This window comes from Punica granatum, chromosome 7 (genome assembly GCF_007655135.1).
Source record: "Punica granatum isolate Tunisia-2019 chromosome 7, ASM765513v2, whole genome shotgun sequence".
Taxonomy (NCBI): domain Eukaryota; kingdom Viridiplantae; phylum Streptophyta; class Magnoliopsida; order Myrtales; family Lythraceae; genus Punica; species Punica granatum.
Genome location: NC_045133.1, coordinates 6,604,679 through 6,747,666, shown reverse-complemented (window position 1 = coordinate 6,747,666; position 142,988 = coordinate 6,604,679). Strand labels below are relative to the sequence as shown.

Below are 142,988 nucleotides of genomic sequence, written 5' to 3'. Positions count from 1 at the left end.
AAAAGAGCCTTTCGAATTTTTAAAATTCTCTTAGAAAAATCATTTGATTTCTATATAAGTAAACATATTTTTTTGCAGCTCTATATTTTTTAGAAAATTTTCTTAGAAGATTGAAAAATTCTCTAAAAGTAAACAAGCTATTCGATTTTGAGAATTCCATTAATAATCTACCCTTACCACAGTTAGGGGTAATCTTCGAGCTCGTGAAGCCCGATTCAGGCTTTACCCGGACCCCTCCCTCTCTTGGTGAGAAAATCTTTCCCGTCGAAATATTCTCAGCTGGAAAGTCTTTGTTTAAGTTGACACTTGTCAACTTCATTTTTTTTTCATTTTAATTTTTAACACATATATACACTATTCATATATTTGTTTTTTAATCATAATAGTAAAATAAAAAATATTTATGTTTTTAATTCATTATATTATCAACAAGAACTTATAATTATTAAAAAGGCAAACATTTTTAGAGTAAAATAATTATTTTTTAAGAAAATGTTATTGAATCGCAAAATAACATTATTAAGTTTTAAAAGTATAATTTATGATTTATTATGAGCATTTATAATTTTAATTCTAATTATTTTACTTATATTTTAAATTGATTGCGTGAGGGCATTATCGTAAATGACAGATTTATACAATCGAGCCATTTCTCTTACCAAATACTAAGAAATTACATTTCAAAGAACTTTCGCAGTAATACGACGTGCTTACTAAACATAATATTTTAATATTCCTAGAATCCTGAAAATACTGAATTTATTTTCTCAACAATTTAACATCCAATGTAATTTACCAATACTCAAATCAAATACGCATTATTGGGGAATAAAGCGTTAACTACTTTTAGGAAGATTCAAAGGAAAATTCATTTTAGTGGATGAACTGTGGAAGAGACAAAGGAATATCTCATTATCTTTTTTCTTTTTCTTTTTTTTTTTCTGTTGTCATTTTCGAATATTTAAGGGACCTAAAAACACCCAGGGAATAAAAAACAAAAGAACAAAAAATATGGCGGCACGGGATGTTTTATTTATATTTTTGGTTGAAAAGGAGTACTCTTACGTGTTAAATCTCCGTTTTAATAATATATATTTATAAGAATTAAATTATCAGATATCGTATTAGTATGTACTAATACGGTGAATACCATATAAGGTTACATAGAAAATTTTGAAAGATAATAGGAGATATACATTTGCTAACTTCCAATTTTTGGTTGTATTTAAGATTTACAAATAGGATATATCTTCTTCACCCATGATAAATTAATAGAAAATATTTTATTGTTCTATCGTGTATTAGTTCAAACGGTTCGCTACTTGTTCCCTTTAATTATAGTATTGTAAAATGAATACAATTTATATCTAGAGAGTTTTACCCTTTTAGTGGACTAATTTGGTTCGAACTGAATTAGTTTAAATCTATTAGACTTCTGTATACAAGAGCGTATGTTGAAAAATATATTCTATTATTCCTTCTCTGGTCATTCCAAAATCTTTTTTCACCTATATAGCAATGTCATCTTTCTTGGAAAGGTATATTCCATTCCTACCCTGTCAATTCATTTGCATTTAATTGCTTTTGGGGGTTGTCCAACTTTGAAAAGAAACCGTATTTTGAAGCGGAAGCACAAAGCTTCATTAAGTATCCACTAAATATCATTATCCCTTTGCAAACGGGTCTTTTCTAGGACCAACTGCCAACTCCAGAGCTGGTCTCTTCGTTTGGGTTAGGTGGTGACAGAGGGGATAGACTCATAAGACTTTCAAATGGAGTAGAGCAGAGTTGCTATCAATTTAATAAAATCATAAATAAATAAATAAATAAATAGATAAATAATATGATTTTTTTGGGTGAAAATATGATTTTACTTGACATGGAAAGGTAATTCTGTTAACAAAGTTTACTTCAAAAAAAATAATAAGAAAGAAAGAAAAAAGATAAGGAATGAGCTCATAACCATAACTGTGCTCCGGATAAAGAGGAATTGTTGAAGTGTCACAAGCTCTCGCCGGATAATTTAGAAGTTTCATATTTCATTTTCATTAATAAGACTACCTATATCTCTTTATTTTACTATTTTTTTTCTCAATTTTCTTGTACTAGGCGTATGAAACTCTTTTATAACCAAAAATAATTTCTTATTGTAAATCTAGAAATCCCTCGATATGATGCTAGAAAAGAAGATTCTTACGTCCATAAAATGAAATGTGAGGGTGGATGCCCTGTACCGTGGACAGCAACATTTTACATATTTTTTCCGTGTAAAACAATGTCTACCAAAAGAGGCTTATGCAAGACGGTTTATCTATGATACAGCACTTCACTGGGTCTGAAGTTGTCAGCTGAAGCCATCGTCCAAGATTGTACTAAACTCGATCAAATTGAATAAACAACGCTCTATTTCGCTCTATTCAACGAAAACTGAGGAAACATGATTTTCCATGGATTGATTCAAAGGTTGGTACTTGATTTTTTCCCTCTTTTTTGGGGTTTAAGATTGGTAGGTGATTTGTTTGCTTAAGAGGGCAGAGGTCAAAATAATATTTCTGATTTTGATGTGCATCATTTGATATTCGAGAATCTAATAGCTTTTGACTAATTTAGATATGATGAGTTGATTCATTGAGGAGTAAACCTTTCATAATAGTGAAATTTCTCTATTTACAATATTCGAATTCGAAGTTTTAAAAGAATAAATATCGAATTATTTGAATAGTTATATCTTGGTGTCAAAATATTTATTTATCTTCAATAAACTTTCCCACGATCTTAACTCCCACTTCGGCCATCCGCCATAAGTTAGGGAGCGGGGGCCCATGTTGGACCAACTAACCAAACCGGATCAGAAGAGCCTAGAAGAATCCCATTCCGCCACGTGTCTCCGCGTGGCCCCGATCATTAGATTCTCTACACTTGGACCTTTCTGCAGGAAGTGTAGATCATAGAAGAGGACACGTAATTAGATGCTCGTGGGACCCACCGCTAGCACCTGAGGGGAAACGTTGGATATAGAAAAGAGCCCTTTTACGTGTGTGGCCATGCAGAGTGGGCCATGGAATCTAACGTGGTAGAATCTCAGCAGCCCAGAGATGCTCGACTACTCACACCCGGGACTACACCAACGCTGTCCTGACAGACGTGTCGTGATGCGCCACGTGTCCCCCAAACCACTCCGTCACCGGATTTCTTGGGGCTTCCTTGTCGAGGTTCGTTGCACATGACCGGGAGAGATAATTTCCTTTCGTGTTTTGGCGGCTGTCGTTGGACGGTGGGGTAGAAGATCAATTGCTTAAACAGGTTCTTTTGGGCAGGGAATAATCGTCTGCTCGTGGCTATCTTGATCTCTTTTTGATGGATAAAAAGGGGCTGGGAGCCATCGGCCTAGCTGCTCCTGCAGAATTTAACCATACAAACTAGAATCCAGTCGTAAAATATTCGACTCTGGTCGTAGTCACACCACGACCCAAGAGTTTTGCCCATCGGTGATTCCAAATAAACTTATGAGAATCACCAATCGTTCCCAAGTCCATGGTCCAATTGCTATTTTTCAGTGAGTATTTTAGTATTCAAAAGGCTAATAGATTCCGACAATTAGGTTGATCCATTAAGAGAGTAAAACTCTTATAATAAGGATTTTTTTCATTCACAAAATTCGAATCCGAAAGCTTGTTTAAAAGCAAAATGTATTGAACCGCTTGAATGAATCTATACTGGCAGTCAAATTGCTAATTACCACAAATGGATTCAACAATAAATAGAAAGATTTATTTTTCCCTTATTTTTTTGTAAGTCTTCAATAATGAGATTTGAACTGCTAATTCGGAATTTGAAATATCGATACGTTATCAATTGAGTAACAATCTCGTTGGTCTCTAGCTATCTTATTAGATCAACCTGCGCATAAAATAGTGATTGCCCATTCATTGGCTAAGGTAAGGGAAAGGATCACATGGACAAACGCTATGGACAACCAGTTGGAGGTCTTAGAAAGTTATAGTCAGCATTCTTGGATCCGCTCTCTCAGATGAAGTAAATCTTTTTTTTTTTAATCATAATATCTGAAAGTTCAAAAGGTCCCGATAAATCCAATTCGAATTGAATTTGATCGGCTCGTTAAGGGATGTGATTCTTTCAATCAAGAATTTTCTCAATTTATAAGATTCAAACCGAAAACCTTACTTATACGAAATAAACGTCGAATCTCTTGAGCAAATCCTTCTTGATTAAATCTTCCTCTTTGATTTCAGGGAAGGAACATACATAATGAATTATCTTCAGCGGAAAAAAAAGAAAGCCCGGCACATACTGCATGGAAGAGAACCACATAATATAATGATCAGCCATCTAAGTTTAATTAGTTAACAGAAATTGAAGTAACAGAAATGCAGTTTTAGCTTCTGAACAAATCGATGCATCTTACTATATCTTTAGATGTGTTTACCTATAGAAAACATCGACTGATGGGCTGCATAAACAAACAAGATAATCTTAATTAGCTGCGAGAGTACAAAATAAGGAAAGCCTGAATCTCTCTACAACCAAGCAAATTTTTTTTTTTTTTTTGGATTTCCAGTCTTGGTGGTACCGTATGGATCAATATACGTGCATTTCAACTAATTCAATTCTTTAGGCGAGTCAAAGTTATCTGTTTCCACTCGGCCTAGGGGATTTACAAGGATAATTTTGGGGCCTAAACTCAATCGACATTCGAATCTTCGTGGATAGTATAAGATACTATAGATAGAATTACCAAATTAAATCCTTCGAGGTTTGTTATGTCATTGATAATGGTCAATTCACAGGTTAAACTCGGTGCGTGATAACATATCATATGCTTTTCCACTTCATAAAATTCCTGTAAGCTTAACAAAATAAAATTGAAAATCTAAGACGCGAGTTGTGGTGCCGCAACCCGTGAGAATCAAAACATCCTCTTTCTCCCACTTGCATTATCTCCATATCAGAGTCTCGGGAGCAGAAATACCCTCTGCTCGTGCGGGAGATGCAACAAAACTGGGCGTGCAGCCGCGTAATTACAGTAACCTTTGAGGGTAGTTCTGGAAAAAAGGAAAAACAAAGATCCATCCAAATCCAGGATATTCTCTCAGCATCGAAATGAAAGTATCTCATTTTCTCATTCGCCCAGAAAATGAATATTTCTTGCTTTATCTTGCGCCGTCCAAAATTCATTGAGAACCCCATCCACTGCCATCATCAGATCAAGGCCACAGGATGCACCAACGGTCAAGATACTCCTTGGGAACGCCGTCGTTTGTGGCCACGGAAGGCATTTGTTCTCTCTGGAGGATACCTTAGCACTCGCAAAGCTCTCTTAGACATGAAGCCCGATAAGGCCCCCGGTTCGGATGGCTTTCAAGCAGTGTTTTATCAACACAATTGGAAAGCAGTGGGTCCGTCGGTGTACTGCTTTATACGTTATATTTCTTAGGGCAAAACGTCCATCTCTTTAGTGAATGATACACTTATTGTTCTTATTCCAAAGGTGGATCATCCGGAGACATTACATCATTTTTGTCCCATTAGCTTATGCCATGTGGCTTATAAGATTGTTACAAAGCTTATTGCAAATCGACTTCAGGGGTTCATGGCTGACTTAGTTTCTCCAGATTAAGAAGTTTTGTTCTAGGAAGGCACATCCAAGATAATATTGTTAGTGCGCAGGAATTAGTGCATACTATGAGCCGTCTCAAAAAATGGTAAGAAGTTTATGTCGATCGAAATTGATCTCAAGAAGGCCTATGACAGACTTCGATAGTCATTTATAGCGGAAACCTTGGAATTTGCAGAATTGCCTCCTAATTTAAGGAGAATTATAATGGAATGCATTACTACCACGACTATGAGGGTGCTATGGAATGGTGAATCTACAAAGGAGTTTTGAATATGTCGTGGTATTCGACAGGGTTGTCCTTTCTCCCTATATTTTGTGCTTTGTATGGAGAGACTTGCAAATCTTATCAACGAGGCGATCCATTATGGTCTATGGATTCCAATAAAGGCAGGATGTCATGGCCCAGCCATACCGCATTTGATGTTCGCTGATGACTTACTTCTTTTTACGGAAACTTTGGGGGACCAGATGATGAGAATTCAGGGTGCTCTAGATTGGTTTTGTCAGACATCGGGGCAGAAAGTCAGTGGTCCTAAGTCTTTGGTATTCTTTTCTAATTCTGTACCTCAAGAATACAGGGAGCAGATCTTGCAAGTGTGAGGTTTCACAGCTGCCATTTCGATTGGCCGGTACTTAGGTGTGCCTATCGTTCATGGGAGGGTTGGTAGGGAACATTTTCAGCATGTTCTGAACAGAGTTCGAGCACGACTCTCAGGATGGTCTGCTTGAACACTTTCCATGGCTGGTCGGGTAACATTGACTTAGCCGGTCTTACAAGCCATTCCAACGTTTAAGATGCATACCATGAAGTTGTCGGCTTCGATTCACAGAGTTATTGACAGTTTGTGTCATAATTTTATATGGGGACATATAGCTGAATGCAGAAAGATCCACCTTGTTTGATGGGATACCGTTACTCAACTTCGCAATTGTGGTGGCTTGGGGCTTTGGAGAATTGAGGAGTTTAACGGCGCATTACTTGCTAAGCTTGGATGGGGCTATCTTACATGCCTTAGTGACCTGTGGGTTCGGGTACTTCCAAATAAATATCGTCATCATGAAGGAGAGGATTTCCAGCTTCTGCTCTCTTCTTCTGATTCTTGGTTATGGAAGGGTATTTTCAGGGCTTGGAACAGGGTCTCTCATGGTGCATCCTGTGCAGTTGGTCGTGGGGATACAGTGCATTTTTGGGAGGACAACTGGGTTCCCAGGGGAGGAGCGCTATTACACCGAGCTTTAGGGCCTGTTCATCCTCAGTTATGAAACATAACAGTGCATCAATTTGTTCGTGCTGATGGGTCTTGGAGTTGGGACACTTTCAGTAACTTATTAGATAATTATACGCTGTTGTAGCTGGCTTCGATCCGTGCCCCACAGCAAACTACACGTCTGTTCGCCTGTTTTGGTCAAGAGAAAATTCAGGACTCTTCTCTGCTAGATCAGCTTATTTTCTGTTGGTGCAGGAGGACAACATGAAACTAATCCTATATGGAAGTATGTCTGGAAATGGTCGGGTCCTCAAAGAATCTGACAATTTCTTTGGTTAGTCTCCCATAATAGGTGACTAACAACTGAGTACCGTACTCGAATTCATCTTGCTAGGACGGATAGGTGCTCTTTTTTTGCGGGTCAGGTGGAAATTTCTTTACATGTTGTTCGAGACTGTGTGGTGGCAAGAGACGTGGTCACGGTTTGTTCCTCAGCATTTGCAGCCTTGTTTCTTTTCACAAGACTCGGGGCATTGGCTATTATCCAATCTGCAAGAGACATGGGTTGTTTTGAAGACTGCTAGCTCCTTTGCTAAAGCGAATGATGCATCGATCACTTCCCCCAAGAGGCATCGGGAATAAAGGTGGATAAAATGGAAGCAGCCATTGAATGGGGATGCCAAACTCAATATTGATGGTGCTTCTTTGAGTAACCCGGGTTGTGCCGGCACTGGTGGCTTATTGTACGATGAAGATGGTCTTTGGTTATTTGGTTATGTTCGAATATTGGCATAACTTCCGCTGTAGTGGCTGAGCTCTGGGGTGTTCTCGCGGGTATGGAGTATGCTTGGTAGTATGGCTATCGGAAGATTAAGTAGAAGTGGATTCGTAAGCTTATTCTCAGTAGGGACCCAAGTGTCCCCCATTTATCTGTGCTGGTGGATCCTATTCAAAACTTGTTCGATCCTGATTGGATTATTGTATTGCATCATTTCTATAGGAAAGGTAACTCTTGTGCGGATTGAATGGCGAGAAGGGCTCTGCAGATGCCCCTTGATCTTCATTTCTTTTGGCATCCACTATCTGCGTTGGAACCGCTGTTTTTCGGTGATATCGTTGGGACTTTCATACCCTGCTTTTATTATTCATAATTTTTCTTTTCTTTTCTTTTGTAGTGGACTTAGGACCGCTTCACTATCGAAGGAAAAAAAAATAGTCCAAAAAATTTTCCTATATAAACCCCCGCCACCCTCCCCCCCTCAAACTCACACCAAAAATCCTCAGACACCTTCAGGCAAAACTAGCAAAGGGATCGACATTGTCCTCGGTCTTCCTTTCTTTTCACCTTCTCAGCCTTTCAAACTTCAACAATTAACTGACCAAAGATGGCCCCTGACCTAACCAACGCAGCCACTGCCACCAAGCCCACCGCCATCGTCGCTAGTCCACCAACCCGTGCCTATGTCACGTTCCTTGCCGGGAACGGGGACTATGTGAAGGGGGTGGTGGGGCTGATGAAGGGCATAAGGAAAGTGGGGAGCAAGTACCCCCTCGTGGTGGCAATCCTGCCGGATGTGCCCGAGGAGCACCGCCAGATTCTCGTGGACCAGGGTTGCATCGTTCGGGAGATCGAGCCGGTTTACCCTCCCGAGAACCAGACCCAGTTCGCCATGGCCTATTATGTCATCAACTACTCCAAGCTCCGAATCTGGGAGGTATGTTTGCATATTTCAAATTCTTCTTTCATGTGTTTATTGTTTACAATATAATATAGAAAATTTTCATTCTTAATTTTTCTTTCGATTTGGTTGCAGTTCGTGGAGTATGAAAAGATGATATACCTAGACGGCGACATCCAAGTCTACGAGAACATCGACCACCTATTCGACCTCCCCGATGGCCAGTTCTACGCCGTGATGGACTGCTTCTGCGAGAAGACCTGGTCCCACACCCCACAGTACCGGATTGGGTACTGCCAGCAGTGCCCGGACAAGGTCCAGTGGCCAGGGGCCGAGCTGGGACCGCCCCCTGCCCTCTACTTCAATGCCGGCATGTTCGTGTACCATCCAAGCCTTGCTACATACGACGACCTCCTCAAGACCGTCAAGGTCACCCCTCCAACGCCCTTCGCGGAGCAGGACTTCCTCAACATGTACTTCAGGGACATCTACCGTCCGATCCCCCCTATTTACAACCTCGTGCTAGCCATGTTGTGGAGGCACCCTGAGAATATTGACCTCGATAAGGTCAAGGTCGTGCACTACTGTGCTGCCGGTTCAAAGCCATGGAGGTATACCGGAAAGGAGATGAACATGGACCGCGAAGACATTAAGATGCTTGTGAAGAAGTGGTGGGACGTCTACGAGGACGAGTCCTTGGACTACAAGAACTACGTAGCACCTGCAGTAGAGATCGAGCCCATGAACTTGCAGCCATTCTTGGAGGCCATGTCGGAGGCTGGTGCCATTAATTACGCAACCGCCCCATCGGCTGCTTAGTTCGTAAAGGTGGCAGATCCCGAAGATGAACGAAGTATGTACTAAATCATATTTATGTTGGATTGCTTTGATCCTCCGGACGGAATTTTTTTCCGTAGGAGTTGGAGGGGAAAGCAAGAGCATGTTTTTGTTTTTCAATTTTTATGTTTTCTGCCTTGGGCTTTTGATGTAAAGGGTTTAAACAATATGACCCCTCAAAATATCTCGACGATATTAATACACTATATTACAATTAATATTTTTTTTTTTTGCTAACCCGGGGTATCCGGGCTTCGCCCGACTAATCCCCGAGACTCCGTGAACCCCCGGCGGCGCACGGAGCGGGTAATTACGCCAAAAGCGCTCCGATGGCCCCAAGGGGATTCGAACCCGGGTCTCGGTGCAAACTTGAGTGCACATTAATCACTAGGCCAAATCCCTTGGGGTTATATTACAATTAATATGGCAATACTGCGAAGATATAACTGCTACCATGCATGCATGCACATAGTTCACTCCAAAGATATAATATATGTGCTCATGTTAATCCATGCCACGCACGATGCTGGTAAATTAATCTTTTGTTTTTGTTTTTTTTCCCTTGTTCACTTTGTATGTCGATTTGCATTTTTTTTAATTAACCTTGGCACAAGCTTATAGTACGGTCTGCCCCACATGATATTTGGAAGGTTAATTATGGGCTCATTGTCTCGACTAATTTGAGTTTGAGTCGAATCGACTTAATAATGGGTAAAACCCTCCCGATCATGAATTTTCTTCATTAACAATACTGTTGTGCTCTCCTGATCGTGAAGTTTCTTCATTAACAATATTGTTGTGCTAGGAATTAAAAATCCCCTCCTGTGCAAAACTAACATGAAATTATCCAAGCGAAGAGATAAATAAAGAGATCAAGAAAATAACTTGGAAGCCTCCTCGTTGTGAAGAGTAAAACCATGGCCATAGTGCACCGGTAAATCTTCCACTATCAATCAATAAATATTTGAACTTGAAGCCTTATTTAGAGGAAAAAGGTACTGAACCATATGAATACGCAGGTAAAAGAGAGAATCTTAGGAAGAGGTGAAAAGAAAAGGTATTATTTGCAGTTGGATTCTTCTTTAACCTACCACCAATAAGTTATGGGTGCAACATCCAACCACGTACATCTCGTATTTGATAATTTTTATTCTTTTATCAGATTCGTGAATCTTTCTTATTATTAAAAAATATAATTGAAAGAAATTCAAGAGATATTATATAAAATTAACTTTAAGTTAATCGTTATTATTTTAAAAAGAATTGAAGGAATGATTATCTTTTGATCAATAAAATCCTTGGTAGTAGACATATTTGAAGAAAACAGTTGTATTAACTATTCCCCATTGTTCGCCTTTTCTCCAACAGTATAAACTAATCTTGTATTGTTCACTCCTTGGTCCTACGTGGTCTCTTGAGTACTTTCCCTTGGTTTGGTAAGACAAAATCATATAGGGCCAGACTTAATCGGAAGATTTGAGGTTTATGGGGCTAATGGTCGATTCTGAAGATTATGTTTGGTGTTAATCTGGTCCCATACTTCGCTTTACGGACACGAAATCCAAAGGTCTAAGCTTGAGGGAAATAAACATTTTTTTTTTCGGTAGATGGAAATAAACATTATTTAATATAAGATAGGAAAGTCATTTCATAAATACTTCCTAACAAAAAATAAATTAGATTATCATTTTTTGTTGCTCGTAATTGATTTGGTCCTCTCTTTCTTTGCAAGCCTTGAGAGAAGAGATGGTGAGAAATTGAAACAAAAGCGCCTTTGAGAGAAAATTCCCCCAAAACGGTGAAAATGGACTTACACTACCAAGTTTCTCCGATTTGTGTTTGTACTTTCCATGATTTTTTAGATTATAAAAAATTGGTTCAAGCAAGCTGCATCGAAGTGCGACTTTCCGCACTGGTATTGTATCCGAAAATTCTGAAAACCTTTATATCTAAACGAATGAAAGCATCGGGTACATAGGGTATCTAAACCCGCTCAAAAAATATTTTGTCCTCATTGCTTTTCGTTTTTCCTCAAATTGGCCAACAAAATAACATGCAGTCCTGTGGTTTGGTGAAATGTTAGACACCTTCTGTTTCTAAAATAGGATATATCACCCTTAATTATATTGACGTTTCAGCCGGCTCAGTATTATGTGGGCCTTTAAGACTGAAATGGTACCCCTGCTATTGTTAAATTATTTTGAAAAATAAATTAATATAAACCAATTAAAAAAAAAAAGAAAAAGAAGGGAGGAGGGCGGTTGGGGGATTGCGGTGTTTTTTTTTTTTGGGGGCCGAGGAAGGGACGTCTATCGCTGCCCGGCGCCCTCAAGAAACATACTTTCACGATAGTCTCGCGATTGTTACTTTCAAAATTATTTTATTGATATTATTTTTCCCTTTTTCGAAGAACAAAAAAAATATACTAATATAACTATTTTGTTTTATTAGGAGATATAAAATTAAAAAAATCTATGAGCACTATAAAATATATATATATATATATCCTATCTCCTTTTTTAAATTCGAATTTTCCCATACCTCTCACATCCGAATAATGCAAATGCAAAAATCGATCAGTTGATCAATTTCTTTGCCCCTTTTTTTCTCTCTTTTATATTTTCGTAAAAATTTGCCGTTTCTTTTGAGTTAAAATTCATTCGGATTGTAGCCTTATATTCTACGTGTATTATTTTTGGATCTTAATAAAGACTTACCACTTCTAATATTATTTTGCTGCCACAAATTTAGTGGTTCCTACTTTCAATCGATTTTTATTTTATGTTTTAATCTTTGTTGCTCTTTTGTCACGTTCTATATCATAACGTCAAAAATCGATAAAGATCTATGCTCTCACTACCACTCTAACCTGTAAAAACGCCAAAACTATGTTGAACTTTTGAACTGCATAAAGTGTTACATAATACACTTATTGTTTAATGTGAATATCAACTATATTTTATAATTTTTTCGATAATTATTCATAATACACAATGAAAAGCTATCCAATCTTACATCGGTACTTTCATTTACAAGATATATTTCGTGGCAATAAAAAACAATGCATGGCACTTAGTATTTTATATATGTATTATTGTCGTTGAGAATTATAATCTCACATGAAAAAAATGAAATAATAACCATGAGTTTATATGAGATTTGAGTATCAATATTTATCAGTTTAAACTTTTAAATGGATATAGACTCATGTCTGTATAAGTCCAATGAAAATTTAATATGATATCAGAGCGGGTTAAATTTTTGCGTGCCCACGTGGTCTCATACTATGTCGGCCTAATATCGAGAGCAGCCAAAAGAGCGCCTCATAATAGTCCCCTCTCGCTAGAACACGGAAGATGAGCTTGACTCGAGGTCAGTTATTGAAAGTAGGTGTTTAAGGACACGTAATAATGTGTACGCAGGAATAGACCACACGTTACATGTGAGGGTGAGTGTTGAGAATTATAATCCCATATAAAAAAATAAAAAAATAATCATAAATTTATATGATATTTGATTACCAATATTTATCAACTAAAATTTTTAAATTAATACGAACCTAAATTCGTATAAACTCAATAAAAATTTAATAATTACCACCCCGAATTACGTAATTCGGGAATAAAGTGTCTATGACCTTTTAGAAAGATACAGAGGAAAATTCATTTCGGGGGAGGAACTGTGAAAGAGACAGGAATATCCCATCGTCTTTTTTCTTTTCTTTGTTTTGTCTTTTAAGGGGAGAGTGCAGAAAGAACATTATACTCTCGCAATTATTGGTCGGTTTACATTATTTTAATAGTTATTTTATTGATATTATTTTCCTCAATTTTTGAAGAAAAAGATTATTTTGTCCACATATCTATTTTGTTTTACTACGAGATCTAAATTTAAAAAGTATATAAGTACTATAATATATATATATATTTATTTATTTATTTATTTATTATCTCCTTTTTGAAACTTGAATAAAGCTCTGCAGTTTAGGGGCTTAAAGGGGAGAGTGCGAATAAAATATCATACTCTCGTGTTACTCCCTCGATTATTATTCGTTTTACATTTCTTTAAAAATTTTAGTGATATTATTTTTTTCTATTTTGAATCATCAAAAAATTCACAAATATATCTATTTTGTTTTATTAAAAGATTTAAAATTAAAAATTTATGAACACTATAAAATATATATTTACTATTTCCTTTTGAAATTCAAATTTTCCCATACTTTCCACATCCGAATAATGCAAATGCAAAAATCGATCGGTTGATCGATTTCTTTGCCCTTGTGTTTTTCTCTCTTTTATATTTTCGTAAAAAATTTGCCATTTCTTTTGTGTTAAAATTCATTTAGATTGTAGCCTTAGATTCTATGTGTATTATTTTTCGATCTTAATAAAGATTTGCCACTTCTAATATTATTTTGCTGTCATAAATTTAGTGGTTCCTACTTTCAATCAATTTTGTATTTTATGCTTTAATCTTTGATGCTCTTTTGTCATATTCTATACCAAAACGCCAAAAATCGATAAAATTCTATGCTTGCACTACCACTCTAACATGTAAAAATACCAAAACTATGTTGAATTTTCGATCCGCATAGAGCGTTACATAATACACTTATTGTTTAATGTGAATATAGACTGTATTTTATAAATTTTCCCATAATTATTCAAAATACACAATGAAAAGTTATCCAGTCTTACATCAGTACTTTCATTTGCAAGATATATTTCATGGCAATCGAAAACTATGCGTAGCACTTAGTATTATATATATATATATATATATATATATATATTATTGTCACCCCGAACTAGCTAGTTCGGGAATAAAGTGTCTATCACCTTTTAGAAAGATACGAGGGAAAATTCATTTTGGTGGAGGAACTGTGAAAGAGACAGAGGAATATCCCATCGTCTTTTTGCTTTTGTTTGTTTTGTCTTTTTTAGATATACGAGATTGAAAAGATCAAACCATATTCTGAAGCTTATAGCACAAATATTCACTAATCATCCACTAAATATCATTATCCCTTTGCAAAGAGTCTTTTCTAGGACTAACTGCCAAAATAAGATATTTCGGTTAGATGGTGATGGTGCGGATAGGCTCATAAAATTTTCAAATGGAAGAGAGCTGAGTCACTAGCAATTTACCAAAATCAATATAATTTTAGGTGAACGTAGAAAGGTGATCTCTGTTAACAAAACTTAAATAAATATAAAATAAAAACTTGAAGATAAGCAATAAAATAGTTGGAAAAAAAATCTTCCAAACAGCTGTGGTGAGTAGTGTAGCCTTAATTTTAAAAATTTCAGATTTGATTCTCATCAGTATAATTATTTATACTTTATAATTTATTTATTTAGTTTTTTGGCCAACTATACTCTTTTATGTTTAGCGTTTCTTTTCTATTTTCTTATACTAGACTCTTAGGTCTTTTTTGTAACCGAAACAGTCCTCCCTGCTTGCACACTCATAAATAAGAATTAAATAAAAGCAATATAAGACAGCCATTACAAATTATATATAAGCATAAGTCATAGTTGGACGGTCAATATCATGCTAGAAAAGAAGATCCTAACGTGCGTCCATAAAATAAAATGTGAGGCTGGATACTCTATGTGCCATGGACGGCAACATTAATATTTACATATTTTTTTTCTGTATAAATAATGTCAACTTAAGAGGTTTATCCATGACACTTGAGTCATATCCGCAATTGTTAGCTGAAGCAGTGGTCCAAGATTTTATAAACACAATCAAATTGAACTAACAATTTAACAATGTTCTGTTTAACCAAGACCAAGCATCAAAGAGGGAGTTTGGAGCACAGTAATACGTGTTTTCATATAGTAATTAAGAGGTTTCTGGTCAAATACAAGTAGTGAAATTATCCGTATCTTTTAGTTAGTTATTATAATTTTTATTTCATTAATTTAACTCTTACGGTCTCCTTAATTAAAAAAAAAAAACTGAGCAAACCTGATTTTGCCGTGGCCGGTGGATTAATTCAAACTCGATCATATTGATTTTCTTTTTCCCCATTTTTTAAATGGTAGTAGATATGTTTGCTTAAGAGGGCCTGAGGTCAGTGTCTTATGATCTTGACTCCCACTTCAGTCATCCGCCATAGATGAAGGAGTGTGGGCCCATGTTGGACCAACTAACAAAACCAGATCAGAAGGGCCAAGAGAAGAATCCCATTCCGCCACGTGTCACCGCGTGGTCCCCATCATTTGATTCGTTACACTTGGACTTCTGTAGCTGGAGGTATAGACCACAGATGTGGACACGTAATAAGCCACTTGCTGGACCCACCGAAAGCACCTGAGGGGAAAGGCTTTAATGTAGAAAAGCGACTTTCTACGTGTGGGGTGTGGCCATGCAGAGTGGGGCCATGGAATCTACGTGGTAGAATCTCAGCAGCCCACCGATGCATGACTTCTCACAGGGACTAAACCAACACTACGACACCCACCGCGACCTGCTGAAATTAGGATCGACTTAGCATCAATGAAAATAACGTGAAAAAGAAAAAAAAAATTTACACATAAGTTATTCGTAATAAAATTGATTTACGGTCAAAATGAAAACTCGGCCGCGACTTATTATAGAAATAAAAAATGGAATGGAGTATAAAACAAATGTGATTTTCACTCACTAAAACATACTCCACTCACAACATACTCCACTCACAAGGTACTCTGCCGCACTTTTTCATTAAATCTCTCTATACATACGAACGCGCGCATATATATATATATATATATATATATATATATGATCTTGATTCCCTATTGACATAATATTCTCAATATTTTCGCTATATGTAATATCCTAAAATACAATATTTCGAAGATAATACCAAACCCAGAGATAGAATTTGATTTTAGAAATGGGAAAGGTCAAATTCATGTCACAACTAAAGAGAAAAAAGGGTGTTATATGTCATTATAAGCCAATTATTTATTGACCCTGTAACTGCCGTATCTAAAACATTTAGTGACAAGTTGAGACAAAATTAATTTTTTTGACAGAACCAAGTAGTCTGTCTCACGTCAGAGAAATCAATCAAACCTCCAACACAATTAATTCTACACGAGACTACGGGAGACTCGAACCCTTGGTATAACATCACCTTTATTCATTGTAAATACTCCTTATTTGTCTGAATTTGCGACTATTATTATTATTATTATTATTATTATTAGATAATTTGTATATTCTAAACAAATCACTATTTTTTATATTTTTAATTTATTTAAAAATGTAACCTATGGAAAATATATTTATTCCAGTCAATTTTATATGATAAAATATTTTCTTAAGAAAAACTTTTGATAACCTTTCTTTTGAAATTCTATTAGAAAAGAGAAAAGAAAGACAAGAGGAAAAAATTGAAAATAAAAAGAATAAAAATAAGGAATTACACATTTCTTTTTTTTGGTAGAAAAATTATATGAGACATTGCTCTCGCAATTACAAGAGATCGAGTATTAAAGGTTATTCTCTCTCCTAATGAGTGTGCATCCTGGGGCTCGAACTCGTGTTCTTCTCCTTACGAGGTTAGAACTGCTTACCACTCAATCAACACTTTGTTGGTGGAATTAAACATTTCTTTATTCTTAACTCGTAGAGTTTTTTTAAACTCAATTTAGGAACTCTATATTAATCTCTATACATTGATACACTTTAAAAAGCATATAAATTTATTTGTATTTTCCAAATTTTAACTAGATTATTTTCATCTTTCAAATTAATAAAAAACGTCTTTTAGGTTAATTATATTAGAAACAAATAATATATCTTATTGAGACACATTTCTAGTTGTCCTTAAAAGTAAAACCTGTTGGATTGATCATATAGGGCATCGTTTGTTTTTAAGTAATAATTCAGTTTTATCCGACTCAACTTTATTCTTCTCCATATTTAACAATATAATCATTACTTACTGTTTTTTCTTTTTCTTACATTTGATAATAATTTATCATACTTTTTCATAACTGTTTTTATAATTAATAATAATAAATTTTTTATTTACTGCCACATCTATCTATACATATGTATATATATATTATTACATTTTAATATATTTTGTCAACACTTACAATCATTACACAAATCAAGTTGAATTAGATCACTAATCCAACTCGAACCAAACGGAAGCTAATTGCCTTTAATTTCTATCTCTATAGATCATTTATGATATAGTGTAATTTTGCATACTTTTTTTAAATTATTTTTATAATCAATTTTTTAATAATAAATTTACTATCTACTTTCAAATCTACGCAAACATATATATATATATATATATTATCATACTTTAATATATCTTGTCAATACTTGCAATCATTACACAAATCAAGTTGAGTTAAATCACTAATCCAACTCGAACCAAATGCAAGCTAATTGCCTTTAATTTCTATCTCATACGAAAATTCACGCTATGCGTGAAATTTTAATAAAAGAGAACGCCATATGTGCAATGTTATCGTGATAGACGTGTAGCGACGCGCCACTTGTCCCCAACGATTCCGTCACCATCGTTACCCAATTTCTAGGGGCTTTCTAGTCGAGGTTAGTTGCATGACTGGAGGGATTATTTCCTTTCGTGTTTTGTCGGCGGTCGTTGGGCGGCGGTGCGTGGGCAGTCAATCAATTACTTAAACAACTTCCTGGGCTCTAATTCAGCAAAATAATAATAATAATAATAATAATAATAATAATAATAATAATAAAATAAATAAATAAATTCCTGGGCAGGGATTAATAGTCTGCTTCTTAAGATAATCTGCACCCCGCTACAATAGTCAAATCAGGGCTGTTGGAACGCAACAATCGTGAAATCATGACTGTTGAACGGAAGAGTATTTAGTGAGTAATTATACAGTCACGTGATTGTGTGAAATTCAATCAATTATAATTTCATCTTTTATATTTGTCAATTGTTTATAAAATTTTATATAGTCATGTGGTTGTATAGTACTCATTGAATATATTCTTTGCTAGAATGATGTGGATATATAAACATCTGTTCATCTCTGGCTATCTCGATCTAGTTATATCACCTTATTTGGTCATATTGCACGTAAAATTGTTATTGACATATCATTGGCTAAGGTAACGAAAGGATCACGACAAATGCTACATGTACAACCAGATTTTTTTTCCTTATAAAAAAAGATTATCCATGTAAGTTTAATCAATACATTTCTATGTAAGCGGAAGGCACTTTTAACATATGAACAAATTGAGAAAAGGGTGTATCGTAATGCTTATTCTCTTACTTGATAATTAAAAGATTTCTTGTTTAATTTTCATGACAGGATTATCATGTTTTTATATTAGATATTAAAGATTTCTAATTTATATACAAAATTAATATACCTTTTTTATAATCGAAAAAAAATTCTGAAAAAATTTGGATGAAATTCACCTATAATTTTTTTTCTTAACTTAGAACCTAAAATAAAAAAACTTATGAACAAATTGACGCATTTTACCATATCTCCGAATGGGATTGACTTAAAATTTTTTTATACTTATAACCTAACTAGGTATAAAATCGACTGACGTTATAAATGAAAAAAATAACCTTGAGAGAAAACAGATGCGGAGAGCTTTGCGGTATGTGGTCAGGTGGTAATTAATTTACACGCACTTCGATTAAATCCAATTCTTTGGGCGAGTCAATGACATCCGTTTCCACTCGGCCTATGGAACTGTCAAGAATAATTTTGCAGCATGAGTTTAAGTAACATTCGAATCTTGGTGGATAGTGTAAAACACTTCAAATACAACTACCAAGTTAAATCTCTTGAGATTTATTTTTACAGTTACTCGAGATTTATTACGTAATTGACAATGGTCGATTCGCATGTTAAATTCGGTGTGCGACGACAACACACTGTATGCTTTTTCACTCCATTAAATTAGATTATCCCCAGAGCAGTGTCTCAGGAGCACAAATAGCCCCGACTCGTGTGGGAGATACTACTCAACCGGGCGTGCGGCTCCATAAGTATCGTTACTTTTGAGGGTAATTCTGGAAAATCATAATAACTTCGGGATATTCTCATCTCATTGGATTAATTTCTCGCTCTATCTTGCACCGTCCAAAATTCATTCAGAACCTGATCCACAGCCATCAGATCAACAACAAAGCCACAGGACACACCTATCGTCAAGATCATCCGCCTTTGCAACGCCGTCGTCTTGTGGTCCTGGAAATCCTTCGTTCTCTCTGGGTAAGTCGATAATGAGTCTGGTCCCAAAGGTCATTAATCTTTAATATATTCACAATTTATCTCAAAATATTTGTCTATTAATTTGAAATTTAAGTAATTAATCCCAAAAAATTTCCTATATAAACCCCCGCCACCCTTCCCTCTCAAACTCACACTAAGATCCTCAGACACCTTCAAGCAAACATCGTCATCTGTCTCCCTTCACTTTCACCTTCTCAAGTTCTCTGCCTTTTCAAGCTTTAACAACTGACCTAAGATGGCTCCTGATCTCACCAATGCCGCCACTGCCACCAAGCCGACTGCCATCGTCACGAGTCCACCAACCCGTGCCTATGTCACGTTCCTTGCTGGGACCGGTGACTATGTGAAGGGGGTGGTAGGGCTGATGAAGGGCCTAAGGAAAGTGGGGAGCAAGTACCCCCTCGTGGTGGCGATCCTGCCAGATGTGCCCGAGGAGCACCGCAAGATCCTGGTGGATCAGGGGTGCATTGTCCGGGAGATTGTGCCCGTCTACCCACCGGAGAACCAGACCCAGTTTGCCATGGCCTATTATGTCATCAACTACTCCAAGCTCCGAATCTGGGAGGTACGTATGCATGTGATCAATCTCTGATATATATATATATATATATATATATATATATTCTGTTACAAGGCAGATCAAGGAAACCTAGTATAACCCTACCAAGAGAAAGGAAACCTAGTATAATGAAATTAAAACATTAATAGCTCATGAAAGGGCACAGTTAATAAAACGACGAGTGTCAAATATGAAAACTCTTGGTTACCGGTAAAAGCGTACACAACTGTGTTATATCCTGTTTGATAATATCTGATCCGTTTTCGATGTGCTTATCGTTCAAAATAGAAAAACTTCCGTACTTATAAAATTTTTCTTATGATATGATGATTGCAGTTCGTGGAGTATGAAAAGATGATCTATCTAGACGGCGACATCCAAGTCTATGAAAACATTGACCACCTATTCGACCTCCCTGATGGCCAGTTCTACGCCGTGATGGACTGCTTCTGTGAGAAGACCTGGTCCCACACTCCACAGTACCAGATCGGGTACTGCCAGCAGTGCCCGGACAAGGTCCAGTGGCCCGAAGCTGAGCTGGGCCCGCCCCCTGCCCTCTACTTCAACGCGGGCATGTTCGTGTACCAGCCAAGCCTCGCTACATACGACGACCTCCTCAAGACCGTCAAGGTCACCCCTCCAACGCCCTTCGCGGAGCAGGACTTCCTCAACATTTACTTCAGGGACATATACCGTCCCATCCCCCCGATCTACAACCTTGTGCTAGCCATGTTGTGGAGGCACCCTGAGAATGTCGATCTCGATAAGGTCAAGGTTGTGCACTACTGTGCTGCAGGTTCGAAGCCATGGAGGTACACTGGAAAGGAGGCGAACATGGACCGTGAAGACATTAAGATGCTTGTGAAGAAGTGGTGGGACGTCTACGACGACGAGTCCTTGGACTACAAGAACTACGTAGCACCTGCAGTCGAGATCGAGCCCATGAACTTGCAGCCATTTGTGGAGGCCATGTCGGAGGCACTATATGTAACCGCCCCATCGGCTGCTTAGTTCGAACCAGGGGCGGCAGGTTCCCAAGGACAAACGAAGTATATAGTATGTCCTAATCATATTTTATGGTGGGTTGCTTTGATACTCCAGCTGATGGGATTTCTTTTCCGTTGAATTTGGAGGTGAAAGCAAAAACAACTTGTTTTTCAATTTTTATGTTTTCTTCCTTGGGTCTTTGATGTAAAGGGTCTAAACAATATGACCCCCTCCCAAAAAAAAAAATCTCAACGATATTAATGCAATATATTACAATTAATATAGCTATTTTGTGAAGTTATAAATTCCTGATGTCATGCATGAACGTTGTCCATTCAAAATTTAGAAGTGTTCACTTACAGGGTTAATTAACTAAAAAATCTCAAATTTTTCATATTTTATTTATTCTAGTATCAACTTTTTTATTGATCTAGAAATATACAAACTATCAATTTAATATCAATATTTCCAAAGTATCACTAAAATTATTGGGGATTTTCGATTCTGACCTATGAGGCCTCGACGGCGGACACCACCCCCCAAATGGGGTCACTAGCGACATCAACTATTAATTTTCTACATTAACAATACTCAAAATCCGATATTTTAGGAAAAGAAATGTCAAACTACTTGAATTAATTCACGTCGGTAAAGAGATAGAATTTCAAAAGAAATTAGCAAAGAAGAAAGGTATTATTTGCAGTTGGATTCACTTTTGATCTACCATCAATAAGTCACAAATATTTCGTGCGCGTTATTTTATTTTTTCATTAGATTCTATAATTTTTTTATAATTGAAAAAAATGAACCGGAAGAAGTTAGAGAGATATTTTATAAAATTACTTTATAGAGCACTCGTTATTATTTTTTAAAATAGAATTGAAGGAACGATTATATCGAGATCAATATAATTATTTGTTGTATATAGTCGAAGAAAACCCCTGTATTAATCTCTCTCAGGGTCGCCTTTTCTCCGACAATACAAACTAATCTGGTAAAGAAATATCTTTTGTCATAGGTGGTCTTGACAACTTTGACGTGCTGGGGAATTTTCTGACATAGTCTGATTTCTTGGTTTTAGTAAAACAAGATCGTAGGGCTTTTGATCTGAGTATTTGAGGCTTATAAGGCTAATGATCGGCTGCAATGAATATGTTTGCTACTTGATCCTTGTCCCATATTTAGCTTTAAGAACATGAAATCCAACGGTTTACGCTTTACGAAAATAAACGTCAATATATATATGCCTTGCAAAAATTTTTTTTCAGCCGAATAATGTTTTAGACTTATTAGCTAAGATTCATCTCAACTCTAGCATCCACGTGCTATTTATACTCTTTTCTTTCTTTCTTTAATTTTGTAGGGTTTTAGGGTTTATCAATCCACAAAAGAACTTTTAATTTTTGAAAATAAATACTCAGCATATAATTTATTTCCCCAAGCAAGTAATTTATTCGTACTTAGTTGTACCAACCTTAAAATCAGGTTAGGTTAATTTATATCGTCGCGACTTATCTAGAGGATGATCAATGATAGCAGCCACATAATATGATGATAAAACTCTTACACATGACATTTTTTTTTTATCATTTCATGATATATATAAGATGATGATTAATCTGAGAGTTTGATTTCTTGTTCCAAATTATAAGTTACTGAATTGGAATTTCAAACTCTCAGAAATATATAAATCCAACATGAGATTGAGAGGAATTGCCTCATTAAATACATAAATATTATTACCCAAACAAAAATACATAAATATCAGAACGAATCAAGATTTTCCGCTTATTCTTCGAGAAGTGTTGTTAAGGTCAGTGGATGAAATTGAAAATTCCCGGAGATCGTGAGAATGGTCCTTCAGGATGCTTCATAGGAAAATTGGGGAATGTTCATTCATTTCATTTCTTTTTCATTTCTTTTGGGATTAAAATTCCAATCGATTCCTTCGTGGCCAAGTCAATAATGCCACTCTATTCCAGCCATAGTGCATTCGTGAGAATTACTTCGTATATTCTCTCAACAAAGTTTGAATTAGACACCTCAAGGAAAGGAATCAATTATTTTGCATTTTGATCCAACTTTCTGTGGGCACTTGGGAAAAAATTCCTTTTTTTTTTTTATGTTTGTTTTGACGTCCAAAAGTCCGATGGACTCCGACTAATATAGTTTGAGTCGAGTCGATCAACTAAAGGATATATCTCTCCCAATCATGATTTTTTTTAACTCATAGGACTCAAATTTGTAATTTTATTTAAGGAAAACGAACACCATATCATTTAAAATAATCTATGTTGCTTAGAGAACAATTTTTTCGTTTTTTTCGTTTTTTTGTTATAAGGGGTTCATAGACATAAAACAATAAAATAGAAATTACAATAGTTAACAAAGGGGCACAACTAATACTCCGAATATCGAAATTGAAACCTTTTAATTATCAAGCGAGAGTTTGCGTCAATCTGTTGTATCCTCTTTGATGAGAATGAATATTTCATTGGAGGAGTGAGAAAGAGATCAAGAATATACCTTCTATATTCTTTCTTGGAAAAGTATACTAAGCTGTCAATTCATTTTTAGTTAATTGCTTTTTCGGGAGGGTCCACCGTCCAAATTTGAAAAAGAAACCAAATTCTTAAGCTTAGTCACAAAGATTCAAAGATTATCCTCAAAAATATCATTATCTTAGTGAGGACGGTCTTCTTTAAGACAAACTGCCAGTATACAGTAGTCTGATCCTTTATTATCGGTTTAGATACAATGACACCAGATAAACCAATAAAATATTATAAATTGAAAGGGATGTGTGTCTTGACAAAAAAAGGGACATGTGTCACTAGTAATTTTTCAAAATTAATATTTGAAACTCAGTTTCGTTTTTTGAATTTTATTTTCGCTTTAAAAAAGGTACTCCTTAATTCTCAAAAACTTATTCTTTCGGCTAAAAAAATGGTTTTCCATTTTAGGATAAACAAGAAATTATATTGCAGGCTTTTAAAAAGGATCCTCCTTGCGATGGTAGACATATTAAATCAAGGAAAAGCAAAATATGAGACTGTAGACGCGTGAATAATAAGAATGAGCCTCATGTTCACCTAGAAAGTCTAATTCCGACATATATAAAAGGCGGTTCTTATGTCAACATTATGAAATGCCTTTTTTTCTTTTTTGGCCCGCGGCAGCCCCTATTAATATAATATGGACCTTATGTGAAACTTGAGCCATATGTATAAGAACACTTCACTGCATCATTGGAAAATCTGTTGAGTTGAGCCATTTGTGCAAGATGATACTGCATTCGACCTCATTGCGCTACATCGATCCTTTTTAGCGAAGGTAGAGTAACCTGATTTGAAGAAATTATTACAATAATTCTAACACTTCAACGGTGGCATAACTTGATAGTATATGCGTGCTCGTTCGTTTCTATAGTCTATGATAGTATATATTTTCAAATGCATGTCGACCAACGGTTGGCTAAAGCCAAAGCCTACAGTTGATGTGAGGATGAAGATCTTGGAAGAATAATTTCTCCATGATTCATGGAGGCTAATGGTAGTTGATAAAGCGGTTAATGGCAGTTGATATGTCGGGCTAATAGGGTGCTTAAAGTCAAGATATTATCTTAACCTGTTCCTATGTTGGACCAACTAACACACACATGACCAGAATAAGGCAAAGAGGAAGTCCATTGCAACGCCACGTGTAACCGTGTGGACCCTGCGTTCTAGATGCAGGACACGTGGAACATTGTACTGGAGGGACAGACCATGGAAGAGGACACGTAACAGATACTCGTGGGACCCATACCTGACGGTGACGGAAACTGGAAAAAGAAGAAAAGAAAACAGGTCCTTTTCCGTTTACGTGTGTGGCCATGCAGAGAGTGGCCCATGGACTGGAGACAAGTATAGGAGGGCTGTGGGTTTATTAAAAGCTGGTTGTTGACTCGTCCCAAATCTTATGCTGCGTTTGATTTCATACTAGAATTTTAAAATTAGATTTTGATTTTGAAAAAAAGTGGTATAAATGGGACCCACCCTTTAACTTTGTATGAGTTATGTTGTTTTGTTATGAAAAAAAGTGGTATAAATGAAGCCCACTCTTTAACTTTGTATGAGTTATTTTGTTTTGTAGTGGGTAGAGTTAAGTTAGAATTTTGATTTTAAAATTGTATCCACAAACCAAACAAAGCCTTAAAAATGGTTGAAGTTTTGATAGTTGGATCATGGACGGACTTGAAAATTGGGAGTCTAAGCTGAGTTTGATTTTCAAAGTAGGATTTTAAAATTAATTTTTTATTTTGAAAAAGAGTGGTATAAATGAGGTTCACCCTTTGACTTTGTATGAATTATTTTGTTTTATTATTGAAAAAGAGTGGTATAAATGAGGTCAACTTTTTGACTTTGTATGAGTTATTTTGTTTTGTTGTGGGTAGAATTAGGTTAAAGTTGTGATTTTAAAATCACATTTACAAACCAAACAAACCAAATATATAGATTGCCGGAGATTTTAGGCGTGCGTTCGGTGACCCGGATATAAAAGTGGATAGAATTTCTCAAAATCTTATGCGAAGTTTGGTGATATAGGATAAAGTTTAGGATTGAACAGAATTATTTATCAAAACCAAAATCCTGGTAGACAGTGAATTTGCATGGAATTAGATATTATTTAGGTTGCAAAGACAAAAATACCCTCACTTTAGGACTAAATTTACCAACTTTGCCATTGTAGTGGAAACAATCAAAGGAGGCTACTGGAGCTTGACGCCGACCGTGAACCCCTCGGTGGCATAGGGTGCAGCCCCACGGCTTCAAAATTATGTTAGTCTAATTATATTATTTTGTCTAATCAGAGTTACCGCTTACAGCCTCAAGGAAAAACTCCATACAAAGTCAAAGATATTGATATTTATTCAGGGGCGGAGCAGGAATTTTTTTCCAATGAGGGCAAAGTCATGACTTGACATATATATAATACATTCCAACGGGGCAAATAATAATTTAACATAATTAGTATAGAGTAAAATTTTGAAAATTTATTATTTTTTGGGGCAAATCTTAAAGAAGTAGAAAATTTAGGGAGGGCAATGCACTAATGTGGCTCCGCCCATTTGAGTCTCACTTGTCGATCTCCACTTTCTTATCTAATGAATCACTAATAGATTATATGCTTTTAATTTACAAACATGTATTTCATTCAACTGTTAACTATTATGACAATTATTCCTATCCATATGTTTTAATGTTGTAACAAGTTTATGAATTTTTCATTTTTTATTTTTTTAATTAGTGATGAAGTGTATTATTGCGCTAAACGCGAAATAATGATAATATAAAATCAAGAGATTTTTGAGATCGATCATATCCCGTCACTTCCATCACCTTTATTGGTCTCTCCCGTCTCCTACTAAAATGCGTGTGCGTGTCCCTGCTGCTGTCTTTGTAACGAACAAATATTTTATAATTTTGTCCTGCGGGTTTTGTCAAGAATTGATTGAACCTCGTCGTCGTTAGTTGCTGCGTTGCCGCCGTTACACTCGCCGTTGCTTGACTTCGCACCAATCGACGATGAGTGAACCGACACTTCTGTGACAGACGTGTAGCGTTGCGCCACGTGTTGTCCTCACCCCATCTCTACCGGCTTTCCGCGTTGAGCTCCGCCCGGATAAGGGGAGATTAATTTCTTCCTTTTGTCGGCGTCCGTTTGGACTGAAGTGGATATCGTAAATCCATTCAACTCATCACATAAAACGAAATCGGGACCGTTGATGCATTACGCGAAGTAAGGCCAAGATCCATTCTCCAATCGAGACCGTTAGGTCCTGGAAGGTCTTGGTCCTCTCTGGGACAGAACAGTTAAAGTTGGTATGAAACTGCTACATGTCCCAATTGCGATTAGGTCGGCATGAAATCCTTTATCACTTTTATCCCTTTAATTTAAAACTTTAAAATTTAATCACATAAAATTTTCGTATATAAACCCCCCTCTCGGACCTTCAAACTCAACCTAAATCAAAATCCTGAAGAGATCTTCAAGCAAAGCTAGCAAAGCAATATTTCCCTCTGTTTCCAAGCTTACACTAGTGAGCAAAGATGGCTCCTGATATCACTACCGCAGTTGCTACAGCCAAGCCCAGTGCCATCATCACGAGGCCAGCAAGCCCACCGACCCGAGCCTATGTCACGTTCCTGGCCGGGAATGGGGACTACGTGAAGGGTGTGGAGGGGCTGATGAAGGGCCTCAGGAAGGTGGGGAGCAAGTACCCCCTCGTGGTGGCGGTCCTCCCAGACGTGCCTGAAGAGCACCGCGAGCTCCTTGTGGACCAGGGGTGCATTGTCCGAGAGATCGAACCAGTCTACCCGCCCGAGAGCCAGACCCAGTTCGCCATGGCCTATTATGTCATCAACTACTCCAAGCTCCGAATCTGGGAGGTACGTATTGTATGCGAATTTCTTATCCTCCCATACGTTTTTTTATTTATTGTCGGCAAAATAGATAATTTTCGTTCTTGTAGTAATTTATCTTTTGATCCGGTTGCAGTTCGTGGAGTATAGCAAGATGATTTACCTAGACGGCGACATCCAAGTCTATGACAACATCGACCACCTCTTCAATCTCCCCGACGGTCAGTTCAACGCCGTGATGGACTGCTTCTGCGAGAAGACGTGGTCTCACACCCCGCAGTACAAGATCGGCTACTGCCAGCAGTGCCCTGACAAGGTCCAGTGGCCCGAGGCCGAGCTGGGTCCACGCCCTGCGCTCTACTTCAATGCGGGCATGTTCGTGTTTGAGCCGTGCCTTCCGACCTACCACGACCTCCTCAAGACCCTCAAGGTCACCCCTCCCACCCCCTTTGCGGAGCAAGACTTCCTAAACATGTATTTCCGGGACATCTACAGCCCAATCCCCCCGGTCTACAACCTCGTACTGGCCATGTTATGGAGACATCCTGAGAACATTGACCTCGAGAGGGTCAAGGTTGTGCACTACTGCGCGGATGGGTCGAAGCCGTGGAGGTACACTGGCAAGGAGGACAACATGGATCGAGAGGACATCAAGATGCTGGTGAAGAAGTGGTGGGACATTTACGACGACGAGTCCCTGGACTACAAGAACTGCATGACACCAGCAGAAGAGGCTGTGCCCGTAAACGTGCAGCGATTCCTGGCATCCCTGTCTGAGGCTGGTGTCGTTCATTACCGACCCGCCCCATCAGCTGCTTAGTTCAGGATCCAGCCGGGTGGCCCCATAGGCATATAGTGCGATGATCATAGTGTACAGTGAAATTAAGTTCCCTTGGACGTCCTTCCCTTACTATTATTTTTTGGCTGAATTCTGTAGGTCAAAAGCAAAAGACAATATCTGATATTTTGTTTTTATGTTTTGTGATTTCTCATTCGATGTAAAGGTTCTTAACTAACGTAAAATACTCTATTATGTATATCAAGGTTGGAGCAGTTAACTTGTGCATATATGGTCTTAATTAGAATTCGAAACGTTCTTATAAATTTGGTTCCTCGTGTTCTTATCAATCTCTGACATCGACCGGATATATGTTGGCGAATTTTATAATATATGAAATCTAATTTCTTGCTATAGTTCAATGATACCGTCAAAACACATGTATCATATATAGAGCAATAGTAATCTGAACATTCGAGATTTTTAAGGCTAAATAGTCCACTATGCGAAGCTTGTAAAAACTACGTACTCATTTGCTCGCGATTTGGAATCAAGAGGTTCTGAATACGATTCATCTTTACTGCTAGTTCCCGTGTCCTTTTAATTCTTTGTCATCTATCGCCTATCTGTTACTGGGCTTATGGGCTTCTCCTGTGAACGAGAAGATGAACCAAATCTGTATATCACCAGCAAGCCTCTATGGGCCAGCGTTTCTCTTTCTTTGATAATTTTTCCTAGTTCGTTGATTTATAGCCCACGATCAGCCCAAGTAGGTACTTTACGTGGAATATGCATGTCGGAGCATCAACGGCCTATTAGCTCAGTTGGTTAGAGCGTCGTGCTAATAACGCGAAGGTAGCAGGTTCGAGACCTGCATGGGCCAATTTTTTTTTTGGCCTCTCTCTCTCTCTCTCTCTCTCTCTCTCTGTCTCCCTCTCCCTCTCTGTATAGGTGGAAGGCCTAAATTAATGGTCTCGTGGCTGGGTCGGTCTCTTTGCAGTCGGTGAGCTGAGGAGTATGTCCCGCGTAGTGGTCATCTCCCTCTGCTGGTCTTCATGTCTGGAAATACGCAAACCTCAGCTATAGCACCGTGTTATACGTCGGTATATCGTTGTCCTTTTAATTACTGTCTCTGTGGCCTTTTATTAGTTCTTGTGGGTCTTATCATTCTGGTGGTTTGCTTCATATGTGTGTCGTGTTTTGCTGGTATGTGAAAATGTGTTTATGGGATTATGTATTTGTACTCATTTTCTACTTTTGAATGACATGAGCTATTTTGATGCTGCTGATGATGATGATGATGATGATGATGATGGTGATGATGATAACTTTTGGCCATTTTTATTTTTTTTCTCTCTCCATATAGAAGTCTCAATATAACCCTTCACCAAACTGGGTCGGTTCCCCGAATTTTAACTGCCCCAGCACGACCCATGAAGAACCCTAACTTGACGATAATTTAGTTTGTGCCACTTCAATATATTTTTTTTCACTAATTTTTTGATGATTCTGCCTCCCGATGCATTATGAGGAGATACCAACTTTAAAAAAAAAAAAAAAGCTGGAGAATAATGTTAATTACTTGACTCGAGTAATTGCCATACTTGTTCTAATTGAATATATTGCATTTGCTTTCTTCACCAAATTATTACGAGAGGACCATTTAAGATATTTTCGTTAGGAAAAAATAATTTCTGTTCCTTAAATTGTCGTTCCATTTGAAATTTTGGTCCCTTCATGAAGCTTTCTTTTCTGTCCTTTTTTTTTTCTTTTAGGTAACTTCGTTCTTCCAGGCAAGTGTTTAATTTTTTTTTTTTGAGTTCTTCATCTTTTTTTGGTTCTCTCTCGTGAATTTGAACGTAATTCTTCAATTTAATTTTATACCTTAATAACGCAATTATATATGAAAGTATGTTTATATAAATATTGTATCGGGAGAGCCCTAACACGAACCATTTGTTGGCGTGGAGTTTATATTGTAAAGTACATAGAGAAATGGAGTGTAGTGGTGCAGCGATATAAACTCTCGCTTGATAAATTAGAGAATTCAAGTTCATTTTTTTGTGGCGAGTCTATCTGTACTCCTTTATTAAATTTCTTCTATTAGATTTATGTATTTTCTTTATAACTATATATATATATATATATATATATTGGTCGAACTACTGAACAGCCACAGTTTTGTTACTACTTCTCATGGACCATATTGGTTTTTCCTTTGTCTTTTCGCTTATATAAATATTAATTAATATTTTCTAATTATCTCAATGACCTCATTTTTTGGCCATATATCTCAATGACCTCATCGCATAGCTCATACGGGACGCAATCCCATGATACGTTTTCTGTTGTCATTCGATTTTCGGTGATACGTTTGCTGGTGAAATTTGATCCATTTTAATATTTTAATTAATGATGATTAATATAGGATACATACATAATAATATAATAAAGCAAATATAAAACATGAAAAAGTAAAACATATACTCCATGTGTATTTCAGAAAATATTCTCTATGTTCAGCGGCTCTAATTTTCTATCGGAATTTTATTAAATTTATTCCCCTACTGCTCGTATGGATACAACTCCAGACCAACAAAGAAAAAAACAAAAACAAAAAACCAACCCATTTATTCCGGATGACTTTGATAATATTCATATTTTAAAAACATGGACCAAGGAATTTTTATGCAATCTCAAAATCTTTACTCATATTAGGAGAACCGAAGCTCTGAATTCACAGGCACCGCGACTCGATCGAATGATTTTCATTTGGCAGGATAAGCTGTAACAAGAATCCATATGTTAATTTTGTGTAATGAAACAATTCGGTTTTTTTTTTCTACTACCCTTTTTTATTTTCATCTTGAAGAGGATATATTGGATCTCTCTTTTTTTTTTTAATTGGAGTTTTTATTAGTAACCTAAAAAAAAAGCAATTATCAAAGTAAATCACTCACCCAATATATAAACTCGCTGGATTAATGTACATGATTTAGCATCTCCTCCCTTCCAATAAGGTCCCGAAAATTTAAGTCTTATAAATAAAAAAAAATTGAAAAAATTTTATTTCTTAATAGACTGATTTTCTCCAACTTAAATTAGCTATAATTCATTGAGTTTTTGTATATTAGATTGCACGCTAAAAAAAGAAAAAAATCCTATATATAACAAATTGTGAACAACACGCAAAGCTCGTGCATGTACAGACCCTGCAATCTCGTCTGAAATCATTCGTTATTGGGAATCTTATCTTGCTGTGCTTTATTGTCCCCTTCCCGATTATAACAGAACAAAAAATAAAATAAAATAAAATGGTCAATTTTTTATTTTTCATCTCCGAATAATGCGATGAAAAGAAACTATTAGGATACGTGTGGTTTTAGACGGTACAATGTAACTGCTGTATGGTTAGTTACATAATACATATTCGATCATAAATGTGAACGTAAACATCGATCGGTCGTAACATGTACTTTCGAGGTACAGCAGAGGCTGCTGCGAAGGTGACTTGTATATCACATGTGGGCTCTAATGCTATTAAACGTGTTTTAATTTTCCCCAACCACCTCTGCGTCTGTGGGGCTGTCACCTATGTACTTTAATTAATTTAAACGTGCATATTATTAAAATCTTGGAGATTTTCAACGAAATTTCGTGTTCAGCGAATAAAATATTATCAATTACTCCCAAAAGGTAAATACTTGATCTGATTAATTTAATTTAATTTAATTTAATGGAGGTCAATGAATCATTGGTGAACGAACTATGTCCCTCTCTTATATATCAAAAGTCTCTCCTGCTGCTGCCTGTGAGTTTCCCAGGAAAATATGGAAGGAGATGGAAGGAAACGGAAGGTCGAGGATGAAGAGGAGAGCGAGGAAGAGAAGATGGAGAAGTTCTTCGCTCTGATAAGAAGTACCCGAGAAATGCGGGATCGTCTGCGAGGCGGAACGAGCGAACCTGAGAGGGAGAACAAAGAAGGCAAGGCAGGCCTAGTCTGGAAGCCGACATTTGAACCGGGAGACTTCGTCGATGATGACAAGTCCAAGTCCAAGTCCATTAAAGCTCCTGCAGCAGCCGAACCAGAAGGCCCTTCGGAAAGCAGAAAAGATCAAGAGGAAGACAAGACAGGAACTAACAGCAGAGGATTCGACCTAAACCTGTCTCTATGATAGGTGGAGTACTAATAGACTCCAGAAATCCAGATTATTTTTTCATTCGGGTTTGAAGAACAAGAAATGCAGGACCCGATGAAACTCGATAATCCATCATCTGTCAAGAACGTGCATTGGTGATTGCACAAATTAATGTTGTTTACCCATTCAGTTCGGTTTTCTTTGTATTCAGCTTATTAATATGAAAGATGATTTAAGCTTACTGCAATGTTGCGGGCATTCTGTGACCGATTTCACGACGAGGAACTAAAAATGAATCACAAAAGAACATCACGTGTATGGGAAAACTAAAGGGAAGTTACCATAACTTGTACGGAATAGCTCGTTAGATGATCAAGAAGAGCTAGGAAATGAAAAACCGGCTTCAGAGACGGATGACGCATAAAGGGCAGTCTCCAACGAGCTGTCGGAGTTGCTGCCTTCTGAGGAAGATGAAGGTGCGATGCAAACAGTACAACTCTGTAGCACCTCAGGTTCGACTATCCGTTCACTTGGCCGATCATCAGCAGCCCAAGATACCAATTGGCTGGTTCCTGTTTCCTTTCCAATCATTGAAGGTTAGGTTCCTGCTATCATCCATATCATGTAACACTGGCAAAACCTGTCGAAATTTTCCACTCTTAACCATTTTAGGATCGGTTCAATTCCGTTATCTCAAACTATGTTTGATTTATCGGGTTCAGAGTCTCTAAACCCGTACGTTAGACTTTCTTCACAAGTCCAACAATATCATATAAAACTTTGCAACATAATGAACAGTAGTAATGTCTGATTCCGATCAGAAGACAGCACCAGCCACCAATTACCATAAATTCTAAATTGTCATCAAGCACAGTTCGTATTATTCTCCGAGTTTCAATAGCAAGCACGTATACAACACGCCACTCAAATGAGGACCCAACACAATCACCATGACAAGTCCAAAAGAGACCTCTATTGTTGCAGAAGACCTTGTTCATGAATGCATAAACAAGTCACAAAAATCCCGGTCTTCTTTACACCATTTGAAACTTTCAACTGGAAAACATATATGCCCATGAGACAGATCTCCGCCTATCGATGGCTGAAATTGATCTGTGGAAAAACGCCATTAAGAGGATAAATAGCAGAACGACATTCTGGAATTATACATGCAGGTCCGTCAGTCCTCCATCTCAACCACATTCTGACTGTTTTTCCTTTTGTTTTCTTGAGATCAAGGTTCATCTTCATCTACATCTTCATCTTCATCAAGATTTCATTTCAGTTCAGGAAGAACCCTCCCGCAGATCTATGGAAGAAATATACCTGGACAACTGGAATAATGCAAACATACATCTCAAGCAGCAGCTTCAGGTACCTGATAATTTGCTGACCACTGACTCACTCTCTACGCCCCACTCTGTGCTGAGAAACGAGGGACCCTACCCAGAGGAATGAGCAGATCCTTCATAATTTCATACTCGTCAACACCTATCTGTGCACCATTTAAAACCTATTTATGCAGAGAACAAATACAGTGGTCAGTTGATTGGTCTGACGACGAAGTGCCAAGGAATTCCACGAATAAAATGTCAAGCCACTTCCAAAGTCTTTGCACTATCAAAGAAAGAAATAAACGGGGAAAGATTTTCTTGCTATGTAGAAATAGAAGTATCATATAACGAGCAATTCACATGCAAGTTCATAAGGTGTTAATATGTTCCATATTCTGTGTACTGAAGCAGCAAAGAAAGTAGAAAAGCAAAATATGGTCCGTGTAATCCCTCTTACCTTGTGAAGCAAGGCCCGCCTGTTAGTCATGTGCGCAGTAAGTGCAGGAATACGGGAAACGGAGAGAGCATCAACGAATAGAAGAAGAACCACTTGCCATTGTTTAGCTCGGAATGAGGGGAGAGCATCGACAAATGACATGGTATCCAACAAGCGCCCCTATCAGATATCAAGTTCCTGATTTTTCAGTCATCAAAACTGAGAAAATACATGCAGTACTATACCTTGAAACAATTGGGGTCAAAAGAAAATTAATCGAGATTACAAACATCAAAGCAACTGTGAAAAAGGCACACACAAAACTAACCAGTGCTTGCTCCAAAGTGGATATTGGTATAGGGAGCCTGAGATCAGCAACCAGTCCAGGCAAAGCCCGAGCAAGACAGCCCGCAAGGGTTTGCTTGATTTCAGAAGAGCGACCATCTGCGAGCACAACCTTCTGTGGGTACTCCCTTCCGTTAACTGAGAGGTATTCCTCATGAAAACTCTCATCTTGCCCATATATGTAAGCTAAAGAAGATGACGTTACCCATGAAAAAGGAGCACCCCACATACTGGCGAAAGGCGATAACTGAAAAACAATGGTCATCCAATAGTCAAGCTAAAATCTAGATGCACTGATGAAATTGAAATAAAATATATGAATAACGACACTCACTGTCAAACTAAATCCTTCTGGTGGAGCATCAAACCATGAATCTTCGGAATCAAACAAATCAGAAGTTGGAATGTTGGGTTTTCTCGGCCATTTCACAGCAGCTAAATCCACTTCCACAGTCTCAGGATCCTCTGCAGACTCATCTTCCTCCTCATCATGTGCAGGAGGTAATATTATTAAACCGGCATCCGATACTGAGCAGTCATTCAAGGTCACATCCATAAGAAATTTAAAACAAATCCAGTTATCCAAAGCATTGAAAATCAAAACTGAATTAAAAGCTAGAATGGAATCGAATACCAGCATCTAACACATCAGATTTGCCAGAGGCAACAGCCTCTGCTGCCTGGTTCAATGCCATAGCACATGCTTCAGCTGATGAGAATTGCAACAAATGTCCCTCGTCTTCAATGCCTTCATCGTCTGACATCACAGGACCAGCTTCAGTATCTTCCATTTCTCTAACATCGCTGAGATTTCTATTCCTCGTCTTGGTTTCTTTCTCATCAGCCCATGTAACAGAACGATTAGCTTTCTTTGCACCCACAGACTTGAGAGAAGACTTAAGCCCATTTGAACTCAGTTTCCCATATACAATTTCAACATCATCACCCAATTCACCAATTGGTTCAACATAACAGGGTGGGCAAGCGTTCGAAGTCGAAGGAGCATCTGCTGTGGAAATGCACTTACTCTTCTCTCTGAATTCGACTGATTTTTCATTAGAAATTCTATGTTTCTGTGCAGACTGATCCCTTGAGTCCACCTGACTACCCTCTTCCTTTGATTCATTTAACTTCGAACTGGAAGCTGTCCCCACCGAACTCGGTGGTAATTTTGAGACACTGTATTCATCTGGAGTGATACAAGTATTCACAAAGTCGAAGTCATTGATGATAAGATTGGTTTTATCAACCTTTGCTTTGCTAGGCTTAGGTCCTGCATAAGATAAATCCGCAAACCCGATGAACACATAAGTGCTTGGTAAGTACATTTACCACACGCGAAAATCACACTACCCTCTGCTCTCTGTATGAAAAGACAGCCACTCCACTCCTAAATGCCTCCATTTCTGCCTATGTGCACGAGTTTCGTATTCGTTCTGATTTCTGAAATTCTAGTCAGTTTTCTCAGTTCCATTGACCAAAACTTCCATTACACTGAACTAAAACCCAACTTCGATTTCACTCCCAATTCAATTTCAGGCTGTGTTAGCTATGGGACTTTAATAGGGTAATCAAAGAAGCATTTTAGACCAAGGTAATGCAATGCCTACAAACTCAAAACTCGTATTTACCTTCTTTCTGAGCTTTCGACCGGCGTGGTGCAGGCTTACGCTCTTTCTGAGGTACGTAACCCTCGATCGCATTTGAAGGACCTGCCCACTGTTCCGTAGTCACCTCCCCGCTCTTAACCTCCTCCTTCTCTTGAATCTTCAGCTTCGAAAGCCCGAAATCCCCATCATCCTCCTCCTCCTTCCGCCCCAAACTGGACCCATCAAACAGCCTCAAGACCTCGTCGAGCTTCGCCGGGTTCAGCACCGAGCACCTCTCGTCCTGCAGGGTCCCCGCGAACGTCCTGCTGTTGACCACGCACCCCGACGAGCAGTACATGTAGGTCTCATGAAGATCGTAGACCTTGTGCTCCTTCAGCGAAATCCGGTATCGCCCCTTCTGGGGGCGATCCGAGGGCAGCGGATTGGGGCAGAGGGGGTACCCGCAGAGGTTCGTGATCGACCTCTCGGTGACGACGTCCTCGTAGTCGCCGCGAGACATGATCGAGCCGGCGGCGAATAGCTGAGCCTCGGCGGTGATGCCATCGAGCAGAATGTTCTGGAGCCTGTACACAGCGTCCTTCACGGACACTGATGCTTCGGCTTTGTTCGCCATTGAAATGGGTCTCTGCGATTATCAATCAAATTCAAATTTTCTCTCCTCTTTCTTCTTCTTCGTTGCAGAGAACAGTGGCGCGCTAGGGTTTTGCAGAAACGGCGAAACCAGCGGAAACTGAGGACAGACTCTCTTCGCTGCTGCCTATACTCGCCGGAGGGGGAAGTCGCCGAGTCGGTGTTCAATTTCAGGGTAGATTTATATTTTGCTCCCTAAATTTTTTTAACATACCACTTTGCATCCCAGAACTTTGTGAAAGTTGCTTGTGTAATTTTTTTAGTTAGATTACACTTTCGTCCTTTGAGGTTCTCCGAAATGGCTTTTAGCTCCATTCTTAGAAAAATTTAAACATTTTGGTTAGATTGAAAGACACCATTTCAACATTATGCAAAATATTCACTTTTATAATAATTATTTCAATAGAATAAATAAAGATAGAGAAATTACATACCTACGAGGAGGTGGTGGCCCCAACGAGCCCTGTGTAGCCTTCTATCCAGAAAAAAAATAAAAAAAGAAAAAGAAAAAAGGAAAAGGCCCTAAGTAGCCATTGATGAGCTCTCGAGATTGGTTTTCACGACTTATATATCTTTATTTATTTGTTATTGATTATTTATTTAAATATTTTGAAATTATTATAAAAATTAATTAGAATTCACATATTATTGTGATTGTGTAACTGTGTTATAGATTCTAAATCGTGGGTGATGTTAGTAGTCTCGTCGGTGACAACCATCTCTTCAAAACCGACATGCATTCTTTGATTTTTATTTTTATTACTTTTACTTCTAAAGTTTTAAATTATTACAAAAGTTAATCAAAATATTCAAATTCTAATTGGTGGTCACCAAGAGCTCGCCAGTGACCACCACCCTCCTCGACGAGGCACATAGTACAAATACTTTTATCTTGATAAATAATAAGGCAAATTATATTGTGAAACGTTAAATTATAAAAGATAAAATAGGGCCTCGCAAACCAGACCCCAAGGAAATTAATTTCACAAAATAGGGTCTCTAGTCAAGAGTTTTGCTCTTCCACCCCTCCCTCACAGACTAATGTTCTCGTCATCCTCCCTCCTCTTTGCTGCCGTCCATCGGTCGATCATCTGAGGTATCAACTGGAACTTCCTTCTCTGGCAAGGTTCTCCGGAGAGTCGACGGCCACCGGTGACAGGGTGCTCTCCCTCTCGGTCAATTGCCATCCACTGCGTTCTCTCTCTTCTGGTCGCTGTCCTTTCCACCTCCTTCTGCTGCCACCATTATCTCCGCCGGCCGTCCCCTTCATTCCGCCTACACTTGACGCCGCCCTCTCCACCTACTTCGTGTCCTCCATTCCTCGAATCCGGTATGTCCCTGTTCTTGCCAATTTCGAGCCCATACTCAGCTCTATTTACGATTTCTATTCTACGATGTGGGAGCTATTCTTGATGAATTGAGGATGATGCAATGGCGGCTTCCATGGATTTTATGCTGATTCCGCAGAAACCCAAGTGGCAGCTTTAAGTTTGAATTTTGGTGAAGGATTTGAGAGGATCAGCAGTTTAGCTTCTCTTAAGAGGTTGCTTGAACAATTTGAACTGCTACAAGAACAATTCTTTTATTTCCCACTCAGTTTGAAATGCTGAGGAAGCAAGGAATTCCACAACACAACCGAAATTTTGCTGTTGGGGGGCATTTCAGTTTTGGGTTGCTGCCGTTTCGGTTTGTATGTCTAGGCCATGGTTCCGAGATATTGTCATGTAGTGGAATTGTGGGCCCATGATGCTCTTGTAGCTGATGTGCTTCTAGGCTGTAATGCAAGTTTTTAGATGTCTTTGGTAGTAAATGATTTGCTTGGAATGAGCTCTACGCTCGCAATTGTCGATGCTAATGTGTCGGTTTGGGTATTCAATGTGTGTGCACAGGCTAATAGTGCATATTAGAGTCACTGTTGGATGTGCATAACTGCAAAACACGGCTTAGTTGTTAGAATCACATGAACCAAACAGTGATCCTGACAATTAAGTCTTGTTTTGCGGTTATGCAAATCCAGGTCACATATCGACTTTGCATGATTTGTATAATATGTTGTCATTCTGCAGACAGCCTAGTGCACAAGCTATAGGTACATAAGAGATGTTTTTGGACTCTAAGGTCCCTAATGACAGCTCTTAGAGCTGGAGAAAAGTTTTGCAGTTGTGGAAGTTTGTGAAGCCTTGAATAAGTTATAGAATTGGAACTAGGGATAATGTGTTCTTCTGGTTGGAACCTTGGCTTCCATTTGGCCTTTTAAGTGATTATGGCACGAGGGGAATGGACTGCTTTCCAACAATACCGAAGAATGACAAGGTAGCTCTTGTGCTAAGAAATGGGCAGTGGTCTTCGCCTAGTATAGCAGATGCACAAGCTGGAGAGGTTCAGGATCTTATTAAGCAAGTGACTCGGCACCATGAAGGTGCTGTTATATGGAGTGTTAGCAAGTTTGGGAACTGTACTTCTCCATCAGCTTGGGATGCTTTCCGAGCCAAAAGAAGCAACATTCCCTGGTGTAAAGTGCTGTGGGTCTCAGGAAATATTCCGCATGCTGCTAAGTCTGCTGGATGACAATTTTGGACAGGCTTAAAGGTGAGATTAGGCCTGCTTAGCTGGGGGGGTTCACTTGAGTTCCTGTTACTGATGAAACACGAGACTATCTGTTTTTTGAATGCTCGGTTACACAAGCAATTTTGGTCAGTTCTCATGGTAGAGTTGGAGTATATTGGAGAATCAGCTGTTGGAGCTCAGAATTTTCTCAGGTAATGTCACTGAAGGAGAGAAATTAGATGTGATTATCCTCAAGTTGCTTTGGTCCGGTTACATTTATCATGCATGAAGAAAGAGATACACGAGAGTCTTTTAGAAGAAGATCACACCCCAGTTCCTGGCATCTTTGCTTCAAGTCTTATCCCTGCCAAAGCTGGACCACAAGAAGAATTCGTCATTGGCAGCCAGTGAATTAGGATTATAGTCATATTGCTGTGTATTCTTTACTAATGCTCTTGTTTTTCTGGATAAGCTGAGATGTACCGTGTACATACTTTTCTCTGATAAACGAAAGTCTCCATCCAAAGAAAAAAGCTGTGGTTAAGTCTGAGTTGTGTTATCTGTTTTCTTAACCTCAGTTAATAGCTATGATAGGAGGAGCTCGGGTCCACCTGAACAGGTGGCAGCAGACAGCCGTTGCTGTCGGGTCGGCGGTGGGTGCTTTGCTCGATCCACGGAGGGCGGATCTTATAGCTGCTCTTGGAGAGACAACAGGAAAACCTGCTTTTGAAAGAGTGCTTGAGAGGATGAAGAACAGTCCTGAAGGCCGAGTAAGACTTGTTACAGTACCTGTTACTCCTTTAAATTTCATCTTCATTGCTTAGTATATGCAATAGATGCAAACTGGGTGGTTTTATTTTCGAATAGGGAAGCTATTTCTAAACTATTCATTATGTTTAAAAGACGGTTGATTTGTTTATGCTAGAGTCAAGGCATAGGGGCTTTTCATCGGTCTGTTATGGGTGTTGCTGCTTGACTACTTGTTAGAATCAATTTCGGTAAATAGACTTTGCCGGGCATGTAACATGTGTGCTCTTCGAGCAGCTGTTGGTCATATTCTTTGGTTGTTCTAGACGTCCTCTTCCCTATGATGCTAAAAGTTGAAATATCGAGTATATCATATAGTCTTGAGTTTGTTTTCCTTTTTATTCTGTATGTATATACCTTTTCTCTTACTGAGCTAATTATATTCTGTATGGCACCTCCTAAGCAGGCAGTTCTGCTAGAAAGGCCACGGGTAATATCTTCTAAGGTGGGACACGCATGGGACCTACCAGAGAATACCTTCGGAGCTGCGTATGCTCGTTTCATGGGATCTCGGAACTTCTCCCCTGATGACAGGCTACCGGTCCGATTCATGGAGACGGACGAGCTGGCCTACGTGGCCATGAGGGCCCGCGAGATCCACGACTTTTGGCACACCCTCTTTGGCCTTCCCACGAACTTGCTCGGCGAGTCAGCCCTCAAGGTCGTCGAGTTTGAGCAGATGTACCTCCCCATGTGTCTTCTCTCCGTCGTGGGAGGCACGGCTCGGTTTAATGAGAAGCAGAGGATGGTGTTCTTCAAACACTACTTTCCCTGGGCAGTTCAAGCAGGCGTTCGGTGCACTGATCTCATGTGCGTGTATTATGAGCAGCACTTTCACGAGGATCTCGATGATGTCAGGAGGAGATGGGGTATAGTTCCTGCTCCTAACATTCCTAAGTAAAATGACGTCCGATTGATCTACCTCGCTCCAGTCTAAGGACCTTTGTTCGCAGTGTCCTCGGAACAGATGTGCTGTACATTAGACGGTGGCATTGATCTGTTGTCTTATTTTATTGTTATTGCCAAAAGTATTTAATTTTATAAGGTGATAATTGATATACGATGTTTTAGATTTTAATAAACTCATTATTGTTTCAAAACAAAATGTTGAATATAGCGGCAAAATGTTCTTCCATTTCTGAAATTAGGAATATCCTGACCATGCACGATTGAGAAGAAAATGTGCTTAAAAAATATATATATATTATAAATCTTACTCATACTTGGAAAAATGCCTTCAACTCGTTTTAATGATCACATTTGAGAGAATACTCTGCATATTCATATGCAGAAGTTACATGTAATAAAAGAAATGTCCTCGTCAATTATATACTGGCCATGTTTTCGTGGGATGGTCCATAATTAATATCTCATAATTGAATTATGAGACTAACATACCAATGTAGTATGTGCAAGTTCCAATCAAATATCGATAAAAAGTGCGAAAGAAACAGGTATCGTGAACTCCACCTAATTATGTGATAGACTCTGAATGTAGTTATAAACTATAGAATACGTGTTAGTCTCATTTAATATATTTTTGTGTGGGAAAGGTGGTTGATTTCTTAGTTTTAGGGATGGCAACTCAGGTTGTTTTCGAGGTTATTTAACAAAGGACTAGCCCGATAGAATAACATTAGTATGCCACCGATCAGGTTGCATGACATGAAAAATTTTCGAACAGTAAAAGACTGGCTTGGCACGGCACGAAATGTTTAGTGGGCCTCGTGGGATGGTCCATAAGCATGACAAGAAAATGAAACATGTTGAAACGATGGCTCGATGTCACGACGACTTATCGAGCCAATGAGACATGATAATACTATATGACCCAAATAGCACAATAAAAATTTGCGGGTCACCGCACCGTGCTGATCGGATAACTTTGCGGGCCTTATTGAGCTGGCCTGATAATGACAAAACACAAGTATTCGTGCCGGGCTTGTTTTCTTGCTATCGGCTGCCCGAAAAATTTCCACCCCCACTTGAATTTTGGCAAAGAAGAAAGAAAAGAAAGGAGAAAAAAAAAGGAATTGAGTGATTAAAAATATAAAAAAAAGATTGATTTATGTTCGGTTTTGCTTTGATATAACGTCTCTAAATCTTTTTAAATTGTCTGCAATAGATATTTTCCATAATTGAATGTTGGACAATTTTTTTTTCTTTTCTTTGGTAGTAGTATAGATATATTAGGTTATTTATTGCTCTTAATAATAATTTACAATAGAATATACGTATATATTCTTTCAATTAATTAGTATAATATTTTACAATCATGTGACTTCACGAAACAATGATAATTGATAAACACAAACACTGATATTTGTAAACTTTAAATCTCTAGTGGGCCTAGACTGAACTGAATCATAATATGATACGATATTTGGTTGGTAGGACTGGGCTTCTTACTTGAATTGGGTCAGATTGACATTAGATAGGCCCCAGGCTTCCTGTTTCTGGTACCAAAAGCTATGGAAGATACACAAGGGAGAGCTCTTGTCTATGTTGTGCGTGTATATGTATATATACACACACACATCTATATATATATATATATATATAGGTAAATTTGTCGGAGGAGACGAGAGGGCGGCGTCGGGCACACACTTTCAGGACAAGAAGAGAACAGTATAGTCGGCTTGGGATGATTTGTGCTATCGCAACTCAAGAAGCATCTATGGGTACAGTATCTATTGAATTTTCATAGATTATACAGACTCATACTTATTTCCACTTAAAAGTTCCAGTTGATAAGTGGTGGTATCCAAATTTCATATAAATTAATAAATTTTTATTCATATTTTCTATATAAAATTAATATCCTCAACACTCGTCTTTACGTGCAACGTGTGATCTATTTGTGCCTACACATTATCACTTGTTCTTAAACACCCACCCTCAATAATCGACCTCAAGCCGGGCTCTTTTTCCGTGCTCGGACTAGAGAAGGACTAACTCGAGGCACACTTTGATTGCACTCAATATACTGGGCCTAGCGTAGTGTGGGTGCTCACACGTTCATAGGCACGCATACGCGTAATCTAGGCTTTGATAGCCTATTGAATTTACATTGGACTTATACGGGCTCGGACCCATTTTCACTTAAAAGCTCAAGTGGTGGTATCTAAATCTCATATAAATCAATAGATTTTGATTCATTTTTTTTAAGTGGAATTAATATCCTCGACAGTGTCTTGTCAAGTGTCGAATGAAAAAGGGTCACCGGACCGTAAAATTATTAATTATGTGTTTCCTATATTCATAGTTGAGCTTCCTCACGACACATTCACCAAAAGTAACCCATTACTTTTTTTTCCCTCGTCGTGTACGGGAAAGAGGACCGATTGCTCTAATTTCTTATGGGAATACTCTACATTATTAGCAAGATTCATGAAGAATGTCTCTGCTTTTCTAATTGGATGCTAAAGTGGTAACGCATTTAATTTGAGGATCCCCTGAAGTAAACATATTACTCAGTTCTTTAATTTTTACCGCCCCCTGTTCTTCCTCTACCTTTTGGTTTTTTCTTTTTTTTAAATTTTTAATTTCAGAATATGTTTTTATATATATTTTTAATAGTTATTCTAAGGATATATTAGTCTTTTTATTATATAGGTAAAGGATATTTTAGTCTTTTAATCTAATATCCTACCTAATCCTAAACATAAACACATGGGGCCCGTTTGGTACACGGCATTTGAATTGAATGGAATGGAAATGAATGGATTCTATATAGGGAAATGTAATAGCATTGAGTCAAAAAATGTAATTTTACTTAATAATCATCATAAAATAAAGGAATATAGACTTATTTATCAAGATATCATATTATATACATTCTTTGATATATAAAGTAAAAGAACATATGTGATGGTTCACAATATATAACATGAAATGAGGAAATGGCCATTCTCTTTCTTAATTGAGGGAATGGTCCTTCCATCAAAATGAAGGAAAAGATAATAATGAAGGGATGTCATTTGCAACATATGTAAGAGAATAATAAGAAAACGATGTGCAATGAAGAAATGAACATTCCATTCCAATCCATTTCATTCCCACATACCAAACATGACCATAGCATTTGATTAGGACATTGAAAACCAATGGGATTTTAAATCCTAGCTCATCCCATCCTTAACCCTATCCCTAATCTGATGGTCAAACGTAGTTTAAATATTTTGATCTTTATTCATTCGAAGTAGCTGATCTTATTTTATTGGATATCATTGAAATATCTACCCTTGCGATGTAGTGTTGTGTGACCAATCTTGTCACGAAACAATTTTTGTTGAATAAATTCTCCTTTATTATAAACTAGACAAATGTACTCGTGCTACGCACAAACAAAATTTTAAAAATGATATTTAAAAATTTGAATTTTTTTTCCGCCTGCATATGACTTTGAAAAACAAAATTAAGGGAGGGTAGAGAAAGGAACATGTTTCATTAGGAGAGAGCAATAAGAGAGGAAAATACGGAGAATAGTGATGTTAGTGAGGATGTTGTTATCTTGTAATTTACTTTTCTAATCTTAACTATGTGGCTCTTGTAAGTTGAAAAATAAATCTCAAGGGCATTTTTGAAAGAGAAAAGTGAGACGAAATGACAGACTTTTGCTTTATAATAGTAATAGATAATATATATTTGATTAATTTATTTGTTAATGCGATATATCATTTCCTAAGCTCAATATTTTTTTATATATATTTTGCTACTAAGTTATCACTTGATGACCCATAAAAAGTTATAGACGATGCTGACTCGCAATACCTCGTGGAAATTATTAAATAATTTTATTTCATTAACTTTTACATGAATTTATGAAGTTAGAATATGTGCTACCCAAGTTATTGAATAAACACTATTTTTTATGTTTGTAAATATTATATATGTTGATGTAAATTACTAAATTTAACTCTTGACAAAAAAATAGGTGCAACCATTATTTGAAAAAAGAAAAAAGAAAAACGAAATTGATGCATCCCATCTCCACCGAAAAAATTGATGCATCCAATATATTAAGATAAAAGCCAAAAAGAAACAAAAGTTGGACGGAATAGATAAGAGAGGAAATTATTATTATTATTATTATTTTCTTTAAATGTTTTGTCATTTTTTCCTTATCTATTATTTAAATTAATTTTTTAATATTAAATTTTCTCAACTATTACACATTTTATTCTCAATTCAACAACACAATCATTACTTTTTTTAATATTTTTCTTCAAATTCTCTCACATATTTTTCCCAACTATTTTTGTTTTTATCTCCTCAAAACAAACTAAATCAAATTAAATCAAACTTAATTTTATTACCAAATGCGATGTATATTTGTTTGGTTTTTAAATAAAAAATTTTACTCTACTCAACTCAATTATATTATTCCACAAATTCAATACTATAATCATTATTGTTTTGTCTTTTTATCAATTTAATAATAAATTTTTACTCATACTTTTTCCTAACCATTTTTATAATCATTTTTTAATAATAAAATTTTCATTTATTTTCACATCTATATACATACATAAATATATTCTTACCCATCCATTGTCAATACTTGTAATCATTACACAAAATCAAGTTAAGTTGGATCATAATCCAACTCGAAAACCAAACGCAAGCTAAATGATCCTACCTCATAATGTTTTGGTGAGGACGAACCAATAAGCTTACTTAAATTAAGAAAACTTACCACTACGTGGTGAGATAGGATTAGTGAATAATCTATCAGTTAAGAGAGAAAATAGGAAGAAATGAGAGAAAAGGGGTATGTGAGTATGCAGTGGTTAGTTATTTGTTGTAATTTTTATAATTTTATCCCTAATTTGATGGTTGTTATTATTTTACTCATACAATGCATGGGATAATATCGGAAATGAAAAGTGCGACGAAAGTCCCATCTTCGGCTTTATATACGCAGGGTCTTATATGATCTCGTGTCAGGTGCCATGAGAATCACAGCCGTCCACTCTACGTGGGCCTGTTCCACTCTCTTATATGATCTCGTGTCATGTGATACAGGAATCACAGCCGTCCACTTCGCGTGGGTTTCGCGTTCTACTCATGAGTGGACGGCTGTAATGATCTTGTGTCAGATGACCCGAGTCATGTAAGAATTTTCCATATATTAGTATAGATAACTATGGGAATAAAATTGTTGGTCGGCGGAGGCACAAGGTGACGTCAAAGAGAGGAATGCTTTTATAAAAATTCTTACGTGTTTCACATTTTATTTGATTAGTTTGCTTTCCTTGGACACAAATAACCTTCTTCGGGTCGAAGCAAATCAAAGTGACCATTGCAAAAGTCTTATTACCATTAATTTCTATCCTGTATAAAAAATGATATAAATTATAATTAGCATACATATATGTAATTTTCTTTTTTATTTCTTTTTGCTTGCGACACACATATATGTCAATCTCGACTCTCTTCTTTGCCCTGCGTCGAAACTCTATAACACGCTAGCAACAGAAAGAAAAAAAAAAACTCTATAACACTCTGGTTCTTTCCAAAAATTGAAGTATGAGCAGATATATTCTACCCAAAATGAAATAAAAAAAGAAAGTCAATCTGCTTGGAAGAAATAAAAACATTACAATCAAGATCTTAGGAGAAAATTCACTATATAATTATTACATGATGCAAATCACTTTTTAAACCGTTAGATGTTAAATTATTTATTAATTCGTCAATAATTGCAGTCTAACTTTAAAAACAACTAAAAAATAATTGCACCAAAAAGTGATTAATTGCACCGTCAACTTCCCCTTGAAAAATGTTAGACCGATCAATCGAGGGTAATATAAGATTTGATTGGACACTCTTACTAGGCCAAATACATCAAAGCGGTTGAAATAAACTTCTTCCTGAATTTGTCTGTTTGCTTTCGGCCTCTGAATTATTTTTTGCGGTTTGAATATATAAGTTCATTTCTTTATTGCGTAGGCATAATGAATGTCGGCAATGGACAAGTCACACGAACAATGTACGTAAAAGAAAAACATGCCCACTTCACATTACGTTCATTGGTTTAGTCCGTAGTCGATTAATCTTCAATTAATAATGAAATTTTAGCAGTTCCCATGCAATTGTAAAAAATATATATATAACAATATTTATACTACCCTTTAACGAGTATATGTATATATACACTATGCGTCCCCCGCGCGTACTCTCACGTTTTTGCAATTGTTTTTTTTCCCAACTTTTTGAATTCTTCTTGAATTTGCTTATTTAAAAACAAAATGCATAGTAGAGGAGATGATGGAGGAAATTTTTGAGGAAATAAAGCGGTGGTCTTTTTTTTTTAAAAAAAAGATTGTTGTTATATGATCCATGAACGTAGGAGAGCTTTTCGTAATTAGTGTAACAACAAAAATAAATATTAGAAAATGGTTCATCCTTATAACTGAAAAAATATTAAAAAATAGTGATGATAATAAAATACAAATTTCTTTTAAATAATAGTGAAAGATTAGATCAGATATGCATAACCGGATTAATTGATTTTACGATGGCCCGAGAGGTTTAAAATTGTGAGATTAATTTGTATTGGACATCTTGCCCAAGAAGAGGGGCATGCAACTTGTGCATGCATGCATGCAGCATATGGGACGCTGCATGAGATTCTTGTGGGCCCCAAGATTAAGGGTGACATAAATAAAGTATAATAAGTTACTCAACTGAATGCAATTTTCGTTGTGGGGTTGTGGGCCCCACTAATAATGTCCATCCCTTAGTTATTATAAATTACCAGAGAACTCGACTTTCAGTGTCATATACATGGTAGGGGTTCAGACCTCACTTGAAGTTTATTGTGATCGTGGTCAGATTTACAATGCAATACTTGAATAAAATTACTCATGATCAGTAGACTAAGAATACTATGATTTTTCTATAAAAAAAAATTACATAATGAAGGTGGTCATGCAGTGGTGCACACCTTCACTTATCAATTAGGAAATTACATGTTCGGTTCGGTTCACGTTATAAGATTACCTATACTCCTCTATTAGCTATTACAATTTTTATTTCATTATAATAGGATATGAGTCTCGCTTGTAATAAAAAAAAACAAGAGAACAAGTCTACATCGGATCTTGTGTATGTATCACATAGGTACAACGCATTCATTCTTGTCGCCATAGGTTTTGGTTGAGAAAGTGGATTCGGACCAGTTGACGCTCATCAACAATAAATCATCAACGGTAAATCTTAGGCATGTAATTTGGTTTTCATAAACAAGACTTTCAATACGTGCACCCATTTATTTTCATTTTCTCTCTCTCTTCTTATGAGACACAACACATCCCTTTTAACGAAAATATATAATATATATATCTATACTATTATATAGAGTCAAATCTTCTCATTTCGTCTCCCTTTTAAGTCTCTAAAATGTCATTATCACATAAATTTCAATTTTTATGAGCCACTAAATTGAGGGTATTATGATAATTAGACAATCTATAATAACCGCCCACACACTAATCCCACTACCTTCATCCCCTCTCTCTCCCACCGGTTACGCTACCTCATCCGCTCTCCTCTCCCTCTTTACAAATCTTTCACCTTTGTTTTTATATTTTTCTCATGCAATTTATCATAAAAATATAACCTTTTAAATTATATAATTATTCGATTAATAGTTATATTGTTATAAGTACCTGAGCATTTCCTGCACATACACTTCATACTTCAAAATATAGTTGATCCAATATTAATTATTTTAATCACAGAATTAAAGTATTGTAAGATGTTCTAATCGATAGGCCTTATTAGTTAGAGAGGGATCAGAGGGAGGTAAAAGTGGGAGAAATGTATGTGTGTGTGTGTGTAAGGTAATGATTTAATAAAATTAAAAATTTATCCTAAATAGTGGTTGTAATTAATCAATCAAATATATCATGTTATTGTTATATTATCGTACCTATTTTAAACAATTTTATCATGGAATTTTCATCTCGGCCAAGTCGTTTTACTTCTAGCTAGCTAGGCAAGTGGAAGAGGACAAATTAAATTAAATTGATCTGATCCTTAAACCTGAGGTGTAATTGAAGAGGGCAAGCAAGGTTGACTTGATTCTACTATAGAGCAGAAAAAAATCTCATATTTTTTCTTCTTTACGAGTCTACAAAGAAATTGAAAAATCAACTAATAAGTATGAGAAATCCCAACTCAAATTCGATCCTCTTAATATTTTCTAAGCGATGGTTATAATATTGAATACCAACTTCTTTCTTAGTTCCATATATATACTTTTATTTCTGTTAGTAGATAAACGCGTGCGTTGCACATGAGATTTTAGAATTTAAATTGTGAAAATACTTTATTTTTGGGTAAGCTAACGAAGTAAGTGTAGAAAATGATGGAAAATTAATTATGACAAGATTATTATTATTAATGGAGTTAAAAAAATGCAATATAGTATCTGAACATCATGATGGGCTAACCAAAAATGTCCGAGTTTCATCCGATTAATTACTCAATCTTGAAAACCTCCTATATCGCTCAAGATGGGTAAACTAGGTCAACCGATCTGTCAAGTGGCTTTAAGGGATTTCAAACCGGAAAACAACTTGGTGGGTTTGATGGTTTGAAAATATTATAAATCAAAATTCCAAAACTGTTACAGTGGAAATTGTTGCACATAAAATGAGTTAGTGGTTACCGACTATTTGCAATCAAATCTATTTGCAAAATTTTAGCTGCACCGAGGTTCGACAAAATTAAACGACCAAATTTTGGTGGTCAGATGAGTTCTATAACCATGTTATGCGGTGATTTAATTTTTGTTTGATTTATTTACTGTACGGTCTTCTGCCGCCTATCCCTCTTGATTTTCTTCTCTTATTTTTTTTAAAAAATTATTTTCAGGTGCTGGTGGATGTTCAACTGCAGGCCAGATCAAATCGAGAGGTGACTGGGGTGATGGTGGGGCTGTTGATGGACCGGCGATCCTTTATCACCAGGATCACAGCTCTCAAGTATAGCAGGTTGGCGGATGTGGCTGTGGGCATGGACGTTTTATCCAAGTTTGTGCAACAATGGACGCTTTAGGGGGTGTGAAAGGTAAAATGAAAGGATAAAATGAGCTTTAGCTCCATACAGTAGTGGTAGTATAGATTCAACATCTCTTTTATAAGACTTTCTCTCCTGGATAAGCGAACATCAGTTCAAGAACTAATCTTAGGCCTGAACAAAAAATCCGCATGGTTCCTGTCCCATATTAAGATAAACATTGTATTTTTTTGCAATATTTTAAATTAGGATGAACAAACTACTTATATAAGCATTGAAACAACACGAAAACAACCAGCTACCCCATAATTTCCTCTAATAGCATAATTCCAAGCATAGAGTTCACACAACACCAAGATCCACAAAAGGTAGCAAACACCACCAATCCCTTGCATTAATATTCATATACAGAAATAATAGTAGAGCTGTCAACCTAAAACTCACACGGTTATATCTATAGAGAAATATCTTCCCCATCTTCAGAGCAGTGAGTGTACACTGCTGACACTTCCCTAAATCTTCAATCTCTTTCGTTCTTTTTGTTCCTCCTCCCCATCTCTCTCCCTCGCCTGGATATCTGAAGGGCCTACTGCACCAATCAATTATTAGGATCAGAAAGGAGAATACATTTCAAAACAGTCACCCAATAAAATATAAGATTCAAAATGTATCAGTCCTCCACTCCACCTTCTCGTTTGGTTTCAGGCTTGACCCTCGTGAAATCCACATAAGATGATTTTATCGGGCACCGACCGTACACTTTAGTCTGATAAGTCCCTCTCTCACCAGTGGAAGCGTCCTCCGCCTCGAAGGTGATATAAAAGATGTAAGGAGAGCACGGTTGTGTGTTCACCTTCAGTATTTCCACCAGCTCGAGGCACGCAACCTGTGCCAATACCATGCATTTATATAGAAGTTTTTGTAAGAGCTAGGCTCCATAGTAAAAGGTGGGTAAACACAATTTTAAGTCTTCATCATCAAAGCTCTCAGGCAAAATGGAAAAAAAAGGTACCTCTTTCTCATTATAATGCGCAATCCCCAGATTGGTGAAGTATATTAAGTCTTTATCATCACCATTAAAAGAGATGGGCCGAATCAAACCATAATGAAAAACATTGGGGAACTCTCCCACGTCAAAGCCCTGTAGACGACATGCATCTTAATTAACTTATAAGTTAGAATTCAATATGATATGAGCGAGCATATCTAATCTTAACTGCATGCCAAACCAATAGATACTTTCTTGAGCAAATAAATAAATAAATTGAATGCAGAAAGTCGGAAGCATTTTCCCCCAATTCATGACCTGGCTTTCATCAAGCTGCTTGCAGTATGCTTTCCACTCTTCGTCATTCATCGAATGCATCCCATCTTCATAGAGTTCATCATCAGATATATACGGGTCGCCTGCTTCGATCCGAATATTGCCATTCTCAAGAACTTTCATGGCTGCTGAAGCAAACATGCGAAAGGTATGAATTAAACCAAGATAGAAGACGACACCCCCACCCCCCCTCCAAAAAAAAAAGTGTCATTTGTTTCTTTTCAATCAGAAGAAAGGTTCATTTTACTCATCAGGACTTTCCCGAGTCCATCCATATCACAAAAGCAAAATAAAAACTTTCCCATCAACAACGGCACGAAGAATCTCCACTTTTTAAGTTAGATTAATTACAATACAAACAATCAAGCCTAGCACGTTGATCAAAGCAGAGCATTAACTACTGAAAGGGAAAAAAAAAATCATCATTGGAATCAATCATCGGCCTGAATCTCTCGTATCGTGAAAAACAACTACTCTGCAACAAGCAAACAGCATTCTAATCGTAGATATACATGCAAGTCTAAATAATAACAATAATAATAAGATGACAAAAACCAAGAGAATAAGAACAGCGCATCAAAAAGAAAAAGAAAAAAATTTGGTATGAGAAATACCTTCAATTGCTCAAGCTGCGGTGGAGAAGCCCCCGATTGATCGATCGCGTAAAAAAAAAAAAAAGGGTTCCGTTCCGCCTTTGTTTTGTAGAGAGAGACGTTCGTTCTTCCTCCTTTTCCTTGTGGCAGATGCGATGATTTGAAGGAAAAGGCCTTTCAATGGCCACGGCTGGTTAGGAGCCGGGCCGGGCCACCGTTGCAGTTCGGACCCGATATCAATTAAATCCTACCCAAGAGGCGGGGCTTTATGGCCATGGGCGCTCGGCAGTTTCCCTTTCACCCCCCAACCGGCCACTTTTTCGAGTATTTCTTTGAGGAAACTGACATTTTGGTCCTTAAAAGATTTCATAACCGCCAGTTTGGTCCTCAAAAGATTCTATTGGACAAATTAATTCTCCAAAGATCATTCCGTCGGACAAAACAGTCCCGTCATCAAGTGACCATCAACGGCCGTCATGGTTCCCTGACATGGAGATGACTTGGAAAACTGCCAAAAAAAAACTCTTTTAATTGTTAAAAAGAAAAAGAAAAATAGATGAGTCGGAGGGACAGTGGGGAAGCTTGAGTGAGGGCTCCGGTGGAGGCTCCCCCTTCTCTTTCTATTATTTCCCACCTTCAAAGCAAAACGACGTCGTTGGCAGTATTAGAAAAACAATGTCGTTTTGGTGCGCAATCATTTTTTTCGGTGTGAAACTGGGTATCCAGAAGCCCAATTGGGCCACGATTAGTCCAGTCAAGTCAGGTCGGCCCTCTAAGGGTTAAAACACTCACAGCGTGAATTTTCTACATTCACAAAGATTCAAACCCGAAACCTTATTTAAGCAGAACAAGCGTCGAACTGCTTGAACTAACCCATTTTGGTTGCCCATTTATTATTATTATATTTTAAAGCAAAACGATATCGTTGTGACAACACTTCCCAAAACAACGTCGTAAAAGGGGGTAAAAAAAAGTGGACGCCCCCAGCGGATTTCCCCTTCTATTCGATAACAGAGTTAGGCTCAAGAAGCGATATTTACAAAAATATTTGTAGTTAGCTGTGTCTCCTTAATGAAATGTCGTTCAAGCTAATTTCGCGAGTCTCATCATATCTTAGTGAGTTCAGTTCTATTCCTATATCTTCCCAATAAATTTAAGTTTTTATGTTGTTATTACCCTTCATATTGCGATTAATTGAGGTAAAGTGAATACGGTTAACAACTGCTACAAACAAGAAATAATATTTAGTTATATAGGTGTATATACATATCCAATAAAAAGCCATAATAACTCAGGCCAATGAGAAGAGGGTCAAATGGGGACAAAGAAATTACCTGCTTTCGTTATGTCCATTTCAAAGAACCCAGGGCCAGCAATAAAAGCAAGCTGGACAAATAACGGGAAAATCAGTAATAGTTGCAAAGATTGAGATTAGAGAGAGCGATGATGGGTAAATTTCTAGTAGAAGGTGCCTATTATGCGTGAAAAGTTGCATTTATAGTAACATCATTTAAGTTTATACCAAAATTTCTCACAGCAAAGCAATTCAATACAGAAGGGAAAGGCGATGGTAGTAAAAACTCAATCAGTAAAAATGGAGCTGATTATTCAAAGCTAAACAAGCCCAAACAGATGAAGAAATTATTAACATAATGGTAAAAATTTGCCTTGCCGCTGTATATATATATATATTTCTAAGGATCCTTGGAACACTTTCTCGGACGAAATACTTCCAAGAAGTAGTAATGGAAATTGGTAAAACAAATATTTAAGGCAGAAGGTTATATGTAAATACAAGTACATAATGGATAGTAGGCTACTAAAGATCGTAACAATAAGAAAAATAGATTATGGTCAAAGATCATCCTTGGGGCAAACATCCAAGGTTTCAGTCTATCTGAAATCATTTCAAATGTGTTGGACTCATAAGCGGGTTGTAATATTAATTCTAAGATATATTGATCACAATTTAAGATAAGATAAAAGATTGTCTCGAACGTTCTGATTTAATTGATGCCAAAGAGATTACATATATACAAATCCACACTCTTGCTAAAGAGGAAACTAAAAGAAACTAATTCTAGGTAAGTATCAAAAGGTGCCTAATCTAGGGAGATTACAATGATAAACATATTACAAAGTGTATCCCGAGATATTGTCTTAGAAGATTTAGCATATCCCGAGCGTATCTCGTAATAATTTAAATCGTACAATCTAAGAGCAAATCCAATTCCTGTCAAAATCATAGAAATGCATCATAAATGCTACATCAACTGTTACAAAATCTCCCGAAACTATGAACATGTCTGGCTTTGACAAACAATTCAAAATGCTATCCAATTTCCAATAAAGTATTGAGAACCGCTGACAACTAATGCATCACTTGGCGTGCCTCTGGACACACTTAAAATACGCCAAAGATATATGGCTATAACGATGGAGCAACCCTTCAACTGCCTAGCCAGTAATTACTAATTACCTTTCTAAAGAGTCAGACAAGGAGAATGGATTTCCATCGAACATGAAGTGCGCGCAAAAGGCATGGAGGCATGGCGAAGTGGAGGTGATAAGATTAACAAAATGTAATTGATAAAGGGAAATGGCTGAGGAACTATAATGATCAACAGATAGCGGTAATCAGCACCCATCATGACAAAGAATCATCAAAAGAGAGAATAAAGTAAATAGTGGTTGGAGAATTTGCCTTAAAGTATTTCCAAAGAGTGGGAAACGATGAGCAAGAATGGTTCGGGCTGTCCATCTGTGCGGGCTGTAATTAGGAGAATGAGTGTGAGGTTGGAACTCACCACGTCCATATTAGCGAGTGGGCTCGGAAGCATCAGCAATAGTAGTTCGAGCGTCGATTGGAAAGGAAACGGAAGGAAGAGGGACAAACCGATTCTTGTGCAGTGGGCGAATGGCGAGAGGGTAACAGCAACCGTAAGTGTCAGTGGGACATCGAGAAGACACAGTTGGCATGATTATTTTATTAGTGCAATAAGTGTCTTTTAGAACTAAAAAGTCACAAGACAAATATGAGAAAGTTGCAAATTAACAAAGAAAGGGTCATGAAGAATAATCTCAAGTGCAAGAGTCAAAATAAAATGTTCGTGTTTAATCATCTATGGGGAAAGGAGAGGGGAAAAAAAAGAAAAGTAAAGGGTAGAAACGGTTTCTAAAATATATAATATAAATATATTAAAGGGAAAATGCCAAATTTGGTCCCAATCTTTAGCTCTTTTTCTATTTTAGTCATAAACATTTTCTTTGGCTGGATTTCGTCCTCAATCTTTTTCGCTCGGTATGAGTTCAGTCATTCCATCCAAAATTTCATCCATTTTCCCTGACATGTGTATTCGTCAAATGAGAGTGCGTCATGTGCGCGACAAATCACTGCTATTCTAAACCAGTTATTATAAAGCAAATCCGATTATTTTTTTAATCAAATCCGTAAACCGAACTAAGATATTTTCGGTTCTTTTAGGATTTCAACTATCGCTTCTCTTTCGTCATCTCACGCACCGACATATAGGAAAAGAGCTAAAGGTTAAGGACCAAATTTGACATTTTCCCTATATTAAAATGCTATGGCTGCATATGTTGCACTTGATAGATTTTTCCAGTAGAGAAATTGGTGCTTGATTGTGAATGGTTGTGTTACATGGAATTTGTTGATTTTGCTTTTTTTTTGGGGGGGGGGGGGGGGGGGGGGGGGGGGGGGGGGGGGGGGGGGGGGGGGGGGGGGGTTCACGTTCATATCTCGCAAACTCATCTGTGTTTCTTCTACTAAAAACATTATGAGATTGAAGGAGTTATTATGTCGAGAGTGCAAAATGGAATTTTTTTTTGTTTTGTTTTTTGCTTGGGAGATTTTTTTCTTTGCCGTGCTTTTCGAAGTGACACAGTTGTAGTAGTCCTTGAATCAGTCAGGGATGATTTGCTTAATGACTCCAATCCCACTCGAGAGATACAACATGATCGTCCATAGACGTGGTGCAACCAGGGGCAAGTCTACGGTATAGATTGTGTGGTTAGTTGACCCCACTAAAATTGGAAAAAAAAAATCACTTGAGTGCCTATATTTATAAAAGATCTTTTCATTTCAGTCCAATTGATGTTGTAAGATTATTAAAAAAATCGCGGTGTCAAAGAAAAATTGAGCCCACTTTGGTCTTCCCATTCTCTCTCACAGGGCAAATAAGAGTAAAATTTGGGGGTCAATCCCAATAATAAATCTCTCTCCCACGTGAATATTCATATTGTCCTCTTCCCATAATTCTTTCTTATTTTATTTGTACTATTTGACGATAAATAAATAAATAAATAAATAACCACTATGCGTCTATCAATCTATGCCGCGTACACCCCAAAAATTAAAAATGGTGACGGTAATAAAATATAAATTTCCTTTAAATAATAGTGTAAGATAAGATAAGATATGCATAATCGGATTAATTGATTTTACTATGGCCCGAGAGGTTTAAAATTGTGAGATTAATTTGTATTGGACATGTTGCTCAAGAAGAGGGGCATGCAACTTGTGCATGCATGCATGCAGCATATGGGACGTTGTATGAGATTCTTGTGGGCCCCATGCTTGAGGGTGACATAAGTAAAGTATTAAAGTTACCCAACTGAATGCAATTTTCGTTGTGGGGGGTGTGTGGACCCCACTAAAAATGTCCGCACCTTAGCTATTATAAATTACTAGAGAACTAGACTTTACGTATCATATACATGGTAGGAGTTTAGACCTCCCAAGAAGTTTATTGTGGTCGTGGTCAGAATTACAATGAGGTACTTGAATAAAAGGACTCATGATCAGTAGACTAAGAATACTTCTGATTTTCCTAAAAGAAAAAAAATTACTACAAAGAGAGGGTGATCATACAATGGTGCAAACTTTCACTTATTAATTAGGAAATTACATGTTCAGTTCACGTTGTAAGATTATCTATACCTCTCTATTAGCTATTAAAATTTCTAATTCATTATAATTAAGTCACGAGTCTCGTTTATAATCGGAAAAAAAAATATAGGAGAACAAGTCTACATCGTGTATGTATCATATAGGTACAACGCAGTCATTCTTGTCAACATGGATTTTGGTTGAGAGAGGGGATTCGGACCAGTTGATACTCATCAACAATAAATCATCAAATGGTAAATCTTAGGTATGTAATTCGATTTTCATAAACAAGACTTTCATTACATGCACCCATTTATTTTCATTTTATTCCTCTCTTTTTTTGGGGACACAAGACATCCCTTTTAACAAAAATATAATATATACATATATATTTATGTATGTTGTTGGGAATTATAATCTCACATGAAAAAAATAAAAGAATAATCATAAATTTAAATGAGACTTGAGTACCAACACTTATCAGTTTGAATTTTTAAGTGGATATGGGCCCAAATCCGTATAAACTCATAGAAATTCGATATGGTATCAGAGCGGGTTGCACTTCCGCGTGCCCATGTGGACTCACACTATGCCAACCCAATATCAAAAACAACCAAAATAGCACCTCATGTTAGTCCCACTCGCCCGAGTACGGAAGATGAGTTCGGCTCGAGGTTAGTTATTGAAGGCGGATGTTTAAGGGCATGTGACTTTGTGTAAGCAAAAATAGACTACATGCTGCACGTGAGGGTGAATGTCGGAAATTATAATCCCACATGAAAAAAATGAAAGAATAACCATGAGTTTATATAAGATTTTAATATCAACACTTATCAGCTTTACCTTTTAAGTAGATATGGATCCGGGTCCGTATAAGTATATAAAAAATCGATATATACTATTATATAAACTCAAATCTTCCCTTTTCGTCTCTTTTTACGTCTCTAAAACGCCGTTATCACATAAATTTCCATTTTTTTAATGAGCCTCTAAATTGAGGGTTTTATGATAATTAGACAATATATAATAACACCCACACACTAATCCCACGACGTTCATCCCCTCTATCTCTCCCATCTCACATCTCTCTGTTCTCACGGTTACGCTACCTCATCCGCTCTCCTCTCCCTCTCTTTTCAAATCTTTCACCTTTGTTTTTATATTCTTCTCATGCAATTTATAACAAAAATATCACCTTTTAAATTATATAATTATTTGATTAATAGTTATATTGTTATAAGTACCTGAGTATTTCCTGCACATACCACGCACTCCATACTTCCTGAATCTTCTATTTCTTTTTCAAAATAATGGTGATACAATATTAATTATTTTTAGGGGTATTTACCTAAAATGGCGCATGGTTTGCCCATTTTGTCAAATCTATCATATGTTTTTTTTTGTCAAATTTATCCCATGTTTTACTTTTTGCATCAAATCTATTCCGGCATTATCTTTTCCGTCGACATCTAACGGCCGTACTGACGTGGCGCCTACGTGGCAAGTGTGGCCCACTATCTCTCCACGTGCCACGTCAGTACGGCCGTTAGATGTTGACGGAAAAGATAACGCCGGGATAGATTTGATGCAAAAAGTAAACCATGGGATAGATTTGACAAAAAAAAGTATGGGATAGATTTGACAAATCGGACAAACCATGGGCCATTTTAGGTAAAAACCCCTTATTCTTATCACAGAATTAAAAAATATTGTAAGATGTTCTAATTGATAGGCCTTATTAGTTAGAGAGGGATCAGAGGGAGGTAAAAGTGGGAGAAATGTGTGAGTGTGTGTGTGTATGTAAGGTAATGATTTAATAAAATTAAAAATTTATCCTAAATAGTGGTTGCAATTATTCAATTAAATGTATCGGGTTATTGTTATATTATCGTACCTATTTTAAACAATTTTACCATGGAATTTTCATCTCGGCCAAGTCTTTTTACTTCTAGCAAGCTAGGCAAGTGGAAGAGGACGAATTAAATTAAATTGGTCTGATCCTTAAACCTGAGGTGTAATTGAAGAGGGACAAGCAAGGTTGACTTGATTCTGCTCTAGAGCAGAAAAAATTCTCATATTTTTTCTTCTTTACGAGTCTACGAAAAAGAAATAAAAAAATTAACTAATATATATGAGAAACCTCAAATCAAATTCGATCCTCTTAATATTTTTTAAGCCATGGTTATAATACTGAATTATGACTTCTTTCTTAGTTCCATATATATACTTTTATTTCTACTAATAGATAGACGCGTGCGTTGCAAGCGCGACTTTAGAATTTAAATTGTGAAAATACTCTTCTTCTTTTTTTTGAGTAAGCTAACGAACTAAGAGTAGAAAATATTGAAAAATTAATTATGACAAGATTATTATGATTAATCGAGTTAAAAAAATGCAATATAGTATTATATATATATATATATATATATATATATATATAGCGCTAAAACTTTTCACCTGGTTTCAATTGTCACTATTATCAAATTCTTCTTAACCACCAAAGTGAGTCAAATAATTAGAAAAGAAAGGGATTCTTAACGGAGGACATGAAAACAAACGAATAATGAGAATAGCCTCTCTCGCAAATTATTTATAAGATTATGTTCTTGATATTGCCTTATTTAGTCGATCTGTATTGTTCATAGTCATCATGCGCGATAATCTCTCCATAAGTACGATTCCTTCAATTTGCCTTGTCAAGACTACCGGCGAATGTGTAAGTTTTTCTTACCAAGTCATATGAACCTTTATAATAAAAGTATTAATGCCTTAGCAGAGCATATATTAATTATGTGCCAAACATAAATATTTTTTAATTGAAAGATCATGTGTTTGGTCATAGTACTCACGCTTGTTATATTGCTTTGGTCCTGGTACTCACCATACCTACATCTAAAGTAAATAATATAGAATGACTCATTGAAAATTCTTGTAAGATGGAACTCTATAGATCATTCCATAAATAGTTTTCTTTTTTTTTTTTGCCCGAGCTATAAATAGTTCATTGATTATGGTTATAAACAAAAAAGGTATTTGACGCATGCACAAATAACATTTGCTACCTTTAATTATATATTAAAAAATATTGATGGTGCTACCTTCTCATACCCACTTTATGGGCTTAGACTTACATGCAAAAGTAAAAGGAGATTCAAGTACCAAAATTTATGATATCTGTCCATCTATAATCACAATATAATTAATAAACTAAAAAAGATGTTAAATAATGCGAACAGAGAATTGTGAATGCTGGACACATACTCTAAGCGATGTATATACAGAAACTTGCCATTTGGTGACAATATATGACATGTATTATGACTGATTGCTTTATATCTAAGAACTTGATCAAAACAGAAAAGATTTTTTCAGACGAAACACATTGTTTTGTCCTTATATTAGTGCTGAACTCTTCGGAAATTGAGATAGGTGGTCGACTAATTAATTATAATAAGCGGATGAATCTAGATAAAAAAAAAATGCAACAGTTGGTCCTCTAATTGCGGCAAACCATCTGTTGAATTTTTAAATTTATTTGATACTCGAAAAAGATTGCCCAACTTAAAAAGAAGATTACTAACAAAAAGAAATTTAAAAGGAAGATTATAACAACATTCACTGCCATTTTTAAGTATTGAATAAATAAAGAAATTCACATTAAATAAATAACCTGGTGAAAAAGTGCAGAAAAATGGCAATAAAAAACTCATTAAAATCGAAAAAAAGGGTCTTGTGATTCAAAATACGCGAACAAGTAGGCAATTATCTAAACGACTAAAATTACATCAATGGATTAATAGGGAACCTTCAAAAAGTATACAGACATGATTTTAATGCATATGTTGACTTTTTTATTATTATTAGAATGGAAATTCATAGGCCTATCATAAGAAAATTGAAACTGAAAACTAATAAAATGCATAAGTGGTCGCATGATGATGATCGAACTTGCAGTTTCATGGTTGCCAAACGATAGCCTGCAAACACTCACTTTTTTGTTTTTTCATATTACTATCCTCATCTCACAGAGAACTTTTATCATTCCAAAGGGATTATTCACTATCTCGTGCTATTCGAATTCACTCTCATTTTGAGAGACGTGGCCCTGAAGCGTAATATTCTGCATCATATATAAAATAGATCAAAAGTATTCTATATTCGTGAAAAAAAATATTACATTACTAAAATAAAAAAAAATATATTACCCCTAAATGAAATGAAAAGTATTTTCTTTTCATGAAAAAAAATATATATATTGCAAGATATAAGAAACACATATCTATGGCAAAAATTAATCCTCACATGTCGTTGCACAATACTGATTTTCTCATTTTATAAGAGGAAAGCCTTCAACTACAATATTTCAGAAATATTAGTAGGAGTTCGGCTGATCTTCAAATCACTTAATTGGATGAAGAATGCTATAAAGAGTCCGGCCTAAGTAGTTTTTTTCGGGAATTACTTCGTCCATCATTACGAACGAAAATCCAACCCTGCAATTGCCAGTGGCCTCATAAGAAATAAATAATAAATAATTGAAAATTCAATAAATAGAAAAAATTGCCAAAGCAAATTAAAGTCGCGGAGATTAAAATGCACATCAGTGCCCGCGCACCCCACGACGATATGCTGACCAGCCACTGCATTGTCGACATCACGGTGGCCTCGAATGCCACCAGCAACCTCGCTCGTGCCTGGAATCTGGCCAACACGGCCTGGAAAAGTGAGAATCGAAGAGAATGAGGGCCGAAGGAGAGATCCACCAAGCAGGGGTGGCTCGATTCCAGCCACTACAACCATGTTTGAAGTCTCCAATAGCGTTTGCGCTGCCGTAGATAACTGATAGATCTCTGAGCACCATCTACTTCAGAAAAACACTGTCGGCAATTAAACCATCAAAACGTAAAGATGCAAATCTATCATTCATCCAAATGATTCTGATATATGATCAATGAATATAACAATACTGTCTCATCATGACATTTTCGATCGAAGATACATACAAATTTCTGGTATTAATAGCTTTCAGTTTCGAAAATCTGTAGGCAGATCAATATGGCCCTTTTCACTTCAACAATGCTTCCTTTGTCTTTCGGAAGGATGAAGAAACCAGCAACCTACACCTGCCTCCTCCTTGCATCTCATTATTCCTGGGCTGTTCATCTTTTTGATTCAAACTTCACCGGGTAGCGGTGGCTCGACTACGGTAACCACAGTCGTGGGTTAGGTCACTGATGACATTCTAGGTTGCCACCGAGCACCGGCATCAATGATGAAGTGGCAGGCCGCCATGGATTGAGGGTGTGGGCGCTGATGAGTTACTGGATTTTCCCGGGAAAAGTGGAAGGGTACGATCGCAATGCGAATGTTTCTTTGTAATATACGAAAGTTTATTTTGCCGAAGAGGTGTTATTCATTTTCATGAAAAAGGCATGTGGCGTATAGATTCGTTTTTTATTTTGTTGTAAATTCGTTTTCTTTGTTCAAATTTAAATTGAAAATTCTTATCATGAGATTACCCAAAAAAGGGTTAGCATCATCATAATTATTAAATTCAAATCAGCAGGTATGGCATTTCCTATCTAAATTGGAGACAAAAAAATGTTTGAATAAGCATTAAGCAATGCATGTTGAAATCGAACATGTAATGCATCAAGCTTTTTAAATATAAATCGATATTGAATATTGAAAATTTGGAAATCCATACCTTGGATAACTCGGTCTAGGGTGACGTGAGGTCCAAAAAAGAACACCGTTGGGTGGACATTCTTAGGCATGCGGTCATCTGGCCGAGTTAAGAAGGAGGATCTTTTCGTTTTTTAATTTAAAAAAAGTAACAATATTTTAAGGAATAAAGGAAATTTAGGACAACTCTTTTGTAATAAGCGAGTGAGTATGAGTTCGGCATTTTGATAATAGCGATCAGTATTCGACCGCACAAAAAAATAATGATCATCAATCTTGGCATCCGATCAATGAAACAGAGGAAATTCGTGAAACGTTAAAATGAAGATTCAATTCCTGCTTAAGTCACACCATAATCATGCGTACACAACCAATTACAAAATGAAGCGCAAATATATAACCGTTTAAGGGAAATGGGAAGATGCACCTGCAATGAATGATAAGTCTTTCAAAAGGGTCTTTAAAAAGGAAGTCGGGCGACAGTTACGGAGAATTCACAATGAGTACAGAGAAGGAACATAAATATATTGCTAAGGGTATGATCAAAAGTCACGGCCAAAAGTGTAAGACGAAAAATGACGAGAGTATAAGAGTATTTTCGAAATTATTAAAATTGGAGAAACACCTTTGAAATACTCATACTTTTATATATAATATAGATTTACTCTCTCCAATAAATTTTTGTCGTGGCAAAATATATTCAGGCTGATACTTTCATGGTCGACAATCTCTTCTGCAATATTAATTCAAATCGTGGATAGAAACAATAACAACCTTTAAATCATTCATATCGATCGATGCGATAAAAAATTCTAAGGAAATAAAATGATCTGTCAGATGGGCCATTATTGCATGATCAATTGTGGATCAGCTCCAGCTAGCTAGCAAACTTTTTGACCCAAAGTTTGGGAGCTGGGGGTGAAAACGAAATGAAATGGTTGATACAAAGATACACAGCTCCCATGGTTGATTCCGAGCTGGTGGGCCCCAAGAATGTTAGGCGACTAGGGTTGGGGCGGTGTAACTGAACATCATGATGGGTTAATAAAAAACGTATGGTTTCATCCGATTAATTACTCGAATATTGAAAATCTCCTACAACGCTCATAACAGATAAATTAGGCCAACTGATATGTCAGGTGACTTTAAGGGATTTCGAATCCGGAAAACAACTAGGTGAGTTTGATGGTTTGAAAATATTATGAATCAAAATTTCAAAATCGTTACAGTGGAAACTAGTGCTCATAAAATGGGTTAGTGGTTACCGACTTCAATTTTATAAATAAATTGAGTAATCAAATCTAGTTGCAAAATTTTAGCTGCACCGGTGTTCGACAAAATTAGTCAACCAAATTATCGTGGTCTGATGAGTTCTATAACCATGTCACAGTGATGTAGTTTTTGTTTGATTTATTTTCTGTGCGGGCTTCTGCCCCTCTATTTACCCCAAAAAAAAAAAGACAGGAGGATTAAGTCCGAGATTTCTTAGGTTCATGTTGGTGACTTGCCACTATACTAAGCACCCTTCTTTTAAGCAGCCTTCCTCCAATTGTAATCAATTTACATATAATTACTCTCGTAACTCGTGCGTTGCGGGAATGCCTCCATAAAATTTAGTCGACAAAATGCCTGAAAAGTCTATATGGAAAGTCTCTTTAATTATGCTTACATCTATTTTAAAACTTCTCAATTAAGCCTGCGCAATCATCGAGCAATTTTCATTTACATATTAAGCAATTGTATTTTTTAAATTAAATTTAAGTAGTAGGACCTTTACAATAATCTGTGCATGTATTAATGAATGGATAAAATTAAAAATTTTATTGTCAAAAAATATTTTACGATAACCGATGTATGTGCATTAATTAAGACAAAAGTTAGAAAATATTTTTAAAATATTTAAAATATCCAAAATTTATTGTTAATCTAAGGAACTCAAAGGGACTTCCAATCACCATTACGAGATTGCTCAAGAAGCCAATGTGGAAGTCTCTCGTTGAACAAATCAAGCAATCTCGTGAGCCTACGTGAAAGTCTCTCGTTGAATGAATCGAGCAATCTTGTGAGAGTAGTTTGTATAGATATGTTATGAACAATTTGAAAATGTTCATTGAGACCAAAGAGATGATGATGACGACGACGACGACGACGACGATGAGCCTCATTTGTCGTACGTGGGAGATTTTGGAATTGCATATTGACTTAGTTTATATAATGTATATAGATAAAATCATGTAATGATATCGGTTTTTTGTTATAATACGTCATGTTTAAAAGGTAAATTTACCACTGAATATTTTTTTTTCTTGGTATATTTATGCAGTATGGATAATGCTTGGTCCCATGATTGAATTTTCAGTCACGAGCTAAGTACATAACACGTACTCTTGTTGTATTAGAGTTTTGAGTTTTATATAAAAACTTTCTATACAAGCTATACAAAATGTTTTCATACAAATGACAAAAGTGTTTTGATTTTATACATAGCCGTGATTGAAAATTTAGTCACACGACCTAAACGTTTCCCATGTAATACCATGTCGTTTTACTTCCAGCTTGTAACTAGATAAGTGACTGACAGTCCGACAGAGAGTACAAATTAAATTAAATGGGTAATTGAGGAGGAGGGGACAAGCAAGGCTGATGCTGTTCTTCTCCATCTCCATATGCCGCAGAGACTGCTCTGGTCAGGCGGGCCAGGCCCTTCCCGGCAATTGCATCAAAAGCACGTACGGGGAGAGAGATAGTCTCATAAACCTCTTTGTTTTTTGTTTTTTGTTTTTTTTTTCCTTTTCCGATACAAGAGATTCCTGTTATCTAATTAGTAGAACAAGAGGAAATGGTACAATAAATAGACACGCATGATAAAATTAAAGAAAAATGGAACTCGAACTCGAATCTCTTGGAGCGTTCCAAGGGAAAGCTTATACCACAACCATTATACATGATATGTAGATATATTACGGTCCATTCGATTAATTAAAGTCTTGAAGGACTCTGAGCCCATCGAGAAGGTTCAATCAATTTCCACGTACATTATCTTCATCATTTGCCTATATAATGAATTTTTCAAGGTAAATTCAAATACAAACTCTCTCAAATACTTTTCGAAAATACTCTATAACTTGGGCATCGGAGTGAGCTCTTGGGTCGGAATCTTCGTGATGGGGAGTGGATTCTGACTCGGAGATTTTTCCCGCATCAATATAAGTACATCATTCGTTCTCATTCCCATACATTTTAATTTGTTTATTCGGACAAATTATTTTCCTTTGAGTTCAATCAGTAATTCCTTGTTCGATGATGGCACCTATGGATTTTCGCACCCTGGCAGACGTCAAGAGGAATGCCGAGGAAAACAATCTTGTGAACGATTTAACTGCCCCAAATCATATCCTTGTGCTACTTTAGTTATAGAAAGGACTCGTCGCCATAGCGGTGTTGATTCGACCCGCAAAAAAGATTTTTCCTTTCCTGCCCTAGACTTGGCACGCCCACGTATGCTTAATATTTGACAAACGAGAGATGCTTGCTCCTCCGGGCCGGCATGTGTCGAATGTCTCTAATTGGCAAAATGCCCTTCTTTTGATACTATTTACAAGCATGTCACTCATAGACATTCGGCACGGCTGAATTCGGCTGGAATATATAGCAGAACGGTTTACAAATTCTAACTCAGATTAATTCAAATAAGGGAAACAAACAAACAATTAAGACCTTTAAATCATTCATAACGACCTATTGAATCCCATAAAAATAATTTCTATGGAAGTCAAATGATCTATGGAAAGGTTCATAATTACTTTCCCCTGCGGATGAGGTCTCTGTCTGGCCAGCAGCCTTTCTGCCTTTGCCTAAAATAGAAAATTTTTGGGAGCGGTGGCTGGAACAATCGATTGATTCCACCTTAGGTGGGCCCCGCGAATCTCAGGGGCGTGAGGTTGAAAGCGGTGTGTGAGTGAACATCTATGAAATTATGAGAGGATCTTCCGGGGCGTGGAGATCAGTCCCTTTCATCGCGTCGTTTACTTGGGCGAGAAGCAGCCGGGGCTGAAAAGTTTGATGGTTTGAAAATATTATTATTATTATTAGGAAAAAATAATTTTCTTAAAATCTCATTATTTTACCAAAACAATTTTGAATTTGTCCTTTGTTTTTAAGAACTTATTATCTAGAAATAAAAATCTCATTATAATTATCTATGCGATATTACAGTTGGAAAATATATGGAAAATAATTACGAAAATAAATTTCAAAACAATTACAGTTTTTTTCTGGTAAACCAAAACAATTACAGTTGGTATTAGAAACCATTGAGAAGAAGAAAATATAAATTTACACAGGATCGGGACATATAGAGACCCCGGAAATATTGTTAGCGAGGAGAGAGCTAATACTCTCCGGAGGAAAATGATAAATATGGAGACATAATGAGAGGTCTAGAAACTTCTAGGCAAGCGACTCCGCACATGAGTTGCATTGAAAAAATTTCAGCTGCACCGAGCTTAATAAATCATCAAATCATTTTTTTTTTCTGTTTTTCTTGAGTATAAATCGTCAAATGATAAAACTAATAATTTTCTTCTATCAACCAATTTTGTGGGTCTAAGTTCTAACAATGTCAAACGTCCCATGTAACGAAGAAACGTAGCTCCTCATAATATATATATATTTTTCACTTTCTTCCCTTAATTTCTCTCCCACATTCTTTCATTGATCTCCAATAAAACTATAACGACCAACAATGGTTGATTCAAAAAATTTGGTGTTAATTTCTTACAAATAATGTCTCATTGGTGCGAATCTTATGAATAAAAAAATCTTTGATTGTAAGAGTTTACCCCTTAATCAAACCGACCCTGGCTTGAATTGTATTAATCAAAATCCATTGTACTTTTGAATAACATAGTACACACTAAAAAAGTAAAACCTTAATTGGTTCATAATTTTTGTTTTGATAAGTAAAAAAAGGTCGGGAGGGGCGACTGGTGTCAATAGTTTTGCAACCAGTTCATAATTAGTTTTGTAAAAAGGTGTTACTCTTGATTAAAATTCACTTTGTAAGAGATCAAAAGAATTGCAGTAAGTGATCATCCTTTTTATATTTAATTGACGAATTTGAGGAATGAGATATTGTGATTCCATTTGTTTGTATTTTGAACAGATTGTTGTTGGGCAATCGCAAGTTGCTCGGCCGTGGATTGCGCATATGCCATATCCAAGACTAAGAAACTGGACATAGAGACTGGTTCTCAGGAGCTAATTGATTGTGTTAAACATAATGAAAAGAAAGCACGTGAAGATGAGAAGTACTTTGACAGTGCAGGTTGTTTTCACTCAACTATCAACACAGGTTTCGGTACATGGTAAAAAATGGAATCAGTCTTGAAGCTTATTATCCATTTGTTGGCAAGAGAGGTTCTTGCAACACCTTGAAAGAAAAGGTAATTAAAATTCACTCACTCATCTCATTTATGTTTTGCCGATGATCTGTTCATTATTACAAATGGGAGCAAAGATTTTGTCTCGCATTGGCTTCTTAAGGGGCTGAATTTGATTTGATAATGTTTAGAGTTTTGTAGTTGTTGTAATGTTTATACTTTGGATGGGTAATTGTATGTTGTACATATACTTTTGAGTTAAATGGAATACATCACTTCTTTCGAAAAGAAAAACTCATTGATTGAGTTTTATTTTTAATCAATTATATTTCTTTAGTATCATTTAATTTTGTTGTTATAGGATAAAAGCAAATCCCTGAAGATCAAGTCTTTTCAAGTAATAAACGACAATCAATCAGATTATGAGAAAGAGTTGATGAAAGTTGTGAAGTGCCAACCCGTGGCTGCAGCTCTCAGATGCGACAAAAAGTTCAGGAACTTAGAGAGGTATCTCTTTGATGTCTCAAAATAAATAAAGTTTGTTATGTATTGCAATTCGTTCAAATTCCTATCTCTTTTCCATTTTCAGGAGATATATATGGGGCCCAAGGATCCGAGCAAGGCTTATTTGCATGCAATTCTTGTTATAGGATACGGGACCGAGATAGTTGACGGTAGGAGCATCAACTACTGGATAGTGAGGAGCTCTTGGGGTAAGGAGGGGGGTGTTGATGGCTATGGGAAAATCTGTCGTGAGTCCAACCTAATATACCGAGCCTCTTATCCTAAGTTAGAGTGATAGGTATCTGGCAGTTACAAAGTAGATATTCAAAGTCTTTCGTTTTTTTTTTGTTTTTCCCCTTCTTTCCAATATTGATTCTCACTAAACAATCTGGTAAAACAGATTATTCCCATTAGCTATATCGGTTACATATCTATACGCGATTTGTATTACCTGAAAGTGAGATTTCTGAATCTATATATCTACATATCCCAAGAATTGGTGGTTGCTTGTGAATGGTTATGTTAGATGAATTCTATTGATTCTGTTGTCTTCTTGTTCATTTCCATGTCTCAAACTCATCTTTATTTCTCCCATTAAAAGCATATGAGATTGAAGGAGTTATTATGCCGAGAGTGGAAAATGCAATGGTTCCACCCCCCCTTGTTTGGGAGATTTTTTCCTTACCGTGCTTTTGCAAGTGACACAGTTCTAGTAGTATTTGAATCCATCAGGGATAATCTGCTGAGTGACTCCAATCACACTCAAGAGAAACAACTTGAGCGTCCATACTAAATGTACCAGTCCTGAGTAAGGGCAGAATATCATGGCAGGGGAAGAAAGTCATTCCGGGTTGGGAGTTCAGCTTTGGAATTGATGAACTCATCAACTGCAAATACGAGACAAGCTCAATTCTAGTAGTACATGCGCATTTGTTGTATCTGTAATCCTGTCATCATTAGTAAGTCATGGGATTACTAGCGATTTGTAAACACAGGTAAAAAGATGTGTTCGCGACGCATGTTCTTTAGTTTCGGGTCGCCTGGGCGACCTGTAGAGAATTTTTACTTTGGCGATGCTAATGAGATCCCATTTTCGAAGGCATCAATGCGAGGCCTCCAAGGCTCATGTTGGCCATGCACGAGCATATCGAGACATTCTCAATGATGCCCTAGCGGCTCTGTCTATTATTCGACGCGCCCGTCGGCTTAGGACCCTTCTCGTCAGGGTACCGTAGGGCGGCTGCGTTTGTGACCCGCCTGGGGATTTATGTGCAAATTTGGTTAGACCTCAGTCTATTCATTTCCAAAGTGTTTATGACTTGACTTCCGGAGATGAGTGTCTAGGATTTTGGCCTTGTGGTAGCCGGTTGTAGGGTGGCTATGACCCGTTTGGAGTTATGCAATGACAAAGAGAAAAGAGAAAGCTTAGGAAGCACGCTGTCCCAAGCCAAAAGGATACATGGGTTCACGCCCTGCAGCGACATGTACCCCCTTTCTCTTCCGTCCTTCGGTTGGTGTTGGCTGTCTTGAATTGCTTGGATTGCGTGCTTGGTCGCCCGCTGTGCTTGAGGAAGAATCCGCCTTGGACACTTGAGTCGTGCAGGAGAGTCGATCGGGGATCATGTTGGAGTAGATAACTTGGCCATTTTCCTTAGGGATCCCTGGTTCGCGCAGTGTGCGAGAGCCTAGGGTGACTGTTTTGTTTATCTCTCGTTTTACTCTCCTTTTGCTACGGTTACCCATATCGGGGCCGTACCTCTCAACCTAAAGGGGATTAGCTCTTCTTTTGCCACGACTGCCCTCCTCGGGATTTTCAGTCGTGCCTCTCTCTTGCCCTAACTTTTGCCTAGGTCGCCCCGAGGGGTTTTCGACCTAGCGAGCTCAATTCTTTTGTCTCTCAAGTTTGCAAGGGCGAATGGTTCGAAGGATTCGACCTCCGAGTGCGTTGTGTTCTGTCTCCGTCGAGGAGTTGCGTTTGCTGCTCCCCTTTTTGTCGGGGTTTGTTGATTTCTTCTTCGAATTAGCAGTGCCGGAGTTGTATATCTCGACGGTGCTTTGTTTGTTCATTGGCGGGTTTTTCCCGCGTCTTTTCTCTCTCTCTTCATTGGCGGGTGTTTCCCGCTTCTTTTCGCTCTGTTTTTTGCTTGCAATTGGGGTTTGTTTTGTACCCCGTGTATTTGTTGGAAACTCCTCGACTTTACATTGCGTGGTCGCTTTGGTGTGCCTTGCCCTATTTCGTGAGGGCCGGCCTTTCATGGAGGTCTGGCTCCTGGATATTCGGAAGCCGAACTTCGTGTTGCTCGTCCTTGCAAACTTTACAAATGATTTCCCCTATCGTATAAGAAGAAGAATAAGATTTTCCCTGGGGTGCAAGTGACCGAGGTTGCCTCGGCATGAGTGTTAAATGCGGATGCCCTGGTCTTCGTGGTCCGCGTCGAACGCCGATCCTGACCGAGTTTTGTCGTTCCTGTGGAGGGTGCCCCTAGGAGGATAGGTGCTCTTGAAGTCAGCGTACGTGCTTTGCTTCGAGGGCCATGCTTGCTATCGACTGAGATGGTTGGGTTGACAGCATGTGGCTCACTCAGTCGTTTTTGTCTTCGACTTCGTTAAAAAGGGGGTACTTCCTCATCAAGCCTCTTTCCTGTCGAAGTATAAGGAGAGAGACCCGATAGGAGTTCTCGCGGAGGTGTGAACCCGTGTATCGCTCTTCGCTTGTAGCTGTCGTGCCCCTGTAAATGATGACAAAGAAGATGATGTATTAGATGATTATACGGTGAAATATGTGGTAAGAAATGTAAGGTGGACCCATGAGAAATTCCCTCATCCAGCGCATAACCCATGGGGTGCCGCGCGTGGGGGACACTCAATTTCGGGAGTCCGGTCATCGCCACGCTGGAGCAGTTAGACTGGGACTGGGGACCGCATAGTTGTACTTTCCCTGATTGCGGGTTGGTCTGCGCAGCCATCCTAAGGAAAGCTCGAGGAGCCGAGTCCCATTGGGACATGCGAGTCGAACAGGTCCGACAGAACTAATAGGGCGTCTTCGAGACTGTTCAAGTGCCCCTTGAATGGTTCGTTCATGCCGAGAGCTTGTTTGGAAATGCGAATAAATGTAAAAGAGCTTGAAGGAGAGTGTGTGTTGCCCCAGTAGCAGGTCGATGGCCATAGCGGAGGGTGGGTTGGGCCCAATCTTCGATCGGCAGTGTGATTGGGCTAGAAGCCCCGTGGCGGGTGGGCTGGGACATGCTATGTTCGTTGGAGCTGTCGCCTGTGGTCTTTCGTGGAGGGATGGTCGTTCTTCAGTGTTTGGAGTTCACGGAAGTAGCAGAGAAGTGTTTCCTGTCTCGATTGTGGTCGTTCGGGATTCAGATTGCCTTCTTGTCGGTTATTTCCTGCAATAGGAAAGGGGAACGATGAAGGAGCAAACTATGTTCGCAATTTTATCGCAAGGGTACAGGGGATCGAACTAGCCTGATAGGCGTCGTGCGAGCGTGCCGAGGGTGTGTGCATGGGTAAGGTGGAGGCAGGCTCGCACGACGCGAAAGGACGCACTCGATTGTGCTGGTAGATGTGCTTAGTTACGCGAAGAGACGTGTTTGCAATCACGCGATGACGCTTAGTTGCGCGGGGTTAGTGAGAGGCTAGCTTTGCCAAGGAAGGTGGATCGGTCCTCGGGCCACGGCTTGCCTTGCCGTGAAAGTTGTGATTGGTCTACCTGCGAAGAAGGACTTCACTCACTTGCATGGTGGGACGTTAGTTGTTATGCAAAACAGTAAATGAGTAGGATACATGCGATGCGTGAGTTTTTCAAAACTAATGCCGCCATTCACATTGATTCAAAACGATCAAAGTACAATGTAAATTTTGTAAAATAAAGCCCTAAGCCGATCTTCCACTACACTCGAAATTTGAGCGAGCGCGGCATTGGAAAGCACCGGTTCTAGGCGAGAGCCTCGCGGAGACATCTATCATAGAGCACATGTGTGGGTCTCTACGAGCCTTCTTCCTAGTCCTCTCCAAGACGGCGTTCGTTCGTGCAGGCCCCTTCTGAAGTTGTGGTTGGCCGACGAATACCTTATCAATCAGCAATCTCTCAGTGATCGATCATAGTGTTGGTGAGGTCAATCATACTGGATGTGCTCGAAGGAAAGGGTGTCCTGGGAGACGTGTGGCATGCATCCTGTGGAGAGTCGGTGAGGTCCTCATAGATTGGCGGGCTCTATCGAGGTGCGAGCAAGAAGACGAGTGAGGTGTCTCTTACCAAGACGAAAGGAAGATCGACTTAGCACTCGTCAATATGAATGACACCCTAATTTTGTAAAACATATGATGCATGTGTGCGAAGAAAGTAAATGCCCACGGCTTAGTAGAAATTACAAGGTACATAGCTCTTAAAACAGAAAAGACTCAAGTGGCACGCAGGCCGACTCGATGGACTGTTCGTCGAAGCCGGGTTGGAGGATGGCATGGAGCTCCTGTAGAATGCATGGTTTTAGTGCTACAGGGATCATGCTACGCAAGGATGGGGGCTCCCAACTCAAGGGTGTCAATTCCTTGAAATCGGGCGGGGATCTTTGGGGGCCTAATCGACGGTCCAACCGTGCGACGTACCCTTATTCGGAACCCCTATCTAACCTATGCTCCTATTACCGGTCGTGGGACGCGACCCATAGGTACCTAGAAGCTAATATGATATGCAATGCATGTGCGGGAAATAAAAGTGCGCAAAATAGATAAGCAGGAAATGCGGAAAGCGATAAATAAACAAACAAACAAAGCAAGCGGGAACGAGCCCGAACCTTCTAAGTATCCCTAGTGGAGTCGCCAAGCTGTGCGCACCCGAATTTTATCTCGTCGGGGCACGCGTGCGCGCACCTATGCAACGCGCCTTGGGAGTGTCCACCTTCCCGGGGACACGCGACGGACGCACGTGAAAAGGAGTCGCCACTTGCCATTTTACGACCCGGAGGTTGAGGGCCGGCAAGTTACCTGGGTCTAGGGGTACGGGGTACACCTAATTGCTAAGGCATATGGTCTACGAAACCCGAGGTTCCGAATTCGGGGGTTCTGTTACACGCGAGCCTATATCTCGCACGCCCTATCGGTACTCTAGCTTGTTTAGGCTTGCCATTTTAATTTAATTACCGCTTAATTAAGTTCCGCTCATCTTACGCGTTTTGACACCGTAAATTCGAAGGAACACTCCGACCGTCCACTCTCCGACCGGGATTCTTACATGAATAAATGTACAATATAAATCCTTATATTGTCCTCTCAAATAAGTAAAATACAAATTACGACAACTGAATCCCGGTCGAATCGCGTTCGGTTATTATTCCACTCGTGCTCATCGTGTGGTTTGAAAAGACCGAAATTGAAATTAAGATGCGCGCTCAGTGTTAGGGGAATTGGACCGCGTGATCTACGATTGGGGCGTTGGACCCCCTATGAATCGTGTCCTAAAGGATCGGGCTCGATCCGCATATCAAACAAGTGCAAGAATATTAACAAGCGGACATAAATAAACAAACAATGGGGTTTTGTTATTACCGAATTTACGTGAATTGATCAATTATTAACCGGGGTATCTTGGCATACAAATCCTACCCTAAAGCAAACAAAGTGGGTACAAGGTGCGAATCGATCAAGGATCGTCTCGGGAAGGTATTTCGCATTTGGCATTATTTTCAAGGATTTGACGTACGTGACGTCTGTTGTCAAATCTTGTATTTGTGGGTTGCTTTTAGAATTGTTCTATGTTGTGACACTACGGTTGTTACAGGTTATTACCGAACATTGATTCCGCCCATACATCCTAGAACCTAGTGCCTATCCCACTATTGCCCATTTTGTCTTAGCCAAGTATACAATTAGTCCGATATTTGTATTTTGAGCCAATCCACCCGAACTAACTACCCGAGACTATGCTAGAATAACAAAAACTCATTGGTCGGATAGGGCGGGCTATGCAGATGAACCTGCGCCTAGATAGGTAGCCCATCCCTACCCTGATACCGCATGTTTCTCTTATTCTAACCCTAGGGGGGTGTCGCTAGGTTGCAAATAGACGATTTTGCCCTTGAGATAAAAATTGTTTTCGGGAAAGAGAGATTACGCGGTGCGGGCCACCTCGGCCTGTGACCGGCGCTAACCGATCCCCTGGACCTTCCAGGGTTGTCAAGAACCCTAAAAGAGCCAAAAGATCGGTTAATCTATTCGAAAGTGATCTAAGAAAAACTTTCACGTCCCGACCCGAGTTTCCTGAAATCAGGTGAGGCCTCGAGTCGAGACGCGCAAGTCCTTCCTAGACATCCATGTCACATCGAACCACGTGTCTCGAGTTTTATAAAATTTTGCAAGTTTTGAGAAGGGCACCAACGCATGTTTGCAACCTATCGACGCGTGTTACCGATTTATTACCAATTCATGCAAAATTATTAGGGTCAAGTGATTTAATTAATCGTGTGAACGTCCCAATTACCCGTTAGTGGAATTGTTGATTAAATTAATTAATGTTTTTGCCAAATGCTCTGAATATGCGGGTTTCAGACCGTCGAACCGATCATTGATAGACCGTCCGATGCAAATCCTAATTCCCGACCACCTTGGGATTTAAAAATTAATTTTAGGTCGAGTTCACATTATTAATCCAATTCATGTGAGGTTTCGATTAAAACGAGAAAACGAAGCGTTTAAACACGGGTCAATAACACATTATCACATCAAGCACGACAAAAATATACCTTTTACATAATCGATGCCGGCATGATCATGATAAATACATACAAACATACACACACATAATATTAACGGAATTGATAAAACGGCACCGATTCATGGAAGCGGAAAATCATGCAAAGCACACACATTGTCATGTCGTATACATATAATTACAGGAATAAAATATTTAAACAGGGCACATACGTTGTCGGTCGGTGATCCAAGTAGGAAAGGGTTGGATATCTTAAAAATTGTCCAAGGACAGATTTGTACAATTTTAAAAGAACAGGGACTGGTTTGAAAATTTTTAAAAGAACAGGGACTGATTTGAAAATTCGGATAACATTTTAGGGGACTGATTTAAAAATTCTAAAAAAATTGGGGACTGTGTAGAAATTACTGAAAATATCCCAGACCTTGTTTGAAACGAATTTTGAAAATTTGTGCTGATCTAAAAAATGAGAAAAATGCCCCAAGGACATAACTGAAACGACACGAAAAGTTCCGAAGCTGATTTAGAAAATTCTGAAAATTTCGAGGACTGATCTGGAAGTATCAAAATGACCAGGACTTCAACGAAAATAATTTTAAAATTCGGGGCGGATCCGAAAAAAGGCTAAAATGACCCCGGGACTAAACTGAAACAACTTGAAAAGTTTCTTGGGATGCTTGAGAAATTCTGGAGATTTCAAGGACTGATCTGGGAATATTAAAATGGCCGGGACTTGACTGAAAATAATTTTAAAATTTGGGAGCAGATCTGAAAAAATAAAAATACGACCTCTGGACTGAAATGAGACAAAATGAAAATTTCGTAAAGTCGAGTTTGCGACGAATGCGATCACCCACACGACCCAATAACGCTCATTTCACATCATATTCATCCAAGCAAGCATAAACATTCAGAAATGGAGCCCTAAACATGCCACTAAGTCGAGGATTTACCTAATTCGGGAAGTTGAGGGGTGGTTCTGTAAAAATAAAAAATTAGAAAAAATCAGAAAATTTCGTCCGGGAGCTGGGCCGCTGGGTTGTGGGCCGAATTGGGCCGAATGGGCCGGACTGGGCTGAAAGGACTGCTGGGCTTCTGGACGCGGCTGGGCTGGGCCGAACGGTAACGGGCTGCCGCTGCTGGATTGGGCCGAGCTGGGCCGATTCAAGCTGGGCCGACTGAGCCACTGGACACGAGCTGAGCCGGCGTGTGTCCGTTCCGCGTTACCTGTGCGACCCGGATAGAAAAATGGACCGACCCGATTAGTGCCGAAAATGGAAATTGAAGAGAAGGGATGCAATTGGGGTGGCGGTGGGCCGTGCGTGAGGACCGTCCAGAGGGGGAGTCGGTCGAGCTAAGGGTTCGGTGAGCCGAGGGAGCCGAGGTGGGGGAAAGCCGGGAGAATGAGCTGTGGGATGGCGAGCTGCGGGACGAGCTCGGAGGTCACGAGCCGAGGGTCTCCCGTCCGGAGAAAGTGGGCGAGCTACGGGCCGAGCGTGAGGGCGAAATGGGAGCCGTGAGGGCGAGACGAGTAAGAGAGAGCTGGGGAGTCGAGCTGTCCGAGGAATAACGGGTTCGACCCGGGAGTTAATCGCGAGCTGGAGAAAAAAAAAAGGGCTGGGGGGCTTTCGGGTCTGAGAGATTTTCCGAGAAAATCGTCGAGCTGTGGGTTTCTCGGCCGTGGGCGAGCTGAAAGTTTTTTTCTTCGGATCAGCTGAGGGTTTTGTTTTTCTTTTTGGAGAGAATCGGTGAGCTCCGGAATTTTTCGTGTCTGTGTGCCCCCCCGATTCCAAGTTCCGAGCCGCGGGTTTTGTTCCGAAAAAAACCGAGAGAGAGAGAGAGATCGCGTGCACGAAATCCGTTCGCGTGTGCAGAGGAAGACGTTGGCGTGTGCAGAGGAGTTGGTGTGTGGCAGGCTCGGGTGCAGCGACGCAGGAGGCTCGGGTCGAGGAGCAGCTGGAACTGAAAGGAAAAAAGAAAAAAAAGAAGTCAGAAGAAGAAGAGGAAGGACGAAGGCTAGGGGAAACAGGGAGGAAGAAGGGAAAGCCATGGTCAGAAGTCAGCAGTCTGACTTCTGACCAGTTTTTGATTTTTTTTTTTTGAAATTGACGTGAGTACAAATTGAAAATTTCGTCTTCTCAATCGGACGTAGAAAAGATAATTCGAGACCGCCATCAAGCTCAGAAAAATTCGATGATAGATATTATGCTACCAAATTATTTTCAATCTCGAATTTTGTCCCGAATTTTGAAAATTGACGTCGATGTACGCGAAATTCAAAAACGTCATAAATAGTATTATTTTGAAAAATCATAAAATTGGTACAAGATTTAGGAAAATTTGCTATCTCCGAAAAGTCGTGAATACTCGGGTAATTAATCGGAAATACTTCCCTCACGGGTGGCAAAAAAACGACGATTCTGTCCATCTGAAATCGGTGGATCAAAATTGGGTGATGAGAGTTATCAATAGAGAAATATCTTCCATGTCTTCGGAGCAGTGAGTGTACACTGCTGTCACTTTTCTAAATCTTCAATCTCTTTCCTTCTTTTTGTTCCTCCTCCTCATCTCTCTCCCTCGCCTTGATATCTGAAGGACCTACTGCACCAATCACTTATCAGGATCAGAAAGGAGAACAAATTTCAAAATAATCACACAATAAAATATAAGATTCAAGATGTATCAGTCCACCCCACCTTCTGGTTTGGTTTCAGGCTTGACCCTCGTGAAATCCACATAAGATGATTTTATCGGACACCGACCGTACACTTTAGTCTGATAAGTCCCTCTCTCACCAGTGGAGGCGTCCTTCGCCTCGAAGGTGATATAAAAGTTGAAAGGAGAGCACGCTTGTGCGTTCACCTTCAGTATTTCCACCAGCTTGAGGCTCGCAACCTGTACCAATACCATGCATTTATATAGAATTTTTTGTAAGAGCTAGGCTCCGTAGAGAAAAAGGTGGGTAAACACAAAATTTTAAGCCTTCGTCATCAAAGCTTTCGGGCAAAATGAAAAAAAAAAAAAAAGGGGTACCTCTTTCTCATTATAATGCGCAATCCCTAGATTGGTGAAGTATATTAAGTCTTCATCATCACCCTCAAAAGACATGGGCTGAATCAAACCATAATGAAAAACATTGGGAAACTCTCCCACATCAAAGCCCTGCAGACGACATGCATCTTAATTAAGTTATAAGTTAGAATTCAATATGATATGAGCGAATATATCTATCTTAACTGCATGCCAAATCAACAGATACTTTCTTGAGCAAATAAATAAATAAATTGAAAGCAGAAAGTCGGAAGCATTTTCCCCTGATTCATGACCTGGCTTTCATCAAGCTGCTTGCTGTATGCTTTCCACTCTTCGTCGTTCATCGAATGCATCCCATCATCATAGAGTTCATCATCAGATATATACGGGTCGCCTGCTTCGATCCGAATATTGCCATTCTCAAGAACTTTCATGGCTGCTGAAGCAAACAAGCGAAAGGTATTAATTGAACCAAGATAGAAGACCAAAAAAAAAAAAAAGAAAGTGTCATTTGTTTCTTTTCAATCAGAAGAAAGGGTCCTTTTACTCATCAAGACTTTCCCGACTCCATCCATATCACAAAAGCAAAATAAAACTTTCCCATCAACAACGGCACGAAGAATCTCCACTTGTTAAGTTAGGTTAATTACAATACAAACAATCAAGCCTAGCACATTAGGATATATATATAAATAAGATGATTGCAAAGCATCGGCAGTCAGTACAATCGATCAAAGCAGAGAATTAACTACTGAAAGAAAAAAAAATCATCAAACAAGCAAACAGCATTCGAATCATAGATATACATGCAAGTCTAAATATTAACAATAATAATAAGATGACAAAAACCAAGAGGATGGGAACAGAGGCTCAAAAAAAAAAAAAGAAAAAAATTTGGCATGAGAAATACCTTCAATTGCTCAAGCTACGGTGGAGAAGCCCCCGATCGATCGATCGCGTAAACAAAAAATTTTAGGGTTCCGTTCCGCCTTCGTTTTGTAGAGAGAGACGTTCGGTGTTCCTCCTTTCCTTGTTGCAGATGCGATGATTTGACGGAAAAGGCCTTTCAATGGCCATGGCTGGTTAGGAGCCGGGCCGGGTCACCGTCGGAGTTCGGACCCGATATCAATTAAATCCTACCCAAGAGGCCGGGCTCTATGCCCATGGGCCCTTGGCAGTTTCACTTTCACCCTTCAGCCCGCCAACTTTTTTGAATATTTCTTTGAGGAAACTGACATTTTGGTCCTCAAAAGATTTCATAACCGTTGGTTTGGTCCTCAAAAGATTCTATTGGATAAATTAATCCTCAAAAGATTATTCCGTTGGCAAGTGGCCATCAACGGCCATCATGGTTCCCTAGCGTGGAGATGACTTGGCAAACGACAAAAAAAAAACTCTTTTAATTGTCAAAAAGAAAAAAAAAATAGATGAGTAGGAGGGACAGTGGAGGAGCTCGAGTGGGGGCTCTCGTGGAAGCTCGCCCTTCTCTTTTTCCCTCCTTCAAAGCAAAACGACGTCGTTTTGGGCAGTATTAGCAAAACAACGTCGTTCTGCTACACTTTCTTCTTCTTTTTTGTGTGAACTCTTGTATTCAAAAGTTTAATTGGGTCCCGATTAATCCAGTCAAGTTGGGTCGGCTTATTAAGGGGAAAAGCTCTCATAACGTGAATTTTTTGCATTCACAATTACTCGAACCCGAGACCTTACTTAAGCGGAACAGGTATTGAACCGCTTGAACCAACCCACGTTGGTTGCCCATTCTTTTATTTTTCTTTAAAGCAAAACGACATCGTTGTGGCAACACTGCCCAAAACGACGTCGTAAACGGGGGGAGGGGGAAGGGGAAAAGAAGAAGTGGGAGCCCCCACTGGATCTCCCCTTCTATTCGATAACATAGTTAGGCTCACGAAGTCGAAGGTTATGGAGTCTCGAAAATTAGCCAAGCGAAGCTTGAACAGTGCGGGACTAGCAAATAAAAAAGTACTATTCTAAACATTGTCTCATTGGGAAATAATCGGAGTGGCAATATTTACAAAAACATTTGTGTTAGCCGTGTCTCCGCAGTGAAATGTCGTTCAAGCTAATTTTATGAGTCTTATCATATTTTAGAAGTTCAATACTATTCCTATATCTTTCCAGTAAATTTAAGTTTTTATGTTGTTATTACCCTTCACATTGCGATTAATTGAGGTAAAGCGAATATAGTGAACAACTGTTACAAACGAGAAATAATATTTAATTATATATGTGTACATACATATCCAATAAAAAGCCATAATAACTCGAGCCAATGAGAAGAGACCTGCTCAAGTTATGTCCATTTCAATAAACCCGGGGCCAGCAATAAAAGCAAGCTGGACAACGACGGGAAAATCAGTGATAGTTGCAAGACTGAGATTAGAGAGAGAGATGATGGGTAAATTTCTAGTAGGAGGTGCCTTTTATGCGTGAAAAATTGCATTCATAGTAACATCATTTAAGTTTATATCAAAATTCCTCACAGCAAAGCAATTCAATATAGAAGGGAAAGGCGAGGGGAGTAAAAACTCAAACAGTAAAAATGGACCTGACTATTCAAAGCTAAACGAGCATAAACAGATGAAGAAATTATCAACATAATGGGTTTGCCTTGCCGCCCTATATATTTTTTTTCTAAGGATCCTTGGAACACTTTCTCGGACGAAATACTTCCAAGAAGTAGTAATGGCACTTGGCAAAACAAATATTCAAGGCAGAAGGTTATATGTAAATACGAGTACATAATGGTTAGTAGTAGGCTACTAAAGATTGTAACAATAAGAAAAATAGATTATGGTCGAAGATCATCCTTGGCGCAAACATCCAAGGTTTCAGTCTATCTGAAATCATTTCAAATGTGTTGGACGCATAAGCGGGTTGTAATCTTAATTCTAGGATATGCTGATCACAATTTAAATCGTGCAATCAAAGAGCAAATCCAATTCCAGTCAAAATCATGGAAGAGCATCATAAATACTACATCAACTGTTATAAAATCTCCCGAAACTATGAACATGTCTGGCTTTGACAAACAATTCGAAATGCTATCCAATTTCCAATAAAGTATTGAGAACCACTGACAAATAATGCATCACTTGGCGTGCCTCTGGACACACTTAAAATACGCCAAAGATAAATGGCTCTAATGATGGAGCAACCCTTCAACTGCGTAGCCAGTAATTACTAATTACCTTTCTAAAGAGTCAGAGAAGGAGAATGGATTTCCATCGAACATGAAGTGGGCGCGAAAGGCATGGAGGCATGGCGAAGTGGAGGTGATAAGGTTAACAAAATGTAATTGATAAAGGGAAATGGCTGAGGAACTATAATGATCAATAGATAGCAGTAATCAGTGCCCACCTTGACAAAGAATCAAAAGAGAGAGTAAAGTAAATAGTGATTGGAGAATTTACCTTAAAGTATTTCCAAATAGTGGGAAACGATCAGCAAGGAGGGTTCAGGCTGTCCATCTGTGCGGGCTGTAATTAGGAGAATGAGTGTAAGATTGGAACTCACCACGTCCAAATTAGCGAGTGGGCTCGAAAGCAGCAGCAATAGTAGTTCGAGCGTCGGTTGGAAAGGAAACGGAAGGAAGAGGGACAAACTGATTCTTGTGCAGTGGGCGAATGGCGAGAGGGTAATAGCAACAGTAAGTGTCAGGGGTATCGAAAAGACACAATTGCCATGATTGTTTTAACAGTGAAATATGTGTCTTTTAGAACTAAAAAAGTCACAAGACAAATATGAGAAAGTTACAAATTAACAAAGAAAGGGTCATGAAGAATAATCTCAAGTGCAAGAATCAAAATAAAATGGTCGTGTTTAATCATCTATGGGGGAAAGGAGAGAAAAAAAAAGAAAATGGTAGAAACTGTTTCTAAAATATATAATATAAATATATTAAAGTGCTATGGCTGCAAGTGAAATGGTACCAACGGAATTTTGAAAATTGAAGATCCTCAATGGACTAATGCAGTTGGACAGCATTTGTGGAATTTTAGAAAAAGAACATAAGGGTATTTTAGGAAGTAAAATGTGGAGAAGCAAAGAATTGAGCTCCACACTTTTATATATTGCATGTATAGATAAAAGACAATGATCCAGTTTATGAAAATGAGTTGACAAAAGCTGTGGATCGCCGATCCATGACTGCAGCCCTCGGTTGCGACAAAAAAATTTTGAAACTGGGAGAGGTAACTCTTTGGCAATAAAGTATGTTTTAGAATAAGTAAAATTAGAATAAGTAGAATTACTTATATATCACTATTCATTCTAATCCCTATCCATTTTTCTTTTTTCATGGGATATATATGGGGCCCGAAGATCGATAAAAGGCACGTATGCACGTAGTTCTCGTGGTAGGATATGGGACTGAGCTAGCTAGTTGTAAGAAAATTAACCATTGGATAGTGAGGAGATCTTGGGGGCGGAGATTGTGGCTATGGGAATAGAGTCCAAGCTAATATCTCGAGCCTCTGATCTTTGTGTTAAAAGTGATAGGTATGTGGTAGTTAAAAACTAAATCTTCCAAGTTTGTTTTCCTTCCCCCCGAAAAAAACACCAAACTTTGATTCTCTCTAAACAATTAAGTAAAACAGATTAGTCCTATTAGCTATATCAGTAACATATCTATACGCTATTTGTATTACTTGAAAAGAGAGAATTCTAAATCTGCATATGTTGCACTTGATAGATTTTTCCAGTAGAGGAATGTGCTTGATTGTGAATGGTTGTGTTAGATGAAATTTGTTGATTTTGCTTTTGTTTTTGTTTTTTTTTTTTTTTTTTTTTTATGTTTGGGGGGGGGGGGGGGGGGGGGGGGGGGGGGGGGGGTGTGGTTCACGTTCATGTCTCGCAAAACTCATCTGTGTTTCTTCTGCTAAAAACATTATGAGATTGAAGGAGTTATTATGTCGAGAGTGCAAAATGGAATTTTTTGTTTTTTTGTTTTTTTTTTGCTTGGGAGATTTTTTCTTCACCGTGCTTTTGGAAGTGACACAGCTGTAGAAGTCCTTGAATCAGTCAGGGATGATTTGCTTAATGACTCCAATCACGAGAGATACAACATGAGCGTCCATAGAAGTGGTGCAATCAGGGATAGATCTACAGTATAGATTGTGCGGTCAGTTGACCCCACTAAAATTGGAAAAAAATTCACTTGAGTACCTATTTATAAAAGATTTTTTTATTTCAGTCCAATTGATGTTGTAAGATTATTAAAAAAACCGTGGCGTCAAAGAAAAATTGAGCCCACTTTCGTCTTCCCATTCTCTCTCACAGGGCAAATAAGAGTAAAATTTGGGGGTCAATCCCAATAATATCTCTCCCACGAGAATATTCATATTGTCCTCTTCCCATAATTCTTTCTTATTTTATTTGTACTATTTGACGATAAATAAATAAACACTATGAGCCCACCAATCTATGCCGCGTGCACCCCAAATATTAAAAATGGTGACGGTAATGAAATACAATTTTCCTTTAAATAATAGTGTAAGATAAGATAAGATATGCATGACCGGATTAATTGATTTTACGATGGCCCGAGATGTTTAAAATTGTGAGATTAATTTGTATTGGACATCTTGCCCCAGTAGAGGGGCATGCAACTTGTGCATGCATGCATGCAGCATATGGGACGTTGTATGGCCCCCCAAGTTTGAGGGTGACATAAATAAAGTATAATAAGTTACTCAACTGAATGCAATTTTCGTTGGGGGGCTGTGGACCCCACTAATAACGTCCGCACCTCAGCTATTATAAATTACTAGAGAACTAGACTTTCCTTATCATATACATGGTAGGGGTTCAGACGTCACAAGAAGTTTATTGTTGTGGTCGTGGTCAGAATTACAATGCGATACTTGAATAAAATTACTCATGATCAGTAGACTAAGAATACTCCTGATTTTTTTAAAAGAAAAAAATTATTATGGAGAGAGGGTGGTCATGCAATGATGCACACTTTCACTTGTTAATTACGAAATTGCATGTTCAGTTCACGTTATAAGATTACCTATATCATTCTATTAGCTATTAAAATTTATAGTTCATTATAATTAGGCCATGAGTCTCATTTATAATCGAAAAAAAAGTACAGGAGAACAAGTCTACGTCGGATCTTGTGTAAGAATCAAATAGGTACAACGCATTTGAAAAAAAAAGTACAGGAGAACAAGTCTACGTCTGATCTTGTGTAAGTATCAAATAGGTACAACGCATTCACTCTTGTCGCCATGGGTTTTGGTTGCGAAAGGGGATTCGGACCAGTTGGCGCTCATCAACAATAAATCACCAACAGTAAATCTTAGGTATGTGATTCAATTTTCATAAACGAGACTTCAATATGTGCACCCATTTATTTTCATTTTATCTTTCTCTTGTTTAGAGACTCAAGACACCCCTTTTAACAAAAATATATAATATATATATATCTATACTATTATATAAAGCCAAATCTTCTCTTTCCATCTCACTTTTGAGTCTCTAAAACGCCATTATCACATAAATTTTCATTTTTTTTATGAGCCACTGAATTGAGGGTTTATGATAATTAGACAGTATATTATATCCACCCACACACTAATCCCACTACGTTCGTCCCCTCTCTCTCCCCCCTCTCACATCTCTCTCTTCTCACGGTTACGCTACCTCATCCGCTCTCCTCTCCCTCTCTTTTCAAATCTCTCACGTTTGTTTTGATATTCTTCTCATGCAATTTATCATAAAAATATCACCTTTTTAAATTATGTAATTATGTGATTAATAGTTATATTGTTATAAGTACCTGAGTATTTCCTGCACGTACGACGCACTTCATACTTCCTTAATCTTCTATTTCTGTTTTTAAAATAATGTTGATCCAATAATAATTATTTTAATCACAGAATTAAAAAAATATTGTAAGATGTTCTAAGAGAGGGATCAGAGGGAGGTAAAAGTGGGAGAAATGTGTGAGTGTGTGTGCGCGTAAGGTAATGATTTAATAAAATTAAAAATTTATCCTAAATAGTGGTCGTGATTAATCAATAAAATATATCATTCTATTGTTATATTATCGTACCTATTTTAAACATTTTTGTCATGGAATTTTCATCTCGGCCAAGTCGTTTTACTTCTAGCAATCTAGGCAAGTGGAAGAGGACGAATAAAATTAAATTGGTCTGATCCTTAAACCTGAGGTGTAATTGAAGAGCAGAAAAAAATCTCATATTTTTTCTTCTTTACGGGTTTACTAAAAAGAAATAGAAAAATTAATTAATAAGTATGAGAAATCCCAACTCAAATTCGATCCCTTAATATTTTCTAAGTGATGATTATAATACTGAATTACGACTTCTTTCTTAGTTCCATATATATACTTTTATTTTTACTAGTAGATAGATGCGTGCGTTGCACGCGAGACTTTAGAATTTAAATTGTGAAAAATCCTATTTTTCTTTTTGGGGGGTAAGCTAACGAAATAAGAGTAGAAAATGTTAGAAAAGGATCGCTGGTGATGGACCAGCGATCCTTTTTCACCAGGATTGCAGCTCTCAAGTATAGCGGGTTAGCGTGTGGCTGTGGGTATGTACGTTTTATTCAAGTTTGTGCAACAATGGACGTTTTAGCATAGATTCAACACATCCTGTATAAGACTCTCCCTCCTGGATAAGCGAACATGAGATTAAGAACTAATCTTAAAGGCCTGAACAAAAAATACGCATGGTTCCTGTCCCACATTAAGATAAACATTTTAATTTTTTGCAATATTTAAAAATTAAGATGAACAAACGACTTAGATAAGCATTGAAACAGCACGAAAACAACCTACTCCATAATTTCCTCTAATAGCATAATTCCAAGCATAGAGTTTCACACAACACCAAGATCCACAAAATGTACCAAACACCACCAACCCCGTGCATTAATATTCATAAACAGAATGATAGTAGAGCTGTCAACCTATTCCACATCTTCGGAGCAGTGAGTGTACACTGCTGACACTTCCCTAAATCTTCAATCTCTTTCCTTCTTTTTGTTCCTCCTCCTCATCTCTCTCCCTCGCCTTGATATCTGAAGGACCTACTGCACCAATCAATTATCAGGATCACAAAGGAGAACACATTTCAAAACAATCACTCAATAAAATATCAGATTTTAAAATGTATCAGTCCTCCACTCCACCTTCTGTTTTGGTTTCAGGCTTGACCCTCGTGAAATCCACATAAGATGATTTTATCGGGCACCGACCGTACACTTTAGTCTGATAAGTCCCTCTCTCACCAGTGGAAGCGTCCTCTGCCTCGAAGGTGATATAAAAGATGTAAGGAGAGCACGGTTGTGTGTTCGCCTTCAGTATTTCCACTAGCTTGAGGCACGCAACCTGTGCCAATACCATGCATTTATATAGAAGTTTTTGTAAGAGCTAGGCTCCCAAGTAAAAGGTGGGTAAACACAATTTTAAGTCTAAATCATCAAAGCTCTCAGGCAATATGGAAAAAAAGGTACCTCTTTCTCATTATAATGAGCAATCCCTAGATTGGTGAAGTATATTAAGTCTTTATCATCACCCTTAAAAGAGATGGGGCGAATCAAACCATAATGAAAAACATTGGGGAACTCTCCCACGTCAAAGCCCTGCAGACGACATGCATCTTAATTAACTTATAAGTTAGAATTCAATATGATATGAGCGAGCATATCTAATCTTAACTGCATGCCAAACCAATAGATACTTTCTTGAGCAAATAAATAAATAAATTGAATGCAGAAAGTCGGAAGCATTTCCCCCAATTCATGACCTGGCTTTCATCAAGCTGCTTGCAGTATGCTTTCCACTCTTCGTCGGTCATCGAATGCTTCCCATCTTCATAGAGTTCATCATCAGATATATACGGGTCGCCTGCTTCGATCTGAATAATGCCATTCTCAAGAACTTTCATGGCTGCTGAAGCAAACAAGCGAGGTATTAATTAAAACCAAGATAGAAGACGAGACCACACCCATATCTCAAAAGCAAAATAAAACTTTCCCATGAACAACGGCACGAAGAATCTCCACTTATTAAGTTAGATTAATTACAATACAAACAATCAAGCCTAGCACATTACGAGATATATATATATATAAAGATGATTGCAAAGCATCGGCAGTCAGTACAATCGATCAAAGCAGAGAATTAACTACTGAAAGAAAAAAAAAATCATCATTGGAATCAATCATCGGCCTGAATCTCTCGTATCGTGAAAAACAACTACTCTGCAACAAGTAAACAGCATTCGAATCATAGATATCCCTGCAAGTCTAAATAATAACAATAATAATAAGATGACAAAAACCGAGAGGATTAGAACAGCGCATCAAAAAGAAAATGAAAAAAATTTGGTATGAGAAATACCTTCAGTTGCTCAAGCTGCGGTGGAGAAGCCCCTGATCGATCGATCGATCGCGTAAACAAAAAAAATTAGGATTCCGTTCCGCCTTCGTTTTGCAGAGAGAGACGTTCGTTCTTCCTCCTTTTCCTTGTGGCAGATGCGATGATTTGAAGGAAAAGGCCTTTCAATGGCCACGGCTGGTTAGGAGCGGGGCTGGGTCACTGTCGGAGTTCGGACCCGATATCAATTAAATCCTACCCAAGAGGCCGGGCTCTATGGCCATGGGCGCTCGGCAGTTTCACTTTCACCCCCCAACCCGCCACTTTTTTTGAGTATTTCTTTGAGAAAACTGACATTTTGGTCCTCAAAAGATTTCATAACCGCCGGTTTAGTCCTCAAAAGATTCTATTGGACAAATTTATCCTCCAAAGATGGTTCCGTTAGACAAAAAAGTCCCGTCATCAAGTGGCCATCAACGGCCGTCATGGTTCCCTGACGTGGGGATGACTTGGCAAACCACAAAATAAAAAATGCTCTTTTAATTGTTAAAAAAAAATGAGTAGGAGGGATAGTGGGGGAGTTCGAGTGGAGGCTCCACCTTCTCTCTCTCTCTTTTTTCCAAAGAAAAATGACGTGGTTTTGGGCAGCATTAGCAATACCATGTCATTTTGTTGCCCATACTTTTTTTTTTCGAGAATGAATCCTCATATCTAAAAGTCCAATTGAGTATCGACTAATTCAGTCAAGTTGAACAAGTCATGATGAATGACATGAATGTATGAGCTGAACAAAAAGCTCGTTGTCATTCATAAGGTAGAAGGTAAATTTCCACAATCATGTTGTGCATCATTTTCAAGCACATTGACCTATCTCTATTTATATCTTTTGATTGGAGGAACCTTATTGAAATAAATTCAATTTGAGATGAAAGTGAATGTTGTGAGCTATCCTATGCTCAAATTGTATAGTTTAATAGAAATTTAAGATAAGAGATCAAAATAATAGCATTGAATAATCCTCCTTTATATGACATTTAATTGGCGAGTTTGAGGTATGGAATATTTTGATTTGATTTCATTGTATTTTTAATATTTTGTTGGCCAATTACAAGTTGTTCGGTTGTGGGTTGTGCACGTGCCATATCCAAGAGATGAGATATAAACAAACAACATGTAGAGACTGCTCCTAAAGAGCTAATTGACCGTGTTCAACCCAATAAAAAGAAAGTACACGAAAATGATAAGTACATTGACAAAACAAGTTGTTTTCGCTCGTCCATCAATACAAGATTTTGATACATGATGACAAATAGAATTAGTCTTGAAGCTGATTATCCATTTGTCACCAAGAAAGGTTCCGACGAAACCTTGAAAGAAAAGCTAATCAAAATTTACTCATTAATTGAGTTTTATTTTTAATCAATTGCTTTTCTATTATCATTTTAAGTTCGGTGGGTTCCTTTAATTTCATAATAAGATTTTTTTAATAAGATTTTTTTTATTGATTTGTGGACTTTATCTTATTGTGAATTCAATTCTTTTAGACATTGTTATTAAAATCGAACTGGACCGGTTCAACTAAGAACTAGCACCTTGTCCGATCCGCTTCTATTGAAGGATTGGAATTGCATGATTGGGCCATTGAACCCATAAAATCAAGCATTTTTATTGTGAACCCACCCGAACTTATATGAACCACATCGGTTTAATGGGGTTTTTTTTAACTGGGAAAAGTTCAATGGGCATGTGCTTGGGTAGTGATTTGAACTAAGGACCTCGAGTAGAAGAGCTACACCTCTTACCATTTGCGCTACAACTACTATTTATTAATCTAGCTAATAATATAACCCTTTATCAGCCGAATTACATAGGTCACTGAGGAGAGAAAGGGCTTGTGATGAATTTTCTTTTATTAATTACTCTTAATTAATCGAATTATTGTGTATTTACTATATTTATTGCACTGTTCATACTAATATATGTATAATTTAATTTAAAATTAAATATGTAGTCAAACTCATCGAACTTTGACGGACCTGTAAACCCATGAAGTCATACCCCGTCTGGTTCACTATCTAGTTTGGTTTTAATAATATTGCTTTTAGGGCTTCCTAGAACATGATTTGAGGAAATTTTTTCAATTCAATCAAATAAGAGATCAAAAGAATTGCTAATCCTCCTTTATATAATATATTCATTCAATTGACGAGTTTGAGGAATGTGATATTTTGATTCAATATCTTTGTATTTTTAACATATTGTTGTTGGGCAATCGCAAGTTGTTCGGTTGTAGATTTCACACATCATACCCAAGAAACGAGACATAAACAAACTGAATATAGAGAAGCGAATTGACTATGTCCAATCCAATGAAAAGAAAGCACGCGAACAAGATAAGTACTTTGACAAAGCATGTTGTTTTCGCTCATCCATCAATACATGATTTCGGTACATGATGATAAATGGAATCAGCCTTGAAGATGATTATCCATTTGTCGCCAAGAGAGGTTTTGCAAAACCTTGAAAGAAAAGGAAATAAAAGTTTACTCACTAATTGAGTTTTATTTTTAATCAATTATTTTTTGTACTATCATTTTCTTTTGCTGAGTTTTCTTTACTACCGTTTTTTGGATGTTATAGGCCAAAAAAAAAATTGTAAATACCGAATCTTTCAGGTTAAAAACAACTTGACAAGAAGGATCAAAGCGTTCAATTTAATAAATGACAATGAAAATCATGAAAGCGATCTGATGAAGGTCATGGATTGTGAACCTGTGAATGTGAGTGGACCAGAAAATATTAGAACTTGGAGAGTTCGAATAAATAATGTACTTATATATGTCGTTGATTATAGCAAGCTGAAGGAAAATGGATTTAACTGTTGTTTTACCTCATCTTTTAGCACATGATTCCGCTACATAATGAAAATTGATATTGATATATTTTTCTGTGCCGAGTGCTATAAAACCATGGAAGGAAAGGTAGGCAAATTGATTTTCATTTTGATTAATTTTTTTTCTTTAAGTTTACATTAAAGAGAAGTTGGTGAAAAACAAAGAATTCAATATAAGAAAGAATAATAAAGAAGATCATGAAACAAATTTGATGAAGATTGTGGATTGTTAACATGTGATTACAACCCTAAGAGTAGACAATAAAATTATGAAACTTAAAGAGTTAGAATAAGGGTAAATTACAAAAAAAAATCCAAATTTTGTAAAATGTCTCAATTTTGTCCTAAATTTTGTTTTGTAACAGAAAAAACCATAAATTTTCTAAAATGTATCAAAAATGACATCCGTTATAACTTCCGTCAATTTTTGCCTACGTGTGACCTACGTGGACTGTTAAAGGGACCCACCATTAGCAGCAAAAATTGACGGAAGTTATAACGGAGGTCATTTTTGAGACATGTTAGAAAACTTATGGTTTTTTTGTTACAAAACAAAATTTAGGACAAAACTGAGACTTTTTACAAAATTTGGTTTTTTTTTTGTAATTTGCCCTTAGAATAATAATTTACTATCTATCACTGATTATTCCAATGCCTATTAAATCGTTATTCTTTTTTTTTTCCTTAGGAATTATACATGGGGCCTAGCTATCTACAAAAGGTCAGAATTGCATTCATTATAATATTTTGATTGGAACTAAAGAGGTTGAAAGATGGATCATCAATTATTGAATAATTATGAGTTCCTAGGGAAGTGATTGGGGTTTCAATGGTCACTGCAAAATTTGTTGGAAGTCATCTTTGTCAATGATGTAGAGTTCAAGCCAATTTGCCGAGTGTCATATCCCATCTTTGCGTGATTCATGTCAAAATCATTAACAACACATGTTACACGACAAATGTAGTATGATTATTAGAGAAATTGTTAGCTGTACTTTTCATTCATATGATTCACATACTTTCATTCCCTCATACACCGATGCTAGGTATTAATTTAAACATTCTCTCATGGGAAAATATCCAAGTGGTGATATTTACAAAAAAGATTAGTACTTAGCTGTATCCAACCAATGAAATGTCGTTCAAGCTAATTTTGCGAGCTTTATCATATGTTAAGGAGCTCAATTCATATTCTTATATCTTCCAAGTAAGTATGAGTTTTTACATTATTATTACTTTTCATATTGCGATTAATTAAGGTACAAAGATGTTATCCCAAACATTTTTGTTGATGTGATTGGTATTCACATCGTGATGAATGATGCCAATGTATGAGGTGAATAAAAAACTTGTTTTCATCCATAAGGTAGACAATGAATTTTCACGATCATGTTGTGCATAATTTTCAATTATATTGAAATATCATTGCTTTTATCTTTTGATTGGAGGAACCTTTATCTCATTAAATTGAATTGGAGAAAAAGGGAAATGTTGTGAGTTAACCCACGCTCGAATTATTTGGGTTATAGGTTATTAGAAATTAGGAGTTTTAGTCTTTCAACTATTATGGAATGTTTTTTTTGAATAGATTGTACTTGTATTATCTTGATAAATTAGTCTTCTTGCTCATGAGTTGATCGATTGTATCAAGCCAAACGAGTGAAAAAAAAAAGCAAAAAAATACTATAAAATGTAGCCAATACTCGCTAATTGAATTTCATTTTCTATTGAATAATATTGTATTTGGATTTTACGATCGAGAGCTTCACGACGCACCTCTGCAATGGCGGCTACTGCTCCACAGGTTAGTGCCCAAACCTAATAACTTGGATGGCTGGTTACTTGCATTGCTTCAAGAGGTGTAATCGTGTTGAGTCGGTTGAACCCGAATATGGGAGGCTTGGGGTTTCGGCTCAGTCATTTTAAACTTGAGTTCAATCTCTTTGTAGCTTGAACAGCAGAGCTCGAGCTCAACAAGGCTCGGGCGCATTGTTGAAGCAAACGTGCTCTGGCTCTCAAGGAGCTCGAACTCAAGCTAGTATACGCTCATTTCAGCTCGAAAGCTTGTTTAGTCGCCGCTCGAGCGCCAACAAGGTGCAAACAGCTGTGGGCTGGGTCAAGGTAGGGGAGGACAAGAGGCTTAGTACCTTTACAGGGGCGAAGGGGTGAGGGCCAAGGGATTAGAGGGTGAGCGAGCAATACACTTGCTGTGAATGGAGAGCGGACAGGGGGAGTAGACTAAGAGCTACCGAGTAAATGGTCCTTGACTACTCACTGCCGTCAGGTCACGGAATAGAGTTGCTCTAGCTCTATCAGTTACCTTAGATGATCTGTGAAATAGTAGCTAGTTGCATTAAGCTGAAATTTATTGATTAAAGGACTAAGTTTTCCTTCCCGGCATTCATCCATTTGCTAAGCTTCCAAAATGATATTCCACTTAGGATCCTTATTCTTTGGTGAATCTATTTTGATATATCTAGCCATTTGTGTTGCTGATTGAAATTTGAGCTACCTTTCGATTACGTCTGTGCTTCTATTGTGGTTAGATCTCATTATTGTGTTTGGATTACCAAAACGATATTTCAAGTTTCATTTTTTCCCTAAAGATAAAGTAAGAGTAGCGCACTTTACAGATCATTTTGTTTTCACGAATGTAATATTTGCGCTATTTTGACATTGTTTTGTTTCTTTGGAATAGCTCTATAATTGTTTTTGTTTTGTTTCTTTGTTACATTTACGTAAGAGCAACTTTGTAATTGTTTCTTTGTGCTATCCTATAATTTCATAATCACGTTTTGTATTGTTTTGTGGACATTATTTTATTGTGAATTAAATTGTTTTAGGGCTTCACATAACATAATTGGAGAAAATTTATTCAATTAAATCAAATAAGATATCAAAAGAATTGTAGTGAGTGATCATCCTTTATATTTAATTGATGAATTTGAGGGATTGGATATTTTTATTCTATTTCTTTGTATTTTTAACATATTGTTGTTGGGCAACTGCAAGTTGTTCAACTGTGGATTGTGCATATGCCATATCTAAGACTAAGAAACCGGACAAAGAGACTGCTCCTCAAGAGCTAATTGATTGTGTCCAACACAATGAAAAGAAAGCACGTGAAGAGGAGAAGTACTTTGATAATGCAGATTGTTTTCGCTCATCTATCAACACAGGGTTTCGGTACATGATAAAAAATGGAATCAGTCTTGAAGTTGATTATCGAAGTCGGCAATAGAGCTTCCTGCAAAACCTTGAGAGAAAAGGTAATTAAAATTCACTCGCTAATCTCATTTATGTTTTGCCGATGTTTTGTTCATTTTTATAAATGGGAGTGAAGATTTTGTCTTGGTTGTCTTGAATGTGTTGAATGTTTTCTATAAATTGCCTGGATTGAAGCTTAATTCTCAAAAGACAAAAATATTACGTGTAGGATGAACATTGATGAGAAAGCTGGTTTGTTGTCAAGTACTGGTTTTAAAATAGGAGTATTACTAGTGAGGTACTTGGGTTTGCATTTGGTACCAAAGAAGCTATCTTGTAAAGATTGTGAAGTTTGGATTGATAAAACTATGAAGGATTAGAAACTAGACTGTTTGAACACCTTTCCTATGCTAGTCGAGTTCAACTTATAAACTCCGTCATATTAAGGATGGTGACCTATTGGAGTTCCAGTTTCATTTTTCCTAAAGTCATTAAATTGGTTCACCAACGGTGTAGAAAATTTCTTTGGCATGGATCAAGGGGGCGCAAAGGTTAGCTAGTCTGATTATTGTGTTTCTAAGAATGAAGGCGGCTCGAGGATTCGAGATTTAGTCAGCTGGAATAAGACTTGTATAGTCAGAAACATTTGGGAGATTTTATTGCACTCGGGTTCTATCTAGGTCGAATATGTGCATATAGGTTTTTTTGGAGTCTTAAGATGCTTAATGAGTGCCCGTGGTCTGGAGGAAGCTTTGCAGCTAAGGCATTTACTAAATCCTTCGGTTAGCTATAGGATAGGCCCGGGAAAAAGTGTCTATTTTTGGTAAATTCCTTAGCCACCAATTGGTCCATTAGAGGAATATTGTGAGAGGAGATTGGCTTGTTTTCCTACTAGAAAGAAGAATGATAAAGTTGTAGCAATATTAAAGGGAGGTTGTGGGTTTGGCCCCGTTCAGACTGTAAAAATTTTGGATCTTATTCAGTTTGTGTAGATTCACCAGAATGATGAGATTTTGTGGAAAATCAAAACTAGTATTTTCTCATATTTTGTAGCTTGGAAGGCTTTTTCGACCGAGAATGAGCAATGTGTCATGGAGTAAAGTTATGTCATTTCTTGGAAACATTCCGCGTGTTTTGTTTGTTTGTTGGTTAGCTATTTTGAATAAGCTAGCTACGAAGAACGGTTGGATAATTGGGGTATTCGGATAAATTTCTTAGATTGTGACTTCTATGGTTTAACAGCTGAGTTTTTTGATCATTTCTATATTGGCTGTCACATTACAAAGGCTATATGGTTGAGTCTGTTATGCAGAATATGAATTACAGAGGAGGGTCATAGACTGGTTTTAAGAGATCACTACTGTGGTCACAATGTGAGTCCTCTCCTTGCCAAAGCTAGCTCACAAGTACCTCATTCATTAGCTTCTTAAAGCGGTTGAAAGATGGATCATCAATTATTGAATAATTATGAGTTCCTAAGGAAGTGATTGTGGTTTCAATGGTTACTGCAAAATTTGTTGGAAATCATCTTTGTCAATGATGTAGAGTTCAAGATAATTTGCCGAGTGTCATATCCCATCTTTGCGTGATTCATGTCAAAATCATTAACAACACATGTTACACGACATATGTAGTATGATTATTAGAGAAATTGTTAGCTGTACTTTTCATTCATATGATTCACAAACTTTCATTCCCTCATACACCGATGCTAGGTATTAATTTAAACATTCTCTCATGGGAAAATGTCCAGGTGGTGATATTTACAAAAAAGATTAGTGGTTAGCTGTATCCAACCAATGAAATGTCGTTCAAACTAATTTTGTGAGCTTTATCATATGTTAGGGAGCTCAGTTCGTATTCTTATATCTTCCAAGTAAGTATGAGTTTTTACATTATTATTACTCTTCATATTGCGATTAATTAAGGTACAAAGATGTTATCCCAAACATTTTTGTTAATGTGATTGGTATTCACATCGTGATGAATGATGCCAATGTATGAGGTGAATAAAAAACTCGTTTTCATCCATAAGGTAGACAATGAATTTTCACGATCATGTTGTGCATAATTTTCAATTATATTGAAATATCATTGCTTTTATCTTTTGATTGGAGGAACCTTTATCTCATTAAATTGAATTGGAGAAAAAGGGAAATGTTGTGAGTTAACCCACGCTTGAATTATTTGGGTTATAGGTTATTAGAAATTAGGAGTTTTAGTCTTTCAACTATTATGGAATGTTTTTTTTGAATAGATTGTACTTGTATTATCTTGATAAATTAGTCTTCTTGCTCATGAGTTGATCGATTGTATCAAGCCAAACGAGTGAAAAAAAAAAGCAAAAAAATACTATAAAATGTAGCCAATACTCGCTAATTGAATTTCATTTTCTATTGAATAATATTGTATTTGGATTTTACGATCGAGAGCTTCACGACGCACCTCTGCAATGGCGGCTACTGCTCCACAGGTTAGTGCCCAAATCTAATAACTTGGATGGCTGGTTACTTGCATTGCTCCAAGAGGTGTAATCGTGTCGAGTCTGTTGAACCCGAATATGGGAGGCTTGGGGTTTCGGTTCAGTCATTTTAAACTTGAGTTCAAGCTCTTTGTAGCTTGAACATCAGAGCTCGAGCTCAATGAGGCTCGGGCGCATTGTTGAAGCAAACGTGCTCTGGCTCTCAAAGAGCTCGAACTCAAGCTAGTACACGTTCATTTCAGCTCAAAAGCTTGTTTAGTCGTCGCTCGAGCGCCAACAAGGTGCAAACAGCTGGGGGCTGGGTCAGGGTAGGGGAGGACAGGAGGCTTAGTACCTTTACATGGGCAAAGGGGTGAGGTCCAAGGGATCAGAGGGTGAGCGAGCAATATACTTGCTGTGAATGGAGAGCGGACAGGGGGAGTAGACTAAGAGCTACCGAGTAAAGGGTCCTTGACTACTCATTGCCGTCAAGTCACGGAATAGAGTTGCTCCAGCTCTACCAGTTACCTTAGATAATCTTTGAAATAGTAGCTAGTTGCGTTAAGCTGAAATTTATTGATTAAAGGACTGAGTTTTCCTTCCCGGCATTCATCCATTTGCTAAGCTTCCAAAATGATATTCCACTTATGATCCTTATTATTTGGTGAATCTTTTTTTTTATATATCTAGCCATTTGTGCTGCTGATTGAAAATTGAGCTACCTTTCGGTTACGTCTGTGGTTCTATTGTGGTTAGTTCTCATTATTGTGTTTGGATTACCAAAACAATATTTCAAGTTTCATTTTTTCCCTAAAGATAAAGTAAGAGTAGCGCACTTTACGGATCATTTTGTTTTCATGAATGTAATATTTGCGCTATTTTGACATTGTTTTGTTTCTTTGGAGTAGCTCTATAATTGTTTTTGTTTTGTTTCTTTGTTACATTTACCTGAGAACAACTTTGTAATTGTTTCTTTGTGCTATCCTATAATTTCATAATCACGTTTTGTATTGTTTTGTGGACATTATTTTATTGTGAATTAAATTGTTTTAGGGCTTCCCATAACATAATTGGAGAAAATTTATTCAATTTAATCAGATAAGATATCAAAAGAATTGTAGTGAGTGATCATCCCTTATATTTAATTGATGAATTTGAGGAATTGGATATTTTGATTCTATTTCTTTGCATTTTTAACATATTGTTGTTGGGCAATTGCAAGTTGTTCAACTGTGGATTGTGCATATGCCATATCTAAGACTGAGAAACGGGACATAGAGACTGCTCCTCAAGAGCTAATTGATTGTGTCCAACACAATGAAAAGAAAGCACGTGAAGAGGAGAAGTACTTTGATAATGCAGATTGTTTTCGCTCATCTATCAACACAAGGTTTCGGTACATGATAACAAATGGAATCAGTCTTGAAGTTGATTATCGAAGTCGGTAATAGAGCTTCCTGCAAAACTTTGAAAGAAAAGGTAATTAAAATTTATTCGCTAATCTCATTTATGTTTTGCCGATGTTTTGTTCATTTTTGTAAATGAGAGTGAAGATTTTTTCTTAGTTGTCTTGAATGTGTTGAATGTTTTCTATAAATTGCCTGGATTGAAGCTTAATTCTCAAAAGACAAAAATATTATGTGTAGGATGAACATTGATGAGAAAGCTGGTTTGCTGTTAAGTATTGGTTTTAAAATAGGAGTATTACTAGTGAGGTACATGGGTCTGCATTTGGTACCAAAGAAGCTATCTTGTAAAGATTGTGAAGTTTGGATTGATAAAACTATGAAGGATTAGAAGCTAGACTGTTTAAACACCTTTCCTATTCTGGTCGAGTTCAACTTATAAACTCTGTCATATTAAGGATGGTGACCTATTGGAGTTCCAGTTTCATTTTTCCTAAAGTCATTAAATTGGTTCACCATCGGTGTAGAAAATTTCTTTGGCATGGATCAAGGGGGCGCAAAGGTTAGTTGGTCTGATTCTTGTGTTTCTAAGAATGAAGGCAGCTCGAGGATTCGAGATTTAGTCAACTAGAATAAGACTTGTATAGTCAAAAACATTTGGGAGATTTTATTGCACTCGGGTTCTATCTAGGTCGAATATGTGCATATAGGTTTTTTTGGAGTCCTAAGATGCTTAATGAGTGCCCGTGGTCTGGAGGAAGCTTTGCAGCTGAGGCATTTACTAAAGGCTCCGGTTAGCTATAGGATAGACCTAGGAAAAAGTGTATTTTTGGTAAATTTCTTCACCACCAATTGGTCCATTAGAGGAATATTGTGAGAGGAGATTGACTTGTTTTCCTACTATAAAGAAGAATGATAAAGTTGTAGCAATATTAAAGGGAGGTTAGCGGGTTTGGCCCCGTTCATAATATGAAAATTTTGGATCTTATTCAATTTTTGCAGATTCACCAGAATGATGAGATTTTGTGGAAAATCAAAACTAGTATTTTCTCATATTTTGTAGCTTGGAAGGCTTCTTCGATCGAGAATGAGCAAGGTGTCATGGAGTAAAGTTATGTTATTTCTTGGAAACATTCCGCGTGTTTTGTTTGTTTGTTGGTTAGCTATTTTGAATAAGCTAGCTACGAAGGACGGTGGGATAATTGGGGTATTCGGATCAATTTCTTAGATTGTAACTTCTGAGGGTTTAACAGCTGAGTCTCTAGATCATTTCTATATTGGTTGTCACATTACAAAGGCTATATGGTTGAGTCTGTTATGCAAAATATGAATTACAGAGGAGGGTCACAGACTGGTTTTAAGAGATCACTACTGTGGTCACAATGCGAGTCCTCTCCTTGTCAAAGCTAGCTCACAAGTACCTCATTCATTAGCTTCTTAAGAGGTTGAATTTGGTTTGATAATGTTTAGAGTTTTGTAGTTGTTGTAATGTTTTTACTTTGAAAGGGTAATTGTATGTTGTATATATACTTTTGAGTAAAATGAAATACATCATTTCTCCCAAATATATATATATATATATATATGTATATGTATATTCTCATTGATTGAGTTTTATTTTTAATCAATTATTTTTCTTCAATATAATTTAATTTTGATGTTACACGATAAAAGCAAATATGTGAAGATTAATCTTTTTTAAGCAGTAAAGGATGATCAACCAGATTACGAGAAATTGTTGATGAAAATTGTGAAGCGTCGATCCGTGGCTATAGCTCTCAGTTGCGACAAAAAAATTGTGGACTTGGAGAGATATCTCTTTGGTGTTTCAGAATAAATAAAGTTTGTTATGATCGCAATTCGTTCAAATTCCTATCCCTTTTCCATTTTCAGGTGATATATATGAGCTCGAGGATCCAGATAAGGCTGATTCGCCTACAGTTCTTGTTATAGGATACGGGACTGAGATAGTTGATGGTAGGAGGATACGGGACTGAGATAGTTGATGGTAAGAGGATCAACTACTAGATAACGAGGAGCGCTTGGGGTAAAGAGTGGTGTTGATATTTACAAAAATATTAGCGGTAAACTGTGTCTCTCCAATAGCTAATTTGCGAGTCTTATTATATCCTATATCTTCTTAGTAAATTTAAGTTTTTATGTTGTTATGACCCTTCATATTGCAATTAATTGAGGTACAAAGACGTTATCTCAAACATTTTTGCTGATGTGATTAGTATCCAAATCATGATGAATGACACCAATGTATGAGCTGAACAAAAAGCTTGTTGTCATTCATAAGGTAGACGGTAAATTTGCATGATCATGTTGCACATCATTTTCAAGCACATTGAACTATCTTTACTGATATCTTCTAATTGGAGGAACCTTATTCAAATAAATTCAATTTGAGATTAACGCGAATGTTGTGAGCTATCCTATGCTCAAGTTGTATAGTTTAATAGAAATTTAAGATAAGAGATTAAAAAAATTGCATTGAGTAATCCTACTTTATATTATATAGTCATTTAATTGCGTGTTTAAGGTATAGGATATTTTGATTCGATTTCGTTTTATTTTTAACATTTTATTGGGCAATCGCAAGTTGTTCAGCTGTGGATTGCGCACGCGCCATCTCCAAGAGATGAGACATAAACAAACAGCACGTAGAGACTACTGCTAATTGATTGTGTTCAACCTAATGAAAAAAAGCACATGAACAAGATAAGTATTTTGACGAAATAGGTTATTTTCGCTAGTCTATCAATACAGGATTTCGATACATGATGACAAATAGAATCAGTTTTGAAGCTGATTATCCATTTGTCACCATGAAAGGTTCCTGCGAATCTTGAAAGAAAACCTAATCGAAATTTACTCACTAATTTAATTTAATTTTTATTCAATTATTTTTCTACTAGCATTTTATTTGGATGTTAAAGGCTAAAAGCAAATATGTGCAGATCGAATCTTTTGAAATAATAAAAGGCGACGAACAAGATTATGAGAGAGTTGATGAAAGCTGTAAAGCATCATCCCATGGTTGCAGCTCTTATATGCGACAAAAATTTCTGAAACTCAAAGAGTAACACTTTGTTATCTCAGAATAAATAAATTTACTTATATATCGCTATTCATTTGAATTCCTCTCCATTTTCATTTTTAAGGGATATATATGCCATTATTTCTTTAATTGTTTCTTTATGCTATCCTTTAATTTCATAATAACATTTTTTTGTATTGATTTGTGGACTTTACCTTATTGTGAATTCAAATCTTTTAGGCATTGTTATTAAAAACGGACCGGAACGGTTCAATTGGGAACTAGCACCTTGTTTGGTCCGGTTCTATTTAAGGATTGGAATTGCATGATTGGGCCATTGAACCTATAAAATCGGGCATTTTTATTGTGAACTCACCGAACTGATATGAACCACATCGGTTTAATGTGGTTCCTTTTAATTGGGAAAAGTTCAACGGGCATATTCTTGGGTAAGGATATGAACTAGAGACCTCGAGTAGAAGAGTTACCCCTCTTACCATTTGCGCTACAAGTACTATTTATCAATCTAGCTAATAATATAACCCTTTATCAGCCGAATTACATAGGTCACTGCATAGAGCAAAGGCTTGTCAATAATTTTCTTTTATTAATTAATCCTAATTAATGGAATTATTATGTATGTACTATATTTATTGCACTGTTCAAACTAATATATGTATAATTTAATTTAAAATTAAACATGTCGTCCGACCTATCGAACTTCGATTGGACCCATAAACCCATGAACCCATCCGGTCGGTTCATTGTCCGGTCTGATTTTAATAACACTGCCTTTAGGGCTTCCCAAAACATGATCGGAGGAAATTTTTTCGATTCAATCATATGTGAGATCAAAAGAATTGCTAATCCTCCTTTATATAATATAGCCATTTAATTGACGAGTTTGAGGAATGTAATATTTTGATTCAATTTCTTTGTCTCTTTAACATATTATTGTTGGGCTATTGCAAGTTGTTCGGTTGGGGATTACACACATGTCATATCCAAGAAACGAGACATAAACAAACTGGACTTAGAGAAGCTAGGTGATTGTGTCCAAACCAAACCAATAAAAAGAAAGCACGGAAACACGATAAGTACTTTGACAAAGCAAGTTGTTTTTACTCATCCATCAATGCACGATTTCAGTAAATGATGATAAATGGAATCAGTCTCGAAGATAATTATCCATTTGTCGCCAAGGGAGGTTCTGTAAAACTTTGAAAGAAAAGGAAATCAAATTTTACTCACTAATTGAGTTCTATTTTTAATCACTTGTTTTTTTTTACTATCATTTTTTTGTTGAATTTTCTTTACTATCATTTTTTGGATGTTATAGGCTAAAAGCAAATATGTGAATATCAAATCTTTCAGATTAAAAACAGCTTGGTAAGAAGGATCAAAGCGTTGGATGTACTAAAGGACAATGAAGATCACGAAAGCGATTTGATGATGGTCACGGATTGTCAACTTGTGAATGTGAGTGGACAAAAAAATATTGGAACTTGGAGTGTTCAAATAAGAAATGTACTTATATATGTCATTGATTATTCCAATGTTCGTTAAACGGTCCTTTCTTTTTTCTTAGGGATATTTTACATAGGGTCTAGATATATACAAAGCTCAAAATTGCATTCAGTTCTAATAATTGGATATGAGATTGAAGTGGTTAGCAGATAGAGCATCAATTATTGACATAATTTTGACCATATTTATTTGTGTCTTAATAGATTACTTCTAGGCTATTACGAGTTGTTCTTCTATAGATTGTAATGCAAACTTCAACTTTATGATCGTAAATATCGCTTGCAAGGATTAATCGATTATAGCAAGCTGAAGGAAAAGAGATTTAACTTTTGTTTTACCTCATCTTTTAACACAGGATATTGCTAATTCTCTTGCTGTATATATTAAAGTTGATGAACAACATTTCATAAAGTGATTACCTAAACCAGCAATGCTTGCAACAATCAGTATAAATGGTCTATTATCAAAAGGGAGAGGCTTCATCTCGCAAAAATGGTTGACAAGGACATTAGATCTGCCGCTTTGTTTTCGAAGATCAAAAACTTGCCCTCAAGGCAGTGGAAGATCTAGGATAGTTGAAAGCGAAGTTTAAGGACACAGAGTCTGAACTTCCGAAAACCTGCTTGGGTTCACATTTTAAAGGCTGAATAAGAGGATCTTGAGGGATATTTTGACACATTGAAGAAAAGACTAGCACTTGAAGAATTTCAAAGAGGATTGTAATGTCGAAAGTGCAATCTTCGCCGTGGAGGCTGGAGACCCTATTCCAAAGCCAACCTCCATAGAATCCTTTTCGCTGCAAGTTGTACTTGTTAGTTTGAGAATGATACTGACAGTGCCTTCCCTCAACAGGCTCTGGTAGAAGAGTCTTATCTCTTTGTTACCTTATCCGTTGAGTAGGCACCTATCTCCAGTCGTGCTTGGTCGGGCCGGGAGATGGTTAGCAAGAATTTTCCAATCATTTAGTCCTTTACTTTTTAATTTCCTTTTACGAGATGTTTAGTAATCCTTTCCGTACAAATGTTTCACTAACTTCATCTCTCTCATATAACTCTATAAGGTGCTATTTTAAGCATTCATTGGGAATTGATTTTTACAAAAAAAAAAAATCGCTATTAGTCATGTCTCCCAACGAAATGAAATTCAAGCAAAATTTTTTGGCCTCCTATCATATCCTAGGAAGGTTAGTGTCAACAACTCGTTTTGATCCACCGGTGTTTGGGACCTCTCAAGCATGTCTGGGCCAGGATCTCCCACCATTTTATCAAAAAATGTCCTGGCAGGCCCCGGAACACTATTCACCATCGGGTCAACTAGATGGCCTTGAGAAAGATGATAAAAGAAGTCTCAAGATTTCACCCAGAGGCCCTAGAAGCCTTCAAAGAAGATCGACAACATGCACACCAGCTCAAGCAGCCTAATGCCCGGCTCGGAAGGGCTCCCGGATCGATGATTCACCGGGTTTCTGGGAGATAGATAATATTGGGCTTCAAAAATATGTCATGACCACTAAACGAGGAACGACCTGATAGATCACTCTCTGAAATGCGTCTTCTCAAGCCAGTGGACTCACGAGCAGGAAAAATGGCCCTTCTTGCGAGGCTCTCGAGTCCCTATCTCATCAAGCCAATTGTTAACACTCGAAGTCGGGCTTAGCCAGTGCTAGGGAGTTCCAGGACCAAGGAGGACTCGTCCAACCGATCTCCAGAAGTCATTTACACCTCATGAGTGACTTCCGAGCAGGAGAAAGACCCGTCGGCTCATCAAACCAATTGCGGGCACCGGAAATTAGGCTCAGCTAGTCCCAGGGAGTTCTAGAACCAAAGAGGACTCTTCCGGTCGATCTTCGAAAATCATTTACACCTCCCGAGCAGCTCCCAAGTAATTGCAGGCAACTTCCAATAGACTTCCTAGATCGCTCGATCACTAGGCCACCTGAAGATACCTAATATGGGGTTCTACCAATTCCTCATGATGCCAAACAAATGAGGAGCCCTTCTGAGCACTTTTCATAAATCATCTTCTCGAGTAGATGGACTCCAGAAGCAATCACGGTCTGTAACTTGGCCCATGAAACTGGTTTCGACACACTATCATCCCGACAAGCCCCAAGCGCTCCCTGGACCATCCAGGAACCTTCAGTAAGGCCTTGAGCCACAAATTCTACAATCGAATTTAGGTCAACACTGAGTCAAGCTCAGGTCAGCAAAAGTTAACCGGTTGACCTCGACAGTAAAGCATATCAAAACGATCGGCACAGAACGCTGACACGCGGGGAGTCGACATAAACGGTTAACTTGGCTGAGATTACCAGAATCAATCAAGACCGATTCCCGAGCCTCCGAGCCCTCAAGTTATCGGTCCAAGCGAAATGCATCGATATTGAGCTCAATGGAATTCTCTCCTCGCCGACATCGATAATGCACCGTCCATTAGGATCACAAAAATCGAACGCGCAACCGATCGAGACCCGAGCCTCCTGGACTCCCCAACCTCACCCGTGGAGCCTACGACCCTAGCCATGGCCAGCCAAGCCTTCTCTTCTTTCTCTTTTCCTCATTTCATGGAGGCTTGCCCCATAACAAGAGAACCAAAGACTACATCCCATCTATCCCTTCTTCTTCTTCTTTTCCACAAGAATTGGATAAGGAGATGAAGACCACTCTCTAGAACTCACTCTCTCTAAACCTCAAGATGTCTCAAATCCTCTCAAGCCTCAAGACCTCTACAACCTCCTCCCATGGCCGAAACCACCATGGTTTCGATGAAAAATCGGGCAGCTTTCCGATGACCGCCTCTAGACCCTACCCGAACTTCAAACAAACCACATATCCCATACGTAATCGACCTCCTGAGTCCAACCATGGCATCCGTTTCATCATTTGAGACCTCTAACAGCCCACACTAGCTTTAGATAGTAGTGGTCTCCCTCGAGTTTTTTCATTTTTTCGGCGAGTTTCCTTCCTCCACGACAATGGCAAATTGTGCCTACGCTTTGATGGCCTCCCTCCCTCTCTACTTTACCTTTCCTTACAGGTCATAGGCCCCCCGAACCAGTCCTTGTACCCACAAGGCTCGGCGAACCCAACGACCACCTGAAAGCCCTCTCGGCTCCACTATTATGTTCAGTTCTGTGTTGAGCAATTCTTGTACCTCCTGCCTGCTCTGAGCGCTCAGCCACCTCACCCCGGAGAAGGTATCACACCTAGAAATGAAGAATCGTGTATTGAAATTGCAGGTATGAATATGTACTGAAATGATACGGTGACGTAAAGCCGTTCGGGAAGAGTTACAAATGATGACCACCTTTGCTCTTATAGGCCGTGGCCTAGGATGACCTACTCTGAGCAACATCCGATTTTAATTGCCTAAACAAGTAATGACTAGCAACTAAGAGACACTAATCATGGATCTTCCTTATTTGCTTGACATAGTCTCGTAAATAATCAATATCCTAACTGAAATAGAGAAATTACCCCAACTAGTAATTAATCTTGCTAATCTGCAAGTAGTAACCAAATGTGTCCACGCCTAGCTAGGGAACACAATCCCTAGCTGCCGTGTTGAACCTGCCAGCTTTTGATATGGCGTCCAGGTTCGCGCTCAGTCCTCACTTGGAAAGATATCGCGGCTTTCCTTCCTTGAGCTGTCAGCCCCGCTCCCAGCTGTCCAATCCAACCGGGTATTGCCGGGAGCTGCGGGTCGGTTTCCCCGAGTTGGGTCAAGTCACGGGCCTCCCCTGTGATTTGGGCCTTGCTCGCTTGATTGTCCGAGTAATGGACCTCATAATTTAGATCCGAATGTGTCGATTAAGCCCAATTGCTCGCCACGTATCGCACGGGCTCCGCAATTAATGCGAGTGCGAAAATCAGGCGTAAACAACTTCATACTGTTGATTCCATTATCACCTCATCTCGCAGCTGGATCCTCGACCCTATGCCATTGACTTTGCCTTTGGATATCATCGACCCTATGCCGTTGACTTTGCCTTTGGAGTGCTCGACTTGGATTAATTGGCTGGACGAATGAATGCATTTAGTTACCAAAAACAACAAATAAATAAATAAACGAGGTTCAAGTATCCTATGAGCTCAAAGAGTCCCTTCTTTTTAAGGAGTCATTGAGATGTCCTATATTCCGATATCAGATGATTTGGAATGGGAGGTAAGCCATTTGCCTTACCTGTTCTTTTGTTCCTCCTAGCTTTCTTTTTCCCTTTCATTATCTGTTTCTCTTCCCCTGCTATGCAATAAAGAGATTGATCTTGCAATTTGAGTTTACACATGAGTGATATCTATGTCGATTGTCACAATATGTTAACTAGAAAGACAATCTCCACCACATGAAACGCATGCCGATCTCCAAACACATCATTGATATTTGATAGTATACTAATGCCGCAGCTCCATACAATTCAGCAGCGCCTCAACCTGAGGAGCCCGAATTAAGACTACGATGAAAATAACCGATAAAGTGAATCACTTTGAACTGTGACAGGCATCAACAACAAAGCTGCCCGACATATTCAGTGCCCATAGGGCATACGAAACAAGCTTAGATCCTATCCTACAAAACTTGTACTCTCCTTCCTTTACAAAAGGAAAAGAGGGACTAAGGACAGGCCGCCATGTACTTTACTTTGATCTAAAGACGTCCAGGTTATTGCTGTTTTGATTTGTTATGAATGTCCCAATGCTCTGATCTGACTTTCACTTTCTTGTTCAAAGTTGTGCGTAAACATTGTGGGAACAGAAGCCCGAGTATGAGCTTTATCTGCAAATCCAGTATCAGCCAAGCAATCTTTGAATAGGTTTGGGTTCTGGCTCGTTGGATTCACGCCCATCTGCCTCACAAGTGCATCCTTCTTTAAAGAATTCCATCATATTCGGGCCCTTTTTGAACTGTGCCAACTGCCAATCCCTTTTGCGCTATTATTAACCCTGCTGCTGGCCCCCTAGATGGTAGCCCTATGTAGAGTGACATGATATCGGGCCTTGTGGAAGCATTCGCCGCTCCATTGATTGGCCACTGGAACATTCTAAGTTTGGTTCATGAGTCCTTCCAATTGTTCCATTAGATCGATTGACGAATCGAGCAAGTAGCAGGACTAGTTGCCCCACCCAAATCGAGCAAGTCGGGAGGAATAGGTTGCTGAACAGTTGTCTTTGGAGCCCTTTGTTGACTCGCTACAAGCGGCTTCTTCTCTGCTCTAGATGAGCCGCCTGTCCCAAACAATAAGTCTGCAGGCTTCTGTTTCTCCAACAAAATCTCAACGTGAGGCTTCCTGAGATCGGAAGAGGTCTCCCCAAATTTCGGATTTGGAGCGCCACAACTTTCTGCTGGTTGGGATGTCGAAGACTCATAACCGTAAGTGGGTCTGCCCAACTTCTTTTGAACACCTTCAAGTAGTAGCTTCACCTCACCTGACCCTGGTGCTGGTGAGGATGATAGTGAAGCAGAACGGTTCATGGAATAAGACGGCTCGGGAATGGCAACGAATTCAACAGATGGTAAGTTAGAGTTTGAAGGAACCTTCGGCTTTAGCGGAAGTGATGGCTTGGGAAGCTCATAAGCCTCGAACCTGAGACTATGGAGGGAATTAACTTCATGCTCATCTTGATTTCCAAAGTAGGTTACGTCTAGCGATTCAGCACGCTCTTTTTCAGGAATATAAGTCTGAGCTCCATTCTGGAGTGACTCCTAGACAAAACTGTTTATGAATGAAAGACTTGTATTGACCTGCAGCAAATTGGCCCAGAATTCATTAATTTTCTACCAAAACATTGGAAATGCTAAAGAAAAAGATAGAAGCAGCATAACGGCAGGCAGCATTTTGAAGATTGGAACCTTCAAACATTTTGGCTAAGCAGACAACTGAGCCAAAGTGAGAATGATTGCTGAAGAACAGTAAAGATTGAAAAAGAAAAGTCTCATTAGCACCGTTATCGCCTTACTGAAAAGTTATGTAGCTAAACGGCATGTAATACGGAAACGTAAATTCAAGGAAAATTATAACCCGAGAGGGATCAAGAAGAAAGTAGTGATCTTCATAACATACTAAAAAGACTAACTAAAAAGATTTATTTTGTCAAATTAAAAGTGCTAATATTGAAAAGAGGGATGACCTCAATGTCTTCGCAGCATGCGTCAACTGGAATTACACCCTCCACCGTCTGAGCAACTGCATGAGTGCTTGAAGGTCATAGTCCTGCTGCTGTATATCTGTTGAGCGGGGCGTTGCTAATTCATCGATGAAGGATTGACACTGAACACGGAAAACACAATTTAATGCCATTATAACCAGATTGTACGCTAACAAGGACAGAGAGAGAGAAGCTCTTCACCAGTCTGAGGTTTTACTGCTGTAGGAAAAGTGAACATGTAGGGGGGTAGGAATAAGCAAGTTCGAGAAAATCTACCTCAGACAGCATATTGACTTTCCTCCTAGCAGCTATGTCGAATGCATACAACTTCATGATTGCTGTAATAGCATATGCCTTCAGCAAGTGACATTAGCAGCACAAAATTAGTGGAACTATAGATCCATAAAAGAGAATCTCACTCCGCTGTGATCTTTTTAAATGATCCTTATGAACAATGTTATCGCTGTGAGCCTCGCCCCGTTGCTGTCTAGTAATTTGCTCAGACTGATTTGTTCATACGGGTATAGTTGTTAATATGTTAAAGGCCTCAATGCAACCATTTGGACTGTTAATCCCGTAATCGAGTTTATTCCTAGGCCCGAGAATAATGATTTGGATTGTTTAACATATTCTAGTTTGCTCCCAAATCCGAAGCACGTGCAGGAGGGCTAGTAATTTTTTTATGCAGTATTGGGTTATGGCGATATTTGTCATGCACTTTTGGGCCGGGAGACTTTTCATTTCGGCCCTCTAGCCGGCCCATTCGTACGAGAAGAGGCTAGGAATCCCACACTATTTCAAACAGTGTCGGATTGGAATCCCTTTTTGACTTTGAGCCAGCAATTCCACCATTATTAATGAACAATATTGGAATAATTCATAAATACATGTGACATAATTTAGATAGATATAGTAAGTCTTGCAGTTGCTATTGATCGAGAAGGAAATCCAAAAAGAACATTTTGGTCCAAGTGCCCGAGATTTATATGAAAGCACGTGTGCAATCAAGTAAATGAAATTAAATAAGATTGCGAAGACTTCTATCAAAATTTTTAATGAATTATACTTGTAAATCATATAGCTTTTATTAATAAAATCTGTTAGAATTTCCCCGAGAAAAGAATCTTGCAAAACAATGGGAAATGAAGCCATCAACTGTCCACATCCCAAAGTCAGAATCTAAGATCATGAATTTGTACGTATATATATGATAACAATTATAAACATAACAATTATAAACAGCTTCATCTCATTGAGTCAGAAATTGAACATGTTGGAATTTAAAGAATTGACCCGAACCGATAAGATTTTAGGCTTACTTGGTCGAATCTCTCAATTAGGGCCTCCAGGTCGGGCTGAATGATAACATCCTACAAGATAAATAAATACCGACAGTGGGTCTTGCTACTAGGTCGAGCAAAGACCGCTAATTCCATGGCACAAAAACCCTCTTGTACTCTCTCACTTTTCGGAACAAGAACTCTCTCTCAATTGATTCATGATACGCTCACTGAAATTATCTACTTATATTCAGTGGTTACAGATCCGATACCGAATCCCATAAATATCTCTAAATTTCTCTAGATAACCATAGTCATGAGACAATATCTCATGTGGTTAATCAAGTCAGGTCGGATCGAGTCCCACAAGGGTGGATCCTATTCGGCTCAACCCGAAAAATCCTACATAACATATATAAAGCACGAGCTGCCGGCCTTGCAATACATGATGCCCCCGTCACCATTCTCGTTGAATGACGTAATTATGAAGGTAAAATATTTTCCTTATTAAAAAATAAATATATACAGAAGAAAAGAAAGAAACCCACATCTAATGTATTATGCAAGCATATACTTGGTCCACCAATGGGTAATAATTATGCTAATAAAATCCTTCTCCGATAAATAAAATTTTCCAGGGTCGTATGAATCAGAGTAGGTTTGATCTAAGGGATCATCGTCCTAAAGGGATCTAAAACGGATCAGTTGTGCCACTTTGCTTAGCGAAACATAAAACTGGTTTTGTGGCTGCCTTTTCAAGGGTTGAAGCTGCTATTGCCAGCTGCTGGATTGAAAATGATCTTTCGCCGCTTCACCCGGTAGCAATGAGATTGGATATTTGTAAACTCAGCATCGAATCAGAACCACGCCGTAAAGATCAATACGTCCAAGATGAGCATCTCGCGGACTTTGTATCTTGAATGGAAGTATTGGAGATAGTACTTTGTCATCACGAAATATTACTTGATAATGAATGATTATGATAGTTCATATTTTGTCAATAAGAGTATATTTTAGACTTTATATTTCCTAGAAGAATCATTCGTACTAAGAGACAAACCTCACATTATTTCCCAAAATACAACATTAGGCGGAGGAAACATTATCCTAACTAAAATGGAAAAATGCATAAATCAAGAGAATCAAATGAGCGACTGTGATGGCAATTTCATAAAAATAAGATATATATATATATATATATATATATACTCTCGTGGTACTTTTTTTATTCATTAATTTTATAATATTGCATTACGAGGTTTAATATTTAATTTTTTATTAAAATTACCGGAGTACACATAAAAAATAATTCTCATAATTTTTAATATTAAATGAAAATTTCAAAATTTAGTTATGTAAATACAGTAGACTTGAAAATTTTAAAAATGTTATGTCAAATCGTATTTTGTCAGTAATATTTTATTTAAAAATTAAAATTAGATAATCTGAGTTTATTTTAAACATTAGGGATGAGGTCATTTTTGGTCCTCAACTTTTCATACCTTTTTCTAATTTGGTCCTAAAGTTTTTCGCGGGTTGGATATCATCCTCTACCTTTCCCGATTAGTGTTGATGTGGCAGTTAAATCAAATAAAAAATAACTTTTGAAAATAAATAAATGATTTAGATGGCAGAAGTTATAGGAGGGGAGGGATGGTGAGGCCCCTACCGGCCGCCACTACCCGACCAGGTCGCCAATGACCTCCTGAGTCGCCAGCTGCTGGCTGAGATCTCTCAATTGAGGGGATAGGGGCCTCGCGTACCAATTGAAGATTCAGCAGCAACTGCAGCCCCTGCTTCCTTAAGCGGAACTCTACATTGAGGAGTTACTCTGTTGCGATATATAAAAAATGATCGATTTGAAAATGCTATAAAAAATGAAATGTCATAATATTATTTTTTATACATGTCGATCAACTTGCTATTGAACTTTTTTTTGGATTCGATAATTTTCACAAAAAAATTTCAATGTATTTCACTAATATTACATAATTATTATTATGAGAATCAATTCGGGCTGTGGAGTTTCCTCACTTGAAAAAAAAAAACTTGGGACGTAGGTATCCGATTAAAACATAGAAAGCCCATCTTCCAACCCCCCTTGACCAATTCTCGCGTTAATTGCTGTTTCTTCCATTCATTCCTTTCAGGATCAATCGTGGCCTGACACTCTCTACCGGAGATAGAAACGAATCTGTTACTTTGTACAAATGTGTAAAAGATGTGCATGCCTTTGGCTAATTTGATTCGCCAGGGAGAAAATCCAGTGGCTCTTTCCATTGTACAAGCAAAATTGGTTTAGCCACTTTTCTATAGGTTGGCGACCACCGCTCCCCCTCCAGCATCGCCGATTACCCTAGAAGTCACTGGCGACTTAAGAGGGAGAGAGGTGGCAGCCGGCGAGGCCCCTCTCCCCTCAATAGAGAGATTACAGCCAGGATTGAGAGTCCTAGATTGAGCAAGGAGGGGGCCTTGCTAATGGCCACCTCTTCCCCTTCAAGGTCGTTGGCAACCCAAGAGGTCACTGACGACCTTGCTGGAGCAGTGGTGGTGCGCCCGCAAGACCCCCACTGCCCCTCTCCCTCTTCCTGCAAACTAGGCGACAACAGGGTTTTCTTTTTTCTTTTTTAATTTTTAGAAATATCCTTTTATTTAATTTTAACTGCCACATCAGCATATTGACAAAAAAAAGCACTTATTGGGAAAGGTTGAGGATGATATCCAACCCAAAACAAGGTTTAGGACGAAAATAGAAAGAAGTATAAAAGCTTGAGGACCAAAACTGATATTTTCTCCTAAATAAAGTAGTTAAAATTTGAGAAATTAAATAATATTAAAATTGTAAAAGAATGTAAGAAAATTTCATTCAAATAATCTGGACATTCTAAGGCCATTGGCTCCGGCCATCTCAGCTTCGGTTTCATATACCTTAAAACGTTGAATTTTTTTATATTTTTGAATAAATATTTTACCATACTTTCTAATGTATATATTTATCTACGGAACATAGTGCAGATCTCATCAACTGATTTAACCATATTGCAAATCGAAGATAATAGTAATAAGCTGTGATCAATCTAACTATTAAAAGATACTACAACTATAGTGGCCAAAAAAAATTTACTACTCCTATAGGAGAGAATAATAAGGGTTAATTGTTTACGCGATTTTGTTTTATACATGAAGATCACGGAGAAAAGAATTAAATTTATATATGACGATACTTATCATTCTTTCAAATTGTTTATTGTTCTTATTGGATTTTCACTTCTCACATCCTAATATTTAATAATATATGACTAATTTATTGAAGTTTTTTAAATTTTTATATCCTCGCATATCACACGGCCAATAATTAGCCTATATATAGTAAACTCTCTTTGTCTCCCTAATATATATATATATATATATACACACACACATACAATCACGGTCAACTTGGGACAAAAGGTGCAGGTCGAATTCTCACTAGCCTCATGTAAGTTAAAAACCTTTTCTTTTGGCTTAATATTATGAGAGTGATAGGAGATAACGGGCAAATGTGCTCTGTGCCTTTAACTTAGTATGCGGGACCTTTTATGCATTCGTTGGTTGTTAACCAATATCATACGAAAAAAATATTATGTGAGACTTACACATATATTATGATATATAACTCTTTATTCAAAATTGGATATAGTATCCTGTGATATTCTGAAACTTGTACATGCCGTCTTGATTGTGTTATTCTCGTCTAATATTTTCTCTAGCAGGTATGTACTAGTTGACAACCCCTGAACAATTTCTCATCAACTTGCTTCTTAGACATGTAATGTAAAACGTTTGATGTACTCCACCGAAAAAAAAAAATTGTTTGACGTATATTTCTTTCCAACAATTTTCAAATAACCACGTGCATTAATATACATGTGTCTATCGTGCTTTAAGATATATGTGTCTATATAGATATGCTTCCAACCATTCGGGCCTAACAGCTCTTCGTTTCTCTAGAAGCTAATGCAGAAAATTGCCCAAGTCATACAGAGCTCGATGGGATTGAGTCCCTTCGATATGAGCTTGCTGAGATAGGAAGGAGTCTCAGGATGTCATTTCGAATCCCCACCTCGAGCTTCTGAAGCAGTTCGGGACTGAATCCCATGGTTGCCGAGCAGTGCGCGAGGGTAGAGTCTAGTATATAATATAATAAAGCCGAATTGTGGTAGACCCGGTCAAATTACCTCAAAACGCTCGATTTCTGGATAGAATTTTCTCCGTCATTTTAGTTTTCTTAATTTTTATATTAATTTTTTAATAAAAACGATTTTTTCTGTTTTACTTTTCAAAGATATTGTATTATAAAATTCGATCTTCTTTGTTGCATTATTTTCTTATTATTTTACTTTCTTTAAAAAATTATTTTACTTTTTCAAAAAAATCCGAGTAGTGTCTAAGCGAAGGATGACTCGAATCGGGTGTGTGAAAAGAGGTTAGACAATCATCTGAGAGCTCGACCGATCCCATGGCTATCTCGAGGACCATTCGGTCCTCCCGAGATCCATCAGTTCGGTCGGACCCGACCCCCGGCTCTCTTGAACTCGCGTCGCTTTAATTTCAATTTCAGTCTTTCTTAAAACACACAGTGAGCGAGAGGATTTGGCCAAACGCAAACAGACCGAGATCATATTATTGTATTTGTATTTATTAGTGAGAGTACATCGTGAGGAATTTATTTGTACATTCATTCTTGTAATAATCCCGATCGGCGAGTGAGAAGTTCAAGAGTCGGAATCGGTCGAGTCGGTTTATGAGTCCCCGGGAAGAGTGAAACCACACAAATCACGGGCCTATTCCACACGGTGAACCGGTCATCATGACCCCGGTTAATCGAGACGCAAGGACGACGGACCGATCCCCTGACGCAACGATCCACTCCTCTTTCGACCTCTTAGACCGAATTGGTCGCTTTCTCGAATTTACGATATCAAAACGTGCAAGATGTGCGAAACTTAACTCACGTGGTAAATAAACTAAAGGCAAACCTTAGACAAATTAGAGTACCGAAAGGGTGTGCGGAGAGTTAGCCCTGCGTGTAACAGAACCCCCGGATTCGGAATCTTTGGGTTCGTAAACCAAATGCCTCAGCTACTAGGTGTATCCCTTATCCCTATACCCGAGCAACTCACCGATCCTCGACCTTCTAGTCGTAAATAGGTAGTGGCAACTCATTCTCATGCACGTCCGTACGCGTCTCTGAAAAGGTGGATACTTGCATGCCTTGCGACTGTGGCATGCAGCGATCCCCGACGAGATGAAATTAATCGTTACTTTTTGTCAAAAAGTAACGGTTATCATTACAATTTTATTTATGACATTAAATCAATTGTTACTTTTTGTCAAAAATTATTATTATGATGTATTCTTCTTTAATAATTTGTTATATTACCACGTATGGCATGGTATTCTCCTCTATATGAGAAAGAGAGAAAATACTTCAAGAATCAATTAATAATATGGGAAAAGTCGAAAAGACAATGATGAAAAAATGTCTAAATGCATTCTAAATTATGCAAGATTAATACTTCATATTGGGCACCTTGTACTTATAGGCATTACAATATGTCTCATGACCTTTTAGGGTGTTTATGAGAGTAGTAGAGAATAGTCGGTTAAAACTCGAACACCATTCGTTATTAAAAAGATCAGAGAGAAGAGTGTGGCTGAATTATAATTGTTCCGTAAACTTTTAGAGTTTTCATGAGAGTTGTGAGAAATAGTTGGTCGAAATTTCGATACCTTTTGTTATTAAAAAGGAAAAAGGAAAAATACATATAAGTAGTTAGCCAAAACTCGCATACCCTTCATTAATAAAAAGAAAAGAAAAAAAGAAGAATGTGATCGGATCATAATTGCCCTAGTGAACTTATAGGGTGTTCGCAAGAGTCATGGGAAATAGTCGGTCGAAAATCGGATGCCTTTGTTATTAAAAAACACATATAATAAAATATAAATGAAAAAATAAAAAACTAATATAAATTAAGAGAGAGAGAGAGAGAGAGAGAGAGAGAGAGAGAGAGAGAGAGAGAGAGAGAGAGAGAGAGAGAGAGAGAGAGGAGTAAGTATGAAAAACTGGTCCGGGCGCCACTAGAGGGAGTTGGACTGGTTTTATATGTTTTATAAAAAGAACTGGACCAGTTTTGTATGTTTTATAAATATAAATATTACATTGGTATTTGTCATATAATATTTACTATGCTTATATGGAATTTTAGATAATCTTTTCATAAATATATTTTTGCCATAAAACTATAAAATTTATAATTTAAACAAAGTCAATATGTATTGTATTATATATCAAAATAGCAATTGTGTAATTTTTTTTTTATTTTGTGCATAATGTGAGATTGCGCTCTAGTATACTTAAAGAAAAAATTCTTTCAATGATCTTATTTCAACGTGAGAAAATATCCATTAAATTTTGCCAACGACGAATAAATGTAACTATTCGAGTTAGAAAACGAAGATAACGGGCAAAGTGCTCTCTCATTCAATTTGTATGTGCCATGTGTCATGCATTCATTGGTAGTCAACCTCTAGCGGTCATACCATGAATTAGTTGACAAACAATGAAGAATTTCTCCTCTGTTACCAACAAGTTATTGATTGAGCGGGTAAGAGGCAACAATCCCGTAAAGAGTAGAGCACAAATTCGAACTTCGGAAAGTAAACTAATGTTCCATCTCGGGAATAGCGAAAACAACATCTCGTTAATTTTTAATCCACCAAAAAGAATTTCTCTTCAGGTTGCTTGTCAAACATGCCAAACGTCTAATGTATACGGCAATATTTTCAAATAATCACGTACATTATACGTGTGTCTATAGATCAGCTTTCCAACTTAGCTCGCGGGCTTAACAGCTCTTTCCTAGTGCAAAAGAAGAAATGGCTCAGCTAGTCCACACAGAGCTAGATGGGATCGAGTTGCTTCGCAACAAACTTGCAGGAATAGGAAGGTTCAGGATGTCATTTGGAAACCGCACCTCAAGCTTCGGAAGCAGTACGGGACTGAGTTTCACAAAGGATGATGGTGATGACTAATACGACCTCCACTGGGTTGCCATCGAGAGGTTGCCTACATTTGAGAGACTGAGGTCATCGTTCTTTGATAAGGAAGGTGGTTTGACGCAACCGAATGGTTGTTGATATTACTAAGATTGGGGCTGTAGAGCGGCAGTTGTTCATAGATAAGCTCATCAAGCACATTGAACACGACAACCTGAAACTGCTGCAGAAGATTCAAGACAGAACAGAAAAGTAAGCCTAGCGTTTTCATGTTATCCAATTAATAGAATAAAGTACGGGCACTTAGTCATAAAACTTATTGGAAAGTCCGAGGTTTTACAGTTGTGGTTTGTGGTATTTTAGTACATGACCTCCTATCTCTGCTTATCTGTTCTGTTTGTTTTTGTTCCATGCGTGCAAAACATGTCTTATGATATTCAACTTTCGATGAGTCGACCAACTGAAATTTTGCCTTTTCCTATCTGTTTCTGTGGAACTTGTTCTGCAGGGTCGGTGTTAAACTGCCAACTATTGAGGGGAGATACAGAAACTTTTGTGTAGAAGCAGACTGTCAGATTGCTCATGGAAAGGCACTCCCGACACTCTGGAATTCTATGAAATACACCGTTTCTGTAAGCATATTTGGTTCCTATAAATATAATGGCTAATCAAAACGGGTTACCGAGGAGAAACTTACTCGCAAGTTCACTTGGGCCTTTCCAACAGCTCTTTGCTAGGTTTGCATGTTCAACGAGAAATGAAGCTAGGATAAGCATCATCAATGGTGTGAGCGGAATCATTAAACCCGGAAGATTATTCGTCACTAAACAACATCAAACTCGAACCGGGGAAAATCGTTTGCTGAAAAGTCCTCATAGAGCTTCAAATTCTGTCCTGAATTTGGATCTTGTTCATTGGTATGATAGTGCAAGAAGCCTCATACTATCGATCGATCTATCACAGGATGACACTATTACTCGGGCCTCCTGGATGTGGGAAAACCACCTTCCTGAAGGTCCTTTCCAGAATTCTACACGAGCCTCTAAAGGTTTCAAGCTTCCTCTGTACTTCAGAAGAATATTCTGTATAAACGTGGTGTAAATCAAATTTACTTTCCCAAACTAAACTCGTTTTACTTTATTCTTTTTTTTCTCCTCTTGAATTGTCATCAGGTGACAGGGGGGTTACATACAATGGGTACAAGTTAGATGAGTTCATACCTCAGAAGACTTCTGCTTATATAAGCCAATACGACCTGCACATTCCTGAGATGACTGTTAGGGAAACATTTGACTTCTCAGCTCGATGCCAAGGCGTTGGAAGCCGAGAAGGTGATTTCTTCTCTGTTCTCCTCCTTTTTCAAAGTCAAGAATGTGTTAGGATTCTGAAGGGCCAGTGCCAACTGACAAGAAAAGATTGAGCTTGTCATATAATCCATCAGTTTTGCTGAATGTGAAAGTGCTGATGTTATTGCTCTGTTTAACTGTGAAGAGATTATGAAGGAGGTCAGCAGACGGGAAAAGGAGGCAGGAATCTTTCCCGATCCCGATATAGATGCCTATATGAAGGTAATCGAATAGAACAAACTTTCAAATTTAACAGTGGGGTAGTTATGGGTAGGGTGAGAGAAGAATTTCTTGAAGCAATAAGATCATTTGAAGTTTCCACAATGTGTTCGGATACAACCCCGAAGCTGATAATTCCTATCACTCTGTGCTGACAAGCTGTTGCTGTCAAAGGAAGAGAACTCTCCAAACTGAATATATCTTGAAAGTAAGTAATTTTCTCAAGTGAGTTATGTGCGCGCTTTTCATTTTGACATGTAAGCAATCGGTCAGATCCTTGGGCTTGATATCTGTCCCAACGTACTGGTTGGAGATGCTATGAGGAGAGGCATTTCTGGTGGCCAGAAGAAGAGACTTACTACAGGCAAGTGTCAGGTGGCAGATTTTCTTCAAAGCTCGTCGGCATTATTTACTGAACTGAAAGTTTAGTGTGAAATGTGTGCAGGAGAGATGATCGTAGGTCCAAACAGAGCTCTCTTTATGGATGAGATAACAAATGGTTTAGACAGTTCGACTGCATTTCAGGTCATTGCTTGTCTTCAGCAACATGCGCACATGACAGATGCTACCATACTCATATCCCTTCTCCAGGCTGCACCTGAAACTTTTGATCTGTTTGATGACGTGATCTTGATGTCAGAAGGAAAGGTTGTTTATCACGGTCCTCGGGATCATGCCCTGAATTTTTTTGAGGATTGCGGGTTTAAGTGTCCCGAAAGGAAAGGAGTAGCAGACTTTCTCCAGGAGGTATCATGTCGTATAAAGTACACTTAATTTTAATATATCGAGCCTCATATTCTTGATAGTGAAGCACAAGTTGTGTGGTTTATTCTTCAGGTTATCTCTTGAAAGGACCAGGCCCAATACTGGATGGAGTCCCTCATAGTTTCATATCAGTCAACACATTCTCAAGAAAATTTAAGGAATCCTCCCAGGGGAGAAAGCTCAATGAAGGGCTTTCAGACGCATTTGACAAATCCCAGAGCCACAAGAACGCTCTTTCTTTCAGCCTCTCATCTTCTCTTTTGAAATGGCAACTTCTCAGGTCATGTATGTCCAGAGAGCTTCTCCTAATGAGGAGGAACGCATTCATCCACATTTTCAAACCTATTCAGGTCACAATATTTGTAGTTTCGAGAATCCTTTTCCGAGTTATTATGTAGCTGTTATTCTGTCTTCTGTTCTAATCATTGTTCTGGTAGTACAATCATCTGATAATATGATCTCTGTTAATTTTGCAGCTCGTACTTATTGCAGTAATCACGATGAGTGTGTTCCCTCGGACCCGAATGTCCGTAAATGTTTTCCACTCGAACTACTACATGGGGTCTCTCTTCTTCGCGCTTGTGATACTTCTTGTGGATGGAATTCCTGAATTGTCCATGACCGTTTCTCGGCTTGCAGTGTTTTATAAACAGAAAGAACTTCGTTTTTACCCATCTTGGGCTTATGCTATACCAGCGTCAATCCTGAAGGTTTCTCTTTCGTTGCTGCAATCTGTTGTTTGGACTTCTCTCACTTATTACGTGATTGGTTATACTCCCGAGCCAGGCAGGTGAGTTCCTTTTGGAGAACACACCAGTCATCTCCTAACTTTCCCTTTATTTATTTCCAGTTAATCTGGAATCCTTTGGCCAAAAAAACAAAACAAAAAAGGAAAAGAAAAAGAAAAACCGGAATCCTGGATCTATCCCTCCAATCAATTAAGTGCCAAATCTCTCTCATGTTTTTGTGATCTCTAGGTTCTTCCGGCAAATGATTCTTCTATTCGCCCTGCACTTGGCGTCAACGTCCATGTTCCGTTTTCTGGCCTCAATGATCCAGACATTGACAGCTTCGACAGCAGCTGGGAGCTTTGCGATATCGATTCTGTTCTTGTTCAGTGGCTTTGTAATCAATAAACTTAAGTATGCTTATATCTCAGGATTGTTTCGTTTGTGTTAAGAAGTGTTTCAGATATGACTTGCTCTTCTTCTTTGCAGCCTCTATGCCAGCATGGCTCAGGTGGGGCTTCAGGGTCTCACCAATGACTTACGGAGAGATTGGGCTCTCTATCGACGAATTTCTCGCCCCAAGATGGCAAAAGGTAAAACTCTCTCGTTCAGGCCTTTGTTCGGTCATAGAGAAAGGTTACACATTTCCTGTTTATTGCTCTGAAAATGCTTGTAGTTGAACGAGGAGGAGGACAAGTCTTTGTGCTTTTATCGAGAAAGCATATTCTCAACTGCATCCGGAGCATTGCATATTCCTATAACTGCATTTAAATTGGTTTTATCAGATGCTCCCAACCAATGAAACAATCGGCCAGAAAATCCTCAGAAGTCGAGGTCTAGACTTTGATGCCAATCTTTTCTGGATATCTGTTGCTGCCTTGTTCGGGTTTACATTACTTTTCAATATGGGATTCACCTTGGCAATAAGTTTCTTGAAGCGTAAGTTTCACTTACTTGCAATTATACTTCAATTACGTAACAATAGAGCCACCAAAGTCTCACTAGATCAACATAACATGCATTCAGCTTATGGGAATTCTCCTGCTATCATTTCGCACGAAAAGTACATGCAAAGCCAAGGAGCAGCGAAGGATGCTAGTGAGCCTCATTTTGAAATAGAGGAGACGAACAAAGACCCTACTGAAGAAGCCATCACAATAGAGGTTGAACCTTTTGTTCCCAGACACTGTCTTGTCCGAATCAATCTTATATGCAAATTTGCTTCTTCTAATCATTCTGAGTTGATATGGTTATCTTATAACAGACAAGATGATTCTACCATTCACGCCTTTGTCGCTTGTGTTTGAGAATCTTCAATACTTCGTAGACACTCCTCTGGTAACCACGATAACAATTTTGTCATTTCAACCTTAAATATGGAATTGAAAATTTCTCCTGATTTTCCTTTTTTGGGACTATTTTCTAAGGCACTTAAAGAACAGGGGTTCACAGAGGAAAAACTCCAGCTTCTATCTGATATGACGGGTGCTTTTAGGCCCGGGGTTCTTACAGCATTGATGGGGGTCTCTGGGGCTGGGAAAACAACTCTTATGGATGTTCTCTCAGGCAGAAAGGCTATGGAATATATCGAAGGAGAAATAAAAGTAGGAGGATTGAGGATACCATAAGATTCAGAAGACATTCGCTAGGATCTCAGGCTACTGCGAGCACAATGACATACTTTCCCCACAAATCACAGTGAAAGAGTCCGTCATCTTCTCCGCTTAGATGCGTTTGGACCTTCAGATTGACTCCAAAACCAAAGCAGTGAGTTTCTGTACATGACTAGCAGTTTGGTTTCAGAAAACTACTCATATAAAAATCCAATCAAACCAGCAATATGATCGGTTCCTGGTCCCGACTGTCAGACTGGCAGGAAAAGACCTTTTTTTTGTATATGAAACTGCTTACCAGGAAATTTTCCTGCAGGATTTTGTAAATGAAGTTCTGGAGACCATAGAGCTCGAAGGGATCAGGGACTCGCTAGTGGGGATTCCTGGTGTCAGTGGCCTATCAATGGAGCAGCGGAAACGCCTAACTATAGCAGTGGAGCTTGTAGCAAACCCCTCCATTATTTTCATGGATGAGCCGAGCCCACAACAGGTTTGGATGCGAGAGCAGCTGCAATCGTCATGCGAGCAGTGAAGAATGTTGCCAATACTGGACGAACAATTGTATGCACCATCCATCAACCCAGCATTGACATATTTGAGTCATTTGATGAGGTACAGCATACTATTTGAAGATCTAAAAGAGAACTACAAGAGATGTCCTTACGTACTTTTCAATCAGCAGGTTTTGGTAAAGCACAATTAGCATCCAGTACACTCGACTTTATATCCAGACGAGTTACAAGCCTAACACTTCTTGTCTTTCTTTATCGTGCTTCAGTTGGTTTTATTGAAGGCTGGTGGCCGGATGATTTACTCCGGGCCCTTGGGAAAGCATTCGTGCCGGGTCATAGAATACTTTGGGGTCAGCTTGCATGATATTGTCAATCTCCTCTATTGTGTCTCTATAATATCTTAATTTAAACTGTCATTTCTCTTTTATATATACTTGACAAATGACAGAGCATACCTGGGTGGCGAAGATTAGAAATAATTACAACCCCGCGACATGGATGCTAGAGGTGACTTCTGCGTCTGCTGAAGCTGAACTTGGAGTCGATTTTGCTCAGATATACAAAGATTTGCCTTTACACCAGTAAGTTCATTTTCTAGCTTTGCCTGCACTGCAAGGGAACAAGATCAAACCAATGGAGTGAAATAGATCAACCATACCATCAAAGTCTCGAATTGAACAATGACAGTCCAAACTGTTTCTCTCATATAGGAGCAACAAAGAGATCGTGAAGCAGCTGAGCACTCCGCCTCCCCTTTCAGCCAACCTCCATTTCCTGAGTGAGTTCTCACAGAATGGGTGGGGCCAGTTCAAATGGTGCCTTTGGAAGCAGTACTGGTCCTACTGGAGAAGCCCCTCGTACAACTTGATGCGGATCTACCATGCTCTTGCGGTTTCTCTGGTCTTCGGCATCCTCTTCTGGGACCAAGGGAAGAAAATGTAATATATCAAAAAATCATTGAGCAAGGCTAACCTTTTTTTCTCTTTTGGTGAGATATATATTAACATTTCTTAATTCATGTTCTGTTTCCTCTGGTGTAGAGATAATCAGCAGAACTTATTCAACATTCTTGGCGCGTTGTACGTAGCAGTGACGTTTATTGGCATAAAGAACTGTGCATCAGTCTTGCCTTATGTTGCCACCGAGCGAACTGTCATGTACCGCGAAATGTTTGCGGGGATGTATTCCCCATGGGCTTATGCAATTGCACGGGTGAGTAGATTGAAATGCAGAACATTTGTAACTTATCATAGCAAATATTAGAATCATATGCCGGAAGAACCTAGAGATTGCACAAACATAAGAAAACCTCTTCGGCTTAGAAATGCGAAACGCCGTTACATATTTCTGATTAGCGAGAACAAGACAGAATTGGGATCTCGTATTAACATGATATCATCTGAACTTTGATATATCCAAATGTTGGAAACTCACCTGCCTGCCTCGGGCGTGTACCCATTCACATAGTAAGTGGAACAAGCCCAAACAACTGATTCGAGCAATGAAAGCAGAAAATATGTAAAATCAGATTTTGATTTTGAAAAAGAGTGATATAAATGGTTATGTATAGGGCCCACCCTTTGATTTTGTATGAGTTATGTGATTTTAATTTTGAAAAAGAGTGGTATAAATGAAGTCCACCCTTTGACTTTGTATGAGTTATTTTATTTTGTTGTGAGTAGAATTAAGTTAAAGTAAGATTTTAAAATCTCACTTTGAATCCAAACGAGGCTCTTGGGTACAGCGTAAGCCCAAGCAAGGTAAAAGCAGAGTTCCTTCTGTTTGTAAAACACTGTAAACCGTGAAACAGTGAAAGACAGTTCCGGAAGTACATCCACAACTATTACTACGAGTGCAAAAACGAGCGAACCCATGTAATAGTTCCCATGGAAGACCTCTATGGACATTTGGGTCCTTAGGAACACGGTCATTGTGATTAATGCTGTAAAAACAAGCTGCAAAGATGAGAGAGATCATATTATGTAAGAAACTGTTCCTGTGTTTCTGCAGGCTAATTAATTTTCCCAAAGGAAAAAGGTGAGACCAACACCAACACAAGGACTTTTACCATTTTGCAGTTTACAGGACGTTCAGTTTCTAGTATATTGTGTAAAGTGCAGTACGACCGTTCTACAGGAGAAAATGAGTGTGAAAAGACATGGAAAGAACTTCTTGACCTGAACAGTTTTGAACAGATAGACAAATGAGTTCCTCCTCATTAGGAGCAGCTCTCTCGACATACATGCCCCGAGAAGTTGCCATTTAGGAAGAGAGGATGCAAGGCTGAAACAAAGAGCATTCTTCTGGCTCTGAGACTTATCAAATGGTTCCGAGAGCACTTCATCAAGCTTCCTTCCAAGAAAGGTTTCCTTGAATTTAATCCCGAAAATGTTGACTGATATGTAGCTATACGGGACTGTAGGCGGTTCCAGTTGTGCCTGGTCCTTTCTAGAGATAACCTGCAGAATAAGCCACACAGAAGTACGCTTAAAAATTATGAGCAGGATACTAGATACGTCAAGGAGAGCGTATACACTATGATTTTGCCTACTTCCTGGAGAAAGTCCGCCACTGCTTTCCTTTCAGGACACTTAAACCCACAATCCTCAAAAAACTTTAGGGCATGATCCCGAGGACCATGATAAACAATCTTTCCTTCCACCATTAAGATCAACTCATCGAAGAGATCAAAGATTTCCAGTGCAGGCTGGAGAAGGGATACTAGTACAGTACTGTCCGTTATGTGTGCAATTTGCTGAATTGTCACGACCCGAAAATTCAGCAGAATTTCCCCTATATTTCCTCGATATCCAATATCACATAAACTATCCATATAGAACCTGCTTTTCATAATTTCCCAATATATAACCAATTCAGCAAGTTCTCACGTATATATATATATATATATATATATATTTTTTCCCTAGAAACCACCTCACTCAACCAACTAATCAAAAATTTCGGATCGTAACATATTCAGTACATTTTATACAAAATGAATATTTATTAACTAAGGTCCCTACCTAGTCCTCTGAGCTAATCCCCGATGTCCAAAAAGTTCTCCTGTGGTGCTAGTCTAGTTCCTCGCTCATCTGAAAAAATATATGTAGAGTGTGAGCTGCATCTCAATGAATACTATATTCCAAAGTAAAATGACATTATTAAATAAATATTTAATTGCTAATAACTAAATATTCAAATAACTAATATCATCACATCTAATCCAACGATCAGCTAACTCGGCATACATACACTATATATATATATATGTATATACAAACTATAATAATAATTATATCTAATATAATAACTAAATTTAAGTTCTACTAACCAATTCACACAACCCTTCCAACCGTTTCTCTAATACCCAATACCACATAAACATTAAACATCCATTCATTAGCATTCCATAACAATTCACAACACAATCAATTGACATATCAAACTCTAGCAACAACATGGTTTTCATAGAACAACTACAGGCAAATAGAACAACTACAGACAATCTTAACAATCATCACATCTCCAACAATCTCAACAAACAACACATCTCCAACAATCATACAAGCCAAACAATATACAACACAAACCAATCAATATAGCCATAGGGTTGCATTTCTTCGCAACAGAGTTGTGATGGTACCGTGACCCCACACATCTCATTCATATCATCATCAACTCTCAATATTCATATCTCATAAGCGGGGGCCGCCTATTAACCTCTGGCGGTAAGAGTTGACCTCAATTTGTATTCCGCCGGGTTTTAGCGGCCGATCAAGCTCCTTTTTCTATTCCGTCCGGTCCAGCGGCCGATCAGGCCCCTGTTTATATTCCGCCGGGTCCAAAGCCGATCAGGCTCTATTTGTATTCCGTTGGGTCCAGCGGTCAATCTGGCCCATTTTGTAATCCGCCGGGTCCAGCGGTCCCATGGCCATAGTCAAACCACAATCACAATCATGATCAATTGTAACCATACCATCTCACGTCATACATCATTATACCCAAGCATAATTCCAATCACATCACAATGGCAGCACATGACCATCACATATCTCATACACAACCAGTAAACACAATCACACCGCATTATCTCAAATCAAAGTGAAACATACAAGACAATACCTCTCAAATTCCATCACGGAACATAGCACGACCAATTCCTTAATCCAACTATCACAATATTCATCTTAACAATTTATATACTTAGAACGCATCATTTCACAAAAGACTACAATATTCACATAACACACACACACACACACACACATATATATATATATATATCATTTCACAATGGAATTAGGTACTCACCGGTAACTCCCATAAATAAATCACCAAGTTCAAGTTTTCGAGATACATGGCTTTTGTATACTCCATCCCTGACAGATATTAAATTTAACAAGAAACCAATTTATAAGCACATAACCAGTTCTCTAATTCACACTAGGATCACCACATCGATTAACACTCATTATCGTAAAGAATTACATCCTATATCATAATCTCTATCATAATTAGCTTAATCAAATTGTACAAAAACCAAACTCCCTCTCAAGGATGAAGATACTCAAGTCTTATGAAACCGACTTAATCGATACCAAGCACATGCATTTCAATATGTAAATTGTCTTTAAGTTATCTGAAAATGAAAACAGAAAACCGAGGATATGTTTCAGCTCTCCCGAGACCCAAAAACCCGACAATTTTCGTTTATTTCCAAAAATACATCGTATACTGATATTTCCAGAAAAATCCCATAAAATTACTGAAAATAGGAAATTGAAATACGAGTCATTAGGCACAAAAATCAGTAAAAACGGAGATCGGAGCTTGTCAAACGAGCCTCCCGAAGTTGCTGGTGCGGGCTGTTGCAGAACAGTCCCGGACTGTGCAATAGCCCAACTTCGGGGGTTCAGTTCTCCTTCTATAAAACTCCGAATACCACCATCTCAGAGTCTTTGGAAAGCTTAAAGTGTGGGCTATGTTTTAGAAATAAACGGCGTGTCAAAACATGAAGAAATCAGTTCAAAAATGCAGGTCGAAATTGACGTTTCGTTATGATTTTCAGAAATTTAAAATTGCGATAACTTTCAAACCGTATAACGAAATCTAATTCCGTAAAAAGCTACACCATTCAAATGATCAGAGGAGTGTAACCATATCAAATTTTCGAACTAATAACATCTACACATCAAGCAGCCATTAACGAGTCTCAACCAAACTTTCTGCCATTTCTCACATTCAATACTGCAACATTGAGCTAGAGCGAAGAAAAACGGACTCAATTCGTATGTAGACCAATGAATAGGAATGTCTAAGGTAAGGAGAATACCCTTACATCAAGAGCCCAAGCCTAGCTCTCTCTTTCTCTTCCCTCTGTTCCATTTCTACCCGCACCAGTCTTCATTTAGGTAAGAGAAATAACGGGGCTTAAGCTCGGTTCGGAAGCTCCCCGAAGCTGTTCCTCTCTTCGCCTTCCTCTTCAGTTCGCTCAGCCTTCTCTTTCTTCTCTCTCTCTCGTATGCTCTGTTTCCTCTGTTTTCGTCTCTCTTCCAGCCGAACCAAACAGAAAAGAAAGAAAAAGAAAGGGAAAGGCGGTGGAGATGGGGTGCTTGGGGGAATTGAGGGCCACGTGGGCCCCTTTCCTACCCTTATTTTTTTCTTCTCTCCGGCGGATGTTTATAATGTGTGTATATATATATATATATATATAAACATATGTATGTATACTTATGCATGTTTTTAAAAAAATTTATCGGGTCTCACATGAATGCAAGCAACGACCTGAAACCCGGTGGAGCTGTCTAAGCCGTTTGTTATCTCGTCCAGGAAGAGAGTTCTGTTTGGACAGACAGTCATCTCCCCTGCACGTTTTTGACGGGAAATCCATATTCTCTATGAAACTGAACTTCCGGTCAAGTAAAAGTAAAATTGAGCATTTAGAAAAAATCAGTCATTTCTTCTGGCCTCCAGAAATGCCCCTCCTCATGGCATCTCCCACCAAAGAGTCTGCACAGCTATCGAGCCTGAGGATCTGAAACAAATAACTTGAATGTCAAAAGTGAAACCTGAAAAACTTTTCAATCCAGAAAGTGGGGCCAAAAGAGACTGCTCAGTCAAAGAAAATTACTTACTTTTAAGTTGTAATCTGTTTGGAGAGGTCTCTTCTGTCCTTTGAGAGCAACAGCCTGTTGATAGAGGGTCATTTCCCAGTCATCAAAAACTTCACAAAAGTTATAAAATTGTTTCCATTTGATTACCTTCACATAGGTATCCACATCGGGATCGGGAAAGATTCCTGCCTCCATTTCCCTTCTGCTGACCTCCATCATAATCTCTTCAAAATTCAAGAGAACAATGACATCAATTTTATGTTCACAATGACCGGTGGATTATATTCGCAATATATATGTTACTAATGCCCTCACGTGACATGATTGAGCTTTTTAGATCATTTCTCAGCAGCTTAACTCTTTTTCTTTGAGCTAAGTAGAAAAGGGAATCACCTTCTCGGCTGCCAACGCCTTGGCATTGTGCAGAGAAGTCCACGTTGCCCTCACAGTCATCTCAGCAATGTGCAGGTCATCTTGGCTTACGTAAGCTAAAGTCTTCTGAGGTATGAACTCATCTAACTTGTACCCGTTGTAGGAAAGTTCGCCAGTCACCTATCGAAAATTGAAGAAGAGAAACAAACGAGATATGTAAAGGAAACACAATAACATATAAGATTTCTTGCCACGAAAATAGAGGATACTTTGTTATGGATCTTGTTTAAATAAGCTTGTTCTAATAAGTATATCGTGATAAAATAACGTTTAGTCACAATATCTTATTACTTATAGTCATAAATTTATTTTCGCGATGAAAACATTATATAATACGTGTCATAATATATGAAAATATGTATATACATATATGTTAGTTATTATGAGAATACTTGGTTTGTGATGCTCACACAATCTTGAAGATATGTGTATACATATAAATATATATGTATCTACATACATATTAAATATGTGCATTATGAGACTTTATTTAGTGTAATTTAATATTTTTATCACAATATGCAAATTAAGTATGTATATACATGCATATTAACTATGTATATACATATATTTTCGTTATTAAGAAAATATTTGGTTTTCGGCGCTCATACAATATAGAAGATATGTGTATACATATAAATATATATGTATCCACATAAATATTAAGTATGTGTATTATGAGACTTTATTTAGTGAAATTTAACATTTTTATCACAATATACTTTTCTTGTTATAAAATTTCTTTTGTAGCAATAGAATTTGTTGCTATATACAAAATTTGTTGTAGTGAAAGGTGTTTTATTCATATGAAGTACAGAGGAAGCATGAAACCTTTAGAGCCCTGTGCAGAATCCCGGAAAGCACTTTTAGGAAGGTGGTCATCCCACATCCTGGAGGCCCAAGTAATAAAGTCATCCTAGTACATATTGACAGATTTGTAGGGTTCCTAAAAAAACCGTAGAATTAGTTTGTACGGATACATGAATTGAGCAATTAATTCGTCCAAACATTGCCTCAGTTGACTGATTTAATCAGATGCTATAAAAATCGGATGCTCTTACTATCCAAAATTGGAGGAGGCAACCATGCAGTCAGGCTGTCAGCCCACTGTTTTCAATTTTTGGTAATTGGTCAATTGTTTACTATTTTTCTTTGGGTAATTAGCCCACTGTTTTTTTTTTTTTACTTTCTGACTCAGCCAAGCCAGACCACAGAACATATTAATTACCAAAAAGAAAAAGTTGCAATATAATAATAAAGAAACACATATTCTTTAGGCATCAATAGAAAATATATATAAAAAAAAGGTAAAATTTTTTTTTAAAAAAAGATAGAAGAGCCAAGCTTTTAGCTATCAGCAGTTGCTCACCGACAGCGGAGCCCACCAGTGGAAGATAAAGAAATTAGGCAAATAGGATAAAGGAAAAATATTTAAAAAAAGAAAAAAGAGAATTCAATAAAAAGAGGAAAAGGACAAATGAGAACCAACTCAAAACACAAGCTTCAAGAAAATTAGAACAAAAGAAAATGCTTTATTCGATGCTATGTGATGACTTTATAGGAACTGATCGTCCGAATAGAGCAATATTATGTCACGAATTACCTCCCGGGTTTGATGATTCCACTAACACCATCAATGATGCTTATCCTAGCTTCGTTTCCCATCAAATGTGCAAGCTTAGCAAAACCCTGATAGAAAAGCCAAGTGAACTTATAGAAAAGTGTCTAACCAGGAACTTTTTTATTAGTGTCATTCTTTTTATACAAACCAAACATACTTACATAAAGGCTGTTTTGTAGAGAATTCCAGAGAGTCGAAAGCGGCTTGACTTGAACAATCTGACAGTATGCTTCTACACAGAGATTCCTATATCTCACCTCAATGGTTGGCAGTTTAACACCGACCCTGCAGAGGAATTTTTTTAAAAACAAATTCTTTTACTCTGCTAGTAAAGAAAAAAGAGAAAAACAAAAACAAAAACAAAGAGATTCAAGGAAGCAAAAGTCATTGAGGACATCGGTTTCGAAGTTTTACTTGATCAACTCATTGAACAAACCAAATGCATTATGGCATATATTGCACCCATGGAAGAGTAACAAAAAGAACATAATAAGCAGAAATCAATGATCGTAAGGAGTCTGACCTTAGCATGTATTCAAATACCACAAGCCACATTTATCACTCGTCGATTCTTTGAAAAGCTTGGCGACTGAGTGTATTATTGTTGTCTCATTAACCGGATGACAAGAAAAGGCTTGGCTTACTTTTCTGGTCTGTCTCGAATCTTTTGGAGCAGTTTAAGGTTGTCCGTAGCATCCCAAAATTTTTTTCAACTCAGAATGTTCATATATATATATATATATATATATATTTTAAAAAATATTTGTTAATGACAATTTGTTAATGTAATTAATTATATAATTTTTGTTTCCATTGAGATACTAGATAATCTTCAAATTGCTTTACAGGTGTCCCCCCTGTTAAGCTTATTCTTTGAACTTTAATTGGTGATCTACTTCCACCGCCTTAGTTTTCTCTTTTAAATGGTCTTTCGTCAACTCTTCTCGACTAATTCCATTTTCACAGCCAAACCATTACACAGAGAGAGACCTTGTGAGAAAATTGAGGGAAAATTATAAGAAAAATTGTAGAAATGGAAAACATTCAGTTCTTGAAGTTTGATATTTGGGAGACTTGTCAAGGTGAGTAACCTATTCTTAAACTAGTACTTTTATTATCATTATGTCGGTATTTTTAGAACTGCATTGTCATGACCATGTCAGTGTCACAGATCATACATGTATTTTTATACGATCGATCACGATATTTGAAAATGAGATAGTGAGGTTTGAGTTGTGCAACTGAAATTGATGGGAGTTAGTGAGTCTTGTGGCGCCCTGACGAGCAATAGGAAAGGGCTGCCTGGAGCAGAGAGGCTGCCAGTGTGGAGCCGCCACTGCGATCGGGAGCTGGGAAGGGGCACAGGGATGATCTGAGTTCTAGAAGTCTTGACGATATTTTTATGATATTATTGAACCCTTGTTATGATCCGGCTAGTTTAGGTTGTGGTTATTCACTTTGCGTCAAGCTTACCCCAAATATATTCTCAGTGTTTTACAAGTCTAAATGGTGGTGGAACATTGGCATTTTTCGGGATTTTGACTCTTTCGGTTGAGATTGTAATTTTCTGAATATTCTTTATTTGTATGGAAATTCATATGTATTTATATATTTCATCGTGTAAAATTTCGAATCTTACATTGTCGTGTTGAATATGCTTGACAAGCTTCTCTACGAACAAGTGCCGCTCTACAGGCGCAACCTTAGTAATATCAACAGCCATTATGTTACTTTCATTGTCATCCTTACCAGAGAGCGACGATCTCAGCCTTTCGGATGTCTGTAACCTCTCAATGATAGACTGTTGGAGGTCACATTCGTCATAGTCATTGTCCTTCGAGGAATTCAATCCCAAACTGCTCTTGGAGCTCGAGGCGGAAATTCGTAATGACGACATCTTTGAGACTCCTTCCTATATCTGCAAGCTCAAAGCAAAGCAACTTGATCCCATGTAGCTCTGTGCCGATTAGCTCGGCCATTTATGCATAGGGAAGAGCTGTTAGCCCGAACTATTCAACACGGATATGAAATATATTTTATATATGATATCTGTATTTAATATAAGTCATGACGATCCATATATTGCTTGCTTGTGGGATTTGAAGATGACGAAGGTTTTTTTGTTTTTTAATGTTTGACAGCTAAGTTGAGAAAGAAAGAGGAAGAAAGAGTTTACTTTTTATATCTAACGGGATCTTTGTGATGTGAAAGTGGAATGATGCTGCATAATTAATTGGAGTTCTATTTCTTTACTCCTCCCCACAAGTTTCACATGAATTGGTACAATATCATTGTGAGTATTCTTTTTTCTTAATTCCATGTTTTATTTTTATATTATCATAAATTAATATTCAGTTTTCAAAATTAACAAATATAATTAAAAGCCCAGAAGGCCTTACATAAACAATTTACGAGACGTTTATGGATTTTGTGATGCTTCCATTGGCTCAATGAAGCCCAATTGCTTCATGCATCTATAATTTCCCTCTATGGTTTCGCCTGTTTTTGTCTTGGCACAAACATATCCTCTAATTCGAATATGAGCAATCAAAACTATTGTTATACATCCTTTCAACTGTTATGGCTATGAGGCAGCTCAAATCTTCTTATCATGTACAGTATAGTGTCGAATAGAAAAGCCATTCAGCAGGTCCATGAGTTACAATATTTCCCAGAGGAATAGTTTCCGACTGTTTGGGTACAATTATTTCCACATGTAGGCTATGATTCACCTTCTTTGGAAGTTCAAACGTCCTATAAAGAAGGCGAAAAGAAAAGCGAAAGCGAAGGGGAATGCTGTCAAAACTATTGCGGTGATGTACAGCTGATCATGTCTGTACCCGAAGTAATCCCTCATGAAGGCCTTCACCATTTTGGTTTCACCGTACACCGTGATTTCCTTGTCAATATCGCCGTATTGTGAAGTTAGCATCAAGTTCAGCGACCAGGATGTGGGGCACAGATAATAGATCCAAATCCACCATTTCGGAATTCTCTGGGGCAGAAAATGAGAAACAGATCAAAAGGATGACATTAGTTTTCGAAAGAAAAAATTGGGGACTATATTCTGGTTTCCATTTCCACTCCTCTATTTTTTATGGTCCTGTTAGTAAAATGATTTCAGCAGAATAATTGATGTCTTATATGGTGTTGTGTTCTGAAGAAATAGGATAAGTTTATCAGTTTTCTAAATGATAGCAGCCTCACCGGTTTAGGAATCAAAAACCCAGCAAACAGATTGAAGTTCGTGTAGAAGGCGGAAGATAGAATAGCAGCCAACATGAAGTTTGGGGTCAGCGATACAAGCAGCATCCCTAGGTAATTGAAGTACAGCAGCGAGCAGAACATTCCATAGAAGTACAAGAAGATCTTATATGCTGATCCATAATACCCGATCATCGGGTATGTGATGATCACATACAGGATGGTTTGAATCAAGATATAAGGAATCTCAATGATGACCTGTGAAGAAAAAATATCACATATTTTCTGGTCAATCAACATGTTAATATAATTAAAGTTCATGAAAGTTGGTTTCTTTCTTTACATACTTGTGAAAGTGAATAAGCCCACGAGGAGTACATTCCTGCGAACCTTTCACGATACATGACTGATCGTTCGGTGGCAACATAAGGCAAGACTGATGAGCAGTTGTTTATGCCCAAGAATAACACTGCTGTGTACAATGAGCCGAGCATGTTGAATAGATTCTGCTGATTATCTCTGTACCAGAGAAAATGGAATGAGAATTAAGAAATGCTAATATTTCGCCAGGAAAAAAAAAAAGAAGCAAGTTTGCATTCCTCATGGTTATTTATATGTTACTTACATATTCTTCCCCTGGTCCCAGAAGACGATGCCAAACAGCAGAGAAGCCGCCAGAACGTGGTAGATCCGCAGCAAGTTGTATGAGGGGCTTCTCCAGTAAGACCAGTGCTGCTTCCACAGGCACCACTTGAACTGGCCCCACCCATTCTGCGAGAATCGAGTCGGGAAATGCAGGTCTGTGGATCCCAGGGGTGGGGTGCTGAGCTGCTTCACAATTTCTTTGTTGCTTCTATGAGAGCAAAACGGTAGGGTCTGTTAAACTACACTTGATGTATATCGTTGCTCAACTTGACAGGAAGTAATCATATACGAGTAAAACAATTGTATCAGTTGACAGAAACATCAAGAGATTTTCTTTCATTGCTGAGAACACGTAAATATGCTGTCAGAAAGTAAAAATTATTATTTTCCAGTCAATTCTCATTCGATTGCAGACAGCTGGAAAATTTGCTTACTGGTGTAAAGGCGAATCTTTGTATATCTGAGCAAAATCAACTCCAAGTTCAGCTTCAGCAGATGTAGAAGTCACCTCTAACATCCATGTTGCTGGATTGTAATTATCTCTAATCTTCGCCACCCCAGGGACACTCTGTCATTTATCAAGTATATATAAAAGGGAGATAACAGTTAACAACTTGTTAGATAACTACCAGAATTACTAAGAGAGACAACGGGGAAGATTTTACAATATCAAGCAAGCTGACCTCAAAGTATTCTATGACCTGGCACGAATTCTTTCCCAAGGGACCCGAATAAATCATCCGGCCACCAGCCTTCAATAAAACCAACTGTAGCAGGGCAGAGGAAAACAGAGAACTGTTAGCCTTCGTAACTCATCTGAATATAAAGTCGAGGATATGGGATCCCAATAGTGCGTTAACCAAAACCCATTATTTATGAATAATTAGTAGCTCACTTTAGATCTTCAATTAATAATATGTTGTACCTCATCAAATGACTCAAATATGTCGATGCTCGGTTGATGGATGGTGCATACGATTGTTCGTCCTGTATTGACTACATTCTTCACTGCCCTCATGACGATTGCAGCTGCTCTTGCATCCAAACCTGTTGTAGGCTCATCCATGAAAATGATGGAAGGGTTTGCCACGAGCTCCACTGCTATAGTTAGGCGTTTTCGCTGCTCTGTTGATAAACCACTAACACCGGGAACTCCCACTAGTGTGTCCTTGATCCCATCGAGCTCTATGGTCTCCAGAACTTCATTTACAAACTCCTACATTAAGCAATTTCTTTTTGAGGCTCAATCAGGAACCGATCAAATTGCTGGTTTGATCTGGAAATGAGCAGCAGTCTGAAACCAAAAAACTAGTGCGTATATAATCTCACTGCTTTGGTTTTTGAGTCGATTTGAGGGTCCAAACGCATCCAAGCTGAGAAGATGATGGACTCTTCCACCGTGATTTGCGGGGAATGTATGTCACTCTGTTCGCAGTACCCTGAGATCCTAGCGAACGTTTCCTGAACCTTAGGGTATCCTCCTACTTTTATTTCTCCTTCCATGTACCCTGTAGTCTTTCTTCCCGAGAGAACATCCATAAGAGTTGTTTTCCCAGCCCCAGAGATCCCCATAAGTGCTGTAAGAACCCCGGGCCTAAAAGCACCTGTGATGTCAGATAGAAGTTGGAGTCGTTTCTGCGTGAATCCTCGTTCTTGAAGTGCCTTATAAATTGCCCCAGAAAAAAAAAAAGAAGGAAAATCAGGAGAAAGTTTTGATCCGTATTTAAGATTGAAATGACAGTACTATTGTCGCTTTTACCGGAGGAGTGTCTATGTAGTACTCAACATTTTCGAACACGAGCGTTAATGGCGTGAAAGGTAGAACCATCCTGTCTGTTGTATGGTAAACATTCAAGTCAGGATGATTTGAAGAAGCAAAATGTTCATGGAAGCATAGAACGAGAAAATACCAGTGAAGGTCTACCTCTTCTAGGATAGCCTATTTCAGGCAGGTCCTTGTTCATCTCTTCAGTTTTAGCATCAGGCTCGTTAGAATCCTTTACTGCTGCTTGCCTTTGCATGTACTTTTCGTGTGAAATGATAGCACTAGATTTCCCAGGAGCTGAATTAACACGTGTTACACTGATTTTGTGAGACTTTAGTAGCGCCAATATTTGAAGTTATTATTATTGCAAGGGAAACGTACGCTTCAAGAAAGTCAAGGCCAATGTGAACCCTGTGTTGAAAAATAATGTAAACCCAAATAAGGCGGCAACCGAGATCCAGAAAAGATTGCCATCAAAGTCTAGACCTCGACTTCTCAGGATTTGCTGGGCGATTGTTTCGTTCGTTGGGAGCATCTATCAAAAAGCAGTAAGTTTCAGTAATTGGAATCCGCTTCCAGGGAACATGCAAGGCTCGACCAGCTCTTGCCAAGCAAAAGCCTGAATAAGAGTCTTACCTTTTCCCACCGTGGAGCTAGAAATTCATTAACAGAGAGCCCAATCTCTCCATAAGTCATCGGTGATACCCAGAAACCCCACGTGAGCCATCCAGGCATAGAGGCTGCGAAGAAGAACACTAAGTCGAAACCACTTTTTTAACAAAAAAAGGGAAGGACTTGATATTTAAAGTCTCACGTTTAGTGATAACAAAGCCGCTGAACAAGAAGAGAAACAATATCCCAAAGCTTCCAGCTGTTGTAGAAGCTGTCACCGTCTGGAAGACTGACGCCAGAAAACGGAACATGGAGATCGATGCCAAGTGCAAAGCGAATAGTAATAGCATTTGCCGGAAAAACCTGGAGATTGCACAAACACGGGAAAGACTTGCACTTAAATGATGAAAGGGTTGGCACGCGAAATAACAGTTAAATATCACCAATATACAAGGATAGAGACAGATCCAGGATTCTAGAATAGGAGGCACACTTACCTGCCTGCCTCGGGAGTGTATCCAATTACATAGTAAGTGAGAGTAGTCCAAACGACAGCTTCCAGCAACGAGAGAGGAATCTTAAGGATCGAGGCTGGTACAGCGTAAGCCCAAGCAGGGTAAAAGCAAAGCTCCTTCTGTTTGTAAAACACTGCAAGCCGAGAAACTGTGAAAGACAGTTCAGGAATTCCATCCACAAGAAGTATCACGAGCGAGTAGAAGAGCGATCCCATGTAGTAGGTCGCGTGGAAGACATCTATGGACATTTCGGTCCGTAGGAACACTGTCATTGTGATTAATGCAGCAAGGAAAAGCTGCAAAAATAAAATAGATCATATTAACAGGCAGGTCTCTTTATAGATAACTGTTCTTAGTGTTTCATCAGTTTGATTAATTTGCTCGAAGCAAAGAAAATGAGGATAAAAGACTTACTGATTTGAAGTTCACAGGGCATTTTATGTCCAATACGTCTTGGAATGTGTAATCTAATGCTACTAACTTATCTCCTAACTTTTAGGAAGAGAACTGAAAATTGGAAAACGAGAAACTCTTTTTTTCCGGCTGAGTTGGAAAAGCATTTTTCCTAGTTTCCTGGAACCAAATGTATAACTAGAACGGAAGTATATAAGAACAAACCTAATCTATCTTGCTGGAAAATTGATACTGAAAATATATGGAAAGTACTTATTATGACCTGAATGGTTTTAAACACGTAGAGAAATGAGTTCCTCCTCATTAGCAGAAGCTCTCTTGACATGCATGCCCTAAAAAGTTGCCATTTAGAAAGAGAGGTCGAGAAGCCGAAAGAAAGAGCATTCTTGTGGTTCCGGGACTTATCAAACGGATCAGAGATCTCTTCCCCCAGCTTCCTCCCAAGGGACGATTCCTTAAACTTTCTCGCGAATGTGTTGATCGATATGTAACTATGCGGGACTCCAGGGCGGTTCCAGTACTGTGCCTGGTCCTTTTTCGAGATAACCTGCAGAATAAGCAACATCAGTATGCTTCAATTTCATGACGAGGATTGATATGATAAAAGAAGCAACAACATGATTTACTTACCTCCTGGAGAAAATCAGGTACTCCTTTCCTTTCAGGACACTTAAAGCCGGAATCCTCAAAGAATTTCAGGGCACAGTCCCGAGGACCGTGATAAACTATCTTCCCTTCTGCCATTAACATCACATCGTCAAAGAGATCAAACGTTTCCGGTGCAGGCTGGAGAAGGGTTACAAGTATGGTTGCGTCCACTATCTGGGCAAGTTGCTGAAGACAAGCAATGACCTGAAACGCAGTGGAGCTGTCTAAGCCGTTTGTTATCTCGTCCATGAAGAGAGCTCTGTTTGGACCGACAATCATCTCCCCTGCACATTTCCACAGGAAATTTGATTCTCCGTAAAACTAAACATCCTCCATCGAAGTTTTAAGAAAATCAGCCACTTGACTCTCACCAGTAGTAAGTCTCTTCTTCTGGCCACCAGAAATGCCCCTCCTCATGGGATCACCAACCAGTGTTTCAGCACAGATATCGAGTCCAAGGATCTGACAAGTAGCTTGAATATCAAAGGTAAAACTCGAAAAATGTTTTCCATCCAAGGGGTGGCAAAAGGCAGACAATTCAGTCAAACAAAATTACTTACTTTCAAGATGTAATCAGTTTGGAGGGTTCTCTTTAGTCCTTTGACAGCAACAGCCTGTTCACAATTGGGATTATCAGCTTCAATGTCGTATATGAAGACATTCCAAAACTTCAGATGATACTATTGCTTGAAGAAATTCTGACCTAGCCCACTCCTAAACTACTCCAAGATCTTTAGGTCCTTCACTGTTCAAACTTAAAAATATAAAAAATTCAATTCAATTACCTTCATATATGTATCTATATTGGGATCAGGAAAGATTCCTGCCTCCTTTTCCCGTCTGCTGACCTCCATCATAATCTCTTTACAATCAAGCAGAATAATAACATCAGCAAATTTACATTCAGCCAAAATTAATAAGCTCAAGCATTTCGGATCAGTTGACAATGGCCCTTCAGTATCCTAAAATATTACTGACTTTGAAACTATGGAGACAAAGAAATCACCTTTTCGGCTTCCAACGCCTTGGCATCGGGCTGAGAAGTCCAATGTTTCCCTAACAGTCATCTCAGGAATGTGCAGGTCGTATTGGCTTACGTAAGCACAAGTCTTCTGAGGTATGAACTCGTCTAACTTGAACCCGTTGTATGAAATTTCCCCTGTCACCTGATGACAATTCAAGAACAGAATCAAAAGAAATAAATAAAGTGGGTCTTCTCAATGAAGTAAATTTGATTTACACCAGGTCTTGACTGATATCCATATGAAGTATGAAGGGAAGTGTGAAACCTTTAGAGGCTCATGGAGAATTCCGGAAAGGACCTTCAGGAAGGTGGTTTTCCCACATCCAGGAGGCCCGAGTAATAGTGTCATCCTGTAACAGAGTATTAGCTTATTAAACAAAAACAAAATCAATGTAACCTTTTCCCAGGGCGCAAAAATAATTCCGCTGATGGAAACAAGTTCATATAATACTAAAGTTGCATAACTCGAAACTCTCTGAGTACTTTTTAGCAACTGCTTTTCTACAGTTTGAGTTTGAGGACTATTTTGTGACTAATTACCTCCCAGGTTTTATGATCCCGCTAACTCCATCGATGATGCTTATCCTAGCTTCGTTCCTTGTCAAACATGAAAACTTACCAATGCCCTGATAAAAAGCCCAAGTCAACTTGCAGGTAATTTTCTAGTCAAGAACTCTTATATTGCCATTATGTTTATAGGAACCAGAAATACTTACAGAAACAATGTTTTGCAGAGAATTCCACAGAGTCGGAAGTGGCTTTCCGCGAACAATCTGACAGTTTGCTTCTACACGGAGGTTTCTGTATCTCACCTCAATTGTAGGCTGTTTAACTCCGACCCTGCAGAAGAAGTTAGACCAAAAACAAATGATCTTTTAAACTACTTAGCAAACAGATTAGAGGAAGCAAAACTCATAAAAGCCATTTTGGTTCAAAACAGAATGCAAAAGGCAAAATTTCACTTCATTGACTCATCGAATGTTGAGTGTCATATGGTCTAGTATCAAGTCAAAAGCAAGCATTATGAAACATATAGTGCAGACATCATACAGAAACAAACAGAACTGATAACCAGAAATAGGAGGTCGTCAGGAGTCAGGACATTGGCCTGTACGCAGATACCACAAACCATATTGACACACCTCGATACATCAGGAAACTTAACAGCCGAGTGCATTGTTCTATTATATTGACTGGATGACATGAAAGGCCTTGGCTTACTTTTCTGTTCTGTCCCGAATCTTCTGCAACAGTTTGAGGTTGTCATGTTCAATGTGCTTGATAAGTTTTTCTATGAACAGCTGCCGCTCGTCTGGCCCAATCTTAGTAACATCAACCACAGTTCTGTCGCCTCCATCGCCTCCCTTACTGAAGAGCGACGACCTCAGCCTTTCGAACGTTGGAAGCCTCTCGACAGCAGCCCACTGGAGATCAAATTCATCATCAACGTCATCCTTTGTAGAACTCAGACCAGAAGTGCTCCGGAAGCTTGAGGCATTAATCCGAAATGATGACCTGAGGCTCCTTCCAATTTCTGCAAGCTCGGATCTAAGTGACTCGATCCCATCTAGTTCTGTATGGACCAGCTCAGCCATTTCTACGATATTTCTGGGGAAGAGCTGTTACGTCCGAGGTATAATCTGGACGGCAGATCTATATAAACACATCCACATCTAATAAATGTGAGGATAGTGTATCTCTTGCTCACGTATGTTATCTGAGATTGATGAAGTAAGGGCGTACATCAGAAAAGATCTCCTTGTCAAACAAGCAAGCCGAGAATGTTAATCAAAAGGCACAGATCAATAATATATACAGAAAGAGACACAGGAACAGCGAAACAGAGTTTACTTTCATATTTAATATGATCTTATCTGTTTTATAAGTAGAATGGTGTTGCATAATTTATGGAGTTAGTAATATGTTATTCGATGTTTGAATCCATGTCATTTTTCATGCTTCCTGGTCAGCTTTGATCTCTCTTTCTTGTCAAATAGGCTACTGGACCGAAGATCATAAATAGTTTAAGATGCATGAAGAAGACCTTCTGCAATATCTTAAGGGCTAAGATATTCATTGTCGGCAAGGGTCACCACGGATTTGCTATGCTGCAACTGCCAACTGATCTGAAAATATAAGCTTGCATATGCTGCAACGGAAACCATATATCTAATGAAACATGTAAAAGGGATTCTATGACCCTAAGTATTCTGGAAGAACAATCGACTAGCAGTGCAACGTAATATGAAGCCCAGAAGTGCAGATGATGAAATGAAAAGAATCCTAAATGAAACCTGAAAACGTGCACAACGAAGAAGGAAAAGGTGAAAAGTTCAAATTTGGTTTTCTATTCTATTGGAGCATATATTGGGGAATGAAGCCGGCCAAATATACACATCAAAAGTCAGAAGTCAACCTACATTTATTGTATTGTACGACTTAGATCATAAGCAACTACAAAAATAATCGAATGAATAAATAAATAAATAACAGAAATGTCGAACTCTCCTCAATCATGTGCCTAATAATCTTTCCAATACTCTGAAATATATTGTGTAAATTATAATTCATATCTATTAACTTTTTTACTGGGTCTGCAAGTAAGCCCGTAGCTTGTAATGGTTAGCCCGTAGCTTGTAATGGTTAGTTTGTCCCAATGCTCCCACCCCCCTCCCCCAAAAAAAGAAAAATAAAAAGGGAAGTCCAGCTCTAACAAAAATGTCGAACTCCCCTTAATAATGTTCCTCATAATTCCTAATACTCTCATATAAATTGCGTAAATTATAATTCATATTTATTAATTTTTTCACTGGGTCTATAAGAAAGCCCTTATTGTGTCATGGTTAGTTTGTCCCAACACTCCAAACCCCTAACCCAAAAAAAAATGAAAAAAAAATCTAGCTGATAATCAATCATTGAAGACAAATGCAAAAGTGGACAAGTCGCCAAGTGAGCGCATGCTGTGCATTGAGAGCTCTATATTGTCCGCTATTGGAAACATAGAAAAAAGAAATGGATTTCTAAGATAATTAGTTCCAGCATCCAGACTGTAAGCTTCAGATTTGAGGTTGAAGATGATGGCCTAATTGCTGATAGAGTCGGTGGATTTAGAGTGTCATTGTAAGTAGGAGTTTTGAATTAGCAGAATATTTAAATTGATTATAGAATGATAAATAATTAAATAATAGAAGAGCTGCTGGCCTTGAAATTTGGTCATATATGTATATAGTTTTTCTAACGCTATTCTCTTTGAATGACGTGATTATAGAGGTAAAATATTTTCTCTATTAAAAAAAAAGGAAACAAACCTACTATGCATGAAGCAACTCGGTCAACGAATGGTTAAAGCTATTGAATATTGTAAGGATAAAATTCAAAAAAAAAATTATGAAGATTAGGTCTCGAAAAAATAATTTCTGCACTTGATTAAAGATATTGAAGAGAACCATTAATGGATATCCCAAAGAAACCTTCTTTCTGACCAGACATCGAAGAAAGCAACTAAAATATAATGTTCGCAGTTTTAAAATTAAGAGGATGTTAGGAGCCATTACCGAGGCATTACATGTAATATGGTTTTGTTCATTTTGTATTACTGTGTCGATGACTTTATGCCATCCTGTTGGAAAAGAACCGAAACTAGGAATCAAAAATTGAAAAATGAAATTGATTCTGCACTACTCGCGAAAGTAAAAAAACAAAGTCAAAAGACACCAAATTTGATACAGTTGAGAAACTATATTCCGTATGGACATACTTTACCTGTTAAAATTCATTGTCAAATATTTCAGAACATTTATATTTCTATTCTAACTAGATGAAAATCCGCACATGTTTCTAATTTTCTCAATAAAATAATTGTGTTATAATATTATATTGATAGTAATCATATTATATTATCATAATTTAATTTGTGTTGGAGAGTATTGCCTTTATTCCGTCAAAATGATAATAAATAAGTTTAATACAGGTTGATTCCCCTCCACGACCTTGTATGGATCCAGGTTGGAATCACATAATTTAAAATATTTTTTTAGAAAAGCAAAACAATTGGAAAGTATATAA

At 37.9% G+C, this 142,988-nt stretch overlaps 10 protein-coding genes, 1 non-coding gene and 2 pseudogenes across 24 annotated transcripts; 7 read left to right on the top strand and 6 right to left on the bottom strand.

Moving 5' to 3' along the window:
- The first annotated feature begins 8,106 nt into the window (after positions 1–8,106).
- LOC116212679 (galactinol synthase 1-like) lies at positions 8,107–9,582 on the top strand. The gene is made up of 2 exons (XM_031547321.1): positions 8,107–8,561; positions 8,661–9,582. The coding sequence occupies exons 1-2, from the start codon at positions 8,232–8,234 to the stop codon at positions 9,342–9,344; spliced, it is 1,014 nt and encodes a 337-aa protein (XP_031403181.1). The 5' UTR covers positions 8,107–8,231; the 3' UTR covers positions 9,345–9,582.
- A 10,172-nt stretch (positions 9,583–19,754) lies between these two features.
- LOC116212619 (galactinol synthase 1-like) lies at positions 19,755–21,464 on the top strand. Its single transcript, XM_031547242.1, has 2 exons — positions 19,755–20,195; positions 20,526–21,464. The coding sequence occupies exons 1-2, from the start codon at positions 19,866–19,868 to the stop codon at positions 21,198–21,200; spliced, it is 1,005 nt and encodes a 334-aa protein (XP_031403102.1). The 5' UTR covers positions 19,755–19,865; the 3' UTR covers positions 21,201–21,464.
- Positions 21,465–27,169: 5,705 nt separating this feature from the next.
- On the top strand, positions 27,170–28,646 carry LOC116212865 (galactinol synthase 2-like). Its single transcript, XM_031547586.1, has 2 exons — positions 27,170–27,607; positions 27,717–28,646. The coding sequence occupies exons 1-2, from the start codon at positions 27,269–27,271 to the stop codon at positions 28,398–28,400; spliced, it is 1,023 nt and encodes a 340-aa protein (XP_031403446.1). The 5' UTR covers positions 27,170–27,268; the 3' UTR covers positions 28,401–28,646.
- Positions 28,647–29,167: 521 nt separating this feature from the next.
- On the top strand, positions 29,168–29,241 carry TRNAI-AAU. Its single transcript has one exon. It is a non-coding gene; the product is annotated as a tRNA-Ile (tRNA).
- Positions 29,242–32,135: 2,894 nt separating this feature from the next.
- LOC116213385 (protein NIM1-INTERACTING 1) lies at positions 32,136–32,744 on the top strand. Its single transcript, XM_031548281.1, has one exon. The coding sequence runs from the start codon at positions 32,189–32,191 to the stop codon at positions 32,531–32,533; it is 345 nt and encodes a 114-aa protein (XP_031404141.1). The 5' UTR covers positions 32,136–32,188; the 3' UTR covers positions 32,534–32,744.
- A 564-nt stretch (positions 32,745–33,308) lies between these two features.
- On the bottom strand, positions 33,309–36,997 carry LOC116213383 (putative RNA polymerase II subunit B1 CTD phosphatase RPAP2 homolog). 7 transcript variants are annotated; one of them, XR_004158084.1, is made up of 8 exons: positions 36,244–36,997; positions 35,247–35,885; positions 34,947–35,140; positions 34,818–34,859; positions 34,596–34,711; positions 34,289–34,465; positions 33,876–34,010; positions 33,309–33,610 (listed from the first exon to the last, which is right to left on the bottom strand). XR_004158084.1 is itself a non-coding variant. In XM_031548275.1 (7 exons), the coding sequence occupies exons 1-6, from the start codon at positions 36,833–36,835 to the stop codon at positions 34,315–34,317; spliced, it is 1,734 nt and encodes a 577-aa protein (XP_031404135.1). In that variant the 5' UTR covers positions 36,836–36,997; the 3' UTR covers positions 33,309–34,010; positions 34,289–34,314. The 7 variants fall into 7 exon arrangements, 6 of the variants coding, with proteins under 6 accessions (XP_031404135.1, XP_031404136.1, XP_031404132.1 ...); XM_031548275.1 differs by having other exon boundaries at positions 33,309–34,010; XM_031548276.1 differs by having other exon boundaries at positions 33,309–34,010; positions 34,289–34,447; positions 36,244–36,996.
- Positions 36,998–37,817: 820 nt separating this feature from the next.
- Positions 37,818–41,341, top strand: LOC116213384 (ubiquinone biosynthesis protein COQ4 homolog, mitochondrial-like). 2 transcript variants are annotated; one of them, XM_031548280.1, is made up of 3 exons: positions 37,818–38,182; positions 39,985–40,169; positions 40,613–41,341. In XM_031548280.1, the coding sequence occupies exons 2-3, from the start codon at positions 39,987–39,989 to the stop codon at positions 41,105–41,107; spliced, it is 678 nt and encodes a 225-aa protein (XP_031404140.1). In that variant the 5' UTR covers positions 37,818–38,182; positions 39,985–39,986; the 3' UTR covers positions 41,108–41,341. The 2 variants fall into 2 exon arrangements, with proteins under 2 accessions (XP_031404140.1, XP_031404138.1); XM_031548278.1 differs by having other exon boundaries at positions 37,821–38,182; positions 39,978–40,169.
- Positions 41,342–50,518: 9,177 nt separating this feature from the next.
- LOC116215205 lies at positions 50,519–52,369 on the bottom strand. Of its 3 annotated transcripts, none has more exons than XM_031550828.1 (5): positions 52,174–52,369; positions 51,542–51,687; positions 51,248–51,376; positions 50,923–51,121; positions 50,519–50,824 (listed from the first exon to the last, which is right to left on the bottom strand). In XM_031550828.1, the coding sequence occupies exons 2-5, from the start codon at positions 51,680–51,682 to the stop codon at positions 50,748–50,750; spliced, it is 546 nt and encodes a 181-aa protein (XP_031406688.1). In that variant the 5' UTR covers positions 51,683–51,687; positions 52,174–52,369; the 3' UTR covers positions 50,519–50,747. The 3 variants fall into 3 exon arrangements, with proteins under 3 accessions (XP_031406688.1, XP_031406687.1, XP_031406689.1); XM_031550827.1 differs by having other exon boundaries at positions 51,542–51,684; XM_031550829.1 differs by having other exon boundaries at positions 50,519–50,821; positions 51,542–51,684.
- Positions 52,370–77,744: 25,375 nt separating this feature from the next.
- Positions 77,745–79,412, bottom strand: LOC116215074. 3 transcript variants are annotated; one of them, XM_031550643.1, is made up of 5 exons: positions 79,287–79,412; positions 78,670–78,812; positions 78,377–78,505; positions 78,040–78,238; positions 77,745–77,944 (listed from the first exon to the last, which is right to left on the bottom strand). In XM_031550643.1, exons 2-5 carry the CDS (start codon positions 78,808–78,810, stop codon positions 77,868–77,870), a joined length of 546 nt encoding a protein of 181 aa, XP_031406503.1. In that variant the 5' UTR covers positions 78,811–78,812; positions 79,287–79,412; the 3' UTR covers positions 77,745–77,867. The 3 variants fall into 3 exon arrangements, with proteins under 3 accessions (XP_031406503.1, XP_031406505.1, XP_031406504.1); XM_031550645.1 differs by having other exon boundaries at positions 77,745–77,941; XM_031550644.1 differs by having other exon boundaries at positions 78,670–78,815; positions 79,287–79,395.
- A 6,594-nt stretch (positions 79,413–86,006) lies between these two features.
- LOC116215105 lies at positions 86,007–88,012 on the bottom strand. 3 transcript variants are annotated; one of them, XM_031550684.1, is made up of 5 exons: positions 87,774–88,012; positions 87,178–87,323; positions 86,885–87,013; positions 86,561–86,759; positions 86,007–86,461 (listed from the first exon to the last, which is right to left on the bottom strand). In XM_031550684.1, the coding sequence occupies exons 2-5, from the start codon at positions 87,316–87,318 to the stop codon at positions 86,385–86,387; spliced, it is 546 nt and encodes a 181-aa protein (XP_031406544.1). In that variant the 5' UTR covers positions 87,319–87,323; positions 87,774–88,012; the 3' UTR covers positions 86,007–86,384. The 3 variants fall into 3 exon arrangements, with proteins under 3 accessions (XP_031406544.1, XP_031406545.1, XP_031406543.1); XM_031550685.1 differs by having other exon boundaries at positions 86,007–86,458; positions 87,178–87,320; positions 87,774–88,011; XM_031550683.1 differs by having other exon boundaries at positions 87,178–87,320; positions 87,774–88,010.
- Positions 88,013–116,627: 28,615 nt separating this feature from the next.
- Positions 116,628–123,497, top strand: LOC116214350 (annotated as a pseudogene).
- A 389-nt stretch (positions 123,498–123,886) lies between these two features.
- Positions 123,887–130,778, bottom strand: LOC116212976 (annotated as a pseudogene).
- A 1,858-nt stretch (positions 130,779–132,636) lies between these two features.
- On the bottom strand, positions 132,637–140,518 carry LOC116212977 (pleiotropic drug resistance protein 3-like). The gene is made up of 24 exons (XM_031547758.1): positions 140,145–140,518; positions 139,640–139,763; positions 139,464–139,549; positions 139,189–139,273; positions 138,906–139,065; positions 138,685–138,761; positions 138,460–138,513; positions 138,271–138,361; positions 137,882–138,183; positions 137,514–137,798; positions 136,820–137,133; positions 136,525–136,685; positions 136,347–136,450; positions 136,092–136,245; positions 135,870–136,007; positions 135,705–135,778; positions 135,275–135,607; positions 134,871–135,161; positions 134,629–134,712; positions 134,380–134,513; positions 133,926–134,153; positions 133,648–133,819; positions 133,304–133,558; positions 132,637–133,091 (listed from the first exon to the last, which is right to left on the bottom strand). Exons 1-24 carry the CDS (start codon positions 140,516–140,518, stop codon positions 132,825–132,827), a joined length of 4,347 nt encoding a protein of 1,448 aa, XP_031403618.1. The 3' UTR covers positions 132,637–132,824.
- Between the last annotated feature and the right edge of the window lie 2,470 nt (positions 140,519–142,988).

What these genes read in the sequence shown, in the direction of transcription:
- LOC116215105 (XM_031550684.1), bottom strand. Translation starts at nt 87,318, where the DNA reads ATGAAAGTTCTTGAGAATGGCATTATTCAGATCGAAGCAGGCGACCCG. An exon ending in AGCAGCTTGATGAAAGCCAG is followed by an intron (nt 87,014 to 87,177) that starts GTCATGAATTGG and finishes TGTCGTCTGCAG; the next exon opens with GGCTTTGACGTGGGAGAGTT. An exon ending in GCCTGAAACCAAAACAGAAG is followed by an intron (nt 86,462 to 86,560) that starts GTGGAGTGGAGG and finishes TGATTGGTGCAG; the next exon opens with TAGGTCCTTCAGATATCAAG.
- LOC116213385 (XM_031548281.1), top strand. Translation starts at nt 32,189, where the DNA reads ATGGAAGGAGATGGAAGGAAACGGAAGGTCGAGGATGAAGAGGAGAGC.
- LOC116213384 (XM_031548280.1), top strand. Translation starts at nt 39,987, where the DNA reads ATGATAGGAGGAGCTCGGGTCCACCTGAACAGGTGGCAGCAGACAGCC. An exon ending in AGAACAGTCCTGAAGGCCGA is followed by an intron (nt 40,170 to 40,612) that starts GTAAGACTTGTT and finishes CCTCCTAAGCAG; the next exon opens with GCAGTTCTGCTAGAAAGGCC.
- LOC116212619 (XM_031547242.1), top strand. Translation starts at nt 19,866, where the DNA reads ATGGCTCCTGATCTCACCAATGCCGCCACTGCCACCAAGCCGACTGCC. An exon ending in CCAAGCTCCGAATCTGGGAG is followed by an intron (nt 20,196 to 20,525) that starts GTACGTATGCAT and finishes TGATGATTGCAG; the next exon opens with TTCGTGGAGTATGAAAAGAT.
- LOC116212865 (XM_031547586.1), top strand. Translation starts at nt 27,269, where the DNA reads ATGGCTCCTGATATCACTACCGCAGTTGCTACAGCCAAGCCCAGTGCC. An exon ending in CCAAGCTCCGAATCTGGGAG is followed by an intron (nt 27,608 to 27,716) that starts GTACGTATTGTA and finishes ATCCGGTTGCAG; the next exon opens with TTCGTGGAGTATAGCAAGAT.
- LOC116213383 (XM_031548271.1), bottom strand. Translation starts at nt 36,835, where the DNA reads ATGGCGAACAAAGCCGAAGCATCAGTGTCCGTGAAGGACGCTGTGTAC. An exon ending in GTCGAAAGCTCAGAAAGAAG is followed by an intron (nt 35,886 to 36,243) that starts GTAAATACGAGT and finishes TATCTTATGCAG; the next exon opens with GACCTAAGCCTAGCAAAGCA. An exon ending in CAGAAGGATTTAGTTTGACA is followed by an intron (nt 34,860 to 34,946) that starts GTGAGTGTCGTT and finishes ATTGTTTTTCAG; the next exon opens with TTATCGCCTTTCGCCAGTAT.
- LOC116215205 (XM_031550828.1), bottom strand. Translation starts at nt 51,682, where the DNA reads ATGAAAGTTCTTGAGAATGGCAATATTCGGATCGAAGCAGGCGACCCG. An exon ending in AGCAGCTTGATGAAAGCCAG is followed by an intron (nt 51,377 to 51,541) that starts GTCATGAATTGG and finishes TGTCGTCTACAG; the next exon opens with GGCTTTGACGTGGGAGAGTT. An exon ending in CGCATTATAATGAGAAAGAG is followed by an intron (nt 51,122 to 51,247) that starts GTACCTTTTTTT and finishes GTATTGGCACAG; the next exon opens with GTTGCGTGCCTCGAGCTGGT.
- LOC116215074 (XM_031550643.1), bottom strand. Translation starts at nt 78,810, where the DNA reads ATGAAAGTTCTTGAGAATGGCAATATTCGGATCGAAGCAGGCGACCCG. An exon ending in AGCAGCTTGATGAAAGCCAG is followed by an intron (nt 78,506 to 78,669) that starts GTCATGAATCAG and finishes TGTCGTCTGCAG; the next exon opens with GGCTTTGATGTGGGAGAGTT. An exon ending in GCCTGAAACCAAACCAGAAG is followed by an intron (nt 77,945 to 78,039) that starts GTGGGGTGGACT and finishes TGATTGGTGCAG; the next exon opens with TAGGTCCTTCAGATATCAAG.
- LOC116212977 (XM_031547758.1), bottom strand. Translation starts at nt 140,518, where the DNA reads ATGGCTGAGCTGGTCCATACAGAACTAGATGGGATCGAGTCACTTAGA. An exon ending in ATTCGGGACAGAACAGAAAA is followed by an intron (nt 139,764 to 140,144) that starts GTAAGCCAAGGC and finishes CTTCTTCTGCAG; the next exon opens with GGTCGGAGTTAAACAGCCTA. An exon ending in GGTTTTTGATTCCTAAACCG is followed by an intron (nt 133,092 to 133,303) that starts GTGAGGCTGCTA and finishes TTTCTGCCCCAG; the next exon opens with AGAATTCCGAAATGGTGGAT.
- LOC116212679 (XM_031547321.1), top strand. Translation starts at nt 8,232, where the DNA reads ATGGCCCCTGACCTAACCAACGCAGCCACTGCCACCAAGCCCACCGCC. An exon ending in CCAAGCTCCGAATCTGGGAG is followed by an intron (nt 8,562 to 8,660) that starts GTATGTTTGCAT and finishes ATTTGGTTGCAG; the next exon opens with TTCGTGGAGTATGAAAAGAT.